Consider the following 144,179-nt stretch of genomic DNA (forward strand, 5'->3'; position numbering starts at 1 on the left):
TTCTTCAGCTGCACCTGAAGTATCATGTATTTTGTCTATATATTTTCATCATTGACATTATTAGGTCTGAAAGTGTGATTGGAAGAGATGGGCTGCTATAACCCTTACACATAGACAGAAAACTATATTTTCAACTGGGTTTTATTATTTTTATTTTTAATATTCTATTTTCTAGTGGCTGTTTCAGATTAATTGATTTATCTACCTCCAAGGAATCTGACAGCAGTGATTGTCAGTGGCAAGACTCAGACTAATAGTCCATAGAGTCCTATTGACTGCATTCCATTTTGACAATATCCTAGAGGTCTTTTGCAAAACAAGTTCAATTTAAGCTTGAGGTGAGTTAGTATTTCTGCCAGTGGTAAGAGAAATTCTTGGAAAGGTAAAGCACCTAGGAGACAAGTGCTGATTGATTTTTCTGGAGGAAATTATGGTGGATCTGAGTCTACTTGTTACTGGTGGCTAAATTCCCATCTAAAATTTGAAAAAACAAGTTTTGTCAAAGCAGAGAGTGGACAACAGCTGTGCACAAACCAGTTACCTAGACGATCCGTGTGCTGAAAATGTGAACATGGCAAGAGAAATATTGCTTGAAAGTAGACATAGCAACTGTGGCAGTTGGCAGAGAGAAGTGAGGGAGGTGCAGTTAATAGGAGCAAGTGCTCAGTTGATAGTTTAGGTCTATATCAGCTGGATTCAGGATGGACAGGGCTAAGTTGGGTCTTCCAACTAAATTATTTATTAATTGGGGAGTTTAAATATCATATTCATTTACTTGCTTATACCCATGCTCATAAATTACGGCGGGTTTTTTCCACTTTAATCCTTAGGAAGCATTAATTAGACAAACCTAGAGTGTTGCTCTTCTCATGTAATTTCTGAGACATGTCAACAGTGAAGTTTGAATGACAAGTGGAAATGAAAAAAATCATTAAGCTAGAAGTAATGTGAGACTTACAATTAAGTTGTTGTTATTGAACATGTATATCACAGTTGGTCCAGAAGCCATAGATGGCACAAGGGCATCAAAGTATCACGTACTGTGTGAAAACATGCCACTAGCCTCGGAGAGTTTACCGTCTACAAATTGACTATCTTCAGTAACTTTATGGTAATACTGCATGTTTGCTGGGATTTCTGAAATAAGGAAAAGCACTTACAGAACCACTATTTCTACATGCCTGGGTTACTGTAAAATAAGTGAGGGAAAGTGCTTTTTGTCCCTTTTTACTTGTCATCTCAAAGATTAGAGTCATGGTTTTGACCTCACAATCTTATAAAGTGCCTCTCTGACAACCTCAAAAACAACAACAATAAAGCATATTTTACATGGTGCAACTTGAAACCTATGATAGGAATTTGAAATCCTTAACTTGAACTGAAAAAATATATTAGTTAGTCATAGTCAAAACGTAGGCCTGGGCTGGAGGTGACAAGGACATCAGAGAAGGCAAACTGTCAAATGCATTTTTGAAATTTTAACAGCTCTTGTAGTTGGTCAAGCATAAAAATACAGACTACCCTTCTCATGCTGGTCTTGCACAGCTAAAGCTAATATTTCCAAGTGGAGAAGTGTGCCATAGGTCCATGACCTTGTCAACTCTCATAAGCCCAAGTGAATCGGGTGTAGTGAATATGTGAATAGCCAACCTCTGAGGAAGCCAAATCTGCATTTTGGGCTTTGCTCCTGAGTCTGTGCTCAGTCCATGCCCTGCAGAGGTGTCCACAGACACCATGCTCCTACCTGTGCTGGAGTTCGCTGTAAAACTAAGGCTTAACCCTAGTTTTATCATAAGCCCTTGTGTAGTAATAACAAAAGGTTAATATTATCTTCTAGGCAAAATCCCAAAGTGGAGTTTTAGGGATGTGATGGAGTTACCATGCTGTAATACATCAGCTGAACTACAGTAATGGGCTGAGTGCATGCTCCTACTCTGTGCCAAAGCTGAGCTGAACCATATTAGTATGGATCTCAGAGCTCAGCTCATGAACGGTAACTCATTAAATCACAGTTATTCTATCACCTCTATGAGTCCTATGTGATTGCACTCTGCCAATTAAAAATGCATCTTGTTTTTCTAAGATAATTTATTTTTTGACATGCCTTCCTCAGACCAGCGCCACATTTCATTGCAGAAGCAAGTACAGTTCATTGCTGGACATTCCTTAATTATAGACTTGCACGTGCATAGAGAAATAAAGATGTCTCTTCATGTCAGGGCTCCAACACAACGTCTGGGTCAACAGATGCTGTGTTGAGTTTCTACTGGTCCCCAGAGGAGATGCCACCATTTCCCAGCTACCACATTTCAGAAGTTCACCACAAAAAAAAAAAAAAAAAAAAAAAAAAAAAAAAAAAAAAAAAAAAACAGGCAGAAAAGGAAACGCAGGTGGCAGCAACTTAAACCTTATTTGTTGAAGAGGCAAACTGTTTTCTTCTTGTCCTTCCTCCCAGCACCCGGATAACAATGCATCACCCTGTCCAAGATTCCTCCAGGCAGCAGAGTCCAGTCACCAAGGCCTTCCCTTCTCAGCTTCCCTGTGGCTGCAAAGCCAAATCCATCCCTTGTGTAACCAGTGAAGCAGCACAGACTAATGTGCACTTTATTATTATGTATACTTTGCTGTGCTTTGGGATCCTGAAAGATAATAGAGGTTTCAGGAAACTTATTACTATTTGTTATATAACGTGATGAAGAAAAGGGACTTACAGGAATTCTGCTCAGCCTTAATTACAGCAACACAGCTATAATACTGCGATCAGCTGGAGCCAGATTCAATAAAATCTCCATCCGGCTCCTGCACGGAGACCTACGTGAACCTGATTCTTTTCCTGGGCTTCCAGCCCAGAAATTAGATGGAGTTTTTATTTAAGCTCTTATGTGTCAACTTTCTCCATCAACACGGGCTCGCTCAGGCTAAGCAGGCAGGGGTAGCCCCCCACGCCACCTCTTCGCTTGCAGCAGCACATTTTACCTATTTTTCCCCCTCCCAGCCCAGGGCGCTCGGCGGGTTCAGGCCCCGCCGGGTAAATTCCGGGGGAGCTTTCCCGGCCGCTCGGGGAAGACGCCGCCATCCCCCTCCGCTCCCCGGCGCCGCCGGGCCCTCCGGGACAGCCCGGCACCACGGCTGGGCTGGGCTGGGCTCAGCGCGGCCCCTGGGCGGTGAGGGAGCGGGTGGGCGGGAGGCCGGGCCCGCCCCGCCCCGCCCCGCCGCCTGAAGCGCGGCGGTCGCCGCTCCAGAAGAGGCGTCGGGCGCTGCGGGATTACAGTGGGTGGCTCTGCGGGAAGGGCTCCGGCGAGGCTCGGCGGCGGGGAGCGGCTCGGCTTGAGGTGGGCAACTTCGGGGAACAAAGTTGGGCTGGGTGTCCGGCGGTGGCCGCCCCCGGGGTCGCCGGCTGAGGGGAGCGGTGGTGTTTAGGGCTTTGCGCCGCCCCAGCCTACCTGGCTGCCCTCAGCCCTCCTGCGCCGGGGTCGCTGAGCCCCGCTGGAGGGAGGGAAGGAACCGTGGGCACCTCCGCGCGTGGGGCCGCCTCGTGGGCGCCCAAGTTGGCGCCGCAGCGGGAGGAGAGGGGCCGGGGGAGCGGGGCTGCGCCCCGGGCACGGCCGGCGGCCAGCGCGGGGGAAGCGGCTCCGGTTGGGATCGCAGCGGCACCATCCCGCGGGGGCACAGAGCTGAGGGGTGCGACTTTAAACGCCGTGGGAGGGGTCGTCGCCTGGTCTGGGGGAAATAGTGGGGGCTGATGTGCTGCCTCGCCGAACGCATCTACAGTCCAGTGCAGAAAATAAGGCTTTTTCAGGTAAGGTGCAGCACGGACACTTCGTACGTGCTTCTGCAGCACCGGTGCAAACACACCGCTGCTGTTCGCCTGATTGATTTCTGCTAATTGCATTAGCGAGGCACCGCTCCTGCCCGCGCGGGGGCTTTCTGCGCGGCTTTCTCCCCATGTTAATGCGTCTCCTCCTCGGTTGCAAAACACTCCACAGAACGTCCTCGGCTTCTCAGCCGCTCTCGCAGGGGTGGGGAAGCCCCGGGCCGGGGGAGAGCGGCAGTGGGTCCGCGGGGCTGGGCGCTGCCGGGGTCCGGCGGCTCGGGCGGCGGGGCTGGTGCGTAGAAACTGCTGAAAATCTCAACGTTTGCGTGTGTGGTTGGTTTTTTTTGTTTTTTTTTTTTTTCTCCTAAAAATTGTTTTAAGTGAGTCTGAAGTTACGCAAGTTCTAAAGCTGTGCTTCTATGGCTTTGCTTTTAATTAAGTACCAATATTTGTGTGAAATTCAAGGCTTTAAGTCCTGTGAGCTTTTCTCCTCTCTCATGTGGATGGGAATGCTAGCATGTTGGTTTAAAAAAAAAAAAAAAACAAAAAACAAAACACCGCACCACTCCAGTCAAGGCTTTTTGAAAAGCTTTTTCTTTTTTTTTTTTCTCCTGAATAATGGCTCTGCTCTTTCTGTGCGTCATTCGGGACCGTTCAGTTCTGCTGAAATCTGACAAAGCCAGAACTTTCCCGTCAGACGTGTGGTGGGGATAAAGATTGAGCGACACGAGAAGTTTCAGTGCTACCTCACTCGGTGTCGTCGTTGGTAACGTGGCTCGGCACCGCTGATGGCTCTGCTCTCTGCAATAGCCCCTCTGCAGGTTTCCTCTGCTCTGGTGTTCATCCTTTAACTAGTGATTTGCCTTCTCTTTCGGAACTTTTTGCCTTTTAAATTTATGATTCATACCTTACTGGGTATGAGCTGATTATGTTGCCAGTATCACGCTGTGACCTTGTTGCTAATTAAGTATGGTGCCTGGCTGTGATTAACCTAAATCTAAGCACCGTTTTGTTGTACCCGTTGGAGAGCGCTCAGTCCATTTCTGATGTGAAATGATCCAGCAGTAGCCTTGGGTGCTAACTGGTTAGTCATGATTACCTTACTGATGACATTGACATACACACAAAAAATCACTAGCATACTGATTTTTTTAGCTGTCCTCAAAGTGCTTGTTTTGCACAAGGGGCTATAATATCAGTGTTCTTATTATGAGTGCAAAATTAAAAAAAAAAAAGAGAAATCAAGACCGTGTGGAGGACAAGCCAACTCTCCCAACTGTTGACTGTGGTATTTTGGAAAAGAAGCTTGAACTATAGCTTAAGCTGCGTGCCAAGCTTGTTCTGTTATGTAATTTTCAATGTATATGGAAAGCTGTGAACAAATGATTAAAATCAGTGATGGGAATGCTGAACTAACTTTTAAGCATTGAAAGTGTATTACTACTCCATGTGGAATTATTCCAGAAAGTTATTTATTATGTAAGAGACTTTGCTAATCTGGCAAATGAATTAATGAAAGCATTTGAGGAAAATGGTTTAGTGAAGGTGTGTAGTTCTTACTAAAAAGGCTGCCAACTTGATGTTGGGGCTGGAGTTTAAAGGCATGTTGATGCCGAGTGGTTCTTCCCTGTGCTGTGAGCTCTCTGTCCTCCTACACAGGCACTTTCCTTGCTCATCAGAGCTCCTACAGGCATTATAGTATTTTTACTTCTCTATATTACTCTTAGTGTTGCATTGTGCTGGGAATGAGCTACAGGCTTTGAGCATTGGTGTTTTCTCCGTGTGCAGAGCAGTAGGAGGTGCCACTTGGGTCTGCATAGTCAGAGAAGAGAATCTGCGAGTTGGCTCTGGGATTTGCTGCAGGATTTTTCCAAGTTGGTTTTGCAGACAGTTGCTTAACAGATGGAACATCAGGTAGGGGTTGCCTAATTAATATGTAGCTTGGTACCTTTTATGTTAAGGCAAATAATAATACTAGATTTTTTGAGAAAGCCTGCAGCGTTCAGAGCTGCCACAGAACAGTGGCGAGCTCTGGCATTGCACAGAACTCCTGTAGCTCTGGTGGTCGTTGAGCTCCGACGCTGATGACCTCAGATAGGATCTTGTACAGAAATCTGTCAGTGTATCCAGTTGGCTGCATGCTTTGCAGATCCCTGGGCTTGGGGATCTATGTGTGTGTGAGTTATGGACCTACCAAAACAGCTTAATCTTTAAATTCTGAAAGAGCAAGTTGCTGTAGCTACATAGCGATGCTGTATTTTCATGTTACTTTTCTTTAATGTTTGTATTGGAGTATCCCCTCACAAATAAACATTTCCAACCACTTGTGCAGGGGGAATGGTTTTCAGGTTTTTTTGAGTAAGACTCACAGTCTTTTGTTTTGTGCAGTGTCTTTACATTCTTGTGGTATTGTAATGGGAAACTTTTGCAAATAGGTTCAATCTTTTTACTTCCTGGAAGAGACAATTCTTACAAGTGATATAAGCCAGTGGTTTGAAATGAGCGTAAGTGATTATCAGAGTTTACTTTGATACTAGAAGACACAGATTAACTGCAATTTGCAAACGACATTTTTTTCACTCATTTGAAACTATGAAAGGCACAGTAGTGTGGTGCTCCTGTCTGAGCCAGCAAGGCTACAGAGGAAGAAGTTCCTAGTGATGAGGAATGGCTATGGTTGATGGTGAGTATCCCTCCTGACTATAAAGGAGATTTTGGATGACTTGAGAAATAATTGCAAGATGGGGCTTGATTTTCTAGAAAAGGCAAGGAGAATGGGAAGCCCATTCATCTGTAAAGTTATTTCTTGTGTACTTTGGTTTTTATCCTTGGTGCTGACTTTGGCAACTAGGTCTGTCTTGTTCTTACATCAAACATGTAGCCTTCTAGTTCATATTTGAAAACTAGTGAACAGTAGATTATAGTCACTTGAGACGCATGCATGCATTCAAGGTGAACGCTACTAAAATTACAAGTGATGGGAAATGACTTATTCAAGGGACTGCTCTGATGAATGCATTGCTTAAGCTAATGTACACGGATGATGTCAAGATGGATTAAATGCCAAAGTACTTTAATATTGACTTCTGTTTAAAGAAGTTTAGAAGCTTATTATTTTGGTTCTTCAATACTGAACACGCTACAGAAACAGTCTCTGGAAATGGAGGAGCATTTTCCCCCACAGCTCTAGAACTTAAACTTCCCTTGGAGGAAGCCTCTTTTATCCATAATGAGCAAAGATCAGTCAGTGACTATCCCAATTAAAAGCAATAAAAATGCAGAAACGTGAAGTTGATAGAGCTGCAGTTGACTCTTAATGCTAGCATCTCCACCTTTGATTTAGAGAAGCTATTCACAGTCAAAGCCCTAACTTCTCAATGTAGATTTGAATATCCAGATTTTTATAGCCTGTGGTGTAGGAAGAACTTTAAAGAATTATCAGGTATCACTGATGATATGAAAGAACAGTTAGTTTTATACTCTTAAAGTTTCACTTTTAAAATGTGATAAAGTAAAATATTATTCCTTGAAATTAATTTTACTTTAATTTTGCATAGTTGATGTGGTGGGGTATTTTTCCCCCCAAACTATAGCTTTTCAGTATTTTTCTATTGAAAAAAATCTATCTGTTTATCAATGCGGAAAATAATTACCTGGCAAAGTTGCTGCATTTCCAGCTGGGTGAAATAGCAGTCAGACCTCCTGAGCTGCGCTCAGCCCTGAGCAGTCACACCTGCAGCCTATTTGTGCTCTCCTGGAATCACTTAACTAGTGCAAATGGACAGTATTTAAAACCAGGCATGTATTTTAGTATTTTGTTAATCCTGATTGCACACAGGAGAAACTCTTTCAGTGTTTGACTGTGAACTGTGAAGCATTTAAAATACGTACTGCAGAGCTACCAATATGGTGAGCCCCCAGAAAATGAGACAACAGAAGCATGGGCTGTAAAAGACTTTTGAGCAGGTGTTTCAGATAATAGGAAGAGAAAACCAGAGATGACCAGACTTGCCTAGGAGGTTCTTATTGATCAGTCAGTTACTGAGTGCTGAAAAATACAAGAATAAACCTCTTTCTTTTTTTCCGTGCGAGTGTTATACTGCTGACTTGCACCCCAATGCACAATACTCAAGCAAGTATTTCTTGTGACTGGTTTTCTCTTGAGGTACTCTCACAGCAATGGGTTAGACTTTTTTTTCTTTAAATATTGGAAATAAGCAAGTTGTTGTCAGACTAATTCCAGACAGGCTGACATTTATGGTTATGAAGAGCATGCTTTTGAAATTTAACAGCTGGCTGAATTGTCTGAGCTGTTATCTGCTCTCTCTCTGCTGTCTGGAAGTCTTGTAGCTGAATCCAAACACTGGAAAAAAAAATCCCAACAAACAAACCACAAAACAAATTAAAAAGAAATCCACAAAAAAACCCTAACAACAACACAGAAACCCAAACACCACCTGCCCAAACCAAAACAAATAGATCTCAAGAAACCAACACCACCCCCCAACTGTCTTTCCACATCAGATCAGTTACAGTGCGATGCTGATAGGGCTTTAAATGTATATGTATATAGGTGGGTGAAGCAACAATGCAAAGATATAGTGGAATTTTTTTTTGTTTGAGGGCTTGTTCCTTCTGGAGCGCTGCTGTGATGGGCAGAGGGTCTCTCTAATACAGTGCACATTACTTAAATGTCTGACCTGCAGTTTGAGGGGAAAACACATTGTGATGACAGGGAGCATATAAAATGGTTGTGCAAGTGAAGTCTGACAAGGCAGTGCCAACAACCTCTCTGTTACCCCATGTGCTGTCTAATACGTTGCAATTCCAACAGCTACAGATGGAGCAAGATTCTTGTGCTGCACCCCCTACCCAGGTGTGTGTCTGGGGTGGCAGGTGTCTCTCTGCTTTTCTGATTGCAGCTAATATGCAGCAAAAGCCCAGAATGATTAAACTGGTCCAGCTGTTCCTCCATAATGTGTTTAAATGAAGAAAACTAAATACACTTGTGTAGCACAGTGCCGGGGGAGCTGTTGAGTCGAGACCTTTTTACTTGAGGGAGGTGTGGTGGACATAGCACAAGAAGCACCCAAGGCATCAAGTATGGACGGGTTTTGTATCTGTTACTATAGATCTGTTCCTTTATATTGTTTCTTTGGCTTTGAGATGTATAGTTGAGGGATGACACACTTGTACATTAGATTGTAATTGAGAAGTGAGAAATATTGGATTTTATTCTAGTCTTAAAACAGTAGTTTGAGCTTCATTGAAAACTTGTGTTCAAATACAGATTACTTTGTCATCTACATTTTTATCCAAGCAGTAATGGGCCACGCTGGCATTAATTATTTTGAAAAAAAAGTTGTTCTCTCTATTTTTTTGTACACTCATTAAAAAAAGAAACAAAACATACTGTTTTTCTACCACTGCTGAAATTACAGTACCATGTTTGTAATTTGGGGAGTGTGTTTCAGTTCAATAGACCTTGACAATTCTGAAGAGTATTGTCACTCAACATTTTTAGGTCTTTTCTGAAATTTAAAATATAAGTTACAGCTGTTTGTAGCTGTAAATCTCTCTTTGGAGTAAATTGGTGGGGAAAATCAACTGGGTTTCCACAATCTGACTTAATGTAAAGCATGGCCAGCATCCCTTTTGCTTGTACTGAGGTCAGGACAATCATTTTCAGTGTATTGCACTACTTGACTACATAAGGAGCAAACCCGTCTAATCCAATCCAGAGCGGGTCAGTAAATGATAAATTTTGTTTAGCTTGCAAGCATACTGATTTTCACAGTTCATTTACAGAAGAATCATGCATCTCTGTGTTTGAAGACACTCCATTTGTTGAAGTTGGCGTTTCTTAGCATTCCTAGTAAAATGTGCAAAATGAAAAATACTCTTTTAATGGCATATTATTGTGGAGATATTTTACATTGAGAAACAGGGAAAATGGTCTTGTATGGTTGACACAGAAACAATATATATGGGGTTTTTTTTAATATATTCAAGTGTTTTTATTTCATCTTGGCTTCTTAAAGCTTATTGCAGTCACCTGGACACGTGTCTGTCCTGCTCGCTGAAGACAGTCTGTTTCTAAATCCATGATAACAGGGTCTGTCTCTGCTTCCACCCAGCCTCTTTACCGGTGTCCTCACTGAGTGAGAGACAAGCACCAGGGTGAGCTTGTTAGATGCTGGAGTTAGTCACCCTTGGTGGTTCTCGTCTTGTAGGGGCAGGACTGTAACACTCACCTGAGTGGTGGGACGGTGTATTGGTAGAACATGTGCAGTTCTTCAGTTTTTACGTGTGATGTTAGCATTTACTGTGATTGCTTTTTATTTAAACGGTAACTTTTTTTAGTGTTTGCTGCTACATGTGCAGCGTACTGTGTGTGCAAAGCTGAGGTTATGAGTGGGAGGAACGCTCTCTTCAGTAGCCTGTGTTATTTAACATCTTGGCCAAGAGTGTAGATGTAGGTTGTAAATGACAATAAAAAGCTGTATATGCATGTATGTTTTATTTACTAGGGTAATTTCTAAAGCAGAGTATAGGTTGATAGCATTTCTGCTTGGTCACTGCTTTACCACCACTACCTCTTTCCCACTGAAGTGCATTATTCTCTGGGAACATGCTGCTGGACAATTAAATAATAACAATAAAATGTTTATTGCTCTTTTTAAAAACAAATGCTGTAAAGAAATCTAGCACAGTGAGCAAGAGCTGTTAGCCTATATACTGTCACATATGTGCATGCACTTTGAGTCTTTCCTTCCATTATTAAGATTAGTAGAAGACCATTTATGTTCTTACTTTTAGTATTTAGCATCCAAATGCTGTGGAAAATAGTGGTGAACATTAACTCAATTCTTTGAAAGTATAAAGGAAAAATACATTTATCTTTGAGGTTATTCTGTTTTCTCTCTGAAGTTGCAGGAAATTATATCATTCATTGCAATAAGGCAGACTAGAGGATATTTTTTAATAATTCTAAATAATTGCTGCAATCAATATAGAATTTTAAACCAGCAGGATTTATAAATGTAGTAGTATGTGTAGTGTAGGGTAATGAATATATAGGTAATTATTGCACATTATTGAAATACTGCAGGTTTCAAGGTGGGATTTTCCTGGCATTTCCAGAGTTATGGGAGAGAGCTGTGTTAAGTAAGGATCTTCCCTAACTCCTCTTGGCCATGGTTGTTTCCTTGACCATATGTTTCTGTTTGGAAGCTTATGGTTAGCTGTTGAGGAGGATTTCTCTGGGCTGTGATGTTTTGAGTCCTGGAGTAGATGCTTAGCAGTGATACCAGGAGTAAACCTCGCTTCTGCAGGTGGGGCAGGATCTTGGGGATGTAATAGGAGCATTTTTCTCTTACTATAAAGCAGTTAAATCACATTGTACGGTTTCTTCTTGTTGCTGACCCAGGAGAAAATAGGGCTTTCTTAAAACAGCTTTATCAAAGAGGTCAGTACTGTATTAACTGTATAGCATTGATTAAGGTGATGGAACAGAACTTTGTTCCAACAATGTTTTGGGTATTAAGGCCCTCTGTCCACTTTTCTCCATTCTGTCTCCTCTAAAATTTGATCTCTTTGAATACTCGAGATGATACTTGCAGAGAAACCAGAAGTAATTAGAAGGAACTGCTGGTGCTCTTTGTTTCTTCTCCTGCTGCCAACTGTGGCTGGGGAGAAGAGTGAATCAGGGGCATGGTCACAGAAGCGAGCATCTTCCATTGAAGGCTGCCATTCGTCTCAGCTATTTGACTGCCCCGAACATCCCGAATGATGTAAAAAGAGCCTCTTGCCAATCCAGCGTGGTGGTAGAATGCCCCATTTCGAGCTGTGAAATCTGCTTGTGTGGAACTGAGACTGGAGGAAGGGAGCAGAGCTGAGTTCAGGGTGGAATCAGCCTTTTAATCTTTACGGCATGGAGTTTTATTGTGGTGGGGTTTAATTTTTTTTAACAATGGAGTATATGCCTGAATAATTGGTAGGTCACTGTTCCCATTTTGAATTATAAGGGCACATTATTATAAATACTTGTCCTTGAAACATATGTGAACTTATTAAGCATTAACAATTTCTCTGTCACGTTGATCTCTGCTGAATTTAAGTTTCACTTCACTGGGCCACACAGTGGAACTGTTAATGATATCAGTTGTTTCCTTTTAACCTTGGGATTTAAGAATATATTGCCTTAGAGTTATTAAAAGGCAATTGAAAACATTTGCATTGAAAATATTTGTGCTATGTCACAGGGGATATATTTAAACATTGATTGAAATTACAGCAAGAGAGTAGCTTTGTTACCTGTGAAAGATGCTTGTTAAGTAAGCCTTAATTTTGAGCATTGGTGCAGGCTTCTGGACCATTCAGGTCTGCGTCTGGCTTTTTAGGAAAACTCCTAATATTTTTGTACTTAAATTGGCATTTGTTATATGCTAATGCTGGCTCAGACTCTTTCTTTCCATCTGTCCTAGTTTTTGCTTGTGTTGACTAAATACATAGTGTGTTTTTTGACTGTGCAGTTAAATGTATGAAAATTGAGTATCTGCTTTAGGTAATCTAGGTGGAAAGGATAGGTTTTTAAACTTTTCTCTGCTCTCTTTTGTATGAGGTTATGTATAAAGATGTGAATTGGATCATCTGTTAGCATAATGGCTTATAAAGAGTAATGGGTGTCATTTATTCAGGGGTTCTAAGTGCTTTCCTGTAACTGTCTTTACAATGAAGTTGAAGCCACAAGATACAGGGATTTAAAGCTTTCCCCAAAACCACAGATGAACCCGGTAGGTGAATATTAATATCAGATTATCTTTTCCAAACATGCTTTCCTGTTTCTAGATCTTATGGACTGGACACTTACAGTTGTTTAAATCAGTGGAAAATACTGCTGAGCAACACCTCCCGAAGGTTTAGTGGAAGCCCCTTGAAGGCTGTTACCAACTTGCAGCAGAGGAAAGGGAATCAGCAGCTAAGTTAAAAGACAGATTTCCTAACTTGATTTTTTTTGTTTGTTTGTTTGTTCTCCCATTCACGAGCCAAAATACTTGCTTTATGAACTAGTGTGTGGATTAATTGATAGGTAAAAGGTTACATTTTATGGAAGCTCTGCTAAAAGTCATGCAGAATATTATCTGTGTGCTTGATTGTGTTTTCTTTTGTAGACAATGTCTTTTTAGTTTATGTGATTCAGAAACACTAAAAGGTGATGAGTCAGATATTTTGGAATCTTCAGGGAGACAATTTGCAGAGTATCCCGGTCCAGCTCTTCAGGTAGTTATATGTGTTGAATGGAGAGGATGACAGCCTACTACTGCTCTAAGTTTGGGGTATGAGAGGAGTAATGTTTGCCTATTCCTTAAAAATGACATCCTGAATGTTAAATTGAGTGTAACTGCTGGAGTGGGAGTGAGTGCCAGTGAATGGAAATGGGGGAGAAATCTGTGTTGCTGTGTTTATGAATGAAGTGAATGCTTTAAAGATGATGCAAATGAGCAAATATGAAGAACTATATACTTAAAATCCTTTTAAACTTTGAGTGCTGAAATATCCAGAAATGTTAGCAGTGTGCAAATTGGCTGCATAGGGTTGGTAAGTGTTCACCTTGTGGTCTATCTAATGCTGCTTATGGCAGATTACTTCAAACACATTAAAATCTCCTACAATGTTAGCTATGAATTCTTAAGCCTTTTAAGATAACTTGTGTGTAGCTCACAAACTTTGCAAAGAGCTGTATGGGTTATTTCATCTCTGCAGATGGGGAGGCTTGCAGAGGTGAAGGCAGATGCTAATGGTCAGGGGTGCTGTAAAGTCCTGAGGTTCACTGCAGCTTGTCACCCATCCTACCTCCCAGGGACAAAAGAGGAGGAAAGTGGTGTGTTAATTATTTGAGTTGGGATCTCTAGATAGAACAGGGACCACTGCAGCTCTTTATTTTAGTACTGGCTTTCTTCTATGCTCCGTTCCAGGAGCCTTGTATCCTCTGGACAGACACATCTGGTCACCCAGCAGGACAATCCTGCTTCCCTGCGGCTGGAGCAGGAGCTGAGGAGGTGACCAGGGAGGCCTTTGGGTCTCCTTTGTGGGAGAGGTATGACACAATGCTGAGCCTCTCTGCTGAGAACATTAAAATGGAGAAGTGTTTGATTCTTCACTTTAAGTGAATTGATTTCTTTGTTTTATCTGTTCTGTAACCTGATTTAAAACAGACAAACTAAGGCAACTTTAACAGGGAGAGGCTTATGTTTATCAACCATATGGTATATTGCGTTTTTAATGTATCAGTTTCTAGCTTTCATGTTTTATCTTTAAGATTTTTCTTACCTCTTTTTCCATTAAATTCTGAAGCAAGCGGCTGAGGACAGGAGGTTGCAGGTGATGCTGCCATATTAAAAAGGGGTGGGGAAGAGTTTACTGTAGAAATGAGAGTTTTACCTAAAAATTTGCAGAATTTGTTAGTTGAGGCTGAGTTGTGGTGGAAAATAATGATTGCTACTTGTGTCTTGGAGTTTTTGCCACTTCCAAGTGATGTGCAAGATGTAAGTTTTTAAGTCATCTTTATGTACAGTCATTGGTTTACAGGATAAAAAGCAAAGCTAAAGCTTGCAGAAGAGAAGGAGGGTAAACAAAACTAATTTAGCAACCAGGAAGGGAGGAAATACAGTTAAGAACAGAGGTAATTTAAATAAATTGCCTAATCCCTTCTAGGTTTGAAAGATTTTTGGGATAATGAGCAAAAACTTGAGATGCTGAAGTGGCTTAGCTGTTTCTGAGCTATAATCCTTAAGTTAAGAGAGGCAGACAGAGGATCAAGTCACGTATCTGCTTAATAACCCTTTAATTTAGCCTACATCAGCTCTTTGACTTCGTTCATTGCAGGTCTGACAAATGGCTGTGCCAGCACCACCAAAGGAGGGAGTAAGTAGGTGAGGGTACAGGCTAAATCAGCATTGCTGCTGAAAAGCATCTATGTAATGGAACCCCCAAATTTCAAAGTGATGGAGTCTTTGGGTGAAAACTAGAATGTGAGTTTCTGAGGTTCATACTCCTTCATGTGAGGTCTTCAACTGTGCAGTCCCTAGCATCCATTTGAGTATTTAAGTGTATGTTTTTAGCAATGTGCACCTCTTCCAGATAAAGATTTATTGATTCTACGGAGATGTTCTGGGTACTTGTTAGATTTGTATGCACATCATTAGTGATGTATGAACAGCCTCTATTTATATACTGAGCTTCTTCTACCAGAGAAAAATATGTGGGTTTTTGTTGTAGACTAAAGATCTTATTGTTAGAGTTGGATCGGGTGACAGTTTACCTGGACCTGTGCTTAGGCCGGTGCCGGAGGCTGCAGAAGCTGTGGAGCCCAGTCCTGCTGCCTGCACCTTGCTGAGCTCTGTTCCCATCCTCACCCAGCTGCAATGGAAGGGCACTTAAATGTCTTTTTCTTCTTGACAAGATAAAGGGCAGCAGCTGCTCATGTGTAACACTTCTCCCATTCTTGGACATACACTTGTTTGTCTATTTTCTACTCTTGACTACGCAAGAGCTAGCTTTTGTCCCAGAAGTAGCTAAATTAATGTAAAATGGAGTTATTTTCCTCTTGCTTTTGAGAGTCTGCATTCTCACATAGTGCTATTCATGTTGTTGCTTGTCTTGTGTCTTTCCTTTTCTAAAAATTGTGTTGAAATTATAGTGGGAAAAGTGATGAAGCCCTACAGAGAACTGGCAGACAATTGGTGGAATCAAATACAGTTGCTGAAGCAGTTGCATATATGTGATAGTTTTCTTTTTGTATGTTTAGCTTAGTGTGTTTATAGATCTTGGAGTTTATCAATTTCTAACAATGCTACTCTTCTGTGGTTATTTCGTGAAGAACAAGTAGGGTTTCCTCTCCTCCTATGGAGAATAATGAAAATGTGTGTCACTTGACATTTTGGTTTGTAGTCAGTTCTTCAGTGCCATGTGACTGGTTTGCACACTAAAATCCAGGTACTAAAGTTCCAGTATTTTATCAGATGCACTTGTAGACCAGAAGACCCTTCTGCAGATGTGTCCTTCTACAAAAATGCTGAAATAAAAGTGAATTCTCCTCAAGGAACACACCATCCTCATCAAAAGCACAGCCCCCTGGAGTCCCTGCATGGAGAGGCAAGTGGTCCCAGCTTCTCTAAGAACTGGCCCTGTGCATCTGCTGTGCCCTGACCTGGTGTGTGACACCACTGTTGTGTTTCCTCTGGAAGTGGTGATGGTGGCACCTGGTGTCTCTCCATGAGGCACTGAGGTCCAGAAAAGGGTCGTGGACTTCCTGACCTTTTTCCATGTTTTCTTTAACAGTTTCCAGGAGAAGCATAACATCTTTTTCATGTTCATTACTCACTCAAGTCCCAGATTTCATGCAGCTTAATCAAGGCTGGTTGTAAGACTAAGATTTTTTTGACCTTGTCCCTGTCCTATCTCAAGCATATTCTTGACTAGATCCATTGTGAGTTGATTGGTTTATTTTCAGATTAAAAGTTCCTAAGAATTTACTGTAAGTCTGTTTTCTGACTAGAATAACGGCAGTACTTATACCTGTTTCTACAAGTATTTCCAGATGACTGCAAAGCAGCTTCTTTGTAGTCAGGCTCCACTTATAAACTGTGAAACAATCTCTTGCTTGTATTGCCAGAGCTCGGAAGCTGGGCTTGGTGTGGAGGTGTCCCACGTCATGCAAGGGAAACAAGGAAAACAAGTATGGCACTTAACTCCTCTACTAAAGTGTACCTAGCTTTTAGTGGGTGTTTTTTTTTTTGAGGGGGGGCGAGGAGAGGGTGGGGGGACTGGCTTTTTTTGCCTTCTGTCTTTGGTAAGAGAACAGAATGGCAACACTCAAGAGGCACCTGTTCTGAGTGTAACTTAACTGTTTTGATACGACTTGCTGATGTACTTCAGAGTTATAAAAGTTGCGTAAGCTCCTTATCCGAAGCTAAGCAGCTTAAGGGAGTTGCAAAGCTCCACCACCTCATGCTTCTTGCTGTTGAGCTATTTCAATAGAGTCTTCTCTTCGTCTGGCATCTGAGCATCCTAATGTTACAAATATTGATACCTTGCATAGTTAACTGCTCATATCTTTGTGTAATCCTGAAAGAACAAAAAGGTCCCAGACCTTTCACATAGTTATGATTAAAAAAAAAAAAAACCAAAACACAAAAAACCCCAAACAAACAAATCAGTAAAAGTGTGTGAAACTGACAGAAAACAGTAGTAAGGTTTGGTGACATTAAACCTGGAGGTTCCTCCAGTCTACTTTCATTCTGAGATGGACTCTCAAGCACTTAATGCAGAATACGCATGAGTTCTAAGGTCTGGGTTGTTTGAATCCACTTAATTCCTCATCAGGTATCCACTGCCTTTCTGGGAACCTTGGATGCTGTTGTAGAAATTTCCAGCTGTTCCCTGAGGCTTTTTACACCATAGTGCAAAAAGGATTACATTGTAGGCCTCAAACATATAAATTGCTAATAACATAAACATACTTTCCCTTTTGTGTTCAAGGATGCTCTCTTTCCAGCAGATAACAGTTTACAGTGACATTTTTAAGAGAACCGGGCATGGAATTTGTAGTTGATGCATACAACATCATCCAGACGGGGAAAATAATGTTTTTTTCTCTGCAGGTATCTTGGCAGAATAAATAGAAGAAAATAATCTCCTTTATCCTTATGACCCTTTACAATACTGTGACAAAGGGGGTCTTCTTCCAGCCCTTGGTTCCCTGCAGGAGGGAGGAGAGAATCAGCATTTCCACTGTATTGTCAGAAAAAATTGAAGTGCATCAGCCTGGGGAATAAGCTCTGCAGACAGTCTGCAACTCTAATTTAGATTTCCTCAAATTCTAAATTTATAAGGATCCACATTCTGCCTTTCTAAAAGACTCAGCAATTTGTCTGATAAGCCTAATTAATGTGATAATGAACATATCATTCTTGGATGATACCTATATTTATCCCTATACTTCCTGGGATATGTATGTTAGCATTAAATAGTGATTTGAACTTGCTAAATGCCACGTGTGAAAACCTGTTGGAGATACTAACAAGTATTGCAGCAGGGAAGCTGATTTTTTTTTTAATTTTTATTTTTTATTTATTTGCACAAAAGTAATGTTAATGTTGAGGTGATGTAACACACGTTTACACTTTACATATGTTAAATTTAACTCATAGTGGACTAATGGAAACGCAACCTGTTACTCTGAACTGAGGGACAGGTAAAAGTCATAGTGTGTCTTTTTCTTCTCTTTTTGCCCCTAACCAGGTCAGGTTTAGCTTTGGCAGCATAAATCACAATGAACTTTCACCCAGTCATTTTATAACCACCTTTTGCCATCACTGACTATTGACATCTCAGCGTTACCCTGCCAAGTCACACCCTGTATTTGGGTGGATGTTCTATGCAAACAGCCAACAGAGATTGCCTGGAGGATGGTGGGATGTGCCTGGTGGGGTCTGTGTCCTTACGTCTGCTCAGTGGAGCCCGTTCCTCCCTCTGCCTCCAGCAGCATCAAGCTGTGTCCTGCAGTGCTGGCTCCAGCCCCTGTTTACTTTACAGATGCAGGCAACTATAATTCTGGGCATGCTTGTTATTTGTGTTATTTATCTGCTTTCTCTGTGAATCCCCCTGAGTCCTGAGTGATGGATTATTCTGATAAATTCCATGAGTTTTCTCTGCATTGTGTATATCTAAAAAATATGTCCCTTCTTTGTTTCACTGGGATGTATTTTACATACCTTAGACCTTTCTAAGTAAAAGAAGCTGGTACTTCTAGAAACAAAATCCCAGCAAGGTTTCATCATCAGTTGACAAAGTTCTATTATGGTATTCTTCCTCTACACTATGACAAATATATGTAGATCTAATTAATATTGTAGGAATGTGAAGAAGTATTGAAAGCCCTCTTTAACATTAGGCTTTGAAAAATCCTGCTTCCTGGATTCATTGTGTATGGTCAGATGAATTTAATGGTCTTGTTAGTCAAAAAAGGCTCCAAAAGCCTTTGAAGAATTAAAAAATACTTTTTATGACTTAGAAACATATGCATTGTAATTACAGCTTCAGGTACTCTTGTTCAAGGCTTTCTGTAGATGAGTTTATGCTTTATGTTCTTGGTTTAATGACACCATTTAAAGCCAGGCATAATATGTTCTGCAAGGGTCTGTCTCAGCATGCATTCCAATTTTCTCCTTCTCTGCCCTGTGCAATGAAGGATGCAGCAGTGTCCCAAATATTTTAGTAATTGCAGCATCTTTCATGCCGTATGTCACAGATCTGATGATTTAAATTTCATATTCAACTTAGAATAACTTCTCCCTATAAGGAAGAGTAAGAACCCATCTGTGTGTTGAGACACACATGTACCTGTTCTTCAGAGAGGATTGTTCCTCTTGATGAGGGTAACTCGCAGAACATGTGATGCAGAAGATCTCAGTTTCTGTGGGATCATTTGGAAGGTGCTAAGGGATGCTCCCCTTGGTCTTGGAGGATTAGGGAAGAGTATTAGGTAGGGCTGTCCAGGAGCCTTTGTGCCTTTGGCTATAGCATGGGAAAATAAAAATTTGGTGATTGAAGTTATGTAGCAAGTCTCTGGTGTAGCTGTTCATAAATGATATCTCTTGTCTTCTATCCTCTTCTTTCCTGGCTTAAAACACAGGTATGTTGTTAACTTATATAAACAGCTTCCACTCAGTGCTTTAAATAAAAGGTGGTAGTGAATCTTGCTAAAGGGAGTAAAGCAGCTTGGCTGCTTGTAGCCCACTGCAGAAAGGCTGAGGTTTCTGGTTCAGTGGGTTTATTGGTTCTTAAAGAATTATGAATTTAGTTTAAAGTCATTTCTGTAGAAGTGCTTTCTCACGGTCTACAGTACACGATTAAGAAAGAGAGCAATGCCAAGTGCATTAAGACATGAAGTGAACCTTGGAGATCCAAAAGAAAAACAGCATCTTCTGGGGTCTGAGGCTTGTTGCTACTTTCCTGTAAGACACAGTGGAAGAGAATTTTTATTCTCTGAGAAGAAGGTAAAGTGGTATTTGGGAAGTGGAGTTTTTTGGTTACCAAAGCTTCAAGTGTAGGTTTTCTGAAGCTGTATTTCAAACTTGCTTTGGTGTGATGAATAATTTCAGAGCAATATTATTATGAGGAGTGAATGAAACTCCTGAGCCTCAAAAATGAAATTTGGGTTTGTTTCTGTATCTGCCTCCCTGGTGCAAACTCCATGTGCTCTCTCTGTATGTCTCTTCTGCAGGTTTGTTTTCCTACTAGAGCATTTGATATCAAGGTATTCTTAATACTTTTAAAGCCAATTAACCTCTCTCCCCATCTTCTTTTCCTTCCATGGTTTTTGAACCTCTGTCGAACAGAGATTTCTGAATTTGAATTTAGTTCCTAAGTCAAGAAATTGATTTTTCATTACTTAGATATTCTTAGGTTCACTGTCACTGAATGTTATCTCGGTGTAGTGCTCTGCTCCTTCCAGTTGTGTTTTTTTCTTTTTTAAACCAAAGTTATCAAACTTATCCAGCAAACCAGTGTAGTCTTTATTGCGTCTAACCTTGTACATATTTAAAGAGATCTTGCTAAGTAATTTGAAAACTGTATTTCAACCTTCCCTTTTTTTTGTTTGCCTGCAATTGACGCTTCATTTTGTGGGAAGGATAGAAGAGGTGTTTCATGGGGTTTTTTGCTAGCAAGTCTGTTACTTTCTTTACTGCTTTTTGTGGCTATAGGTCAACTGTGGTTGCATGTGTTAATCTTGGGATAGACCTGAATATTCATGGAATCATTTTGGTTTTAAAAGACCCTCAAGATCGAGTCCAACCATTAGCCTAACTCAAGCACTAACCCATGTCCCTAAAATCTTATCTATGTGTCTGTTCAACCCCTCCAAGGATGGTGACTCCACCACTGCCCTGGGCAGCCTGTTCCAATGCCTGACAACCCTTTCTGTGAAGGATTTTTTCCTAATATCCAATCTGAACCTCCCCTGGTGCAACTTGAGGCCATTTCCTCTTGTCCTATCACTTCTTACTTGGGAGAAGAAACTAACACCCTCCATGCTACAACCTCCTTTCAGGTAGCTGTAGACAGCAGTAAGGTCTCCCCTTGGTCTCCGTTTCTCCAGGCTAAACAGTCGCAGTTTTAAAAATGATTCTTTTAGTATCAATGGAATAAAACTCAGTTGAAATTTAATCTCTAGTATTCCACTTTTTTTCAAATTGCGGTCTTATGCTGAGACTTGGTTTCCTGCCTGGAGACATGAGTAACAAGGATACCCAAATATAAATATAATCTCTAAATTGTGCAAAACTGAGATTATCTGCTCTCATGTCACTGTTCATCATGTTTTCTTCTTCCCCTTTACTATGTATCATAGAGGGCTGGGTATTGTCCTCTTCCAGTAGCGAGCTCACGAAGCAAGCGTGTACCTAAACTAATGTTGGAACTGGTTTTGTAATATTGAAGGGGAGCTGGAGTGTGGGGGGCAAAACAGAAACAGTGAGGAGTGTAAAGAGGTGGGGAAGTGTTCTATCAAAATAAAAATAATAATTAAAAATCCTACACATATTCTGTTGTCTTAATACCAGCCATAAAATGGTTCAATTCTGTTAAACAGTGCACTGTTATGTGCAAGCTGATCAGCCATGCTAATGAACTGAACATCTGTAATGGCTTTATCATATTCTCCAATGAGTATTATTCTCCCTGCTAGTTCAGTTTAAGTGGGTTTTTTTGTTTTGTTTTTCCATTATAATATTACTTTGGGGTTAATAAATATCTCTGATACTAGTTTGAAATTTGGCTGAAATGCAATATTTAAGTTTTCGGGTAGTATCTCATAGTTTCTTTTTAAAAAAAAAAACAACTTTGTAGAAAAATATTTGAGCATTTGATTTCTATTAATAAGAGGGAAAGTCTCTTGGGCTGAATAACTTTTAAAGTGAAACTTTGTAGACATCAATGCAGATTAAGCTGCCTTGGTCTCAAGAAGTAGAAGGCAAAAAAAGTACTGAAATGGGTTCAGCGATAACCATTCAGCTGTGACTTTGAGCTTTTCTTTCCTTTCACACCAGTGCTCTCTGCTGCAGGGGATTATTTTCTTGCATGTGACTTCGAGTGAGATAATCACAGACAGGATAGATTAAGGGTACCTGTGGCCATATCTCCTGAAACTCAGTTCCTTTCTAAAATTGGTGAATTTATCTATCTCCTGCATTTCCAGGCTGTAGTTATTTCAAAAGAGTAAGAAAAGGCTGGTACAATTGTATATAAAACATACATTCACATTTTTTTACTTTTTTTTTTTCTTGTTATATACTTGAAGCAGTTATACCATTTTGCCCTTTTGGTGTCTTACTTCATGGGAATTAATTTTTCTTTTACAGTTACACAGACAATACATCTCCTTACCCATCTCATCGTCTATCAGGCTATAAACAAGAGTTGTGGCAGGAGCACGTGGGGAAATGGGGCTGATCCTTTGGCTTGTGGGGTGAGGTCTCAGCTGGGGACCACAATGGTGCTTTGCCCCAGGGCTGTTTTTTGTCTGTGATCTTCAACCATGCAGGGCGGTTTTATGTGAGTTACTCCTTGTGAGTAGCTCCCCTGATGTTGAGTGCAGTGCATGACCCAGCGTGATGCTGATCTTCTCCATCACTGGAGGCAGCTTGAAGGATGCATTGAGCTTAGGGAAAGATGCTCCAGAGAAGCCTCTTGCTGTTGGCTTCCCCACCCAAACTGCTCCATATTTTAATATTGAGTCAAGTTTTCAATGGAATCTCTCCTATATGTGCAGAGTGATTTAAAGGCTGTTGTACTGGAAGGTGTGTTTTGACCTTAAAAACAAGGATTTATTGCTGGTACAACACCTCACCCTTGCCTACTGTGGCAAAAATTGTAGATGTCTAATAGCTAATAAAGAAACTACCAAGGATCCCCCTGTGCTCGCATGCAGGCTCTTTCCTCTGCTTATCTGGCCATGAGGCAGAAAACAAGCCTGTGGGGTCTGTTTCAGGTCAGCTATGGGACTTACGTGTTCTCTTTTCCTATTGACTTAGGGGCTACCTGAACTCTAGTTTCTGGGAGTTGAAGCCTAATTAATGGTAGAATGTTGGTTGTCCTATACCATGATTTTATATAAATACTGCATTTCCATATGGGAGAAATACGAAGGAGAATGACACATTGTGCTTGTAAAATTATATTTGAGCTAGATAGTGTTACTTCAGGCAATAGGATTATTGCAAATTCAGCAGTCTTTACAATTTTGATGAAGGGGGAACTGCAGACAAATTGCTTTAGGTAACACTTGAAGCCAGGTCAGCAAACCCTAATCAGCATTTGCAGGGCTCCCAGCTGGGTGAGGCGATGCCCTGCAGGAGGTGGATGTTAATGCCGGCTGGGACAAGGCGAGATCAACTTTGTTCTGGCCAAGGAATATCAAAGTGAAATTATGTATGCAGTAGAAAGTGATGAGTTATATTTGGGCAACCATGCAGGATAAAAGAAGCTTTTGAATTATGATATGTAGGAGATGGAACCAAAGGTGTTTTTGAAAGGAATGCTGTATTACTTGTACCTCATCGGAGACCTCTCTCTATATGTTAATACAAAGGCTCCTTACATGGGAATGAGGAATGGCTAATAAAAGTAACCCTAACCGCCAAGGGTCAGTGTTATTTTCAGAGACCAAGTATTAGCTCATCAGCAACACCTCTCGCCGTGCTGATGGCCAGCAAGTACTCGGGCAGAGCTGGAGAGCTGGTGATGGAAATGCAGACATCATAGTCATCTGAGCTATGGAAACAGAAATCAGATAGTCAAATCCCCTCTTTTCCCTCACTGCAGCTACACGAGGCGTGGTTCATCCACCTTCATAGTTGATTTTTCCAACAGCTTTGATTTATTTATCATAATTATAAAGCCTTATGTTATTTTGAAGTGACTTGTGACATCTTTTCAGCTGGGTTCAAGGAATTTCTGCCCTGTGGAAGTATAATACCTGACTTGGAATGCCCGGTTGAAGGTGATGACCTATAATGTATATCAAAAGAATGTCTGAAATTGGTGAGGTACAGGGGGAAAGCCTCAAACATACAAATTATAGGAACAGGGGCCTGAAAATAGCAGAGGAAATACTTTACTTGTGACAGGTCACTCTTCTGGAAAGCAAAAAAAACAAGGCTCTTTGAAGTTGGTTATTGGTTTGAATTATTGTTATTCCAAGAAAGAATGAATTGATGGACAGAGCACAGGTCATGTCATCAAGGATGCATTGCAATTTTAACATTACAGTGCGTTAATCATAGGGTTTTGAAATGCAAGAGGCTCTTGTGCTGATGTTGTGTAGCATGGGCTGGTTAGGTATTTAATAATCTACTGAAGTATGGAGGCATGTATCTATATAACAGTTAATAAATGGAGTTAAAGTAGCAGCAGAAGTTAGCTTTTGGCAATGACTGGGGTATGTGACTATATATATAACTTTAATATTTTAGTATTACTTTTAGGGAATTTCGAACTTTCTTTTTGCTAACTAGATGGAATTCCTGATTACTATAAGTAAAGAATTTTTACTAAGAAGTTGTGGCCTGAAAGCTATGGTATGTTGTAAAAATGCCTTGTGCTCCTGTGTGATTTGGAAGTACAATTTTGGCACTAAAAATAAGATTTTACTTGGAAACTGGAAGTGAGCTTGAGGGTAACTAGGGCACATGGTCTTTATGCAGATGAACACTGCAGCAAACCTGAAATTCTGCTGCTCAGGGCTCGAGGACCATCCCTCAGCAGCAAGGACAGAATGTGCTCTTGCATCCGTATTGGGACCGTGCTCTTGCCATTTGAGACCAAATTTCTTGGCTGGTGCCTGTGCAGTTAATATTGTCATAGCAGGTGTTTTGTGTAATGGATGTCTTAATTCTGTTTCCTCTGTGAGTACGGGTCTTGTTTGTTTTTAATACTAGTGGCTTATATAAGTACAGCTTTTTAAAATATTACGGGAAGAAAAGATCACATTTTTTTATTTGTTACTGAAAAGCTGATTAATTCCAAGCCATGACTAGCTGAACAGAAAAAAACACAGTACCGAGATCAGCTTTAAGGTCTTGAGAATGAACTTTTGTCCAAATCTGCTTTGTCTCATGAACTTTTGCATTTACCGATGCGTGGATGTTTCCTGAAGTAATGTAGGAAAGAGCAATATAATTCTTCTAATATGTATATTTCAAATTTGCAGAATTAACCTACTCTATCAGAGTAACACCTTCACTGTACCAACACCAAAAAAAAAGACCTAATTTAGTTTTTAGTGACAATAACTAAACATATCATTGAATTTCACTGTGTTCAGAATGGGTCTTCTGTGTATTTTGGATCTGGAGTTACTGTTGCTTAAAAGACTTAATAACTTTAAATTGTATCATATAATTTATTAAATTGAAAGAGTTAAAAGAGATTCTGAAACACATTCCCCTGTAAACCTAGGGAAAAATGTGAAGCTGGTTCTTTTGTGAAGTGTTCCCAGGGGCATCTGAAAATTGATGGAGGTGGGCTGTCTCCACAGGTGGTGCAAAGGAAAGATGTCTGGCAAGGTTTAAAGAGGCTCTCAGATTGTTGATACACAGAGTTGTGGGAGGTGATCGTCTTGAAATAGAGTAGGATTCCTGAGGACTTTAAGATAAATGTCATTCCTTAATTATTTTATTTGTGCAACTTCGCTGCTTTTGTTGACATAAAATAACTCCCTGTGGTAAAAGGCTCAGCTGAGTTATGGCTTTGTTTAGTGGTTATAGCTCTTAAATGAAAGAACTGCAGATACAGAGTTCAGTAAACCTGTTGGTATATTCAGAGAGGATCTTAATGTTATGACAAGTAAGTGGTATAAAGTATAGAGGCTTGGTGACACTGTTCATAGAAAGATCAGTATACAGGGAGACTGGGCATTCAATTACTGCAAATGTTCTTTGCTCTGGTGGGAAAAGGAGGGACTAAACTAAGTACAGGGCTGGGGAAGATGCTCTGGTAAACCAGAAGTACTTGTGTTGTCTGTGTACCGGAGAGATTTAGATCAAGTGCAAGGGGTGGATGGGCAGGTGAAGCAGGGAACTGTGGCTGAAAGAGTCAATCAATGCAGGGAAACAAGAGAAGTTGTAATAAAACTCTCCACAGAACAGTTGCTAGTTCTATTTCAAGCTTTTGAAAATGAATTTTGTTTAAAATGGTGCTTTTAACTAAGTCTCTGCTAATGACACACTGGAGATAACTTTAATTCTATTTAGTGCTTAATAGTGGTAAAGTTTCTCTAAAACTTTTTGCACTTACAGTCCAACTTGATCAGGATGATTTGTCTATTGTTGGTATCCCTGTAGGGATGGGAGGCTGAGGAAGAGCCACAGGCAGCCTCCCAACTGCTGCCTGCAAAGGCTGCCTGCTAATGAGTGGTGCTGCCATGCAGCTGTGGAACAAAGATCTAATGAGACCCCAAAGGAGTCAGAGCAACCAGGATTTTCCTTGGAGCACCATTTTAAACTTTTCTTTGGAACAAGCCACAGTATTGCTTAGCAGGTTTTTTTAAGACTATTCTTTGTTGAGCTTCTTAGCTTTTAACCGGTCACTTCTCATTTATTTATAGTCTTTCAGGTGTGTTAGATGTATTTGCATTTCTTTCAGAAGTATGCTGCCAGTACTGGCTCTCTAATATTCATTATTTCCTCCGTGTTTTGTTTTTTCAAAGCCTTTTCAATCTCTAACATTAAATTGCTCAGATACCTTAATCTCTAGATTTGCCTGTTGAATATTATCAGAGTGGAATTAACTATTTCCTTGCAAGTTACAGAAATCTCTTCTGAGTTCTCGTCTGAAGCTGGCACCATGTCTGCATCAAGTTAAATTTTTTTTAGAAAAAAGTTCAACTCTAGCATTGTATAAGTCTGCCTGTATCTTGACACTTCCATGTACCTTTAGCACTTTTGACTTGGATTTGTCTTAACAGAGACAAATAACAGTGAACTGGGCTATCTTGGTATAAAAGCAAAGTCTGGAGCAAAGCATTAGAGAAAGACCAGCTTGATAAATTATGTGCAAATGTTATGCTTCTATAGTGATTTTACTGTATTTTGCCTTTTCAAAGGCCTGCAAATGTAGCATCTTTGAATTTTTTTAAATTTTTTATTTTTTTTTTTTTTACTGAACATGTATAACTATATCATCCTGAATGGAATCACACAGCACCTTCAGGATGGACAAGGGATCAGACCCAGCCAGCATGGGTTTAGGAGAGGTAGGTCCTGTCTGACCAACCTGATCTCCTTTTATGATCAGGTAACTCACCTGGTGGATGAGGGGAAAGCTGTGGATGTGGTCTATCTGGACTTCAGCAAGGCCTTTGACACTGTCTCCCATAATATACTCCTGCAAAAGCTGGTAGCCCATGGCTTGGACAAGTGTACTCTACGCTGGGTTAAGAACTGGCTGGAGGGCCGGGCCCAGAGAGTGCTGGTGAATGGGGCTGCATCTAGCTGGCGGCCAGTCACTAGTGGTGTTCCCCAGGGGTCGGTGTTGGGTCCAGTCCTGTTTAACATCTTTATTGACGATTTAGATGAAGGGATTGAGACCATCATCAGCAAATTTGCTGATGACACCAAGTTGGGAGGGAGTGTCGACCTGCTGGAAGGCAGGAGGGCTCTGCAGAGGGATCTGGATAGACTGGAAAAATGGGCTGATTCCAATGGGATGAAGTTCAATAAGGCCAAGTGCCGGGTGCTGCACTTTGGTCACAACAACCCCCTGCAGCGCTACAGGCTGGGCGCAGAGTGGCTGGAGAGCAGTCAGACAGAAAGGGACCTGGGGGTACTAATTGACAGGAAGCTCAACATGAGCCATCAGTGTGCCCAGGTGGCCAAGAAGGCCAATGGTATCCTGTCCTGTATCAAAAATAGCGTGGTCAGCAGGACAAGGGAAGTGATCCTTCCCCTGTACTCTGCATTGGTGAGGCCACACCTGGAGTATTGTGTTCAGTTCTGGGCCCCTCAGTTCAGGAAAGACATTGAAGTGCTGGAGCGAGTCCAGAGAAGAGCAACAAGACTGGTGAAGGGACTTGAGCATAAGACCTATGGGGAGAGGCTGAGGGAGCTGGGGTTGTTTAGTCTAGAGAAGAGGAGGCTTAGAGGTGACCTCATCACTCTCTATAACTACCTGAAGGGAAGTTATAGCCAGGTGGGGATTGGTCTCTTCTCCCAGGCAGTTAGCAATAGGACAAGGGGGCATGGGCTTAAACTCTGCCAGGGGAAATTTAGGCTGGATATTAGAAAGAAATTCTTTACAGAGAGAGTGGTCAGGCATTGGAATGGCCTGCCCAGGGAGGTGGTGGACTCGCCGTCCCTGGAGGTTTTTAAACTGAGATTGGACATGGCACTTAGTGCCATGATCTAATAAACGGACTAGAGTTGGACCAAGGGTTGGACTCGATGATCTCTGAGGTCTTTTCCAACCCAGTCGATTCTGTGATTCTGTGAACTACACTCTTTTCTGAAGCTGGAATATTTTCGTCATGGCACTGGTTCCTGTCACTCTTAGAATATTGACTATAAGATGCAGAGGCTTGGTTCAGTGATGTGGAAGATAAGAGTCCATCATGTAGGTTCCTCATTGAAACAAAGTATATTGGGTAATTTTTCATAGCAAGTAATTTTATTTTGAGGGAAATGAGATATGGGCATTTTCAATTTCCTCCCCCCCCCCAATTAGAAATAGGCTTCTAAAGTTGTTGAGGCATATTCCATGCTAATCAGTGCATCTCTTTTTCATGATGCTCTGTAAAGATGACTTTATTATTAACTAGAGTGTTAATCTCATAATTCATCAAGGTGAGATTGTAATAATTCTTTGCAAAGATACGCCGACCTCTCATGTCAGTAAATCAGTTTACTTTGTGTTTTGTGGTTTGCGATCAATACAGAAAAATAAGTTCTAGGTCTCTGTAGCTCTCCTGAGTTCTAGGAATTTGTGATTAATTTAGACTTGGTGACATTACAAATTCCTCCAGCTCGAACTCGAAGTTTAACTTGAACTTGTCAGCCAGAGCTGACAAGTTCCATTTCTATATATAGTAATAAAAATTCCACCTTTGGGGAACTACTGCTTTTTACACTTGACTCTGGGTAGTAAAAATTAAGGTTGCTGAATAGAATTACTGACTCTTGAACCTTTCCCAAACACTCTTATTTCTTTCAGATGTTCTTGTCCATCACTTGCTATATGATCTGAAAGGGTACAGGTTTTAGAAAGCTAATTTTGAAGGAAGAAAAATCAAGCCAGATTTTTTTATGCATGTGTGCTTTCATCCTATGAAATTTGTTTAGCTGGTGCTTTTTTTTCCCCTCACCATCCAGTGGTTGTCTTCAGCAGATCTCTCAGAGGAACTCATGCAAATTTACTTATCTCTGAAAGTCAAGTAAATATATAATGAAAAAATGAAATATATTATTTTTTCCTGACGCGTTTACACCACAGGTTTGCTTTCTTTCTGTTTTGAAAAATCTGTCTTCTCCTGAAAGCAGAACACTATCTAATACTAGGAAGCTTTCTAATTTTAAAAATATATTTACTTCCTTTTACATATTTTGGGGTATTACTCTCTTTGTTTCTTTAACATCTTTTCCAACCACAGCAGGGGCTGCTTGTCTTTATTCTTTCTGGCCTTGACATAAAAACCGCTGAATTTCTGTGGAGGTTATTTTAAGTCCATTTATTTCCAAAAGCACCAAAATGATGTTGTGGATCTGCCCCTTTGCTTCTGCAAAAGGAAGGGGAGGTAAAGTTATTCTTTGCTATTAATATTACATTAGTCTCCGTTTGTAAATGTGACATATTTGAAACATTACAATCAAATGGCAAGGAGCTGGGACTTTTTGTTGTGTGATCTTCCTCTCCTCTTTCTGAATGTGGATGATCTGAAAAATAGCCGGAATTACAGAGAAGACTTGAAGGTGACAGAGATGCTCAATGTTGTAATCTAACTTTGAATCCCTGCATTGGCACTGAATAGCTTTGATGCAGATTATTTTCACATGCTAGATAATGGGAACACGTATATTATGAAAAGTAACTCACTGTAACCTTTCTAATGTAATGGATTTTTATCTGTTACCTCTGATGAAGATCTACTTTTTAGATTAATAGGATAACCTTACAGTAAAGCTGAGCTGCAGTGGCATTCAATACTTGATTTTGGAGCCATTTCAAAGGAACAAGTTTAATCCAGGGACAAATTTCCCCTAAGGGTCTATAAGCAGCCTAATACCATCCTCCAGCTTGGTGGGGGCACCCTCAGTGCCACAGGGGAAGGCAGGGAGCCCATGGTGGGTCTCATGCTTTGCAGCTGGGATGGCAACAGTAGAGAACCTTATCTTGGCTTTTCTTCTTTCATGGGAAGGCCATTGCTCAACAATGAACTGAGGGGGAATATCAAGAATTTTATACTTCAATGTTAAATTGATGTGCATCTTCCTTTACAAAGAACTGACCTGTTACTAAGCATAAGAATACATTTATCTGGCTTAAAATTATAAATTTGAACACTACTAAGTGTCATGTTTTAAAAATGAAATTTGGGGTATTTGCGAATAGATTCTAGAGTAACAAAATCTTATAGAACAGAGAGAAAATGTAGTGTTTAAAGTAACTTAAGTCTCAGAAGGTTAGCTAGCTGGTAACCATCATTGTGTCTTTTAGATTAAAATTTATTAAAATGTAATGCAGGTAGAGGTTGGGATGCAGTTTTATGATTTTTATACCCACATATAAAACTTTTCAATATTTTTTAGCTTCTACCAAAGCACTATTTTTCTGGCCTGAAGTGGATCTGTCATGTGCTGCTTTGCCCAGAGCACTTAAAGAACAAAATTACACACTATGGAAAAGCTAAATTAATTTAGATTGTGGTGGGTTTTTTTTTCCCTTGTAAGACTGCAAGAAAGCTGACATGTGAGAGTGACCTACTTTAGTATTCCTACTCCACCTCCTCCCCTCTCCCCTTGCTGCCCTCCGGGCTGTCCTCACTGCTCAGGGCAAATGTTGCAGCGATGAAATCACTAGTTGCCATGGGCTGGGATGCTGATGCTTAGGCAGGTTACAGCACTGCAGCCCAAAACTGGGGTTTCTCGAGATGCTCCAGTGCCAGGCTGGTGTGGCACTGACACAGCCGTGGTCACCGATGGCTGTGGGAGCAGCTGGTCCTCGAGCAGTGTATCTGTGTCCTCAATGGGTGTCTGTCCTGCCTCCGGTCTCTGGCTGCACACAGACACACTGCTTAGGGAAGGGCTTTGCAGGTGGCCATTGGAAACATGGGGTGATGGGGAGAGTGACCAAACTCAAATTTTCAGTTTCAAGGACAAAGTATTTTTTTCATTTTCTGATTTTTGGGGCGGTTGTGGTTTTGGGGACTCTGTGTGTTGTGGTTTTTGGTTTGGATTTGTTTTGTTTTGTGTTTGGCTTTGTTTGTTTGCTTGTTTTGAGTTTTTTTGTGGGTTTTTTTGTTTTCTTTTAATAAAAAAGGTCTTGAACTGCAGATCTGATGCAAACCAAGTTTCTAACCTTCCTTCATGTGATCTCCTCAGTCCTATCCTCCTACACGCATCTGACCTTTGTATTTTTTGGCTCTGGGAAGGGAAGAATTATAACATTACCAAAACACTGTTGTGGATTTTTTTTTAAACGTGAAAAATTACCAGAAATTATCATACTTACAACTCCTTTTGAAAACCAGTGCTTCAGCTGCATATGCTGTTCTTCAGATCTTAGTCAATGAGAACTGGGTGTGTGGTTCCTCAGTCTGATCCAGAGAAGCTGCCTGGGGGTGAGATGTTCTCCCCTAGTTTTAGGTACCTGGGGATTGCTGTACCCCTGCAGTAAGCTTCCTTCTTGTACCAGCTTTGCTGGCAACAGATACCCGCTGAGCGATCAATACCTGTTACTTGATGGAAATGTTAGTGTTTGGTTTTGCTTGTTTTCTGCTTTAGAAAACACATGAAAAAAAACAAAGCAATACCTCAGTACCTCTGCAAGGATGGAGGAGCGGATGCAGGAGCTGGTAGCACACCCTGTGTGAGCTGGGGTTGTGAGATGCAAAAAGATGCAGTTCTTGTGGCAAAGGACTATGTGATGTTTTTCTGGGGAGCTGAAATTCTACTGAGTCACATGTATCAGAGTGTGGGATTCCTTTTTGTAGGGTGCTTAGCTTGAAATTCAGATACCTGACTTACAGCAGGATTGGAAACATTCAACTGTAATGTAAAATACAGCTCACATGGAAAAATCAAGTTCAGACATCTCAGATTTGGGTCCTCAGAATTAATGGTTGCTTTCTTGACCTTAATCTTTCTGTGCATTGATCCGTCAGCTAATCCCAGAAGGAGCCATTTGATCTGGTCTGTGTATTGCAGAACCTCAAATTTTGCCCAGCTACCCTTCCTCTGAAGAAAAAGGATGCTGTGGAAGTGACAGGCAAAATATAAAGTTGTCATACAACTTAAGAAAATTTACTGTGAAGTTTTTTAGGAAAAAATAGAAGTAAAATAAGAATGTCATACCCAGGCTAGTAGACCTTGGCAAACAATTTATCATCTAGCTAGTAATAAAAGTAGGAGTGGAAGCTTAGCAATTAGTTCGTAGCATGTCATTACACCTGATGTACTGGAGTGTGATGTGCTCACTGGTGTTTTTTTTAGGTTGCTAGGTCTTCCTCTTCAGACTTCTACAATGGTATTATGCATATTGAGTATAGATCTAGTATGGAAAACAACAACAAAAAGGAGCAGGTTAGATGTGGATTTAATTAAATCAGTTATTGCATGTGTTCAGATTGTTGCTAGCACAGTATATACAAGGCAAGTGCAATGCAAGCTGTTATTGTAATAAATGCATTAAAGTACTGTACTTTGTGTATCATTGCACCTAAGGTACTCTCTCTTTCTTTAAAATTATGGTTTCTTACAAATAAATGAATGCTGGAGATTGGTGAGAAGTATGAACTACAAAATTCACTTACCATCAGCTCTGCTTCTGCTGGGTTATATAGTTCCTAACACCTCATATACACACCTAAATGTGATATGTGTATGTACCTTCTGTTGAGGGTTAAGTCACGAGGAAAAAGACACATCAGAGGGTATGTCAACTTCATATTTATTAAAAAGTACATTAACAAGGAAACAAATTCTTAAGGAGCATCACGGGATTCAGTTTTATGTTTGTTCTTTTAACAGGTTAAACCTTGCCACCTGGAACACTAAACATACAGTTCGTCTGAGACTGAACCTGAATTACTTAATTTAGTTGACTGAAGATGCTGCTACTGTGGAAACAGCTGTTCCTGGTTTCATTTGTTGGCTGTTTTGGAGGTAAAAATGTACAATTGTAATCTCTAACTTCCAGTTTAGAGCTATGCAGAAATCTCCAGATTTGAACTGCACTTGAGGATAGAACCACAGAGACTTTGAAATGCAAATGTCATGTAGAGTCTAGAAACCAAGCATGCAATACATATTTTAAATAATACAAAATATTAACAGTAGGTGAATTAAAATATTATTTTTTCCTCCAAAGTTACTACATAGGACTATGCTTTCAGAGCATGCAGAAGATATTTGAATACATTTCGAATATTATTAGAAAAGCGTGCATGGTAGGTATGCTGATTTAATAGCTACAATATGTATTTTTCTTTAACTGGAAACTTACATTCTTGCTGTAACCGGGGATGATGCTGCAGGTTTTGAGAAAACTTTGTTTACTTTAGAATGGGTTTATTCATGAGGAGTAGTGCTTTGTTATCACTGCATCAATTCTGCAGTTCAGAGGTTTGTGTTTCCTACTACACCAGACAATTCTCAGTGTTTGGAACTTGTGCTGCTTTTTATGTCCTTTCTCTCCTACCACATTGGCTCTTCTGAGTAATTTTTCTACATGTGATTGAGGTCAGTGCACATAGCAGCAGCAGTCCCTTGCTTTACTTTGTGATCTCTTCGTTCAGCATGCACTCTGCTTGAGCATCCCTTGTAATGCCAAGGTTCACGTGAGGGGCAGAGGAGAGGCCCCTGTGCTGCCCTCAGGGGTTGACTCTTGGGGACTTTGGTGTGTTTTGGCATCACCAGGGCTGCAAAAAGCTGACGTAGCTGAGAATTGCCTGTGTGCATCCTCTTCAGAATGGTCATCGCTACTTTGGGAAGGAGTGTGCTTTAACTGAAGCATGTAAATCAAATGGTTTATAGCCTGGGTCTGTTGTGAATAGGTGTGTTTTCTTTGCAACAAGTCTAACGCAGGGATGGATGGAGAGAGACCTTGATGCTGTGGCTGGCCTGTACAGCATCTCATCCCCCTTCCTCCTGTAACTGGTGCTTATGTTCTGGCTGCCCTCAGGAGTAGTGAATTCCTGTACAAGGTGCACAAAAATGCAACTGTGAGTAAGGATTTACCTTTCTATGGGGACTCAGAAAGGCAGGATTTGCTTTTGGCTTAGTCAAAAACTTTGAAGAACGAGAAGCCATGTTATTAAACCAATCTGTAAAGTGAAAGGTGCTAATATTGCCTCTGTCAAATCCAGACGTTTTTATACAGAAAATTATTTTTCCTGCAGGACAACTTTACTGATTGCTTTCTGAAAGAGGTCTTGTGCACTTCTGACACTGAAACAATCATACAGGACTTGCACAGAATTATTGGTTAAAATAGAGTGGCTTTGCTTTTCTCCCCTTTAAATTGCTGGGAGCAAAGCTACCTTTGAATAATGCTTTTGAGTGGATACTGTCTTGCTGCTGGGTCTGTGCTTTCCCTGTGTCAGTCTGGCCCATCCTGCTGCCATGGTGTAAGCCATGTGGTGTGACTCCCTTTGAGCCTCTGAAAATCCCAAAATATGGAGGGAGGAGATGACAGTGCCCTGTTTCCCTGTAGGAGGATCAGAGTTAGTGCTTTGTGGTGTTCCTTGCTGCTGCTTTGGTACTTCCAGCTCTTCTTGTAGTAGCAAACTTGTGCAGCAGCGGTGCTGTGCAAGGCAGGAGCGTGATGCTGTGAGCATCCTGCGCTAGGTAGAAACTGGAGCTGTCCCAGCCAGGGCTGTGCTGCTCTTTGGGCTGCATCTGGAAATACCTGGAGCTGAAAATATGCCTGTAGTCTTCAAATAACTTGAAGGATGTAAGTCCACTCTCTGCAATACCTACTACACCTGCTATAGTTGGGGAATTACTTACAAGGCAAATTAGTGGCTGCTGCACATTGGCAAAATTTGATGTTATATATGTCAGCAAAACAACCTGGTGCTGCAGAATGTACGTATGTGCTTTTGAACATCTCATATGTAACTTTGGATTTCTGATGACTGTTTGGTACAGTTTTTATTAAAAGGAGAAATATTTGATAATGAAAATATAGACTAAGTATTGATACTAAAAAACCTGTTTTGTAATCTGTTAAAAATAGTTTATTCCTACAAGGTTTTGCATTTGATATAAGGTAAGGAAGATAAGGACTAATAACTTTTATCTTGCTGTAGCTTTTGGTGACATTTATACAATTTAATAGTTATTCTTTGAATCATAACAAATATGGGAGATACAACTATTATGAGAGGCAGACTAAAACATCCCAATACTTCATTTGTAGATAGCACACAGTAAAATGTTATTTTGAAAAACAACAATCATTTTGCCTGTATTGAAGTTGTATCTTTTTTAAATTGCGAAGCATGCAAATCTTCTCAATTGATGTGTTGTATTTAAATATGCCCTTTTTTAAAAAATGGAAAAAACCTTTGAGATAATATGTGAGGTAACATCCAGACCCAGGAGGGTAGGCACAGGGTTCTTCTGGTCTCATAGGCACTGCTGATATGAGTAGTAATATGGAGAAAGCTGTAAACATCACCGATTAGAGGCTTGCAAACAAATACTTGGACTTTGAGCTGCAACATTTGCAAAACTATTGGTGTGACACCCTCAAAGCTTCACTCAGATCCCTTTGGCCTCCATAGCTGTTTATATGGAGAGGTACATAAGCCTTTTCTACATGGATGAAAGGTTTTTCACCCATCTGTTGAAGAACTTTTTAATCCTTTAATCTTCCTTATATTTTTATTTCATGTCATCTCGGTTCTTTTGAGTCATATTTAAAAGGAACTTAGATGAAAGCAAGTTTTGTTTTTGCTGCCTATGAAGAAAGATAGCCTTAAGGATTGAGGATGAATGGAAAGGTTTCTCATGTTAAACTATATAAACACCAGGTCTACCAAATGACTTACTGAAAAAATGTAGTAATGAGTGTGTGGTTCTAAGCAAATGTAGCTGCAGAAAGAGACACTATGAAAGGAATTATGTTAGCTGCAAATTCATCAGTTCACATCTCTAAGTTCAATGTTTTCAATAGCGAAGTTGGCATTGACTATCATTGAGTCTGCTAATAGAGAAGTGTTCATTATTCAGCCAATTACTCTGCTAGTAGAATACTTCATTTCCCATCGCCATTGCAGTAACAAAGATAACGTTGCTAATGTTTTGAAGTGCAAATGATTCTGGTTCTCTGTAAGACTCTCCTCTTCCCATGTTCATCATGCCAGCCCTTTTCTGCATCTAGTTCAGTTCGTCTCCCTTCGATTAGGGTATGTTCCAAATGTGAGTTCAGTAGCTGTGGAGAGTTGGTAGACTGAAGGACCAGCAAGAAGTCAAGCAAAAAGCTACTTTTCACATTGCCAAAAGCCAGATGGTTTGATGCAGCAAGATTCCTTTTTAATTTTTTTTTTAATTTTTTTTTTTTAATTTTAATTTTTTTAATATATATTTCCCTAACTTAATGTCTTTATGTTGCTGTCATTGAGATTTTTGCTTGGAGTTAGTCAGCACTTGCCGAGACAAGAATTTGAGCCAGATGTAATTTGCTGAACAGCCTGAATTGAGCATTTCCAGCTGCCTAACCCATCTAACTCGAAACTCTGTGGAAGTTTTCAGTCCTTATATACAGTTCTGCTGTTCGGAGACTGGCATGTGTTTAATGCTAATGTTACCTCTTTGCTTCAACGGCTTGGTTGTTGTTAGTAGACCTTTGGAGTGGTGTGCATCTAAAACCCACTGGGGAATCCTCTAGCTGAGTTTATTTCAAGACAGATGTTAGTAAAAGCACACTGTAAATGTAAGACAAGTTGTTAAACAATTTTGAGAATGTTACTTTTAACCTATCATTAAGATAGATCAGCAGGTATTCTGACTCTCTAGAAACAATTTTTCTTGTGCTTTGCTTATGAGCAAAGAGTCTTGTCCTTTCAAGACCTGTCTGCAGTTCAGTGTTCTGCAATAATATTATAGCTACAGAAATGGAGATGCTGCTGATATTGGCTTATAAACCTTAACGTTCTTTGTCCTTACAGATAAAGTATTTCAAACTAGTTCCCTTATTGCAATGTCCTATATTGAATTGCTTTTTGTTTATCCTATGTGAATCTTCACAGTTCATCAAAGTGGGGATGTTAGAGTATCTAATAAAAAAAAAAAGACCTTTGGGTTTTTGTTTATTGATGTATACTTATATCTGTATGATTAACAATCCTGTGGTCTTTTTTGTTCATTTACCTAAGGGAACTAAAAGATGATTATTTAGCGCTAAGTGTATATGTGTATATATATATATATACACATACACACACATATATACATGGAGTTTCAAAATGTCTACCTTGTTATGAAAGGAATTTCAAACCACATACTTTAGCATTATGTTTAAATTACTCTAAAGAACAACTTCAAAGATCAAAATGAATAAAATATGCAAACCAACACGAACAATTAAAGTGCGAAACTAAGTGATCATCTGTGGCAAAGTCTTGAATTGACTCTGGTATAGACTTCCCTGTCCAGCATGTCCCAGCTGATTTCACTGACTCTTTCGGGGAACTGGGTAGCGGTTCCTTCAGTTCTCGGGTGCTGCAGGCTGATGTGCTGCTGTTACGATGACTGGTGAATGTGCTGAACATCTCAGATAATTAAGGTAAACACCTATCATATGAAGCTGTGAACTGCTTCTCTGCAGTTTGCGTGTCAGCTGGCTTTTCTCTACCACTCGTGCCAATTTTGGCTTCGTTTTCCTGCCGCGGTTCATTGTGCTGCTGGGCTGGGAGCAGGAGGCGGCTCCACGGGCAGCGCGGGCTCCATCAGCCCCAGCTGGCACCTGTGCTCTGCATTTGCTCGCCCAGCCTTTCACAGCAGCCCTGGTGTGAGCATGGGAATTAGTTTCTTTTGCTTTCTCATGGTTTTCTACTGTTTTCAGCTGGTTTATGCTACTAAAGCTGACTGCTCTGTTCTCCTTGGAAAGGTGTCTTTTACAAGTTTCTCCTGAGAATAAAGAGGAGAAGCAACTTTTGAAGGGGAAAAAAAGCTGTGAAGAAAGAGAAAGTTAAAGAAATGAAACAATGAGAACCGTGTGTGTAAATGCATAATTTTTCTGTTCTTTGGGAGATGAAATGGCGCATTTCAAACAGTATGTCCAGGGTGAGGCCTGTAGAATCCACTTGGACTTTCTTTGCTAAGGTTCTAACTCATTGCCACCACAAATAGGGTATCCTAACGCTGTCTTGACTGCACTTTTTTTGTTTTGCCCTATCCAGATAAATTGCCATTAAACTTACTTAACTCCAGCCACTACAAGCCTTTGCTAAAAAAAAAATAAATTAAAATCCCTTTGTAACCTACAGAAACTATTTATGCTGAAATTTGCCAACAAATAGGTTTTCCTTCTAATTCCTTATTTAATAGTACATTTGAGTTTAAAATTAGATTATGTCATATCTATTTCTCTATGTAAACTCAGAGTTTTAAATTGTTTTCATTTTCACTTTTTCATTTTGTTTTCTCAGTTTAATATAGAAAAAAATCTCTGTTAAACCCCCAGGCTCTGCGATGCCGTGTATCAGATCCACAGCTCTCCTCTTTGTTAGTATTAAGAGACTTATGAAATTGGAAAGCATGATTTCTTCTTTAATTTTCTGAAGAGCATGAAAACAAACCTTCCGTGTTCTTACTGATTTATTGTTGCTATTAAATCATGCCACAAGGAAAACAGAAATGCTCTGTCTGGGGGAGAGCTTGGCTCTCCATGCCTGGAATACCAGTTTATGAGGTGGTGGGTGATTTTCTTGATTTGGTATGTTTAAAGGATCTCAGTCAGGTTCCTGTTTTGGCCTCCCACATTTTCTGTCCCATATTGATTTTGAGGAAGCAAGAAGAGCACCTTGCTGAAAACTGAGTGTAATATTATTGTGTTTACCTTGGATCCCAAATACCAGCATCGTCTGAGATCATTGAGATGAATGAACAATATTCCTGTTCATGCTAGCATCCAGCATGATTGGAAAGAGGCTTGGATTTTTGTCAAATCCTTACAAGCCAGGTGATCAGGAAAAACCAGTACTGGGTTTACAGATGCACTAGTACATATATTTTCATAGAATAGTTCAGGTTGTAAGGAACCTCCAAAGCTCATCCAGTGCCACCCCTGCCATGAGCAGGGACATCTTCACCCAGCTCAGCTTGCTCAGAGCCCCGTCCAGCCTGGCCTGGGATGTCTCCAGGGATGGGGCATCCGCCACCTCTCTGGGCAACCTGGACCAGTGTCTCACCACCCTTGTTGTAAGAAAGTTCTTCCTCATGTCCAGCCTGAATCTCCACTCCTTCAGTTGAAATCCATTACCCCTTGTCCTGTTGCAACAGACCCTGCTAAAAAGTCGGTTCCCATCTTCCTCATAGGCCCCTTTTAAATACTGAAAGGCTGCTCAGTCTGGGATTTGTTGTTCTTTTGGAGTGCTGCTGTAGGATCTGACCGCATCAGGGAATGTGGCCTCAGTCCATGCTATCTTGCATTTATATGTGCAGTTTGTTTTAAGAGCTCAGTCGCTCACCCAATAATTCTGGGTGTGTCTGTCGTCTTAGTACGTGCTTATGTAGTGAGATGCTGTTGCTTTGTGGCTAAACATCTTTTGAAGGCACACGAGTGCTGCCTTTTTTTTGTGTGTGTGTGTGTGTGGTTTCAACCAAGAGGTTTACCAAACACGAACATGTTGTTGATTTAACGTAGGTAGATGAAAGAATAACTCGTGTTTCTGGTGAATGCTTACATTGAAACTAATCGCACGTAGGAGTGTATGTGCAGTCATAAATGTGTAATTCTTAGTGTAGGCTTCTTGGACTTTGGCAGAATGCCAGCAATACCTTCCTGTGTGCAAAACAGATACAGCTCTTAAAATTTGCCATGATTTTGATTTAGTCTTTGATGGGGAGTTTCTGTATGGGTGAGAATCCATTTGTAGTAAAAAAAATAAACAGCTATCATCACTTACTACAGTGACACTGCTCTTGTTAAAATTCAGTTTTCATTAAGAGGTACACTATTCGGACAGAACCAGTCTGTATCTTAATGCATAATGGTTTTGTGTATTAATAGTAATATCCCTTTTGTACATTATACGTGTATAGTTATAATATTAAATGCATCTATGCCAACAGTGACTGTCAGAATTGTTTAGCGAGTATTGCTAACAAGTTTCATTACACTGGTAGAAAATTTTGATGGCTTATTAGTTACAAAATGAGGAACAAGTCTTAGAGTTCTGCTTTTCTATGAACTGCTTGATATCATGGGTGTTTCATACAGATGGGATATCAGAAAACAGAATTGCTGCTGTAAATCTGAAGATAACCCTTTACACTTAAACCCAACATACTATCTAAGCCTAACTTCTCTGTTATGGTGAACAAAGGTTATGGTAAACAGCCTGGTACATCACCTCTGGGAGGCAAGAAGTTTGCCCCGCTGCAGGCATCTTTTGCCAATAAACTGACAGAAGCTGGTGACTTATTTGAGACCCAGTTTTACCTGTTGCTATGAACTGTGTAAATCTTGCATCTGCCTTCCTGCTGCAACTCTTGTTTTTAATACAACTGTAGTAGTCTGTACACCTGTGCCTTAGTGTTGTGAGCTTTTCTGTTTTCAGCCTACCAATAGAACACTTTAACTTTGAGAAAGGCTTTTTAGGGCTCATTTTCATTCTTTGTCAATATTGCAATAAGTTGAGCTGCAATAAAAAATGCTAATCCGTTCCCTTGGAATTGAGGTTAAAATGTAGTTTCCTTCATCAGGATCTTCTGTTTTTTTCTTGTCAACTATATATAAACCTGCCATGCAGTGAGGGTAGGACAGGAACCTCTCCACAGGTGATTTTTGGGTTAGCGTGGTCCAACAGTGGCAACTCTGCCTTTCTGCAGAGGCGAGGTCTTAGAGGATGTTGCAGGACAGCTGTTTCCCACTGCGGCATCAGGCAGTCCTGGCTGCCTCCGGGAGAGGCTGTCACCCGCTCTCTGCAAGCTGGGATCCCTCACTCTGCTTTCCTAAAGCATCAGCTTATCTCCTCTGCCTTGTCCCCCAGCAGCAGCTAGTAAAGTCATTCTTCTGTACTTGCTAGGCTGTCCCTACTGAAGAGATAAAAGCTTAGGGCTTGGCTGCTTTGCTTGTCTTCTGCTGGTTTGCGCAATGAAATGAAGATAAAGTTTTCACTCGTTACCTGAATAGCCATCCTGTTTTTTCCTCTGCCTTTTGATAGCGAACCAGTCAGCAGCATCCCAGGCTTGCTCTTCAGCCATCTTCATTAATTAACCTGCCTTTTGAAGTATGTATCATTGGTTATTGCTGAAGAATAAATGATGACCAAGGCAGATGATTTATCTCATCTAGTCTGATAATTCCTGGAGGTTTGGGTACCACCTTTAATCTTCTATTTCTTACCTACAAAAGAGATCCAGTGCTGCTCGTTGCTTTCTGGAATCATTGCTTTATGAAAGCTGGATCTCTGCGGGTGAGACTCGTGCTACAGAACTACCAAGGTGGGCAGGGGAAAAAGCCTTTTCTCTGCAAGCAAGAAGGTAAAAGACATAATTCACAAGGGAAAAGGAGTTGAGGAGAAGCTTGCTGTGCAGAACATGGGCTGTATCAGCCCCTCACTTGGGAAGCCCAGGACACTGCAAGGAAAAAAAACATATTAAAGTGGTTGTGGATGACAGTTGAACATCAGAGAAGGTATACTGTGGTTGATATCTGAAGCTGAATAATTTAGCAGATGTTCTGGAGGAAAACAACAGAACTGAGAATAAATGTTTTGTATTTTAAAGAGCCTTCCAGAAGAAACTGTTCTGATTTTGTTGATTTTTTTTTTTTTTTCTTAATTATCATGTTAAAAATGGATGCTTCAGATTTGTAATTTTTGGTACTTTTAAGTACACTACTCCAAGCCTCTTGCACACAAGCGCTTTTTTGCTACAATTAACTTTTCAGTTTCTTAACTACAAATGGGATAATTCTAGCTTTTAACTTTTCTGACACAGGATGTACATATCAGTGATGAGATTTTGGGGATCAGTATTTATCAGGGATCAGAACACAATTTTCACACTGGGTTTTCAGTAAAAAATAACACAAGGTTGTAAACCAAAAGCTTAACCTCAGCTGTATTACTATACATATTTGAAAACCTGAGCAAATAAAAGCTCATTTATATTCTTGTCTGATTAGCACAATCAGAACTTATTGATGCTAAAATGAACCAAATTTCCATAACTATAAACAGAATATTAAAATTCAGCTGTCTAATGTAGAATAATATTTTTTTCCTTCTTGGGTGGAACATAGTTATGACTTTCTTGTTGACTTTTTAAGAGTGTTTTAACAAAGTCAGAAGCAATTCAAACACATGCCTTTTTGGCAGGAAAGTAGATGTTTTTCTAGACAAGTGTTGCTTGTTCTCTTGGAAGAGAAAGCAGATGATGATACACAGGTAAATGTGTTTGTGCTTGGCTGTCCTTTATCTTGTGTAGTCGAGGATCAGACATCCAGGAACTGAGGGCTCTGTGGAGAAACATTTGAATGTAGAAACCACTTTACCTGAACCAGCCACTAGAAGTATTTATAGTATTTTAATCCATCAGAGAACAGAAAGCCTTAGTGAAGAAGGGGAGTTATGGAGTGACTTTATGCAGTGACATAAAGTAAGGAACTTTCTATACTGAAACCAACTGGATATTTCTCTGGTGTAAAATGAGGAATCTGCAATAGCTTAATGCAAAGGGTGCATGGCTGTGGGTTAAGGAAACCTGGGTTCAAACTGTGATGGCTGTGACCTTGTGCAGGTGACTTAAACTTCCATTCAAATCCCAAGGAAAAAGCGTAATGACGCTTGCAAGTTTTTGTGCAGTCCCAAGGGTCTGTGTGAAAAGAGTCACAAAACTGAGACTTACTGCGTTGTTATAAATACACATTGGGATCTGTTCCTATCTCATAACTGTCATTTTGTTGAGAAGTACCAAGTGTGAGGAATTGATGGGTTATCGTCCCTTTTGTTTAGTTGAGGCTATGGATATGTCTGGAGCTTATTTTAAATAAGCAGAGAATTTCAGCACTCCTATGCCACCCCTTCACCATTGCAGACTTGAGTGGCTTGAAATGCCACCTTGTCCCCGGTGAGCTGCAAGTCGTGCCTTGCACACAAGGCACACACTTTGCAAAATAATTCAGTGCATCTGCGGGTGCTCTGCAGGAAGAGACAAAAAACTGCAAAGAAAAAAAGTAGCATTAATTTGCCTTTGGTGGTTGTTGTGCCACGAGAACTTCCAAATGTTTTAAAGCTGAATTGAAAACAGCTTAATTTGCATAGTCAAGGGTAATTAGTGTGTATTTTATCCTGGTTCCTCACACAACTATTTATAACTCTGAAAACAACATAGAAAATCCCCAATTAGTTCAATGTGTTAGATTCAGTTGGGGATTCTCCCATACTTCAGAGGTGGCAGATAAAGGTAGTGCTATTGATAAACGGGTAAATGGCAGATTTTATGATATTGAAGGTAACGGGCAAATTCTGATGCTAACAGCCTTAGTACCAGACATGGGATTTGATTCACACTGATGTGGTTGTAACTCAACATAAATCTCTCAATGGCATCCTAAAGGAGCTTCAGGTCTGCTCCTTGGTGATTTTTAGGAGGCCTTTGCATAGCTTGGAAGAGCTGAAGTACAAATAAGAACCAGTCTTTTAAAGCTCTGCTGTATGTTCAAAAATTTTTTATCTAGTTAATTCCAGATTACTTTGTGGTCTTCATGTTGCCAGAGATAATTCATTGGTAGAGACTTTATGAATTGGGTCTTTTAAAGTTTCATCACATTTCTCATTTTTAAGGTTCACTATGTAGAGGGATCATATGGCACATTATTTAATTCGTCAAGGTGGCTATGGGGATGTGTAATGGAAGGAAATGCATTTTCCCTACATTTTTCAAAATGTGAAGAAACATTTATCCTGTTTTAACACCCTAAAAATGGAACAGATTCATTCCTTCCCGTGATATTTTGTGCTAGCTGGGAAGTGATGGCAACAAGCTCTGATAAAAGACAGTGGTTTTTTGAGATAAACTACTGACATTAATGGTGCCTTGACTTTCTGAGGAGAGGGGGTGGTGTGACACTTCTCTCTGCCTTCAAAATTTATAAGAATTGGCTTTGATTGCAGCTGTAGAAAACACCTAGACCTGAATTTACTTACTAGCCAATGTACAACTTAATTGCAGACTGTAGATTGTAGTTTAAAGAAATAAAATTACCTGGCTGAATCTATTTTCTTAAATATATAAAATCTAAATGTTCATTTCCGATTTTCCATCTACATCCATTGCATTGATGTAGGGTGGGCAAATTTCAGCTCTTACAAGAATTTACAAGTGAGTGACAATAATGAGCAACATATTGGAAAATATTCTGGGTTTTTTATCCTGACGTGAATTGTTGTATTCTGTAAATAATATCTGAAGAGAAAATGAAATTACATAAAAGCATAGAGTAAATGAGGGAGAAAAAGCAGTTGTTGCAGATCACAACCTTATCAGTTGGGGTGACCGTTTCAGTTCCATCTGAGTTCTCTCCAGTTCTCATCCTTTTTATATTGGATTAACTAAAAGTTTTTGTCTTCTTATTCCCATAGCAACCTTATCTTTTCTTTTTAAAAGGAAATCTGCTTGTGTCTTACTGTTTTTCAAAGCTTGCGCATGAATGGCTTGTGAAGAAGGGGAGTGTTGTGAGGAGAGAGCATAGACTTTCTGCCATAGGAAATAATATTTTGGAGATAGAGATGAAACTTTATTTTTTCTTTCGGTATCAAAAGCTTTTTATTACATAATTTTTCAGTGTAGATTTTTCATGAAGACTAAAACTTTCATGTTGTTGTGGTAGGCTGTCTGGGCAAAACTCTTTCAAATAGTTTAAGTCCCACCTACGTCCCTAGCCGAAAAGATAGGCACCTGCTGGTCAGTCCATGACCAGTGGCCCACAGCTGGGAATGTCCTGACGTGGGGAGGGTCTTTGGACCCTCCCTATCACCGGGCTGAGGCCCCAGTTGAGGTGCAAAACTGGTTTGTACAAAAGGGTTCATGTATTCTTTGAGTTGCATCTGCTTCTCATTTTAAGGCATTAAATGAGGTTGAAAAAAACAGCTGTTGCTTTGACTCTCTACATCTTTTTCTCATATTAAATATTCCACATAATTGGACTTGCTTAATATAATAAGTGTCTGAACTGAAGTGCAGTGGAAGATCGTTGTGTAAATTGATCTGAATCAGAAATTTTCCCCTCTGTAGCTGTAATGGAGACATTTAACTGTCCACTGCCTCAGTCCCGATGGCTGCATCTGGCTGTGAACCAGAGCCAGCTGGGTTGTGGCGGTGTTAGTACCGACACTAAGAAATAAGGATCTTCTGGAACTGCAGCTTTGTGTACAACTTGTTGTTCACCTGCTTTTGGTTGTCCACCACCTTTTATTAGGTACTGCCAGATCCTGCTGAGAGCAGCTTTTCTACCAAACCTCCTGTGCGTGTGCAAGGCATATTTATTGTCAGTGGGTGAGGAATGGACTGTTTATTTTTTAGCTTATTCATGTTTCATCCTCATAATCTCCCTCGTTGATTTCTCTAATAGCTATTTACATTTTGGCAATAATTATTTTTGACTTAAACATTGATTTTGCTAACTTAGGTATTCTTTGGAGGACAATGATTTGTTTGCTGAAGTTATTTAGCACATGTAGCATCTAGTTCTTACATTGTAAAGTTATTTGGTTTTGGTGGTGGGATTTGGGGGGGAAGTTTTCTGTTTTGCGGGAGTTGTTTGTGCGGGTTTTTTAAGGCTTTGATAACCTAGAAGTTTTCTTTCAATGACAGAGTATACATTAGGTATTTAGACTTTATGCCTGTATTCTTAACAAAACTTTTGAAGTACTAGCTTCACTTTTATAGGTGTAAGAATTTTTATAAATAACTAACGATTTTGACATTTCCTGCATCAGCCTCCTGCCTCCTCCTGTGCCTCATAAAGCTCTACATAAAATGTTTTCATTTTAAGTCTTGCAGATTTTGTGTTTGTTTTGTTTTAGAAGAGTGGTACCTTTCCTTAGGATTTTTGCACTTCAGGCCTGTTCTTAAACTTCTGGAATATGCCTTATTTGGGAAAATAGAGCTTACATTCACTGAAAAATCAAAGCAAGTCATTGCTAGGGAATTTCAGACCTTGTTTTGTTTGTCAGAACCACCCTGATGGGGTCTTGTTAGCCCATTCAGCATATTAAAGATAATATTAAGATAATACTTAAAAGCATCTGTATTACGTTAATACCACATTGAGGGCCTGATCTAAAGCCCATTGAAGTTGTTAGGAATGTTCAGTAGGAATTTAATGCTTTGATCTTTCAAATGTAGTTTTACAACTTAAAGAATCATACATAAAAATGTTTCAGTCAACATAAACACATCTGTGTTATCTGTGTTGTACTTCACCCTTCATGGCTAATAAAACTGTTGGATTTGGAGCCTCAAACGTAAATAAGTACTTAAAATAATAATTCTGAATGCACTTTACAGCAACAAGTCCTGAAATAGGAAAAAATAGTGTTGCTAAAAGGCGTATAACAAGTGCAGTTGTCTTGTGATGTACCAAATTATACTAACGCTCAATGAATATATGAATATATGTTAAGTTTTAACTGTGAGTAGCTCACAGCTGTAACACAATAAATGTCAGATTTAGGAAGGATTGAGAATAACTGTTTAAATGTCTTCACTGTTTATCTTCTGACATTAAATGTACTTTTTCAGGGCTCTGATTTGCTGCCAACCTGCCTACTTTGCTTTCCCAATGTTTATCATTGGCATATCTACTTGCTAAGCAAAGTAGGTATTTTAACACCAAAGTGATGCATCTTGCAAAACTATTCCTGTTATGTTGCGTTGCTTCTGTCTTTATTTTTGTATCGATAATGTATTTATGTGAGTGTTTCTAGTATAGTAGTGAGCAGTTACAGAGAGCACAGGCTGTGAATTGTGGGGAGTTTCATTTAATAATCAAGAAAATTCTCACTACATATGAGAAGAGATGCAGTACCTGCTTTTTATTTTCCTGTTATTACCTTTCTCAGCCCTATGCAGTGAGAGACTTTCTTTCTCTTTTATGAAACTATATTTCTTCAGCCCACGGCTTTTTATTAAATTGTAGTTAACAATACAGTTTTGAGGATTACATCACCCTGTGCAGAGTAATCTGGCTTAGGCTGGGGATCAATCTGCACATAGAGCATCTGTCACTTAACGATTTTGCTTAGATACCAACAAAAAGATTTGAGGTCCCACTGTGTTTTGAGGGTTTTCTCCTTATGTACATGTCTCAATCTATTAAACTTTCTTCAGTAGCACTGGTTTTATAAACAGAGTAGCAGAAGAACAGGTAGGTATTTCTGGGCACTTGTTTTCTTCCACGGCTGCAGCTCCTGTTGCTGAATGGTCTGATGCTGAATTTATTAATCTATGCAATTGCTCAGGTGTAATCCCTTGTTCAGCCACATTTATTCATCCACCGAAGGATGTGCACATTGGTACATCATAGCATATTAAAGGTTTACTGCTGCCTGCCACAGCTGTCATCTCTTTGACCCTTCAGTAAACTAACAGTCTTCCACATAATTTTGCTTTCATTCAAGTGTAATGCCATTACTGCGGAGGCAGACAGAATGCAATTCTCTAAAGATCTTGTCTCATTCCCTTCTCTTCCAAGGAGGTTAATGTGCTCAAATGATCCCTGCATTTTCTTTTTTTCACTCTCTTTGCTGCAAGAAGAGCAGAAATAAAAGTGCTTTGGGTAGTCTGTTTGCGCTAGATTTTGGGGGATGGAGTGAAGTGGAAAGATGAACTTACACTTGGATGGAAGGCCTCTTTACCACTAGAATTTCAAATGCCTTCATTTGTTTCCTTACAACTTCTATTTTTGTAGCTTTTGACTTAAAGGTTATACAGAATTTTTTCTAATACTCCTTAGCATGAAAATAAGCAAGTCAAAACCTCCTTACCCCAAACCAGCTAAACCACATTTAAATGTTAATGATGTATGGGAGTAAATTATGACTTAAGTTTAATCAGTGTTTTGTCCATAGACATTTGTCATATACAAATGGCACCATTTCAAAAGGAAAAAGAACAAAACGAAACAAACAAACAAACAAAACAACGACAAAAAACCTCCCCTAGCAACTTTATATGAATGTTTGCATTGCATTAGTACTTGCAGACAGTGTGGATAACACTGTTATCTTGCAGAGCTGATGGAGAGCATGACAGTTTGTAGATGATGGGCTGAATCTGGTGTCTTGGGGGCATTGATTTAAAACCCCAGTGTGTGAGGCAGCAGCTGTTGTGTCATCGAGTGCAGTTTCTATGTATGAACTCATTGTAATGTCTAGTGATTTGTATTTTCCTAGTGCTTTTATATTGATTACTTCTACTGTATGTACTAGTCCTTTACCCAGTAATGAAGTTAAACAATCAAATGAGTCAGTGATTTATTGGGTTTCTTGGTTTAGACACTGGTTCTACACTTCCACAGCTTCTCATCTGCTCTTAGAACTCTTGTACAGCACCGTACTTTTGATTAGTAATAATTAGATATTAATGGTTGTGTTTTGCATTTCCATATCTATTGTTCACACTCCTTTGCATTTGCTATTTTTGACTCTCTGATTTCTTAATACATATATATTTTTCTGATTTTATTTCATATTCTTTTCAGAATATCTTTTTAATGTTCAGCTTCTTGGTTAACAAAGACTAGTATTTTTCTCCTCAGTATTTGGTAACTTCGGCTCAATAAGTTATGCTACTCTTAATTTACCCTTTTGTCTGTGTGTATAACTCTTCTGTGTGTTTCCATTTAAAAGTAACTATAGCCTCTCTTCAAGCCAGTTCTGTTTATCCATTCTGTATTTTTCTTTCCCCTAGCTTTTCTGATAGGAATCCACTGGAATTACTATCTTGTTTTCTTGTCTCATAATAAATCCTCCTTTGCTGAAAAAAATGTCTAGAGATTTCAGTTCTGATTGTAGTGTCTAAACTGTGGGACCTAAACGTGCTTCCAGACTCCACGATTTCCTGGTTCCATGGCAAAAGTGAAATTGATTTCTCATATCCCAGTGAGAAGATGATGTTGATCCAGAGGCTGGCAAAGGGCTGCTGTCCATTACAACTGTTTTAACTTAAAGACACTGGGCCACACTGTGGTACTTGTCTGCTGCACACCCTTAATTGCATTGATGTGTCACTATTTAAGGTGCCAGAGTAGATGAAATTACAGTCAATTCTTATCACATATCAGTGCTTTGTGTAATGAATTTATTCCAAGCCATGCTTGCAAAGGTCTTCTGTTCTTCCTTCAGACAATGCAGTATGAGATACCAATTCATTCTGAGTAAGACCAAATGCAATTTTATCATGTCTGTTTACCCATCTCTTTAATTGCATAACTATTATTGTTCCTGCTTTTATAAACCAAGACATGGGATTTGTTATCTGCATGGGATTATACTGCTTGTTTTTTAAATGTCTGTTGTATCTGGATCAGAGCAGTGACTAATGTCGAAAGAAGTTTTGTAACCAGACTGAAGCTCTGGTACATGTACTGAGAGGGCCATTCTGGTTTTATAGAGGATATGAGGGGCAGAATTAATGTGTGACAGAGCAAATGAAATTTTGACTTAATTGCAGTGGTAGACTTTGTCTGGAGCTTCAGTCAGGCCAATTAATATGTATTTGTGTAGCTGGTAGGAACAAAGCAGTTCTTTGGTAAGAGAAGAGGTAGTGTTTACAGTACTTTAGATTTGAGAAAATAAGCTGGGCCATAGGTTACAAGCCTAATAAAGTTGTTTACAATGAAAACATATTTCAGCGTAGATAAGTAGAACTGATGCAGCATGTCTTGCTGTGTGTGTTGGAACAACTGCAAGGATCCCTGCTCGTCGGTTTTCCTTAAACGCCCTACCAGGAGCATAAAGTCAGAGCTCAGCAAGAGCTGCCACGCACTCCATGCCTGCTGCAGCTTGCCGTAGGTGTGAAATAATTTGACACCTTCCACTGAACATTCAGACTCTTGAAAACTAATTAAATATACTCAGCAGCACTTGAGGAAAGGAGAGGTTTCCAGATAAGACAAGCAACTGGCTGCTCTAATAGCAGGAAACTGGTACGAATCATTAGCCTCCCATACTGAGCAGGTCCAAATTGAAACAAGAATGCCTTGAGATGGCCTTCTGGCTGTTTCAGTTGAATTGACTCTTAGTCTTTGCTGTTCAAGAAACACCTCCATCAAATTCTGCTCCTTGAAGCTTCACTGCAGCATCCCCTTCTCCTTGTACCTTAATACAGACAAAAAAAATCCCATTCTCGGTCTTCCCTGACATGTGAAGACTTACCAAAGTATCCCTAAACTCTTGATTGCTCCCCTCACTCACTGTCTGTTGCTCTTTCTCTGTAATGCTCACCTAATGGAGTCTGGCATTGCTGTTGAGGTGAGAGTTGTCTTGAGTTCAGACCCTGGTAGCAAAAACTATGAAACACCTCTGGACTGAAAGAAAAAGCGTCGATGAATTTGATTGCAATGACTATCATGATCATAATTAAAAAGTAAGGGATTGGCAGAGTGAGTTTTATGAGACTGTGGGTAAATGGATTTTAAGAAGAGTTGAAGAATGTGCTGCATCTGAGTGTTTTTAAGAGTTGAGCAGGCTGGAACTGGTAGGGAAGCAAAGATTGAAGGGGAAGCTGTTGAGAAGCAGGGGACAAGCATAAAGGTGTATGAGGAATGGCAGAAACACATAGGAACTGCATCTCAAGCCGAAGTATCCCAGACCCCATGAGAGACCGTGGCACTGAGGCTTTCTGGAGCAGATGGTTTCAGTCTAGGTGGTTGTTCCATGGGACCCATGTTCATAACCTTCCTGGTGGCTTCTCTCCTGATAGCCTCAGTGTCCTTCCCAGCTGCAATGTGTCCCCAGCCAACAGGGGCCAAACGCACACTCTCATCACGAGCCCTTGGTGCTGAAATCTCACAGGTTTGTTGTTTGTTTTGTTTCGTTGTTTTGTTTTACTTCACCAATATTTGTGATCTTAAGCAACCTTAATTCTGGCATTTTCTAACTCCAAATAATTGAGTTTGCAACCTCAATATGTTATTTTAATTTTATTAGGGACTACAGAGTAATATGTTTGTACAAGAATACTGAATTAGGTTAAGCAGTGTTTTTTTTAGAATTTGATTAAATAATTTTTTAAGAACTCACATTTGTGCTCAGGTTGAAGGTGTGGCTTCACGGGAAACTTTTCGTCATTTGACTTTCATCTCCAGCATTCAAGAAGTGATTCTGCCACTTGGACTGCACAATGTCCTGTCTCCTAGTGATAAAGTTATATTTTTCATTTTTGCATATTTATGTGAACCTGGCTATTTTTTGTTGTTTTAAACATCTTAACTGTCAGCATCAAATGATGGGTTTTTTTCTTTTTTTCTGCTTTATCTGCAGTAGAATATAACAGTTTTCCTTGTCAGCTGCAAATGACATCATGGCTAGAGATGCATTTCACTGCATCCATGTTCCCTGGAGTCTGTAAGAAAGTAACTGCAGACCATCTGCTTTAGCCACTTTTGGCTGCTGTGAAGGAAGTGAACAAAATATATTCTGGTTTGCTTTGATGTGCTCCTGAACATCCATTAAGCTACAACTTCAGTGTTGCTATATGGTGCCTGGATAGAAAGAGGTCATTTTTCTTATCTATCCTCTTCTCCTGAGCCTGTTAATATGGTCTAATCCTATCTAGTAACCTAAGAGATTTATAGTCATAAATGTTTGCAGCAGTTTTCCAGAATCTGTTTTATGCTGTGGCAACACCTTTGTACTTGGGTAGATACTGCAGCAGTGGCAGTGCAGCAGCCAGGGAAGTGTATTATATCCCTGTTTCAGATATGTTAAGGTTTGAACATTACAGAGGCAATTAATGTCATTACCATATGCTATACTCAGGATACTAAGTCTGAGTTACTTTACTTGTCAGATGTGAAAATTCACTTATCTCTTTCTTAAAATTGTTCTATGAGTAGTTAATACAATAAAATAACAGCTCTTTCTCTACATGAACCAGGCAAATGTGCTGCTGTGAAAATGTATTACTTTTATTTCTGCCTCTGCATTTTTCATCTACCAGTAACTGATAATAAAATTAAAAGTTTTAATTTCCTCTCAATTCCTCTGTAAATATTGTTTTTGATACAGTATTAATTCCTGTGCTTGCACTCTGTTCCCTTTATGGCTTACTTGAAATAGGTTACTGGAATAACTTATGTAGAATAGTCATCTTCTCTAAGTTCACTTGTACTTCTTTTATTAAACTAAAGAGCTGTGTTATAATATACCTGACAAACCCATATGTTTTTAGGTTAAAAAACACTATACTGGAAAATTATTAAAATAAAACCAAAAACCAGAAACCTATTAGTGTTAGCTCTTCAGGATCCCAAACAATTCAAGTTAAAAATACCAAACAACAGCTGGAGCTAGAGATAAAACCCAACTGATTCTGGAAAAGAAAATGGCAGAGGTGATTTTGACAGGGTAGGTCATGAGTTAAGGTTTGCTCTCTTCTTCTAGGCAAGTTGCTCTAGTATTGTAGCTCATGGATGAGGAGATGCCTTGTTTCATTGCATCTGCCTGCTGGCTGCAAAGCTGGTGACAGAGAGACAGAAGAAGATAAAGCTACTTTAAACGCAGCAGGAGTTTTAATTGTTGCAAGAAGCAGTGTCTCAGGGTTGTGAGCTTTGGAGAGCTTGATCTTCATAGACATGGTCCATAGGCTGTGGAAGCTGGAGGATCCTCTGGAGAGCTGGAGCAGCCCCATAAAGATGTTACAGTTTCCTCCAGGGGTTGTGTGTTTAATTAGTTGTGTTGGAATTAACGGCATTCCTAATTATCTTTGCAGCTCTGTATAAACTTGTACATTTCATATTATTTTGCTTAACCCAGGTAGTACACATATTTTGATGAGAACTATAAATATTTTGAAGGTCTGTGAATATTAGTTTTTCATGCTGACTAACAAGTTGGTGTGTTTTTACATGTGAAACAGCAGCTGTGATTAAGACATCTGTTGATAGGACACTTACTCATCTGCTATATCTGTTATTTGTCATCATTACATCTGTTATAGTCCACATGGCCCTAATTGAAGCAGTGGGGCTTTTGCCAGGTGCTCCATGCCAAGTGGGAATGGGGAAAATGATAGATTTTGGTTACCCATATCCTGGAAATACTTTCTGGTGACAATCCAGCTATATTCTGTAATGTTTGTGGGAGAATCTGTCCATTTCTTCAAGGAAGGTGAGTTTGCATGGCCAGGTTTTGGTAGCAGGAGTGGGGGGCGACAGGTGTGGCTCCTGTGAGAAGCTGCCAGAAGCTTCCCGTATGTCCAAGAGAGCCAATGCCAGACAGCTCCAAGACAGACCTACCGCTGGCCAGGGCCGAGACCATCAGTGATGGTGATAGCACCTCTGGGATAACATACTTCAGAAGGGAGAAAGAAACCTGCAGATGTGGAGAGGAGAGTGAGAATATGTGACAGAAACAACTCTGCAGGCACCAAGGTCAGTAAAGGAGGTGAACGTGCTCCAGGCTGCAGCCTGTGGTGCAGACCGTGGTGGGGCACTGTCCTTGCAGCCCGTGGAGGACCATGGTGGAACAGATACCCTCCCAAAGCTCCGGGAGGACCACACACCGGAGCAGGTGGATGCCTGAAGGAGGCTGTGACCCTGTGGGAAGCCCATGCTGGAGCAGGCTCTTGTGAAGAGAGGAGCCCACACTGGAGCAGGTTTGCCGGCAGCACTTGTGACTCTGGGGTACCCATGATGGAGCAGTCTGGTCCTCAAGGACGGCACCCATGAAAGGGACACGTGCTGGAGCAATTTATGAAGAACTGCAGCCTGTGGGAAGGATTCACCATGGAGAATTTTGTGGAGGACTGTCTCCTGTGGTAGAAACCCCACAGTGGAGTGTGAAGAGTATGAGTCCTCCTCCTCCTGAGGAGGAAGCAGCAGTAGAGACACGTGATGAACTGACCATAACCCCATTCCCCATCCCCCTGCACCACTGGGGTGGGAGGAGATCGAGAATTCAGGAGTAAAGTTAAGCCTGAGAAAAAGGGAGGTGTAGGGAGAAGGTGTTTTTAACATTTGGTTTTATTTCTCATTATCCTGCTCTGATTTGATTGGTAATAAACTAATTTCCCCAAGTCTGTTTTGCCTGTCCTTATCTTGACCCACAAGCTTTCATTATATTTTCCTTCCCCTGTCCAGCTGAGGAGGGGAGTGACTGAGTGGTTTTGGTGGGTGTCTGGTGTCCAGTCAGGGTCAGCACAGGTGACTGTTTTTTGGAAAGATCAAGGAGTTAAGTAAGTGGCAGAAAAAAAAAATCTCTTTGTCATCAGCATGTTCCCAGTGCTTCCAGAATGAACTGTTGGAGGATGGTTTTCATTGATTTATTGAAGAAAATCTTCCTGGAAACGCTGCCACTTAAACCTTCAGGTAACTAGACCTAGATCTGGCAAAGCATTTAGCCATTTATTAAAATGTGAATAGCCTGGTGTTCTTCACCACTGAACTGCTCTGTGGCCATGAGCAGTCAGTGATAGAGGTGCCTTACGGACTGTCAGGGTATTTTTAGGATTTGCTTTAGAGAGGCAAAATCTGTATTGCATCTGGGAACTCAGCTGTAGGATAATTTCCTTGAGCAAACATTTTCCCACCTCAGATAATTCTTAAATTACCTGAATTGCTTTGTTCAGTGCTGTGTGTTTGCCTTGAGTTCAGTGATAATTCCCAGATAATATGAATTTATGGAAGGCGTATTTTTTGAAATATTTGTTGGAGAATGTCTTTACTTCAAACCATGCATTTCCCTTCCAACACTATGTTTCCAGTTCTATCAGTGCATTTTTTCCAATGCAAAACATGTTTAAAAAAAGATTCCCCCTTCATAAGATGTTGACTCAACGTTTATGCTATTAATGTTCTTCTATTGCTTTTTTTTTATCCTGCTGTCTCTGGTCTCTTCAGTTCTAAACAACCCACAAAAGCATGTTGTGTATTGCTGTCCCTATTTCTCCCTTGTTACTGCAGACTCTTCTACTTCCTTCCATGCTGGAATCTCATGTTCACCGCATTCTGATACTGCATCTCTGCCAATTTCTTTATAGCTTTTCCTATTTGTGTTTATATAACACAGACCTTTTATAACTTTTAAATTATTCTCATTTAATTGGTGTAAATGTGTTAAATTCTTTCCTGTTTCATTTTTGCTGCACCCCAAGTGATTTAAGGGGATGTGAAGAGTTTGAGAATCTTGTAAATAATTTTTTGATGCTGTTGGTTGGTGCTGTTCAGCCCAGCTGGCTTTAGCAACCTGTTAGTCCCTACACAACTTGCTCATTAGATATTCTGCTTTTCATGCAATGGAGAAATCCTGCAGGGTCTCTTCCTTGACCTGCCTGCTCTCTGTAGAAGTTTGCTGCATTTTATTAACAATATTTCTATGGATGCAAGATACAGACTCGGATGGGCATTGCTGAATGAGACTGATGTGAGCAGAGACGGGAGCAGTATTTTGAACTAAAAAACTCAAAATTGTCTAAGTACTGCTCTGGGTTGTGTGTAAAATTTACCTTGAGGGTGGGAGGTTGTTTCTGCTTGCTCTGTCCCTGAGGTTTTAGGGCACGCAGTGGCCAGGGCAGCAGGACTGCACCAACACCACTGGAGATGCTCTTCTCTTACCAAAATGGGCTTTAAAAAACATACTCTGTAGTGTGTGTGTGTGTGTGTAACCTTGTGTGCTGTTACCTTCAGATAAGTGTTGTACTACTAAAATGAAAGCTCAGCAGTGCGTCACAGCATTAAAGAGATTGTGTAGAAGTTGCTGTGAATTAAATGATTTCCCTGTAACACTAGCCTGACAAAAGTGAAACTGTGGAGATGGTTCCCCAGTAGCCAGCGAATCTTTTCTCAAGTGACAAAACAACATGATTCTCTGCATGCTTTGAGTAACGTTCACTTTTTCCCTGTTAATATTTTTCTCTTCTCTCCTTTCTACCTCTAACAATAATTGATGACTACGGTGATAATTTTTAGTCTCGCCTACCCTTCCCACCCCAGCATGATTCTCCCAACCTTGATCCGAAGCCCAGGGAAGGCGTCAGAAAGTCTCACTTGCTCCTGTGCAGCTCTACCGTGCATCTTCCAAGTGTTGTATGTCTGCAGGCAGTGTGCTCGGGTTAACAGGCTCTGTATCCCAGCTGTTCTGTTGAGCAGATACAAGTATTTGTAAGAAGCTTAAAATTATGCCAAGTGTACATTCAGTTTCTGGTGCCTGTCTAAAGAAGTGTAAAATATGTGGTCATGGGAATGTCTTGGTATAGCCAAGTTTGGGTGCAGAGTGATGTGGGAGGTGGTTTGCTTATGCAGTAGGTGACTTAAGTGATGGTGAATAGGTTTTTGTTTGTTTTTCAAATAAATAAATTTGCCTTATTCTGTTTGCTTCAGAACTTGTCATTACCAACATAGCTATTACAACATGCTGAGGCTGTTATTTTTTTTTTCTTAAGAGTCAAGAGATTGCTATTTCATTTCATTTTAATAATGTGACTTTTACCAGGGCGGGCAGGTTGTGAATTAGTTCTTTGTTACGTGCTGACATCAAACAAAGTCCCCATCTCAGAATTACTTATTAAAGCAAACAGTTAAGTGAGTCAGACAACCAAACCTTAGGTGCTTGAACATCCTACCAGAACAGAATTGTACATAAAGTATATTTAACAAGTTCTGCTATTTTGAATAATAATGAGTCTAATGAATTAATGGAATAAACATTTTTGTTGCTCTTAAGGGACAATTATGTTTGTAGAGCCTGAACTCTTGTTCTGCAGTTATCAAAACACGGTAGAATTGCTAATAAGCATGTGTTGACAGTAAGTATCAATTAGGGTAAATGTAGTAAGATGCTTCGGTGTTGCTTGGCTAGGAGTTGGAAACCTACAGAATCCTGCTTCTCTTCATGGAGTGAATGTATCCTGTGCATTACTTTAAAAAAATTAGAAAAATTCTAGCAGCCTCTAAAAAGCCTATGAAGATCCTGTGTACAGATACGTGTGACTAGGGGTGAAACATCCCACAGCTTTCACAAGATCTGTTTTACTTTCTACAGATACTTCAGGAAGCATAATCCTCTCTCACCCCTGAATTCATACGTCAGTGTCTCTTAATAACTGTGGGTATCACATGAACTTCTATGTGCTTCTGTTCCAAATGCATAAACAGTCATTGCAGGGCAGAGACAGTCAAAATGATTCTTGTGTTACTTTTACTTCATATTTTGAAATCTTTCTTAGCAATGTGCTTGAGACTTCAAACTTGGCTTATTAAATGGAAGGAGAGAACCCAATGGAATATGTGGTTTTCATATCCTTACTGTATGTGCAAGAACACGTTTCATTGTCCTCTTTTTTGGAGCAGAATAAAAGATTTTTCAATAAAGCTGAATTACATTTTTGTGCTCCATTTTATTGCAATGACGTGTATTTCAGTTGATGTAACTTCATATACTTGGTACTAGAGCAATGAGGCAAATACGCATATTAGCATAGGAAGAGGAAGAAGAAGAGGAGAAGGAAAGAAGAGAGGAGAGGAAAATGCTTTTTTCAGGTGTCAGAATAGTCTCAGTGGATAATTTTAAACTTTCCTTCTATATGGCAAACTGTAAAGAGGCAATAAAAAATTTTGTCTACAAGTTACACAGCTTTATATTTGTTTTAAGTTGACTATTTTTTTTTCTTGTGTAGTCAGGTTTTTGTAATGTTTTTACCAAAATATTTTCAGTTTCTTTTCACATTAGAGACTTTGCCTGGTAGAGTTAAGTAGTAAAGTTGCTTGTTTCCTACTGGAACGGTAGCATTTCAGATGAAAGGAAATAAGAGTGGGGTGTATTAAATAATAATAAACACAAATAAGAAATTAAAATATGTAGGCAAGAAAAAATAATTAAAACACTTTTTTATTTCGGTGACCAGTTTGAGAAAGTTGTAGATAAAGTGTTAAAAATCTGATGCTGAGAAAGACAATCCATAGATCAGTAGATAAAATGCAGAAGTACTTTACATATGTTTCTACCCTTTTCTTTCAAACAAAACAATGGGATATTGTCACCCCATGGAGCGCTGAAAAGCGAGTTCTGTTCTGACTCATCGCTTCTCAAAACCATTTTCTGTCCTGTTCTTAGTCATTCTTTGTTTCCAGTTATATTTTATCTATTAAGACACTTCAGCAGGATAAGAGCCTCTGATTTCAGAGATACAAATTGATCTGTAAAAGTAAACAATCTTTTCTATTATTTGCCTACCTTTTACAGTGTTTTATTTACCCTGTCAGTTTTCTGAGAACTTAATGTTCCTTCCCAATGATTTCACGTAAAAGCAAGTTTTGTTAGAGATACAGCCCTTCTTCCTAGTGTTATTGCTGTTAGGATATTGGCTTTATAAAAAGCCAACCCCAAAGCCCCAACCAGCAAACACCCAACAAAACCCAAACAAACAACAAAACACAAACAACAAGGAACAAAATAAAAACACATTAACAACAACAAAAAAACAACTATAAACACCAATAAAAAACCTAAACCGATCTGTCCTCATATTCCACCAAACAGGATTGGCTTTGACCTTTAATACCCTGAAAATGCTACAGAGATGCCTGATAATCAGAGCAGAATCTCATAAATAGAAAGTACTTTCCAAGGTCAGAGGTTTGGACTTCTTTGTATTGTAGAGAACGGTATTACTATTTTGTATTATGATTTTAATAATTATTTTCAAAGTGGTGCCAGACAATGCGTAAAAAGAAGTACAAGTATGTAAATGTGTTAAGATGATATTTCTGCAGCTGTGTGATTATTCTGGTACTTAAACCACTCTAGAAGGTAGGATGGAGAGGTTCTTGCTAATGAGTGAAAAATTATTCTTTCATTGTACTATGGCTCATATTCTTTATTTTCTAATGGATTCTGCCTTGCTTCTTGTTACCCAAAAAGCTATTCCCCTGGGACAGCCATCTTCATCTGCAATCAGTGATTAATATAATAACTCCTGCAGGACCACATTGCAGCAGATCACCCTGCAGAGCTGCGGTGGGTCCTGCTGGGTACCCATGGGATAACAGGGATGGGCTATTGGAGCCCCTCGGCACAGCCCGCGGGTCACATCCCTTCCCCAGCCGCTCCCAGCCCCATCCCATCCTGCTCGGGTGGTGTATTGTGATAAATAGACGTACATGCTTAGAAAGGAGAGATAAACCAGTTTATCTTAATAACAGAAATGATAGGTATTGTGTAAGATTTATGACCACTTGGTTGTGATTTAAGAGGGAAGAATTTGGTCTAAATTAATTTTATATGCAAAATAGATTGATTTTCCTGAAAATTTTTAAATCCAAATTGCATAGCTATTTTCATTCTAGTGTAGAATAGCATGTCTCCACTTTTGTGAAGTACCAGCTGAAAGACCCAGACTTGCTGTGTGCATGAATACACAGACCCTGGCATGTCTGCAAGGAAATTCTATTGGAAAGCTGAAAAGGAGCCCTTTTAGGAAACCCTCCTATAAACTTTATGTGCAGCAACAAAAAGTAATAGAAGAGTATATTATTGCAATAATAAATGTATTTTTTCAAATTAAGTATTGAAATTCTAATCACTTCTGCTTAGTCTTCTGACTGCAACAGCTGTTGCTTTTCAATATTCAAAAATATGTTTTGGGAAATAGCTGCTGTTGGTCATCATACAACTCCTATTCTGTTTGGTTATAAAGACAGCCTTAGTTTAAAGACAGCGTGTGTTTGTATCCTTTACAAGGTCATAAACAGACTTTTTAAAAACAATCATCTTCTGTTTAGTTTTATTATAGAAAAAAATATACAGTTTATTAATGGAAAAATATTTCTTAGTGTAGAACCACAGTTTGTATAGAATGTTATATCTAGCTAATTCAAGGATATAATGAGGCCATACTTTCTTGGATCTTGAGTTGCTATTTAGAGCGAACGTTCATATAAATTTATTATAAAATACTGCTGCTCTGCACTTTTGCATTTACGTATACTCGGCAGCATTTGTTTCCCCTGTTACGCAGCTTAAGAAGCTCAGAGAAGACCTGAAGCCAGAGCTCTGGGTCAATACACCACTGTGCAAAGCACGTGCCCTACCCGAGCCTGGTGGTGTTACAAGGGATTTTGCTGCAGGGAGGTGGTTGAGGGATTTCTTTTCTGTGTGAAAAGATACATACCCATTTTCTGAATAGCTGTGCTGTTAGCGTTATTTTACGGTTGGTTGGAGGAACTCAGTAGGATCTTGATGCTATTTTCATCAGAGCCTTCATGTCGGAAGAAACAGTGGCTTAAAGACCTATTTTTAAGTTATGCTTATGACTCCTTTTTGGTTATCAAAATTAGGGTAGCACAAGCCTAGCACAAGAACAAAATTAGCCATAGGATCTGTTTAATTATGTTCTTGTAAATTAGTTCACTTCAGCCCTAATTCTGTCATCCTCCCTCATGTTGAACAGCTATTTCTTTTGCAACTGATTCACTGAAATTGCTGAATTTAGTTGCGTACTAGGAGACTCTATATCAGGGTTTGAGAACTTGAAACTCCTGTGTATTTATATGGTATTTTCTGTTTTCTAATGTCCGTCTCACCTTTCTTTTGCCAACAGATCTTGAAAACTCCAGGACAAAGATGAGAAGCGCGGTGTCGGTTCGAGAGGGACAGGGAGTCGTGCTGCTCTGCGGCCCACCCCCCCGGGCGGGAGGTAAGGGACCCTCCAGGCTTCGCACTTCAAGCAGAGCTCATAGACTGTAAACTGGAATATCTGCCTGGAAATACAGGAGAAAGAACATTCAGAGAGAGTAGGAAAAACACTTGGTTTTCATGTATTCATGTAAATACAGAGAAAAAGAAAACAAACCCAAAAGCGGTGGAGGGAAGTACTTAGGAGGATTTACTTTTATCTTGAAATGCCTTTCTACCTCCTAGTAATTTCTGATCTTTATTATATTTCCAGTAATTAGCTGAGTATCTTCTGGAGTTAAATTCTGCCCAATTTCACAACTGCCAAGCCTCAATGAATCTAGTTTTCTCTATGACTAGACAATTGGAAAGAATAGATTGTTGTCTTTAATTATGCTAGTATCTGCCTGTTTTCTTGTAATCAAGGCATTTGATAGTGTAATGTAATGATGCTGGCATAACTTAAAACACTGCTGTCTCAAGGGGGATGAGAAAATGGGATATATGGATTCTTGGCTGGCCAAAAGTTGGAATTACATTTCATAATTCATTCTGCATCTTCAGTCTTCGGCTAACCGCTATTGAGCCTCAAGTAATATTTTGAAAGTAACTGCTTTTATTTGTTTTTCATTGATATGGAGTCTCATTATTGAGGGGCTGTGATGGTAAATATTAGATTTGACTGCAAGGACAAGGTAATGCAAACTAAACATTCAATACCACAGTATACGTATTGTGGCCTCTTAAATTTGGCAGAGTCCAAGCAGACACAGCTGTAAATTGGCAATTTTACAACTGTCTGAGCTTGCAGAATTTTTCTCTCTCTAAACTGATACATACTCTTAAATCATCTTTATAGCCTTACAACAGCTTTGTCTTTTCAGCTGCTGAGAAAATAGGTCATTCTCCTAGCTATCTATAAGAATTAGAATGATTAAATTTTGCTTCTATGTGCAGTCTGAAGTCTGAATTATCCTGGCCATTCTCATACTTGCATCCTGTGGGTAGGTATAGAGCCAGAGGTGGTCACCAAACTGACTACAGCTCTGCACTGAGTCTTGCAATGTTTAAGTTTTAGGTGTTAAAGAGAACGTGATACAAAATATACGCATATTGCTAAAAGCAGAGGTTCAAATCAACACGTGGAAGAGGTGAGAGTTGTTCTCAGTCAGCAGATGGGATGTGATTGACATCCCCCACACTAACTGCATTATTCATGCAAAAAAAGAGCTGAGGCCTCCCTGAATTATCAAATGGAATTGAGAATTGGTATCAGAATTATTTTAAATCCTTGGATTTGTCTGAGAGTTGAAGGATTAACCATTACGTTTTTCGAGAGACATGGAGCGAGTTAGAAACTAAGTCCTCCTTTCTTCAGTTAAATAAACCTACAGCATAGTGATGTAAAACATACAGTGCCTCTAGCTCTGGCATGGTAGGATGCAGGTCGGTAAGTTTTAGATATAATATCCGTCCATTAAGCAGAAGTAGTTTGTCAGGAATTGTAGTGATGGTTTAGGAACAGCTGACCTGGCCTGTGGGCTCTGAGGGCTGTTTAGCCCTTTCCAGATCAGTGATTTGATTATTTTTTATTTGTTTCTGTATTTGTTGCACTGAGATAATTTAGGACAACACTAATTATAAAAACTTCCTCAAACAGCTAGTTTTCTCTTCTCCTTTAGCCCCCAAATTATTGCTCTGTTGTGTTTTGCCACATTGTGCAATTTTTAAGTTCTTGCTAGTTTGATGGGGATTTTCACTTATTTCTTCCATTCTCTGTTAAGAGCCTTCAAGAAGAGACTTGGTTAAATTGTGATGATTATTCCTCCATACACAGCACTCCAGTTACAATAGAAACCAATGTTCATCCCAAAAGAAATACCAGTTGCCTCCCTTCTACAACTTGGCATATTTTTTTCTTTGCTTGTCTTAGCCATAGATATTTAAATAAGCAATATAAGTATGCCCTTTCAAGGCTGAGAAAATTATTCACACAGTTAACAGTACTTTTGTCCTTTTGAAGTTTGCAGTTCCATTTCCATCATGGTATGAACATCTACTATTTAAACTAGCATTGAAACGCCATTGAACTTAGAGAGTAGAAACATGGAATCATTTTGGTGAGAAAAGACCTTAAAGGTCGTCAGGTCCAACCATTAACCTGGCACTGCCAAGTTCACGTCTAAACCATGTCCCTAGTCACCACATCTACACATCTTTTAAACACCTGTAGGGATGGTGACTCAACCATTTCCCTGGGCAGCCAAGATGACATTTTTCTGAATATCTAATCTCAACCTGCCCTGGCACAACTTGAGGCCATTTCTTCTTATCCTATCACTTGTTACTTGGGAGAAGAGACCAACACCCTCCATGCTACAACCTCCTTTCAGGTAGTTGTAGACAGCGATAAGGTCTCCCCTCAGCCTCCTCTTCTCCAGGCTGAACAGCCCCAGTTCCCTCAGCCACTCCCATCACATTTGTGCTCCAGACCCCTCACCAGCTCCGTTCCCTTCTCTGAACTCTCTCCAGCACCTCAGTGTCTTTCTTGTTGTGAGGGGCCCAAAACTGAACCCAGGATTAGAGGTGCAGCCTCACCAGTGCCCAGTACGTGGGGACGGTCACTGCCCTGGTCTGGCTGGTCACACAAGTGCCGATACAAGCCACCTGGGCACAGGCTGTCTCATATTCAGCTACCGTTGACCAACACTCCTGGGTCGTCCACCAGGCATCTTTCCAGCCACTCTTCCCCAAGCCTTTGTACACTTCATAAACTTCATATGCACATGGTCTCATATGCTGAGCTTGTATTTTAGCTTCGTTTCCGTGATGGCGGTTGCTGTACAGGGGGAGGAGGACAGTGCTCAATATTTCCAGTTGAGGACGCACAAATCAGTCTTGTATTTCTGTCATTAAACATAAGCTGTATCACAAACCACTCCAGTATTTTCTTTAGAATTAGTGTGTTTTTCCTTTTGGCATTCTCTTTTTTAGTAGTCTTGTTTGAGAGTTACTTAATGAGAGATTCAGTAAAAGACTGGTTTTGTATTTGAAGACTTACCACCAAATGTTTTACTAATTCAACTGGTTTTTATGTTAGATAAGATGTATTATAATTAAACAGTGATTTTTGGATAATGAATATGGTCGTGTGTCATTGCTCTGCATGACCATACTTCCATATATAATTTTAATTCTGTTACAGGGAACCTGTTAAAATAACCTGTTTTTTTCCCACAAATCAGTAAATCATATACCCTACATACTCAAAAGATAAAACAACATCTAAAATTGATTTACGTCGCTCTCCTGCTATCTTTTTCAGTTGCTAATGACCATTGAATTCTACTGAACTCTCTACAACTACTCTGACTTTTGCTGTGTTACTGTTGTGTCTTTGATGATCTTAAAGGACTGTCAATATAACAAACTTCTCAACATACAAAATTTATTACTGGACACACTTAACATGCAGCTGGTTAAAAAACATCCATGCGATGCTAATTTCTTTCCATTCTGCCAACAATGGAAAAGGCTAGACATATGGGCATCTAAAAATGATTTTTCTCTTCTGTTGATTTAGTTCCAAAATTGGTATCTAAGGAGTGACAAAGCCCTGAATGAAACAATTCTACAGGTTCCTTTAGGGTTTTACCTGCTGTTACTACTGCATGTGTTTCTTGAGTATCGTGTAACTTGTCGTAAGATACTACTTCTATTTGCTAGGTATTATGATTTGTGTTTGTTTCGTGCAGTCAGTTTTACTAATCTGTCATTGATTTCGGATTTCAGAAAGTGTTAGTGATTTATGAGATGGGTTCTGTTCTTCATGAGAGGAGAAAGCAATGAGGCATAGCCCTTTTACATTGTCTGTGCTAGTTTTCAGGGCTGCTTTACACACAGAGAAAAATATTATTTTTGATGGTACAAGTGAAGATTTTTCTTGATGGTTATTCAAACTGTTCAAGGAATTCAGGCCTGCCTGGATAAACTAGGCATTAGTTTTATGATGGTGGATATACTCCCTGTTATCTTGTTACTATGTGGAGTAAGACTGTAAACCACAAGAACTTAAGTAGACTGCAAGAATGTTGTGGAGCTGACAAGCTGTTTCTTGGAAATTGAAAGTAAATTCTACTTGTCTTATATTCATAATTTGCCTCAAGTTATATGTGTTCCTATTTTGTGCAAAATGGCAAGAATATTTCTACATAAATAAAGCTGCAGGAATGTCCTTCATGTTCCTATCATGCCCTGAAAAATGTATACTTAATTGATAAATGAGATCATATTTGAAGGATGGGGATCAACCTGTCTTATAGATAATTATTTTGAAGTTGTGATATGCTGGTTTAAAATTGTTAGATCGTGGAAAAAATAGATACAAATTTTATTGCTCACTGGTTGGTATGACAAATCATTCAGTGAATAATGTCATGTCAGTCACAAATTATTATTTAGACTTGCAGATTTTTGCTCATGTCTCTTGCATTGCCATTTGGAGACCTGCAAGTTCCAGTGAGACTGTGCTTCAAGAATAACATGGCATGGAAAGTATTTCATATGCCAGAAATATTTTGATTCTTTGATTATTTCTTTTCTGTGACTCTTGAATATCAACATGCTATTTTTCTGGGAACTGTAAATTTAATCAATTTTACTCATTTGGCTTTGGAAACATTTAATACCCTTAAAACAAAGCAAAAGCAAACTGACAGAACTCCAGAATATGGTATCTATTCTACTAGTCACGGTGGGATTTCAGGAGGTAGAAAGCATCCTGGTTTTTCACCTCTACTTTTCGCTTTTGTTACACATTCTGGATGACACTCGTCGGAGCCTGAGGAATAAATCATATTTGCAGTAGGCACATTATGAGATTTTTGCACAAAAATGCATTCTAAGGAGAATAGTACCTTGAATATTATAGAAGCAATGGCCTTCAAAGTGGTTCCATAGTGTTCTCAAGCTGTTTGCAATATGCCAAGGAGAAATGGTATTTTTATTTAAAAATATATTTTGCAATATTCCTACTGGTGTAATTGTCATCATCTACACAAATTTCAGCTGACAGTTTGATATCAAATGGTACCTGACAGATGCTTATATTTGTCCACATGAGAGACAATAATACTTGTTCACGCTGGATTTTACAATGAATTGTGTTTGTCAGGGTATTATTTTCACCACCAGTAACAAACCAGTGCTACAGAGACACTCTGGTCTGCATTTTATCAAATGCTGTCTTTCTAAAGCCCTTTTTCTTTTGATAAACCCGTGTTCCAGACTGAAGTAAACCAGACTAAAATTAGCATATCCTTATTTATATATTTGTGTAACATCTACAGCTACTTTACGGTATGTGTTTTTCAGCTAGTGTGGAGGCTATAACTGGCCTAAGAAACTTGTAGCAAATGATGCATTATTCCAGTTTGGGAAAGGGCAAACTGGACAAGCAAGATATCACTCTGAATTCTTACGGAACTATCTGTTGACTCCATGTTTCATTGTGCACATCAGTGACACTGAACATCTTAATATATTAATATTTCTATTTTATTTCTTAGATATTTGGTCTTCTATCCTTTTTATAAGTCTTAGTTCAAGAGAGGTATCTAGATTGTGAAGGATAGCTTCATAGCCAGGTAGTCAGTAGAGCATAAAGCCCAGAGACATCGATTGTCGGTAATATTAACTCGCGTAAATTTTGTACCACATCTTGAATACCCATTGCAAAATTATTGTGGGAATATTGTGGCTTTTTATCATTTTTTTAAGGAAGGATTCTAGCCTTCACTCCTTCATATATATAGTTAGGGTTTTTTATAGTAGCATTCCCAATTATACAAATCAGAAAACCAAAAGAAACAAAAATCATCTCAGTATTTTAAAGCTAGGTAATTCTTTTCATTAGTGGGGTGAGAGAGCATGTCAGAATCCATAGTCTGTGTAGTGGGGGGCATAATTTCACCTAAAGCCCAAGGAGGAGTTTTAGTAAGATTGGATCAGCACCTGCTGGCTGCAGTAAATTTGATTTCCACTAAAGATACACTAAGATTTTAGTATATGTAGTAGTAGCATATATAATGTGAGTTGCTGTGGGAGAGAGCAAAGATTAGAGCAGACTTCGATGAGACTGATACTGCATAAGTTTCATCAGCAAAATGTTTGTGGGTACTCCAGAAGACCTCGAAAGACTATGAGATGTGCACTTTATTGCTGGTACCTGCTTTCACTGGCCTATTCCTGAACCTGAATAAACTGCAAGTGGCAGCAACATGCAACAAGGGTGTTTTAATGTGGTGGTGGGGTATTTGTTGGAAGAAGGGGGAGATGGAAAGAAAGAGGGAGAGGTTGATTAGGAAGAACCAAATTGCAAGAAAAAAGTGCAGGTCAAGCCTTTTCCCTTAGCTAGTCCCAGGTATCTCAGGTATGTCTTGGGGAATAAGAGGAAAAAACTGAAGAAAATAACTGTGTTTGGCCCTCTACCAAGATTATTTTTATCCCTGAATTGTTACTGTGGGGTTTGGCTTCTCCAGTTCTTTATTATCTTCTCTAGTAAAATGTTTGAGTTTCTCTTTGGAAACAGGATAATTGATTAGGAAGAGGCAGGAGGGAGATGGCTGCAGTCCCAGCACATAGTCATAGCTGATCATTACACTCTTAACGAGTACTGAAAGTAATTTTTTTGTTTTTTACAGGGTTTTACCGAGTACCTTCTCCTAAATAAGTGCAAGACTACTAAATGAAGTTTGTCACTAATCATTGCTTCAGCCTTTAAACATTAGTATAATATGTTCCTCTTAAAATTGACACTTGGCTATTTCCATTAGTTTCCCTTAGTTTATCTTCCTAATATTTAACATTAAGGAGAAATCACATGTATTTTAGTTGAGCAATAAACTAAACTATCATCTTTTTATCCTCAAAATTATTATAGTCAGGAAGCAATTTAAAATACTTTCAACTCTTGAAAAAGCACAATAGAGTTGTTAGAAATGATCAGAGCAATTAAATGTAAAGTTCTAGGGAGGTGATTACAAGAACAATTTGTCATTTGAAATGGATATTGCTAATGGGTATGTATTTAAATATTGCTTCCTAAAGCAGTTTCTTACTTTTCTGCATACTGCCAGAGTACGAACAATTTGATTGGAGCCAGCACACTTTGAATGACACAGCTAGTGTGAAACAATTAGCTCAGAAATGTGATAAAGAGAAATGAACCCATCATCTTGCACTGCTACAGGGGAAGCAAAATTGGGGTTTTTTTATTCAGCAGGGGAACCCAAATGTAGAAGGGCATTATGTTAGACTTTCTCATTAGCATCTGGATTTCCTTTAGAGCATCAAGGAACATTTAAGCTGCCAGTTGAGGAGCACTTTCATGTTACAAGGTCATGTTTGGTTTGAAGCTTAACACTTAGTTAGTGGTCAAATCCCACTCGTGACATGACTGAGCGGGGAAAAAAAGGCAGGAAGCAAGGCCATATTGCCGAGCATCTTTTTCAGTAGATAGGCTGTTTGGAAATGTACTTAACATGAGTTTTTCGGTTGTATTAATGAAGAAATAACTCTGCTGGGTCTCAAACATCTGTGTTTCCCAAGGCTGAGCTTACAAGTCTTTGTTTTAATTCCAATGGTGTACTTTGCTTTTGATGCTACTTTGAAAGACTTAGAAAAACTCTACAAATTGTTGAGTATAGTGAAAGACAGACCTTCAGTGGGCAATTTTACATCAATGGAGCTTTGTCACCTGGGGCACCCATGCAAAGGTAACCAGCTGGTTTGTGTGATCACTGCTGGGCCAGTCGAAGGTTGTGGGAGGGCAATAGGGAAAAATGTAATTCATGCTGCAACTATGCTTAAGGAATTACATTTTTTTTTTACATCACACTAGCTCATTTCAAAATCAGAGAGTGAGTGGACTCTTACCATATTCCATTTAAAAATGAAAATTAGGTGTTAGCCTGAAGTAGGAACCTTGCAATTTCAGCTAAAATATTTCAATATTCTCATTAAATGTGTGGATTGAAATTGCAAGATATTACATGGGTCTCTCGCACTGCTCTTATTGTTTTGGGTTATTCCATACACGCAAGTTGCATGCCTGATTACCTGCACAGCATGCTGAAAATTGATCTTTTATATTTTATCTACAAAATAATTCACCTTTTATGCCAGAAAGATTAATGGTATACATTAGTTTCAAATCAGAGTGTTTCCATTATACTCTGGAACAAAATTAGTTTCTCGGGGTATATTCTTAACTTTTTGTAGCTGGACTTGGATTCCTATAATGCAATATACATTTTGTATAAACAAAAATATCTTCAGCCAAAAGAAGAAAGTCATTCTATAGAGTCTGGGGAAATTTCAGAAGCATTTCTATGTCTCTAAACTTTTTTCCCCAAGTTGGGAAAATGTTACAACTATTTTAAGCAGATACTCACCTTACTTCTGGTGACCACAATTCAAGCTCTATTATAGAGGTTTATTTTGTAATTTTCATTATTTTTATATACAAAACAGCAAGAAAAAGTAAACTACCAACCTACAGTTTATAGATAGACTGTTCTCTGAAGTGTGACTGCAGCTAAAGACTTTTACATTATTGGTAAAGCTACTTGTACACAAACAACTCAGGATCCCTCTTGGAAATACAGTCTGAGTTTTCTTCTGTTTTTCCTGGCTGCAAATACTTAGGAGAGTTTCTCAGTTTCTGGGCATTTAATGTGCTCAAGAACAGACCCTAAAACTCTGTAATTATGTACAATTTATTTCTAATAAAATTCTCAAGAGTTTATCACTGCCAAAACCATCATTTTGGATAGTGGCACCTGAAGACATAATACCCAGTTTATGTATATGTTAGAGGATCCCATACTGGAGTACATAAACACCTAGTCTTATGCCTATGGTGCATAAGATTTTTATTTGTTAAATGACCTTTAAAATTTGCCGAAACAATGAGAAAGATATGATTTATTTTGTGTCAGACAGAAAGTATTACCTCTTTTTTTTGGTTGGCTGAAGTCCAGCAGCACAAGTGGCCTTGCAGCTGTTTTGCTGGCTTGCCAAAGGGAGGATGGGCTACTCGAGGCAGTGAACTAAGTGAAATAAAGTGGCCGGAGTTTTCCCAAGTGAGAAAGGAAAAGTAGGGAAGGAGGAGTTTGAAGGTGGTACATGTAAGTTAAACTGCATTATATCCCCTGGGGAGACTCACATCCACAGGTACACTGACCTAAACCTATAATAGTGTAATCCTCCAAGGATTAAGCTGCACTGAACTAAGGACAGTTGATGTCTAGGTTAAGAGCATCCTCTGTGAGTTTAATGTACTTTACCTCACACAGATTAATTTCAGATATTTAAGTAACATGTTTGCACTTTCCCGGGGTTCCCATGCAGACAGTGGTTACAGAGCTGTCCTCAGAACTGTTGACAAAGTGACATTTCTGTGTGTGGCTGCCCCACCAAACCACCCCCAATTGCTCCATGTCTCTGCCATGAGAGCTCGCTCATCCAGAGCGATGCTCACCCACAAAGCGAGAGGCTTTTCTCCATTTTCTGTCATTTCTTCACAGTTTGAGCTGAAACCAGGCCAAATGATGAAGTAATTGGTTTCTTTCTTAATTATGGAACCTGTCATTATCCTCTCAAAATCAGTGTTACTTTTCCATTACTTTTAACTCTAAGGTAGATGATTCAAAATAGCTGGTTGTTAGAAATTTCCATGTCTTTAATTGCAGTTTCTGTCATTGCTAAATTTTCTCTGATTACTTTCTTGCAAATGATTTTTTTTAAAGCCATATACCATCCTGTGGGTTAGGCAGAGTGCCAGTTGAGGAGAGAAAATACCAGGATATTCCAGCTTCCTGTTGCATCTTTATTACAGAATGTTGTAAAATCTGAATTAGAGAACTGTATGAATTAATATAGATTTGAGTATCAATGACTGACATGAAACTTCTTTTTTTAAAAAAAAAAAAAAAAACACCACCCTATTGTTATATCACCTCAATATGCTCAAAATCAAGTATTTTCATTTCAGGATTATTTATGGAAACATCTGCTTCACTAATTGAAATCCAGTCAGTTTTGAACATAAGTTTAAATCTGTTTCTGAACAATATTGTTCACATCATTTACTTTTGGCTGTCCTAGAAATCTCATTTAGGTGTGAATTACAGGGCTAGTGCATACATATGAGGTAGAAGTATGGGAGCAGTGGTCCCAAACAAAAGGAACTAGAGATAGTGGGGAATGAAGAGCAGAGATGACCTTCAGAATTTGTGCCTTTAGTGTGTAAAATAAACTTCATGAATTATTATCCTTCTCCTTCCAGTCCTAGGTTTATATGCCCTTTTTTGGTTGTTTTTCTACATGTTTTCTTTGCTGACTTCCTGCATTTGTTTATAGTTTTGGATTCTCACAACTACTGTTAGGTGTTTACAAGAAATAAAATTGCCCTGCTTTCATTCTGTGGTCTCCTACTGATGTGGTGCAGCCTCTCTTAGACAAAATGCATAATGTAATTAAAAGTAATATTTTTAAAGCATGTAAATGGCCTAACTTTGAACTCAATTAAAAACTACTAAATGTGTGGGGCTTACTCCTTGATGTTCCTTTAACTATATTAAACTTTTGTTACATAGGCCCTGATGGTACGTTTCTCAAGGCTCATAGATGGCAAGAAATGACAGTGGCATATATAGAATGATACTGATTTTATTGTTGAATTTAAAAATAATCTAATTTTTTAAATGACAAGCAGTTTTGTGAGCTATTTTTAATGGAACACTTAGATGCACAAAGCACCTAGAGCAGTATGAGCATGCTGAGTATGTTGTGGCTTGTAGACTGTGCAGTAAATAATAATCAAATAATGCAAAATAAAGAGGAGAAGCCAACCAAGATGTAGTAAACCAAGAAAAATTGAGTAATAACTGTGATTTCCAATGCCTTATCCATGTACAGTTGCCAAATAAGGAAAAAAATGCATTGGAAAGCAAAGGCTAAGATCTCCGAGGAAGCCCAGGAGAGACATATTACTTCCATTTATAACAGAAAATCAACTGAAAACTTGTAATTGACAGAAAGGGAGTGAGTTTATGTCCCTTGAGGTGCCCTAGGATCAGCAACAGGCAAATCATGTAAACATAATAAATCACAGAACAAGTTGTTTAATATGATTTTTTTTTTTTTTAAGAACACAGTTTTGTAAAGTACAATAAATATAAAATGAGATATTGGCTGTGGTGCACTGGTAAAGAAACATGGTTTTTAAGAGAGCTCTGTTTTTTAAGAAAGTCAATGAAAATATATGTTGAATGGGAAATTAGGTTTCCAGGAGTGCTTATTCATAGGCTGTTGAAGGAACCAATTAAACTGAAATAAGCTTTGCTTGGCTTTCGTAGTCATAATGGCTGATTTTAAAGAGTTTACTCTTGACTTAACCAAATATAATAGGAATGAAATCAAGCTGCTTATTTTCCTGCAGCATATCCAGATCTGTCCATCCCGTTTGCATGTTTTGAATGTCTTTTTAATTTTTCTTTTTTAGAATAAAATAATATTTTGAACTAAGGAAAACAAGTAACTCAATAAATACCAGAAAGAATGAAGTCTGACTTCCCACACTTGTGTGTCTCGTGGATGTCTTGAGTTTGATATAGAACTGGAAATACAGATTATTTTTTTTCTTACTTTTCCTGAACTGATGCCCAACTTGGTCTACAGCCTTGTAGCCACTCTCTTCATCCAGCCGCTCTGTAGAAATGGAATCATGCATTATTTTCAGGACTCTACCATTTAGCAAGATCATAAAATCTTTGTTTTCAAAGAGGTCATAGTCCCCTTCAGACTCCTCAGGTGTACTCTTTTTTCTTCTACTTTTGTAAATTTATTTTTAATTTCTTTTTCTCTCTGAAGTGGCTGATAGATATTGGATAGTGCCAGAGCACAGCCGGAACGGTGCACAGCTGCCCTCACCACGCTGCACCTCAACAAGCCCTCCCAGTTCAGCAGCCAAACATTGACACCAACCTCTTGGTATTTTTGTTGGAAAATAGGAGAATAACAGTACAGAATATTTTTTTGTTGTTGACTGTATTCTTTGGCTTGTGTGTGAGACTCTTGTGGCACATCTCAAAAGTCTTGCTGAAGTCACGGTAGAGCACAGGGTTTTACTGCACTAACTACTCTGTCTTTTCTTGGTGAATCCTCATTGGCCTTCCTGATCATAAATTAATTACACCTCTCACGCTATGTAGGAAGGAACATATAGAGAAATTCATTGTTTCACCTGAGGAGACACACTGCAAGTCCAGAAGATGCCGGTTTTCAACAATAAACATTTCTAAATATGACAAAAGTTTAACACTTGAGATAAGTCCTGAGACTGTTAATTGTTCATACTCACCAGTCCCACAAAATTATATTAATGAGAGGAGTTTAAATATTGATAGAAGAAAATTAAATGCAATTATGATAGGCCATTTCATTTTATGCCCTTTTTGCATTAGCCAGTCCATAAATATTTTAATAATTTCATTTATTTTATGTATTTTTCATCTGCACAATCTTACCTTGTGTTAAATAGTCCTGTTGGCTGAGCGCTTTTCTGGCTGCATGTTCGTGCTCAACAGTGAGGATTATGAAAATGCCTGCTCTCCATTTCATGACTGCATCCAAATTTACGCACTTTCAAATTAAACCTGTGGAATAATAGATAATCTCCATTTTGTAGGGGCAGTGTAAATGCTACAAGATATTTTAACTTGAAGGCAGGTCAATCAAGCTATAATCGTCTCTAATTAGCACTTGTAGAAGCTGTAATCTTTTTATAAACTTTCAACTGAGTGGCACTTGGGTGAAAAATTATTTCTTGCCTGGAAAACCATTAAAAATGAATTTCCTTTTATTCTGTAGGATATGAATGAGACAAGCACACGGCCTTGCACAGGAAGGGGCTTTTGCCAATTAAAATTGGACACACATAGCTCAGAATGGTGTTCAGAAAAAAACAAATTGTAATGCAGTTTTTGCCAAATCTCTTAGTTTATCTTTTGAATTGTGGTTTTCCTTTCAAGTGACCATAATGAATGGTAGTGAAGGCTACTTTGCCATTACATAAACATTTATTTAAAATCAATTATTTATGGATTTTTGTAGGAAAAAAAAGTAGTTTTGCTGTGTGGTGAGCCCTACCGGGAATTTATACTGCTTTTGACATTCCTTTCACTTGCACATACCTGTGCTGTTTCTATCTGCTGAGTATCTAGCTGAGTTGTTAAGTAGCTACTGAATGAATAGTGTTGCCATGTTAGCAAAGTTTGGTCTCAGTTTTTGCTGTCTCCTACTCTTTCCATGTATATTAAGCCTGGGAAAAAAAAAATAGTAGATCAAAAAATCACCTTTTCATAAAACACTTCGAATTCCTTTCACCTTTGTCTTCTGCTGGAGGAGATATGGCTTTGGTGAAAAAATGGTTGGTTTTGTCTTTCTTTGGTTTGGCTTGTTTCTGGTACTTTTAAATTTGTTTCTTTCCCTCACTGGCTCTCTGGTATTGTTTGTTACATAATGCAACATTATATATAATACAATATTGACTATACAATAATAAATGGGTCTTTGAAGAAAAAAAAAAAGTGAAAAACCCTGCCAAATATGTTTATTTCACTTTTATTACCAATTAGATCTGTCATTTGCTTGGATCTTCAATGAGTATCCATCATTTGTACAAGAGGACAGTCGTCGATTTGTGTCTCAAGAGACCGGTCACCTCTACATAGCCAAAGTCGATCCGTCGGATGTAGGAAATTACACCTGCGTTGTGACCAGCACTGTGACCAACAGCCAGGTTCTTGGGTCGCCAACTCCTCTAGTGCTGCGCACGGATGGTATGACTTCCCTTCTGTATCATCCATAAATAACACATCTAGTCACCAGTGAACATTTCTGCCTCTTACAGTGTAACCTTTCATGCATTCTCAGGATATTCGTTGCTTTATAAGAAGATAAACTATTTTGTGTTGCATGCTTCTCTTCCTCTCCTATATCTGACAGTGGTTTCACTGGGAGGTTTCTGTGCTTGTCTTTCTAAATGGAGTGAGAGGGATTAATTTTGAATTTAATGTGACGTAATGCTAAAGAGAGATAAAAGGCTTTAAAAATTAAAAATTGCCTTTTTCAATTGTCTCATATAGGTGTGATGGGAGAATATGAACCCAAAATAGAAGTGCAGTTTCCTGAGACACTTCCTGCAGCTAAAGGCTCCACTGTGAAGCTGGAATGCTTTGCACTAGGAAAGTAAGTTTTTGACTTCTCCCGTTCTGAAAGTTTAAGCACATTAGGGTTCATCTGCACAAGAGATGAGGAGTTCTGGCAGTTGTTTTGGTTATGTTTTCTGAAGACTGTATTTGAGCATCACAACTATTTCCTTGGAATAAGATAGAAAAGATTCTTGGAGTAATTTTTCATAGAATCATAGAATACCAGGTTGGAAGAGACCCCAAGGATCACCTGTTTTAGCCTTTATTGGCAAAAGTACAGTCTAGACAAGACGGCCCAGCACCCTGTCCAGCTGAATCTTAAAAGTGTGCTATTTTGGGGTATCCACCACTTCTCTGAGTGGATTATTCCAATGACTGTTCTCGTTGTGAAAAATTTCTCTCTTGTGTCCAATCAGAATCTCCTCAGAAGTAACTTGTACCCATTACCCCTTATCTTTTCCATGTGACTCCTTGTAAAAAGGGAGTCTCCTTCTTCTTTGTAGCCACCCTTTAAATACTGGAACATGGTGATGGGGTCTCCTCTTAGCCTTCTTTTCTCAAGGCTGAACAAGCCCAGTTCTCTCAGCCTTTCCTCATGTGGCAGCTTCCCAGTCCTTTGATCATCTTTGTGGCTCTTCTCTGGGCCTTCTCCAGCCTGTCCACATCTTTTTTGTACAGTGGGGACCAAAATTGAACACAGTACTCCAGGTGTGGCCTTGCAAGCACTGAGTAGAGCGGGATAGTGACTTGTCTCTGCTGGTGATGCTCGTGTTGATGCGGCCCAGCATCCCATTGGATTTCTTTGCCACAGAACCATGCTGGTCTCTCACATGGAGCTCACTGTCCACCAGGAGCCCAGGTCCCTTTCCACAGAGCTGCTCCCCAGCCGGGTAGATCCCAGCCTGTGCTGCACTCCTGGTGTATGTTTTTGATTTTGTTCAAAATTAAAATGTGTATGTTGGCAACACAGGAATTTACATTTCATTTCAAATTATCTTGAATAAGATCAGTGCAGTTTTGCATATATCCTTAGCCCTAGCTCTGCTTTCTCTGTGTAGAAGGAACAGTTGTTGAAGTCATGGAGAATTTTGTTTGAATTTTACTGTTAAACATACTTGAAGCTTTCATAATATTGTTCTTCCTTTATAGCTGAAATAAAGATGAAAATGCATTCCACTTTTGAATGATATTTCACACAAAAGTGATACCTTTTCTCTTTCACAAATGATTGGAAAAAGCATTTCTGTAAATGTATTTACTTACCACTTTGCTCTTTATTTCCAGACAGCTTTGTCAGGTGTTTGTAATTTTAAGTGTGAGATTGATAACTTAATCACATGGTATTGCTTTGGTTCCCCAGCTAGGTGAGTGTAACTTTTAAAAGTGCAGAATGAATGGCTATTCTAGGATGAAAATTTCAAAAGACTTGCCTTAATTCTCTTACGATGGAAGTCGCTGGTAAATGTCACCCATCTGTACGGGAGGCCAGTGCTCATTTACAAGAAATTCTACAATCATTTGATATTCACACAGATATTCATTAAAAAATTGGTAGCACATCTAATATCATATGAAACAGAACGGTACATGCAAATCAGTTGCCATAGTGTCTGGCCATCTGTTATGTACAGTATGAAAAACGCTTTTAACTCAAGCTTTTAGTCACTTCCAAATTTTGTTATATACTGAGAATGTAATTTTGACAAACAAGTACTTTAAGCAAAGCTGTTTAAAATGCCATGGTTTTCTTTTTAGCCCTGTGCCTCAGATTAACTGGAGAAGAACTGATGGTCTGCCATTTCCAAGTAAAATAAAGCTGAGGAAATCCAATGGCATGATTGAAATACCTAATTTCCAGCAAGAGGATGCAGGATTATATGAATGTATTACTGAAAATTCCAGAGGAAAAAACATCGCAAGGGGACGTCTCACTTACTATGGTAGGAAACTTTCTTTCTCCCTCTCTCCCACCTTTCTTTACACATGAAATATAAACCACTCTAGGTATTTGGAGGTTTATAGCTTCTGCAGTACCCTCAAGGATTTGTGCTTAAGAATCTGTGGCATCTTAACTGCCCATAGAGAATGAGAACTTCTGCACCAGGTACCACTTGTAATAAATGCCTGGGCTCAAAAAGGTTGCTTAGTGTGGAAAGTGCTTGTACTTATTTTTCTATGATGGAAAGGCTTTTTTTTTAACATGTCTAATTGGTCCATTGGTGAAACCTTAGATTTTCATTCAATTGGATTTATTTGTAGGATCATTTAGGCCTCATATTTAAGGGAAATACAAATTTTGTCTTGTGTTAGGAAAAGATTAGTGGTGGATATTGTCAATCCTTTGCTTTCAAAATTGCCAGTTTTAGTTTAAAATGAGTAAATAAATGAGAGTATATAATCCAGTATAGGAAATGAAATAATGTGAAATTTAATAGCTGGAAAACAGACAGAGTCTCTTGTGCATTTAAGGCTATAGAGTGAAATGAATTGGTGGAGTTTTAAAGCTAGAGTGATTTGCAACAAAATGGTAATTGGCAATTTTTGTTAAAGCCAGATCTCAGCAAATATAATTTTCTTTAGGTAAATTGCAATTTAAAGAGTGTTTCAGACTGTGCTTTGGGTTGCTGTTCCTCATGTAGGAATATTAGAGCAAAGATATTTATTTCTAAAGCTGTATGAAATAGCATAGAGCATAGCTACTGTGCAACTTAGTACAAATGTCCTTTCCATCTTCTACTTCTGTGTGGGAAGCTGCTGTTTACTAGAACTCAGGGAATGCAGCAGTGTGGATTTTAGTCAATGAAAGTTTTAATTTAAGGCACAACAGATTTTATTAGGAGGAAGGAAAAGAGGCTTCTCCCCACCTCAACTTCCAAATGAACAGTTACACTGAATCAATGTCCCATAATTAGAAATGTTTAAGGTTAGGTTACACGAGGAATTTTGAGCAACGTGAATTTTCAGTATACTAGTTGTAATTACAAGTGTTTGAGAAATCCTATGAATAACAGAGGGCAAAAGACCTAAGATGCTTCATCCACCAGGGTCATCTGTCATTCCAAACTTGGCGCTGTGCATTGGATTTTATAAAGTGACTTTTATTAGCTGCTTGAAAAGTTTCAAACAAGTTGTAGTTTGTTTAGCAGTTTGGCTCAGTAGTCCTATTCCAGTTTTACATCAGAGCAGTTGTGAGACACATCAATGTAAACTACTTACAAAGTAGAGTAGATTTGTTCCTTAGTCCTTGTAATGTAATTGTGACAGTGAGCAATCTTGAGATATTTGACCCGCTTCCCACATTTTGTTTTGCTCATTAAAGGACACAGAGCTGAAACAAAGGATGTTGCTAGTCAATAAAAGCAAGTTGCAATTTTGGGACAAGTAAATCAGTGTGAACATTTTCATTAGAAATCCAGAAAGGGATTTGAACCCTGAGATAGGGTTCATGTTCCAGTATAAACGTCTGCCCATATTAGATTCATCCCTCATATGGGTGTTTATCCTAAAAAGAATAATGAGACCTGTAATGGCATTAATGGCACTCCAACTGTTTCATTTCATTTGTTCTGCTTAATGAAATCCATACTACAGAATTAAGTTGATTTAAGTAATCTTTCCTATTTTGTTACTTGCTTTGTTGTTGCTAATAGAGTGCCAACAAGTCTGTGTTCAGGATAGGATCATTTTAACGCTTTTTGATAATTTGAAGGATTTTAAATCTGCTTGTAGATTAATAATGTTCTATAACTGAAGATAATATCTTATGATGGATTGCCACTGTATCTGGTAACAAAGCTCAGAAATCTCTCTGGTAAAGAAACCTAACCATATGCCACTCAGTCTTCCATTGAAAGATCAATATTTAAGGAACTTGTTCTAAAAGCAGATGAGGATTTGGGGGAAATTAATGCAATATACTGAAGACTTGGAATAAAAAACATCCATCTGCCAGAAGGTACCAACTCTGGCAAAGATGACTCAAGTCTATGTGGTAATGTTAGTGGATGTCGACTGCTGTTAAGACATTTTATTAGTAGAAGTGAAAGACGTGAAAAAGATACAAATGAATGAATTTGGTTTTATTTCAACAGTAAAAACATTTGTTTTTTCTGCTTGAACAAAGCACATTTCTGGCTTGCCCAAGAAAGAGTATAAGAAGAATTGGGGTTAACATTTTCCAAGTAGTCTTAGTGAAATAAGTGAAAAAATAAATCCCTTCAGGGGAAAAAAAATAAAGTTTTTCCATTTGACTGAAAAATAGAAGGTTTTCCTTTCTTTGCAGATTTTAAAGATTCTTTCTAAATGAAACATAAAGCTAGTCCTAAGCAAAAGTTTGAAGCATTTCATTGCTTTGCTATGAAGCAAAACACTCTTATTCTCCTGACTTGTTCTATGTGCTGGAACTGTTAAAATTTGAATTCTGAAAATTGGGTTTTTCAGTGCATCAGTGGTTTGATTTAAAAAAAACCAAAGTTTTCTGTTGCTATCCTGTGTCTTCTTGCAATAATGAATTATAGTCTTGAAACCACAAAGCACTTGAACGTAGGCTCAACTTCAATCATATCCATAGTAATTTTCTCAAGAATGCTTATAAATTTTGTTTAGAAATTCTGTGCACATCTGTAACTTCCTTTATGGAAATGTCTGTTTTTTTCTAATTTCATTGTATGTTTTAAATACAAGTCTCAACCCTTAGTTGATGTTGATAATTAAAACAGTCTAAACCAGATATTTTGGGTTCTTTCATAACATTACTAACAGACGTCCTTTTTTTTTCATGAAGGATTTTATCAAGAAAAGCCCAACATCAGATGTTCAGTTTTTTGTCCTTTATACTGTTCCAACATTTGTTTAATGACAGTTTTCTCCTCAGGGGATTTCAGAATGTGCTAAAAATAGGACAAGATTATCTAACTTTGATTTAATATAAAACCTGAATATATAAATGATTTGCTTTCGCTTTATTAGTATATTTGTTCGTCATCACTATTAGCCTTTTCCATAAAGAGATAATAGAAGAAGAAAGAATCCATGGAGACATTTCATGGCATGGAAAAATTAGAAAATATGAAAAAATTACATTTTTGTATTTTAAGATGCAATTAAACATGTTACATAGTAGGGATACGTAAAGTAATTAATTTAAAGTATAATTGAAGAAAAAGAATCTTAATTAGCACATGCTGATTTAATGGAACTCATACTTGGCAGTATTGAGGTAAAATGTTTAACAGGGAGAAAAAATTTTGCTGTTGTTCTCCTTTTGCATTGATGATCTGCAACAGCAAACCAAACCCCCAAGTAATACATAGACTTTACATATTTTTTTTAGTATAGAAAAAAATACTCGTATATTTTGTTAATTACTTTGGTAATAATGTACCACCAAAATTATATTGAAACTGCATCATTAATATATATGGAAGAGCTTCACTGTTGAAAGCTTTTGTCTCATAGCCTCACTCCATCTTGTTCATAGAGATGTCTTCAAAACATGAACTACAAAACTACAAATGACTAAACAATATCAAGGAATTGCTGAGTTTGATTGACCTGGAGTTTAATTGTCGATGCTGTCTGATGGTTTATTTGCCTCGCTACAGAGAGAAATTGTTCATCTTTTTTACATACTAAAACTTTCCCCAAAGTCACGTGGAGTTTTGAGATAAAATAAGGTGCATCACTGCTGTAGGCATCAGTATGAGTGTCATAGCCTGACTTTCAGATGGACTACCTAGAAAAATGAAGGTTACATTTCTGGTTGATTTTTTTCCCAGTATGCTTCATAGCTGCTTTCTCTTGGATTGTGGAAGGTTTCTTTTGACTCTGATTTATTGCCCAACTGCTGAGCTATCCGAAGGTATTTTCAAAGGAGATTTCCAGTCTGGCTTTCTGACTGTAAATTTCAAAGTAAAGATTTGTGTATAAAAAGACTGCATCTTCTGTGCAAGCCCCAATTAGGGACCGTTATGGAGGAGCTTCCCGTAGCCTTCTGCCTGCAAGTAGAGCCATGGCAGACCCCAGTCTTCTCCAGGAGAGTGCAGTTTTTAGACCAAAGTCATGGGCCTGAAGCTCTGCTTTTCCTTCATGGTATTCCTATAGCTTACAGAATTAGGAGATTTTTATCAGTCTCCTACTCTGAAGGAAATCGTATCTAAAAATAGGTGTTGACATGCATCGTGCATGGTACCCCAGAAATTACTTACAAATTGGATCTCAGCTTCTGAAAAGTGTCAGCTTCTTTAGCCATTGCTTCCAAGAGCTTCGTTGCAGTCACACATTGCTGTTGGTCTACATTCACGTCAAATCCCAGAGCAGTCATCGTAAAGGGTTTCTTAAAAATCTTAAAAAATGGTTCTTGCTTTTCTTATGGCTCACAGGGATGCCCTAGAGTGTAGTAAAGCGACAGTTGTTTTCTTCAGGAAGACCTACTTGGACTAATTAGCTGGAAGAAAAGGGTGATCGTAGCCACCAAGAAAAACATGACTGAGTCTTCTCACTTGGATAGGTTTTATGAAGTTATGCACTTGTATCACTTCTTGCCTGTGGGACCATGAGTACTGCAAGGAATATTTTAGGCAAAAACAAAATAGTCTGCTGCTTTTCTAAGTGACGGACCATGAGGCTGATGGCTAACCTTCTTCAGAAACTCAGTTGGCTGCAAGTATTTAGTCCCAAGGGAACTTTATATGAATCTTTCATGAAGATATTAATACTACCAGACAATACAAATTGCCATCACAGTCTCAAACCCTGCACTACAAACTCTATTAAATTAACTTCCCACCTCTCAACTTACAGGACATTGTATTTTTTTCATCACAATTGAGGTATGTTGCCTATTTGTCTGTTCCTTGCTTAGGGAGGAAGGAGTGGTCTCTCCTTGGGAAGACCTAACTAATACTCCGAGCCAGTGCAGTAGCTTCTTCAGAGAATGAGGCTTTGTTACTAATTCATTAGTCTTCCTTCAAGAGCACAGATGTGGCAGTGGTGGTGTAATCAGATGTTCTAAACACATCATTTGTCTCACGTTGATTAGACTTCAAGAGGAATAAAGCCAATGTACAAAATCATTTAGGTACAGTCAAGCAGAGCTCAATAAAAAGGGTATGTTGGGCTCTGAAAGTCGTGCTTATCTGTTGAGAGGATATATAGATCTACTGATAACATGACCTTCTATCTAGTTTTCTCAGCTGGTGCAATGTGGACACCTTCAACTTGGCCAAAAGTCAAGAGTATTCAGTGGAATATTCTGAGCTGGAATTTCCCCAGTTTAGCTGCCTTTTCAATTTTGAGCTGGTTAGTTGAATTGTTCTTCTCAAACAGTTTCTAATACTTTTACACCTACTTTTAAAGACTTCCAGATATGGCAGATTGAAGAGGATATTTTTCTTTCTGCTGAATTCTTTCTTCAGTAATTTGAAGAGAAAAAGAGCCTTCCTCAAGAAAATGACTAAAGTCTACATCAGCACGCTGTTGCAAATGAACAAGCATCATAAATTTCCCACATTGTGGCTGAGGAAGCTCTTTCTGTTTGTTTCTGGTTTGAGTGCTTGTCTTCCTCCCACAATTTCCAAAATGACCCAGTTTGTCATATCTACTGTGGAGACTTGGGAAACCCTCCAATGGAGACCTGAAGAGCCCTAAAAATGAAGATTTATGGTGTAGACAATGTTTTTCTTATTAATGGAATTGAATCTAAGATCTTGAACTTGAGAATAGACTATATTTAACTTACTTGCAAGTGGAGTTACGCAGCAGATGTGAAATATTACACATGTATGGATCTATCAGTAATCCAAGCACTGTTGCTTGTTGCATAAATAGGTATGCAAAGTGCAGGAGGTGCCGACGTGGAGTCCTGAGCTTCCATCCCCTTGACACATGTGGGGCAAATATGCCAGACGACAATGTCAGATAAAGCAGTGACTCTTTCTTGAACTCCAGTATTGTAACATTAACTTTTCTTTAACTAACTGACGTTAATATCAGTAAAATAGTACATTTGTCTGACAATCAGGTTTTCCTGTCTTTTAGAGCTGACCTTGATAGTGTAAAAATGATATCATTCCCAAATCAGCGAGAGGCATTAATCCTCATGGGGTATAAGGGATGTGCAACACAAAAGAAATAACAGGGGGTTTCACTGTAAGCAAATATTGGGTGAATTCTAAAACCTCTAAAGTTAGTATCTCAGTGAATATGTTTTAATAAGTTCTTCTGTGAGAAGTCAATTGTAAGCATATATCTATCACTCATAAATAATATTAATCCTTGTCATAAAAGTATGGCACTGTACATGATCATGTTGAGATGTTATGGCTGTATTGCAGAATATATGATGGAGAGAAAATTTGTATGCTAGAAAAGAATTAATCTTTTAAAATGAAATTAATACCAAATCTCATCCAAACATTGGTCTGCTGGTCTTGTGCCTATGGCAATAGAACAGGTTCAGCTCTCAACTCCCCTTGAGGCCATAGGCAAGTCATTAATTTCCCTGGTCTGAATTAATTGCGGATGTAACTCCATTGTAGAGGGAAGTTCAGTGGGAATTAATCTGACCTTCTGTGCTTCCAAAACTCATCTATTAAATAATAATATTTTTCTGTATCACCAGGGACCTTTTTTTTCCTAGTTGTTTTGATATGAGACTATTATGAGTTTCCTAAATTATCAGTTTAGGAAAATCTTTAATCAAATTGACTCTGGAAAATTCCTTTGCCCTTAGCTATATATTTGCAGCCAAGTTTCATCCTGCTTTTTATCAGTTTTCTCTGTATGCGATGTTTAAAATATATATTTTGTTGGAAAAATACCATATCTTGGGATCATAAAATTTGTAGTAAATTGAACAAATTTGAAGAAAATTAAGACAAACTAGCTTTAAAACAGTGTTTTGCTGTTGTGTGAAATAGCACTAAAGGAATAAACTGCTGTTGTCTTTCATGCAGTGATGTTTATTTGCCAAGTGGGCTTTTTAAAAAAAAACAAAACAAAACAACATGAAATCTGTAACAGATACTTTGGACTCTATCTTTACACTTTTAATTGTATTTTAGGTAATTCTTCAGGTTGTATGTTATGAATACATCAATTAAAAAAAACTAGTCTTGTGGACATTTTTAAGGTCATGTTCTGGTTTGCATCACTCAAATGCTGTGTTAATACTAATGCTTTCAAAAACAGTCTCGTATATCAATGTATGCATCCCGTTAAGTACCGACTAGCATTAGGAAACAATTCAAATGGTATTTAGAACAAAGGCTGAAATGCCGTTAAATCTTTTTTAGGACTTAGAGGATTCTCTTCGGTATTAATTTGATGATTTAGCTACCTCAATTATTTAATTCCAATATTACCACTAATTTCTTTTTCTTATATTTACCTCAGTTTCAAAGTTGTGTTGTTTAATCATTAGTGATTTTAATATTGGTTTCACTAGTTCAGCTTTAGTAATCTCTAATCTCAATTTTCTTTTGGTTTACTGCTTGTAATAAAAATGTATAAAAGGACGAATGAGTAATTTCTTTCATTAGGTGACGTGAAGCAGAACCAGAGAGAATCTCTGGTGGTACAAACCAGTCCATGCAGAAAACTGATGAGTGCTGGGCAAATTAACCCTTTGATTCTCATATGAAACAATAACTCATTATGGTCTTTGTTGCTGATGTGTATTTCATCTGCAGCAAAACCTCACTGGATCCAGACGATAAAAGATACTGAAGTTGCTGTAGAGGACACCTTATACTGGGATTGCAGAGCAAGTGGAAAGCCTAAACCATCGTATCGATGGGTGAAGAATGGAGAGCAGTTGTCAGTAGAGGTAACATTCTGCTTTGAAAACACGATACTGTGTAAAATTAACAGTACTTCACATAAGTATGAGAATTCACAAAAGTCCGTTTAGTTAGTCAAGAGAAATATTTGATACTTATTTTTGTATGTTTGTCAGATGGAAACTTCAAAAGCGGTAATGCCAGAAACACAAGGACAAATTATGTTGCACAAAAATATCCTAGCTGAAAGGAGATTTAGAAGCAATGATAGAACCATAGAAATTGCTATGTGTGGAAAGGCTGGAGAAGGCAGTTTAGTTAAAGTTATACATTAAGAAACATAAATGACAGATAGAAAACTTAATTCCTATTGGCATTTCATTAAAGGTAATAAGAAAACATATTCAAGCTTCTTGATGGAAAAAAGACAAAAATGCTAAAAATTCCTAGATCACCAGTACTTGATGCTTAGAACGAAATATAAACAGTAATGTAACGTAAGTATTTGCTTTAACACAATTGTTAAAGTAAATTAGTGGAAAGTAATGCAGTAGGTGACAGGGAAAAGACTTTGTACTGAGGAGATGAAATCTCCCAGATCAGAAACATGGAAAAGCATCAGATACTCATATTGATCTTAATTCTCACTGCTTCATTGGGAAAACTGCCCAGTTCAGGTAATCAGGAATATAAAGTATGGGCACTATCCCATTGCAGGAAGGTATTTTGCCCTTGGCCAATGTGTTGTGTTTAACATCACGGTTGAAGAAGAAAGAGCAACTGTTCAGGTGAATTCAGTGGATAGCTATGAAAAATGATCTAAGCACTGTAAAATGTTTCTTACTGTTCAGAGTGCTGTAGTTATACGCTCACTAAAAGGAATGGCAGTGTTTTGTGGACAGGTTAAGTGAGGGAGTACAAAATCTCATCTCAGTGATTTAAGAGCATTGTTACCATATCACACGATGTCACTAAAGTAGTGCGCTTTTTTATGTCAGTAAGTGCAAAAATACCTTCTCATTTGATCTTCCTTTTTCTCCACTTATGAGCGTTGGTGTCCTGCCTTTTGGCATGGTGTGAGGGTATAAGCACGACTTACTCTAGAAATATTTAAGGGCTCTAATCTATAGGACTAACTCTTTGAAAGCAGGCACTGAGGACACATCGGGAGTTCTCTGTGTATCGTCACCAGTTGTCGTGAGCTCCTTTACTGCAATAATCTTTCTTCATGGTGGGTCTTCCACAAAAATCTCTTGCTGGGGTTCTTCAGCTTAGGTCCCCTTCTCCTTAAACAAATTTCTTGTAAGGCAGAGTATGAAGAGCAGTTTGGGATACTAGAGGAAGGACCAAGACGTGGCAGCTTAGGTTTGTTCCTCCTTGGGACTGGTTTTGTCCTTGGTCTAACTGACTGAGCACCTTGCAATAAACTGGGAGGGAACCTGTCAAGGAAGGAGCTGAGCTGGGCTGTCCTGGCTGCCCACAGGTGCCTGGAGTCACCTACAGTGGGGACAACTGTGAATACATGCCCTTAAAAAAAGGCAGAGTGAGTACCTTTGCCTCAGGGCTGGCGACCCACATCTAGATTAAAAAAAAAAATCAGAAAATGTTATTGAGTGTAGTTTGTTTTTTTGTTTCTCATTGTTTCTCTGGTTTTCCCAAAAGGAAAAGCTCCTTTGGTTTTGTCATTAGGTCTTTTTCTCACCTGTTCCTGCCACTTCATCCTTCAAATGAGTCACTTCTTACAGTGATACATGTAGTTTTCCAAGAATAAGCAAGATGAGAAGATTCCTATGCTTCAGTAGCTTTCTCGACTCTAAGGCACTTAAATATGTGTCTTCTGTTTAATGACTGTTGGAAGTTTTTCTGCATAGCATTACAGAGATCTCATTAGCAAATGGCATGTGTGAAATCTCTAAATAGTATGAAATGCCAGTGCCATCTGTATAGTTTGGATACTGTGGTCTGTCATGAGGAACCTAATGTGATTTTGCCCATATTTGTGTGGAAATACAAATGTATTTGAGATTGCAGAGCCTCTGTGAAACTGAGCAAGTTTGAAGAATTGATTTCATACACTGTGTTGCCAACTCTCCTTATCTGAGCACTGATGCCATACCATGTCACTTATTTTAGAACTGTTGTAATGGTTACACTGTTACATTTGCCCCATTTATTGTATTTATACTGTCCTACTTATACTTCTTACTTATTTTAAATTTTTCACAGGAAATATATCATCAATAAAGATATTTTTCTTAATATTCAGGGAAGGATCCAAATTGAAAATGGTGCACTTACAATATCAAATCTAAATCTGACAGATTCTGGCAGATACCAGTGCATAGCTGAAAATAAACATGGTGTCATCTATTCGAGTGCAGAGCTCAGAGTTGTAGGTAAGATTTTCCTTTTTCACTAAAACACAAACCTCAGTCTCCTTCCTCACACACCCGCCACCTGCCTTGTATTCCACCTTGTTGTGATGTCAAATTTAACTCCCTCAGATGCTGTCACCGAAACAAACGTTTTTGTCAACCTAATATCTTTTTATCTGTCGTGCTGAGAGGTTGACTCATCTGCTTCCAGCAGATTTGTAGACCAATCACTCATTGCTGTAAAACAGAACACAGCTAAATTATTAATGAGGGGAAGAGCGGAGATGGTAGCTTGGACACAGGCCTGGAGATTAGAACCTCCCATGTGGTCTGGAGGCGGCACTGGCTCCGCGCTTCTGCGCTCACCTTCTGCACCGCGGCTCCAGCGTTCCAGGGGACCAACACCACTGAAAAGCAATGGGCTGCTCTTGTGTACAGCCTTTCCTGATCGAGGGGACAAGGGCTTGTCATTCAGTCATTCAAACAGTGTGTGCGTGAGTCTGAAATAGCGACAACCATTTGTTTGAGCGAAACACTGAACTTTTGGCTGCTTTATGCACTCAAACGCTTGTGTGATTTCTGCCGCCAACACAGACAGATTTCAAACTAAGCCTGTAAGAGCAGTGTGTTCGGGGGACGTAAGTTATTTTCTTTCTGTTGGTAAAGTTCCAGACAATCAGCAGACTGCTCTTTCAGCCTTGATCTCCTAAAATACTGAATTCTTCTCAAAGTTCAGTGCTAGTATGGATAGAAGCCATGTGCCTTTTCTAAACTGTTACCTAATGCAAACCGTACCCATTCAGAATGAGCTGTGCTGTAATTTTATGTCATCTGACATACCTGATCTGACATAGCACTCTCACACAAAACTGGAATCCAACCAGTTCCTTGAGTTTTAATGAACTGCTGGTGTTTGCTACCCTCCCTGGACTTAGACGAGTCACGTACGCTCATGTTCAGCAAAGCGTAAGGTTAGGCATGGGCTTAACGCTTGTTGGGTTCAGTGAGCTTCAGCTCATGTGAAGTCAGTGTGATCTTCTGGGCATGCCTCGTTAGGTGACCACTGCACAACCGAGATCTTTCTTTTTATACCAGTATAAGGAGGAGAAACATATCATTGTCTACTGGAAGATCCATTTGCACTATCTAATTAATGTTTTTAATGAAGTTTGGAATCTGAGAAGTGTCATGTAAGTGCTAAATAGTAGTATCACTAATGTAAAGAAAGGTGCTTTGTTTCACTGTTACTATCCCTTCTGTTATAGCATCTGCTCCAGATTTTTCCAAGAATCCAATGAAGAAACTGATCCAGGTTCAAATAGGCAGCACAGTTGACTTTGAATGTAAACCCAAAGCTTCTCCTAAGGCCAAATGCTCCTGGAAGAAGGGAGGTGAGCAGCTACACGAAAATGAAAGGTATCAAGTTACATTGGTTTATTTGTTTTAATTTTACAAAAAGCTTATTTATGTATTTTTATGCAGTAGTGTTATCTGTAGATCGCAATAGCTGTAAAGTTTCTGTCTAGCTGGCGGCGTTGTTTGGTTGTTTTGTAATTGTTACTGTATCTGAGCACTGAGACTACATGCATATTGCTTTCTTTAAGGTCAAAGGTCAGAGTTCATTTTCCATTTAATACAGAGTTTCCCCTGACTTAGAGAGAATTAGGAAACACAATATTTTTCATGGGTTCAGGTGTTTGGTAGATTAGGCATCTGTCATTCTAGAGCTTGACACGGTACCACAGTCTCACTGGCTGCATGCCTGCAAGCAAGCAAGCAAAATCTCATTCAAAATAAGCCTAGTTGTTTTTTTTTTAATACATGAAACCTCCCATCACCTTGAAATGACATAATATCATATTGATAAATAAGTCTGTAACACAGAGCCACGACATTCTCTAAAACGCATGTGAAACCTGCTGCTTTTTGATCATTGTCACTTGTTCTTATTTTTATGGTTCACTTTTGTAAAGCTCATACATAAATTCGTAACACCTGATATTTGCCATTTAGGAAAAATCCTACTTTTTTGCCCCCATACTAAAAAGGCAGGCAAGAAGAATCATATCCTTCATGCCTGTCCCTTGGAGCTGCCTGTCATCAGCCTTCAGATAACCTGTGTAGGTTTGATTCGTGATAGTCAAAGCTACCAGGAATGCCTGGACCTTGGAAGACCCCACACATGTCCAGGAGAAGAGCGTTGCAGACACGACTCGTGCTTTGCTTTGTGAGGTTTCTGTCTGGGAGAGGCATCAGGTCTGGTCTTAATGGTTGCTTTGGATTGCCCTTCAAAAGCAGTGCCCACCAGTTTCATTTGTGGTGATGGTGTCAGGCTAAAGAAAGTGACATTCGGTTTCTGAAAATGTATTGAGCATATATGATGCTGCCTGCTTAGAACATAAATTATGGCTTTTAGTTCTGCAAAGTGCAGGTATTTCTAAAATATGGCCCAACGTGTCTCCTACTGTATTTTTGACAGCACACTGTAAATGGCTTTACAGAGGAAACATCATAACAAGCCAATAATCCTGAATTAATCTAAATGAAGGCCTTCAGAGAAAAGCAGAAATGTGATTCTTTGCAGAAAGCACTGGAGTTCATTACTGTCTGCTATGAATAATTGCAATTCATTAATTTCTTGCAGTTCTACAATTGTTGCAATTCAGGAAAGGGTTTCCAATTAACAGTACAGTTTTCAACTATTAACTGCATTTCTAGTGGAGCAGTCTGTTGGGGAGGTGTCTTTTTTAATTGCGGAAACAAAGAGGAATGAGTTCCCAAAAGGGGTAACGCTGGATACAGAGGTCCAGCTTGCTCTTTACCTAGGAGAAGTAGGGGACGCAGAATGAGCTTAATTACATTTGGAGCTCAAAGCTGCGGTAGGGTTCAGGCTCACAGAGTGCTCCGTAGGAGAGACAGAGCCTCAGACTCCCCTTCTTTACAATTGCTCTTTGCTTGTAAAGAGCGAGCGGGGACTTCAGAGTGCACAGCAAGTGATTTTGTCCCCATGAGTCAGTTCCTGCAAGGGAATAGCTCTTGCACTGTATCGCATAAATACATGTATAGTTTCCCAAATCTGTTTGCCCTTGCGTTGTTAAAATCATATTCTTGTTGGTTTTGGTAGGTCTGCTTGTGGTGTAGTGGAGTTATTCAGCCTGTTTAGGGAACAGAAACAATGTAATCTTTTATTTTTCACCTAAACATACACAAATGTTGGAGCCTGTCATCTTCTAAGGACACACCAGCACACTCCACCAGCACTCTGGTAGAGACACCCTGGTTAGAACATGCGCGTTTGGGCTGTACCTGAACTGGAAAGGCTTTCTGGAAGGCTTAGAGACCAAACATGGCTTAGCACGAGGGTTTTTTATGTCATCTATAAAAGTGAAATGTCACACAAGATGCAACAACATGGATAGAATTGATAAATGTTAAGAAAACTCCCTTTTGAATTATAAAAATAAAGCACAAGTACGCCATTATTTAGATGCATTCCTAGTATTTTGTCGTAAGAGAACGTATGTTTCACTGGAGGTAATGACCGCATTACTTTAGTAAAGCCTGAAAAATTTTCATTTTGATGGCACTGTTGCTTGTATTCTTAATTTATTTTTAAACACTTCTGCGTTTTCAGTATGTAGAAGATTTGGATAATGACTCAGTAAATTTTAATTAAATGAGCTGAATATAATATGTCTTGTGGAGGGAAGAAAATATAATTCAAAATGGATTCATGGGCTCTGGACTGAGAAATCACTCAACGTTGAAGAATGCAATCTTGCTTCTTGTTAGTTTTGCGAAGTATGTGATTTTTTTTTTTAAGAATATCTTGAATAAAGAGAGCTACATGGTGAAAAGCAGTGGAATACAGAGAGAATTGAAGGCATAGGGTCACTGTAGAACATGCAGAAGGAAAGACATAAAATGGGAACTAAATTATTTGGACACTGAAGGAAGAAATGCTTCCCACCAGAATGCAGTTTTGGACCTTTGAAATAAATATTTTGGGGTGATGTAATGAGGAAAATAATGTAGAATTTCCACAAAGTATTTCTCTACCATGTCTGCAGGTCACTACTGCTCAGCATTGCTGAGAAACTGAGATGAAAGTCTGCAAAAGTGAGACGTCTCAGTTCGCTTTCTAAACAAAGACCAAGTTGATATGTACATGGGCTAAATCCTGCTTTACAGAGTCAGTTTTGCAAATGACCTATTGACTTCAATGCTTATGGAAGATCCCATTGCATCTTCATAAGAATGTTAGACAGTTATTTCAAAGTTATGATGCAAGAGCACACAAGGTAAACAACATAAGACAGTTGAAAATTATTCTAGATTCAACTGGTGCAGCTGGAAAATTTGGAGTCAATGTGAGATTTTTCTTTCACACACACAAACATACCTATGCACATATATCTTACAACATTGGTTCTACTGGTGTCCAAAATGGCGAGTAATACATCGATGGGTTCAAATTTGTTGTATATTGTCAGTGTATGGTTGAAAATTTTTCAAACACTAGGTTGGTAATTGATGCAGCTTGATACTTCTGAGATAACCGTGTAAGTATTAAAGCATTTTGTCTACAAAACAGTGCTGCAACTTTTAAAATATCTCCATTTTTTTAGGATCACGTTATTAAAGGATGGAGGATTAAGAATAGCCAATGTGACCAAAGCTGATGCTGGAAGCTACACATGCCTGGCAACAAACCAGTTTGGAACAGCCAGTGGCTCAACAAACTTAATAGTCACAGGTAGGTGAGCTGGAATGGGGTCATCTGTGAGGTGATGGAAATTGAATTGCAAACTCTGCAACACAAGTCTGCAACCATGTGGAGTCTGAGTTTGCTTATTGAAAAATACTAAATGTGGTAGAGAGTAAAGATTGTGAGAACTTATGTATTTAACAATATATAAATGGATATTTGTTACAGATCTTTTATTGGTTGAGAGGAAAGAAACTGAGGGTTTGCTCTCTTTGATCAAGATACTCCTCCAGTATGAGGGAGTTCTGAACACTTTCCTTCCCTCTCTCGTTTATTTAAATACTACACAATGCAATTATGCTTTTTTTTTTTCGAATTTCTGGGGAAAAAAAAAATCATGGCAATTAGAAAAAATATTGGGAGTAATTTTAAATTCCAATCCACATCTGTTTAGCCCTAAAGAACTAGATGCTGTTTGCTTATGGAAAAAGATGTAGCAGAAACTCCAGCTGCAGGCGCCCTCAGGGACTCCATGAGCAGTAAAGTCTAAAGTCTTTCAAAAGCAAATTGTATACGTAAGTGCTGCTAAAAGGGTTCTTGCCTTTTCCTCTATGTCATTCATTCGTAGCTGCTGTCTGAGATACTGGATTAATGGGACAAGTGGTCTGTGAAGTTTAGGTGAAGACTGTGTTTTCTCATGATGTTCTTTTTTTTTAAGATTGGAATATCAGAAAGATTTTCCAAACTCAGATTTCTCTAATATCCTACTGCATCACATATTCTATATATTTCATATATTCAAACAGAATTCACAGCTTTGCATTTTCAGTCTGTGCTCCTAAATGATTCATGTCCCCACAAATAATAGAATTAGATACAAAGGATTTCTACAAGGAAATTTTATTTCTACAGTATTTACAGCACTAGAAATTCTTTTCCATTAATGTGTTTCTGGAATAAGAAGCAGCTGTTCTTAATGACACTATTTATGTTCTAGATGATATATGGACCTAAATATCCAATGCATTCTACCCTATGTGGATTTCCTCTAGTTTCCAGATTTTATGAGCTTATGAGCTCCTTCTTTCTCTCCCACCTCTTAATCTTCCCAGTGGCTGCTACTACAGCTTCCTGCCCCAAAACCAGTGTTATTGCTGAGAACTGCACATGCTCTTGCATGGTAATGTCAGTGCTGTGGGCTGCAGTGTGTTTAGCTTTGTAAAGCATATTTGCCAGTACACAGCAGGTTAAAATTTACCTTGTCAGTCTCAAGTAGCTCCCACTAGTAAATGTGCAAGGACATGAAGCTCCAACAAGAGGGGTTGAGCAGTAGCATTTATAGTCCAGCTGCATAATTTGAAGTGACTGTCATTAATCACATTTGAAGAACATGGTAGAATATTAGTAGCAAGCAAAGCTCAGCAATACAGGAATCCAATAACTGATGTTTCTGCTCTCAACAGAGCCAACCAGGATTATTTTGGCACCTTCCAGCATGGATGTCACTGTTGGAGAAAGTGTTGTCTTGCCTTGCCAGGTTCAGCATGATCCTATACTGGACATCAGCTTCACCTGGTATTTCAATGGAACACTCACCGATTTCAAGAAGGACGCTTCTCATTTTGAGAAGGTTGGAGGGGTAAGTGCCAAACACCTTCTCTTCACTTGCCTTAAGCAGCAGACTTACTTTTTTTCTTCTTTCAACATGGTAAAATTAGGATGTTTCTCCTCTTTTGAGAATGTAGAATTTTCTTCTTTGTTGGAAGTTGTTCATTGAGCTTGCTTGCTGCCCATAACACCTTGTACTTTAGACCTGAAGTACTGCAAGTTCCTACTTCTGTTTCCACATCTGGCCCTACATGATCTTCCCCAAGATCACGTGAAACACAGCAATGACAGATTAAGCAACCTGACACAGACTTTTTGAGCTTCACCCTAAATCTGAACAAAAACATCCCATCTTTCCTTATTTTTCCTGCACTTGTATCCCAAGTGTATCCCAAGCATTCTGCCTGAGCCTCTCTGGGTGAGAAGCTGATGTCTCATTAAATATTTGCTGTGCAGGATGCAGAGATGCTCCTGAGGGCTGGGGGTGGCAACATTAATGCTTTGTAGAATTTAGCCTTCTAATCAAAACATGAAAAGTAAAGCATTAAGAACAGATGAAGGATGTATCAAGAGAATGAAATCAATTACCACAAAAGGCCTTATTACAGTGCAAGCCACGGCCGAGTGATAACAAAACAAATAGCTGAGCATCAGCATGAAACTGGCCATTATAAGCCTTCATAAAGTTTTCTTTCATATAATCTTGCTGTGTCTCCTGCTATAGAGGAATAGCTGTGGGTTAGATGCTACTGCCTGTGAAACTGTGACATTTCAGCACCTTTTTTCTCTTTTGCCTGTAAAACCTCAAAAGATTTAGCATTTAATCAGTAGGCACCAAACACACAGATTGTGCTGCAGTTTGCAATTGATTAAATACAAGTGCATGTGGAGATGATGAGATTTCCTTGTAGGAGCCATGAGATATTCATATATCATGTACATTTTCACCGAAATGTTTCGAGAATTACAAACTGACCATCTGTCATGCTGTAATGGGAATGCTCTGATTTCATAGCCTGTTACCTTCCAGTATTGCTACACGGACTTTATTTATTTAGTAATATTTCGCCCCAGCTGTACTCTGGTTGTATACACAAATAGTCATATTAGAAAGGAAAGGTTAAAAACACACCAAAGCCTGAATCTGACCATTTTACTGGCTCAATTAAGGCTTCATAAGCTGATTGGAAAATGCAATATTTCTTCTCACTAAAAATTGCGGCTTTTTTCTCAAACAAACACAGGCATAATTCCAAGTAAAAGCCTCATTTAGGTGTCTTTTTGTTTTCTTTCCTTGAGGGGAAAAACCATCAACATGTAGTTTTTCACAAAAAATTATCAGTGCTGAAGAAAAAGTCAGGGTGAGTATTGGCTCACTCAGAACTCTGAATCTAGAACATTCCACTTGGAAAATTGTCGTAAGGGACAGAATTAGGAGGTTTTATGGAATGTAGACGTTTAAGTTTGGGGTTTTTTTTTACACTCTTACTTGTGTCAAGAGGGATTGAAGCTTGTTAATAGAAAACTTCATAGGTTACCAAGAGATCCACAAAAATATTTTATGGCCTTTGTATCACATTAAGGTCAGTGGAATAATTTCATGTGGAGTTCTATGTGGGTCACGGTAAGTAAAACAGCATAAATACGTTGTCAGCCTTCCAGTAGTTGCAGTGTGTATTTGTTAAATGAAAATATCTGTGCAAAAATAACTTCATCTTTCTTGGTTATAACATGGCAAAAGGAATGTTATTTTAAAATGGATACATTTCTCTGCAATGGAGTCCCTGTCACAAATGCCTGAGGTCTCTGACATGTAGTAGTTCGTGGGAACGTTACGGGACCACCACCTGGTCTTCCAGATGGTTAGAAAAATATAGGACGGAACACTGTCTTACTGCTCTATTTTTTTTGTTAAACAGATGATTTATACAAAGAGTATGGCAAAGCAAGCAGATTCCAAAATTTTAAACAGATTGCCTCTAAAGCGTTTCGGGTTTCACCTGCTTATAGAGCCCAGCAATGGCTGAGATAGTTCTGCAGTCAGGAGCAGCAAAAGCCATTTCAGCAGCTGTTCATACTGCATGGGGTAGTCTTTATTTCTGTTCTGTGTAGCACTGGAGAAAGGTCACCTGGACTTGTCCACACTGAGATTTAGCCTGGGTAGGCGAGAATGTGGACACGCTGATGGTCTGCAGAGCCATGGGAGGTGAGGGCGCCTTCTGTGTTGTAGCTTTTTGCTGCTGCAGGTTTCTGTGTTTTCCCCAGTACTTTCAGATTGTTCACCAAAATATCCACAAATAATGTAAATACAGTGTTAAATTTTTTAGCTGGTTTTTACTTCAAGTAGAATTACTCTATTTGATAGTCCCTTCGTTCAGATGTTTAAAATTCAGTTTGTTAAAATAAATTAATATCTAACATTATGAGTATGCATTGCTGCTGTTGGTCATTCCCTGAATATCCGCTTCCAATCACACAGATGGATTTTAGATTGCCTTCCACTTGCCTCCTATTGTATTGTAGGCAATCAGTGCTGAATTGTCCTGCAAATACTTACATCTTTGTTTTCATACAAGACCAGGTATTGTCGTTTTATTGTCACACATGGAAGGGAATCAGATGGAATTTTCTTAGGGTTTTGAGACAAATGGTCACAGGGCATTGACTTTCTTCATGGTTCCTAATAGCAGTGAGGAGGTACGTTCCCAGTATGAGTTAACCATGTTGTAGCTTCTCCCGTAAGAGGGATACTACCTCATGTTTATTAGGAAAATGCTTACAAATAATTACCATGGAGCAGCTGATGGGTAATAACTTGGTATCCTTCAGGCTCTCTGCCAACGCAGTTTTTGAGCAACTTCATCTTTTCCATTTACAAATACAATCTTAATATTGAATTACAAGGTAGTACATTTATGTTAATAAGAACTTTGTATTTCCACAGAGTGCATCAGGAGATTTAATGATTAGAAACATTCAGCTGAAACATAGTGGAAAATATGTGTGTATGGTGAAGACAGAAGTGGATAGCGTAGCATCTGCAGCAGACCTTATTGTACGAGGTAAATTTCAGCTTCAGTTACCGTGAATCATATTGTCTTAACTTTTTTATATTGTAGATTGCAGAAACAACTGATGTTGTTGATTACAAAACCAATTCATGACTTGAATTATGTGATGAATGACCATGATTTGAATTATGTCATTCTGCCTTGCTGTTAGGGAGAATTTTAGCTCCATTTTTGGATGAAGGCTAATTTTTCCCAGAGAAAGTAAGAGCTGGAGGATATAATATTGACTTCACATCTTTTCTCACTGACAGTCCTTTGAGTCACTGGTGAGGGGGAACTCGGTATTGGCAGCCGTGAGTCAGGAGTTGCTGCCACAGCAAACTGGAGTTGGGGTTGGTGACTCCAGAATCCTTCCTGTGAAATGGGCAACTGCTGCCAGAGCCTCGGAGGGGTTTTCTCCTGGGGACACACTGCAGTTGTTTAAAGCATATAATGCAGGCTTTTTCCTTTTCATTCAGAGCTTGAATGTTTACAGTTAAGCAAGAACCGTAGCTCTTTGCTGATGATACAGCTACATGTATTGCAAGGGAAAAGCTATAATCCAGAAAAGCACATTATGTGATTAACACTTATTCAATATATTTGAAAATGTAGCAGATATTTTTTAATTGTCTGTGTGCTGATAGTTATTTCAACCCCCTTTGCTGGTGCAGGTGAGAGAAAATGCAGCATTGTTTCCAGGCTGCCCAGAATCAGGATTTTCCAGCAGGCAGCAGAAAGCTCGCCCGACTGAATTGCTGCTCAGGGTGCTGATCAGATGTTGTGCTGAAAAATTGCTACAGTGCGTCATACAATAAAACAGCTGTAGATAACAAATTGGCAGACTACAGAGATGTATTAGTAGATTAAAAGAGGACATTGAGGACCAAAGTAAAAGACACTGGAAAGATAGAGGGATCATACTGAACAAAGTTTCTTAAAAAACAAACCAAAAACAAACAAAAACAAACCCAAAACCACAAGAGAACCCTGTCATCTGTGCAGCAGTTCAGGGTATTTCAGAATTAGATTGAGTTAAGGTTAGTGAATGTAAAACAATAATTACAGTTGTTCTTATTCCAAGGTGAATTGTTTTCTTCCTCCCACGGCGCTGATGAAATGGGAATCCATACTGCTGTGTCAGTGATTTCCAGGGTACTGGCTTTACAAAACACTGTGTATTTTTCAATCTGATTCTAGGTTCACCTGGCCCCCCCGAACATGTGAAAGTGGATGAAATAACTGATACCACAGCTCAGATCTCCTGGCAAGAAGGCACAGATAATCACAGCCCAGTGACCACTTACACCATACAAGCAAGGACACCCTTTTCAGTTGGCTGGCAGCGAGTTACAACAGGTAAACACCATTTTTATTACAGGCTCTGTTGAAATGTTTTTGACCAGGAACATCATGTTCTTAGTTTCTATTCTTTTCTTCCTTTTTGTTTTTAATAGTTCCAGATGTGATCGATGGAAAAACATTCACAACCACAGTAGTGGATTTAAATCCTTGGGTTGAATATGAATTTCGTGTAGTTGCCAGTAACAAAATAGGAGGTGGAGAACCTAGTTTACCCTCAGAAAAAGTAAGAACCGAAGAGGCAGGTTAGTGGGTTCTTCTATTATTTGTTTTTAATTCAAGAACCTTGAATATTAACAAAAAAAAAGAGTGTTCACATCCTTGGCTCTTTGCAAACAAGCTTGGAATTGCCATTGAATATAACTAGTTTAATAATTATTTTTTCCATTTGGCTGTAGGACAGTTTGTGTTGCATTAATGAACATCAAGAAGCATAACATATATTTAAACTCTGTTTAGTATGCCAAAGTCTGTCAGTTCAGGCAGTGCTGCAAAGTCTGAAGGTATTAATGGATGGAAAGAGGTTAATTTTGACAGGGTTTTTCATTCCTAGTGTTTGATCAGTGTACACCTTCCGTGTAATAAGCATGTGGGTCAGAACACCACATCAGTTAAGACCCCGGGAGTTTTTACTTGGAATAAGGCCATTGCCCAATACAGCTGCATAAGTTAACCCTATTGAAAAAATGAAGCATGCCTCAAATTTCCAGAAGTTCATAACCATTAGCACAGGTGGTTCAGTCTGAGCTAGTGAGGTTCTTCAAGCGCTCAGAAGAACACCAGCCTGCCCCAGTGGTGGAAAGCAGCAAGGGGAACGCAGGACAGGGCTGGGGCTTTCCAGGACTGCCCACCCGGCCTTGAAAAGCATTTACCTTGATTTGCCAAAGCTATATGAATGCCGTGGGTTAGCGTCATTATATGATGTTATGTCTTGTGTCTACACTGTGCAGACAGCTGTACATTTCCTTTTCACAGTTCCCGAAATTCCCCCATCTGAAGTCAGTGGGGGAGGAGGCAGCAGGTCTGAACTGGTCATAACGTGGGATGTAAGTTCTCTGGCAAGCAATTTTCTTCAGAGAATGATTGTTTTCATTCAAACTCTGCTTAAAAGATGAATTTCCCTGGCTGCAGCAGCTTCTCATCTAGGATGTATATGTGCTCGGTAACATTTTGTAACGTGAGCTATGCACGTTTGCCTTCCCTCTTTCGCTTTCCTCTGTTACTGTGCTAGATGGCAATCAGTAGAAAATTTAGTTAGTCTGTGATTGCTTCTGTTCTTAAACAAATATTAACGCTAAAAAGGGGGCAGGAGGGCGGGGGAATAGGAAGGGATAATGCTCAAAGGATAGAGGCAAAGAATTATGCTTTTCAGTGCAAATTTGCTGTTCTTGCTTTCCTACCATTAGCTCTGGATGCATGTGCCAGCCAATACGATCAATCAGATGCTACTTCATATTATGTATCCCCTTTTTAATGATTAAAAAATGTTAATGTTTTGTTATTAACATTGACAACTCTGTGTGATTTACCTACTCATAATCACATCAGAGGATGGTATAAACCACTGTATAAGGGTAGTATTTGATTCTGTCATAGCTGACTAAGCAATTAATTATTAATTGTTCATGAACTATGGACTGTAAAATTGAAAAATACTTGTAGTTACTGAAGAGTCTCTTAAAACAGTATACTTAGTAGAAAACAAAGAATATACCTAAAAGTTGTTGTCTTCTTGAAGTGCAAATGTTAAAATAGGTTCAAAAGAACATATTTTACTCTGCTGTACCAGAGTTAATTTGCCAATGGAATGATGCCAAATGCAGTACCAGAACCTGGTTACAATCACGTAATTTAGTTGGTACTTTCTTCCTGCAAAACATGACAAGTGCTGTATGCAACATCAGAGATTTCTGTTGTCTCTTGCTTTTCTCACAGCCCATACCAGAAGAATTACAAAATGGAGAAGGATTTGGCTATGTTGTTGCTTTCCGCCCCTATGGCACCACAACATGGATACAGACTGTGGTCACCTCTCCTGACACACCAAGATATGTCTTTAGGAATGAAAGCATCTTGCCCTTTTCACCATATGAAGTCAAAGTTGGTGTCTATAACAATAAAGGAGAAGGGCCGTTTAGTTCAGTAACCACAGTTTTTTCAGCTGAAGAAGGTATGTGAGCAATTTATCTCCAGATTGATTGAGTTATCTCCAGATACTTTAACAGGAGATGTTTCATCAGAGAATACAGCAACAGTTAATAGAAATTAGGTCACTTTGAATATGCACATGTTTATTTCCGGTTCTGCTGGTATCTCATTGATTTCCAAATACAGAGCCCAGCATAGCACCCTCCGGTGTCTCTGCGACAAGTCTGTCGTCCTCGGTCATCGAGGTCTCCTGGACGGCCATTCCCTGGAAGATGAGTAGTGGAAGGTTACTGGGCTACGAGGTAAGCTCATCTAAAATAAACTCCCATTTGTAAAGGGTCAGGAGCTGGGAGGGTCATGCAGGCTGCAGGACAGCAGCACAGATTTACAGAAGATTACCACATATCTTGGTTTCTTCCTGCCCCACCCACACTCAGAAGGATATTTTCTTCTACGTATCTTTGGAAACAAAGAATACAGAACGAAATTGTGATTTGATCCTGGGCTGATAGTCATGTGTCTGTCTAACAGTATTTTTGAACTGACATATTTTTCCAGAATTATATTTACTTCCAAAGAAACTATTTTGTAAGGTACAATTTTCTGAGTTTAACTTGATTACTTTTTACATGAAGTAATGGTTTTCCTCTTGTCATTTTTTAATTTAAGCAAGTTCTAATATTTCACTTCCCTTTGTCCTACAGTCACATTAAAAAGAGCAGCAAGCGTGAAAAGCAGATGGATAAGTTTTTTTTTTTACATAGTAAACATATTTTTGAAACTTTAATGTATTTCTACCTTTTTCAGCTGAGGAAAAAACGCACTTAAAGGAGTCAAATGCAATGCCGTGGGTGAACAGCCCTATTCCGTACAAGATTTCAACTGGTTTTGGTTTATGTCTACTAGGTTAGGTACTGGAATAATGGTGGAAAAGAAGAATCTTCAAACAGAGTGAAAGCTGCAGGGAACGAGACATCAATAAGAATAACAGGTTTGAAGAGCAACTTGGCATACTACACAGCTGTCCGTGCTTACAACAGCGCTGGGGCAGGTCCCTTCAGTGCCACAGTAAACGCTACCACAAAAAAGACACGTAAGTATCTTGAATTTAAAGTAAGGAGAGACGTAATGGTGTGTTAGGACTTACAGGCAAATGAAAAATAGGTGCATTACTGGGAATCACAATATGCATAAATGACCTGAATTTTCATACAGACTAGACAAGTTACACTATTAAACTGATCATAGATCTTTCATATTCTACCCTCTGCTACTTCACCAGGATGAGTAAGTAAAACTCAGCTATGCCAGTGGAGCATAGAAACTTTATTATTCTTCTAGGGGCTGGAAGAATTCTAAAATAACAAATTCTGGGTTTTGGAAGGAAAAAAAAAAACACAGACACTTGTTGAATTTTTCAGGGTTTTATAACATATTTATAAGTTCTCTAGGGCATGGCTTTTAAAATGCAATGTTCCTTATACACTTCATGCAAAACAATTCGTCGTGTCCATTGTTTCCCATTAACAAATTACACAAGAGGCCACTTTACTATTAAAAGGAAAAATTAAGCTGGAGAACAGATTGTCAAAGGCTGCACTAATTTTTCTACAAATGGAAATATTTTTAGTATGCTCTTGCATTGTAATAAAATGTAGAATCAGGGTCATCAATCTTGAAGTATTTCTGTCAGACTCACAAGAATGTACAATTAAATGTGTCTGAAAGGTCAAATTCCCCGGAATAGTTATTAACATCCTTCTACAAAAGTAGTCACATCATGAATATTATGAAATAATCTAGTTTATCAGAAATGATTATGCACAGAAATGAGTGTCACACTCTGTCACTGAGGACTAAACCAACTCAGATTAACATATTTCCTAGAGCTTAAATATATTATATGCACAGCTACCATTAATTGGCTGATATGAAGTAATTCATTGTCTGCAACCTGTACCTGATATGTGATGAATAGTTTTCTCTAATTCATTATATATGTGGCTACTGGTTGCTCACTAGATGTTGCGCCAGCCTGGTCAGTGATATCTCAGTCCTTTTTTAGTGACCACCTGCCTTTGGGATGTGTGAACAAGAACTGGACAAGCACCTGATCCCATGGATCTGGGTCAGGCCCTTAGACAAGATCACAGCTATTTGGAATAATTGAAAAGTCAGTTGCCCTATGTCCATGGATCTTGCTACTGAATAAAGAGAGCAAAACCACCGCAGTACAGTATAATGTCAATCTGAAGGATTTTGCTAACTATTAGTTGAGTTAACTGACACAAATATTCTCTGTACTGCTGAAGTAGAAACTGATTTTTTCATTCAAATGTGTGATGTTTGATCAATCCTAATTTCTACCTTAATTTGATTTTTTGTGATTGATGTGTTTTTCACAGTGAAAAATTTCTGTGCATGCTGCATTTACATTCACCCACATGACCTGCAAGATACCTCTTAGTAACTACTAACCATAATCTTAGGTTCAATTTGCAGTATATTACAAGACTGAAAATTCAGTGTTTATCTTTGACCATTAAAGTATGTTTGCTGTTATATTTGAAATAAATATTCATGTTCCTAGTCCAAAATAAGAAGTGTAGTTTTGTTTTATAAAATATTGCTATATAAAATGGAAAATAACCGGGGAAGACTTGCCTAAGTTTATAAGGCAAGATGTTACAATTATTTCATATTTAGAAAGTCTTAAAGTACAGCAAAATGTTCTGTCTGTTGGCTGCAATTCACAGAAATACTGCTGTATATGGCCAACTTAAAGCATCTTGGAGAGAAACCCATGTAGCTGTTTGCACACGTAGCACTGGACATGGAATTAACATGATGTGGAGGTTCAGGATCTATTAGAAATGAAGTTCTGAACACTGGAGATTACTGGAGATTTTGGTATCTAAAGTGAACTGGAGCCTTCTGAATCATTTCCATAAGTCAAGTGGTAGATAGAGGCTTACAGTTTTTTATATATAATTACTCTTCATTTTTACAGATGTCGCATTAATATTTTGTTGTGGATTTAAAAGAATGACTCATTTCTTTTGAAATTCAGTTTTTAATATGTCAGTGTGGAAACTATTAATAAATGCTGTGATACTTAATTCTCAGGAGTAAAACAATCTCCTCTTACATTTACAAGAAGTGGCCATTAGTGCATCATTCTAAATCCTACTTAGCACGTAGAACAAAGCACATACTGAAAAAAACCCCAACAAGACCTGAGTGTGCTTATTTGACTTTAGAATAATTCTTTTAAGTCTTGTCCTTACATTTTTGTCTCTACTTCATGTTAAGAAGTATAATGAGCTGGGCCTTGATCTGACTGCTCACGCAAGGAAGGTAGGGAGCCACCTGTGTGAAAGAGTTTAACAGGAAAAACAAAACAAAACCCAACCCATAAGTATGTGTGTAGGTGTTTAAAACCACTGTTGGTGTTTGACACTGGAACCTTCAGCATCAAAGCACAGTGCAGTCCACCTAAGCAGTGGTTGCCTCCACTAGGTGACAGCAGCAGTAAATTGTTTTCCGTAACACATTTAGAAAAGATTTTAATCATTGGTTGTGTCACTGCATGACCCGTTTTTGGGGAACCCAACTTGAGGCATCTTAAGAGGCTTGTACTTACCTTCACCTTCCCTAAAAGCTTGGCAGTTTCAAGACATATTGAAGTGTACAGCCCAAAGCACACTGCTTCTTTTGAAAATAACAGTCTCAAATTGTTAATGAACAAAAATCCCCAGTAGATTTCCTTGGCTGAATCCCACTGTTGTTCCAAATGCAGATACTGAAATGGCACCGACTGCATTTTGAAATCACGCCTTGAGTTAAAAGAACAAAAAAAAAACCTGTCAAGTACTTTTATATTACAAACACGTTAAAGTAAATCAGCATAGTGTATAGATTTGAATATTCACTAAGACTAAATTTGTCTAACAAATAATCTATTGTGAAGTATTTGCTTATTCTTGACAATATACTAAAAATAGAAAATGGCTGTTGCCATCATTTGCTTCATTAGACTTTGTTCTAATTGATCACCCATGTCCTAAGATGTATGCTTTTGTTTGGCTGTATTTAGTAAAGGACCATCAACAGATAATACAAATCCAGAAATAACATTTATGTGCCATTCTATTTTTCCTTCCTTCTGTTTTCCCAATTCAGTCTCTGAACCATAAAGTACACAGGCAACATTTCAGTTGCTTTTGCATCTGAAATGTAATGACAGTCAATTACCTGAACTATTATTTCCTACTGCAGAATAAATCAGTAATGCCAATTAAATTAAAGTCATGCTTTTATTATGCATTTGAAGCACCCAGTCAACCACCAGGAAATGTCATGTGGAATGTCACCAACTCCAGAGTAATCCTCAGCTGGGAGGAAGTAAGAGCTATGGAGAACGAGTCTGAGGTGACTGGGTATAAGGTAAGTGGAAACAGACCAGAAAAATACCTGAAAACAATCCCCAGTGTGCTTTTGCTTGTCTCTTTGCTCAGCAGTAAGTTCAGAGGGTGCACAATACCACATCTAAACCATCTCAGTAGTGCCTCCTTTTTATAGCTGTTGGTCATATTCTAACAGTGTCTCATAAACCGTGAGCCTTTTACCATTCATGGTACAACTAAATGCCTTCTCCTCCTTGTACAAACAAAGCCAGGAGCTGCAGGCATTGCTGCCAGCTCTTGGGATCCCATTCATCCCAGTGTTTAACACTTGGATGTGTGTTATATGTGTATAACATGTAGCACATGCATAATACTTATTATAAATGTTTAACGCTTATAAATGTATAACACTTACCCAAATGTATAACATTTTAAAAGAAACCAAATAAGCCAAGATTTATCTAGTGGGTAAAGTGTCCATTGCTGGCCAGGTGTATGTATTAGTATCACATACATCAAACTGATATTCTTAAAGCTTTTTCTTCTTACCTACTATAGGACATGCTCATTGTCTTGATAGAAATTACATTGCTGCATCTACTCTAATCTGATGAGCACACGAATGTACAAGTATTTAAATATGTCATATATCTTTAAAAGAATAGCTGAGGATGTCTTGATGAGCTGTGTACAGCTGGATCCCACATGATACATTCCTGCATAAAAGATTTATGCTAAAGATGTGACTATGCAGTGTTCTGAGTTGTATTGGCAAGAAATACATGTTTACAGCTTAGGTAAGGCACTGAGCTTCATAGACAGTTGCTGACCTAAAAACACACCAAGTAGAATTTCAAACCCAGTACCGCTCTTAAATCCCTCCACTTGCCTGATCACATTGTGCAGCAAGCTGTGACGTTCAGGTGTAGCTCCCATTCTTTAAAATGCATGACACCAAATGCAGTTCAAGTTTCATGATGGAATAATCACTTGGCACTTGCAGAACATCTTCCAACACGGTCTGTAACGTTGTCCTTCCCAAACTACATATTGGCATAAGCAGTTGACCTAGATAATGACAAGATTCCAAATGGTGAGATAATTTATGGAATGATGATTAATTATTAAGATACTCAACAGAATATATTATTCATTTGTTACCATTATACATTGTGCCATTTTAGATTAAAGCTGGAATAAAAGAGCTTGATTGATGTTACCTTCTTCCTTTAAATGTAATTTTGCCCTATACTATTAACCAAAAAATAGATCTCTCATCACATCTTTTTAAAACCTGAAAGCTTGTTTCTAAGAAACACAAAAATTGCAGAGCAGGTCCTAGTGGAAGAACTGATGCCCTACAGCTCTGTGCTTGTGCTGCAGGTTTTGTACAGGACCAGCAGTCAGACCAACATGAACGTGCTGAACACAGACAAGACAACTGCTGAACTTTTCCTCCAGTTTAATGAAGATTACATCATAGAAGTAAAAGCAACAACCGATGGTGGGGATGGCACTAGCAGTGATCAGATCCTGATTCCCAGACTAGCCAGTAGGTTGATACTGAATTACTGTTATTTCCTCACGTGTTTATAAGGGTCCCCAACCAATATCAGAACCTCCTTTGTACAGAGAAACATGTCTCTGCCTTGGTGCAGGAAATCATTTCTAAATTTGCAGCTGACACCCAGCAGTTGTCACAGCTTGTCTTTGTGGGAATGAAAAGTCCAGATTGATTGGGGGGTGGGGGAGAATTAATGCTTGTATGTCATATGCTAATAAGGTAATAAAAAGAAAAGCAATTAACAGTCTTCATGCCCATATGCATGACAAACTTCATTCTATTGAACTGGTGAATTACCATGTAAATCAGTATTAAAACATTAGACTTTTTACTTTTCTCCTTTTTGTTATTATTACCTTGAAAGTAAAGACCGTTTATACAGTGTCATCATTTTGCAATAAATTTCTGTAGTTTTAAAATAGTGTATTTTTATAAATTTTAATTCCTTCTCAGAAATTAAAATTTACAATCATTTTTGTTTAGCAACTAGGAAGAGCAGTAATTTGTCAGAGCAGATACTCATGCTTTCATTTAATCCTGACCTTCTTGATTTGTCACAGGTATGGATGCAAGAGGTTCTGGTCCCTCAGTCTTGAATATCTTCAGTGTATCCAGCTTCTTACCAACAATATTATCTTTGACTCTAAATTCAGTGTTGTGATGATACATTTGCATTTGCTGGCAGTGGGGGGGGAAGAGACTCGGTTACTAAAGTGCTTTTTTTAAAAGAAAACAACGCAGTGGTTAATGCATGTTTTTCTTCTATCCTTACGTGTTTTTAAATTCTTTATATTTCACTGTAGGTCAAAGTAAAAATAACATGTAAAGTTTAGCAAATCCTTTAAAAAGGAATCTAAAATGCCTTAATACTTGAACCAAAGGAGTTTACATATTACATACTTCAGATACAAAGTAAGAGAGAGGGAAAGCAATGGCACTATGATAGAGCTACGAGGATAGAGCTTAGCTCAGTGAGAATCTCCATTTCGGCAGTGACACTCAATTGTTTTGGGTACATTCTGCTTACAAAAGATGAAATCAGAGACATGGCACTTCAATCAGATGATAACATGTTGACCAAGAGGCCATTCTTTAAGACAGTCTCATAATCCAGTAGGTTTGGATCGGTTTTCTTACTATTTTTTATATAAATCATTCTAAGTCTAGCAAGAAATCAAAACTGGAATGCAGAGAAAAGTGACAGTTTGGACATTAGTTTTGCACAGTCCACGCTGGGGTGTCCAAGAGGCAGCGGTTCCACTACTGCTCCTAAGAAATGATTTCACAGCCGTGTCACAAAGAAGGCGCTCTGTTTTATCTCAGCGTACATTTATGTACCTTTTCAACCACCTGACCTTCCTCTCCACCAATAGACTTCAAAGTTAATTTCCTTATATCCCCACCCTATAGTTCTTAACCAGGTTCTTTATTCATAAACAAGTTCTCCCACCTTCAGGCGCATTTTTATCATCCTTCTCTGAACTCCTATTAGTGTGTTTCCCTAACAGAAGTGCCCAGTTGAAATCCAGTTGCACCACGGCCTTATGAAAAGGGACTACTACCACCTCCCTACCTTGTGATGTGGTGCTTCCAAATATGCAGCGGCCAAACCATCTTGCTCTTTTGTCTGCCACACCGCACTGTAAACTCATCCTTAATTCAGTGTTACATTCACAACTCTTCTCCCCTGCTGCTCTTTAACCAATTCAAAGCTATTTCACATGGTCTGGCACTCCCGTGCACCCCACTACTGTCACATAATTCTGCTAAGTTTATGGCAATACTATAGACTATTATTAAAAAAATTACACAAAGACACTTCAGGCTTGCTATTCTAGAGAAGTCTATGCTTTCTTTCATAGCAATATATTAAAGATACATTAAACCTGGTATTTGACTTCTACAGTTGTGCGTTTAGTCAACTCAGCCTTTTAGACACCTTTTAAAGAGCTGCCCACACATGGCAGAGCAAGTGTTCATGTGACATGAAGCACATCCTTTTAAAGAATTTTTTTGTTAAATCTCAGAGTATTATTACAACACATAGAAACACAAGGGGACAGAACCAGGACTCATGAAATAAATTATGGTAGCACTGTAGGAAAAAATACTTCGATATGCATTCAAATAGCAAATTACCTTATGAGTATCACATTCAGAAGAAAATACATGCTAACTGTTGAAGCAAGAAAGATCTGTATATACTGTACATATATAGTTATAAATGGCTAGTTGCTTTTCCATGTGGCTAACCAGTGATGTTTTCAGACACTTGCTAATGGGGGGCGGGTGGGAGATGGAAAACAGGTGTTACTAGTAAGTATATAGTTATGTTTCATGCAAAGGGTGACTCTTTCTAGTTGCACAAAACTGTAATCCATGTTCCTGTATTGACATTTTCATGCGATGACATTGTATTATTTAATTTCTAGTTATATATCTCCATGAGATATGTACGGAGTACCTTGTTTCATATTGAAAAGTTCGAAATTTATCCTTAAACTTCCAGTTGTGTGTGTATCCTATGGTTATCTGTATGCATTTTTTTCTATTCCTCTAATAAAATATTTATTACATTGAGGGATACTAGAATATTTCAAAGTAGTATTGCTTCTCCGTATTACATATTTACACGCATGGGCATTTACTGCATCTAAAAATCCTTGTCTGTGTTCTTCACAGTATTTCTGCTAACTGGCACTTCTGGGCAGGATAGGGGTGGTTTCCCTCACAGTAGCTTTGCTGCTGAAAGACTAAAATCCCAACACAAGCCTATTTTTATGCAAAGCAGAGCAAGAGGGAGCAGTAAGGACATAAATACATCCCAGTCTGTCCCCAGAGGAGTCAGGCACACCTGGGGCAGGGACCCAAAGTTGTGCTTGAATTTCTGAGCTCCGCCTCTGCCCAGGGGTTTGCAACACGATGGACAAAACCCTCCTTCATTTCCCTGACTCAGTTTCCCATCTATCCAATTAGGCTGTTTCGCCGAAATGAAAGAAAAAAATACACTGAAAAAGAGAGTTCTTTATAACGATTTATATAGTATATCACTATTTAGCATTAAATTGCATGGCCTGTTCTCCCCTGTGAATTGTGTATTCCTGACAGACTGCAGCTTCCCGTAACGCCAGAGACTTTCTTGCACCAAAACCCTCTCCCTGGCAACACAGGCAAAACAGAACTGTGTATTTTAAGCTTTTAAAGCACGGCTCTCACCTGTGTAATAGGGAGCTGATCCAGCTGCTGCAATAAGGGTTAATAATAAACACAACACATATACAAGTGTATACACAAGAGGCTCAACTGTCAAGTTTTCCCTTTCAGATGGCTGGACACCTGCCTTGCTCTGTATTTCCCCCAGTGTTCAGACTAGTCTTCCTTTAATCTGACCTCTGTTCCTCATCCCATGTTAATCCAGTGAATGTTAATTGCAGTAATAAAACTAACTTGATACTCCAGGGAGAGCTGGGAAAAAATAAGGTGTTATTGAGAAAGAACAGGAGGAAAAGGTGAAGAGCCAGTAAGGGATAAGGTGAGGGGTCCCTGAGCCAGCCTACCTCTTGCAGGCTCTTCCAGAGCAGCTTCTGTGACCAAGCTCAACAATTCAGTCCTGGGGAGGGAGAAGAAGAAATAAAAAAATCAATGATAATGGGAAAAAGTGAATAACACTGTTTGTATGAGTGGAACTGCAGATGGTGAGGAATGTATTTCTGCCATTCCACTTCTGCTTGTACTTGCACCAAAAATAGTCAGCACTTTATCACTCACAATTGCTCTTATCTGAAATCCAGTAAGAAAGAATAGCAGGCCTGAGTCATAGTTTTTAGGAAAACACTAATGTAAAGTGTATTTTTTTTTTTACTATGCTATACAAAAATGTAGCTGAATCCCTCCAAGCTGCTCAGGAACGGTGACGGCTACCAGAGACCAAGGCCAAAACCTGGGCAGGGGCAGAGGAGGAGCAAGGAAGGTGAACACCCAGAGGGACGAGCCCGGCCCTTCCCGGCTCCCTGCAGCGTTTGGGGTGAGATGTGGGTGCTGCGAGGAGGGCGAGCGCCCACAACAGCATCACCCTGCGGATTTCCAGGGCTTTTATTGGAAACCGCAAGTGCCACAAAAAACTGGGTGACTTGCTGGGTTTTTTGGGCAATGAGTCAACTGTCATTGTGCAAAGGAGGAAGGATACAAGAGTCCTGTCACCAGCTGGATGCACACAAAGAAAAAGACAATTGATGCAGCTTAAAAAAAAATTTGCAACTGTGTTTGTCTGCTCTGGAAGCTGTAATGGCTTTTGCTGGCAATTGGAGTGCTGAGACTTGGGATTTCGAGGGTGAGGGCTGTTTGGGTTTAAAGTTTTTCACCCTGCACCAATATTCCCCCAAGTTTTTGTTTTCTAAAGGTGTTCTTGTGCCACCTGAGTAACGTAGGGTTTTTTCATTCTTTCCTGGCACCTGTTTATATGACAGGATTTGATGACTCCTGTACTTCTGAAGCCCAAATTTCTCAGAGGTAGCTGGTATAAGAATTAAAAACCCCCTTTTTCTTTTGACAGTTTACTCTGTTGGATATGTTGCAAACATGCAGGATCCTCTATGAATACAAAATCAGTTAAAAACTAATAACCCTTTAGCCCTAAGAAATAACTGGAGATCTCCATTTTCTACTTAATTTGCCTTTCACTGGTGAAATGCAGAAGTGGGCAGTGCCTGTCAGGTTATATATGTTACAGCTTAATAACAGGCAATAAAGCAAGCTGTCCTGCATGAGGGAGTGCATTAGTCTGACAGCTTTCTGTCTGAAATAAATAACAATGGAATATTGTGAAAATAAAATGAGTTTGTACACAGGCACTCGATCTCTTAGGAAAAACAACCTCCTCGATTGTTTTATGCTAATGTTTTGAACTCCTGAAAAGCAATAAAAAAGGATATGTTTAGCAGAGATATAACTGAATATATGTTATTTTGTTTTATCAAGCCTACTGGATAAAAAGAACACCACTACTTTTCTTTAAATGTGATGCATATATAGTGCAAGCTGCAACATGATGGGGGGGAGACGGGACACCACTTAACTGTATATGCAGATATCAGTCTTACCCTCTTCGAAAATAAGCTTTTCTGCAAATACTTTTCACAGTTCACAGCTGCCTCCCTGGCACGCGTACAGCTTGGGTCTCACCGGGAAGCAGGATGTACAGCCTATAAAAAAAGGACAGGCATTGTCTTTTTCCAAGCTTAAGATCTATTTGAACAGCCTCAGCAAGCGAAGGCTGCCTGCACCCAGTGCGTGTGGGAGCTGTTTCTCTGAGGTGCTATTAATGTCTCACCTTCGGCGTGGAGCTCTTTCCCAAGGTCAGCTAAGGATGTGGACATCGTGCTATCATCACCGGTGACCACTGCTCTATCAAAGTGCAGGATGCAGGATGAGGAGGTGCAGACAGATGCTCTCTGGGCAGCTCCCCCAAAGGCCAGCGTGTCCCCCAGTGCTGCCCACGGCAGGGGACATCCTCTCATGACAGACCTGCCGTCCTCCCTGTCCAGCCTCTCGGCAGGGACCTGCTCTGCTCCGGCACATTTCTTCTCGCGTCCACAGCCAGCGGAGTGGGTGTGACCTGAGTAGCAGGCAGCGCCTCATCTTTGCCAGAGAAATACAGCGATCTCTAGGAGAGACCCTCAGAGCACATATGTCTGTGCACAAGTACAGTTTCCACAAACACAGATAGTTGGCAGCCTAAAATAACCCTTGTCTGACACCCATTTTGAGTCAATTTTCATGTTTTCCTCCTGTTGCAGGTGGCTGGGCACTGCCAGTGCTCTGGCTCTGTCCTGCCTTGTGGCAGGTGTCCCCCTCCCCAACAGTTTGGTATTTCAGTAAGCAGACATCTGGACTTTTCTTTCATGGGACTTCTTCGTCAGTTTTAATACCGAGCGTGTGATCTCACACACTGCCACCCGTCAGTGTCTGCAATGGCACTTACTATAATTCATACCATGCTCTTCGTTTGCTATGGTTTTGAACTGTGTTGACACTTTTCAGTTTGTGCATGGGAGAGTGTTTCAGTGCACCTTTCCTTTCTTTGTCCCATCTCTAAGAGTCAAGAAAACTTCATACACTCATTTTGTATTAAATTTGTTTTCTTGAGCTCCTTGCTGATCTTTATGAGGTCAAGAAGTATCTTTGAAAGTCTCTTTGTTCTTTTTATTTTTTAATGCACAAATATAGGAGGCATGCCAGTAGCCCTATCTATCATTACTAAGACACTTTCTTCCCGATGTACCCAAGATTATTTTCTTACCCTTTAAGAGCATAATTAGACCTATGAGGTCTGGACCATGCCTGCTCTCTGTGCTGTGCTCTTCATTCCATCTCAGTGATTAAATTCCGTTGGATGGGAGAACATCAAGGCAGTGGCAAATACTGAAAAAGGAAGAACCAAAAGCATCCTGTTAGGAGCCCATAGAAAGGAGGCAACTTCAAGATGCTCATTAATTTGACCCATGATAATTTAAACTCAAAGCCGCTGCTAGGACAGGGGGGACATCCCAGAATTGTCCATCAGGAAAGAGCAATTTGCTCCTTGCTGCCCTCTCAGCCTCCAGGCTCCCAAATCCCGCACTGCTCGGGATGCAGAACAACCCAGCTGCAAGAGGAGCAGCAACTCGGAGTCGCTTCCCCGCTCCATTGGCAGCGGAGCGTGCGGGACTGGAATCCTCCAGCAGCACACGGGGAGGGTTTGCACACCCTTGGTCAAAGGTGGGACCTAAAACCAGCTACCAAACCAGCTGCCTGCTAATAATACAAACATAAAACCATATCTTTTGAATGCAAGCGGCTGGCAGCCGCTCTCCCCAAGCACTTACTGCTGCATCCTCCTGCTCGGGGACCCGAGGGGCCTTGGAGCTCTGCCCACCCCTCTACAGTCACAGCACACACGGGCAGGTGCTGCAAAACACATGCAGGGACTTATTTTTAGGCACTGTGAACTCACTGCTCTGCAGCCCTAAATAGAAGTGCAGAGTGATTGTATGTCACCTCCAGGGAAGGTGCTGTGAACACTCCCCTGAGATTTGAGCACCTAAATGTGTTCCCTGTCCCCATTAATTTAGAAGGAATATTGACAGGCAGGAAAGTAATTTGTTGGGATTGCTCTCCCTGGTGATTTCATTTTAGGGGATCTTTCCATTTTATGCTGGAACACAAGCAATGACCTGTTACATCAGTTAGAGACATAAAAAGAAACGAGTCAGAGAAAATAAGGGAAAGCCCTCTCTTTCATGCCCTTTATGATACAAATAATAAATCATTTTCCCAACTGAGGACCTGTAAAGGAGTCTATCAAAAAGGATGTGTGTTTAAACAAGAATTTCTCTCATTAGCAAGCCAAGAAGGGCCATGGTTAAAGCAGACAAATAATTTAATTTTTGTCACACTTCCTAACATTGCCACCAAACTGAGGCATTTAAAGTAACACTTGTCACAACACTAATTATCTATTTGAACAGCAGAGCTCTCAGCTGATTGAATGAGTTGTTCTGCACTGAGAACAGATCATCAGCTGCATCTGATCGTCATTACTTTTCAGATATAGGATGTAAATTGACTGTAAAGACAGAAAATATGGCTTTGGTACCTTTACAGCAGCTTCATATGAGACAGAGGGGAACTCTCCTGCAGCGGCCAAAAGCTTCTGCTCATGTACTGGAAAACAATGTCTTGGGGTTTTGTGTTGCCTTGGAAACATGAAAAATAAAGCACTGTTAATTATCTATTTTCAAGCAACCAGAGTATCTGGTGCTGAGGGCCTGATCCAAGGCTAATGAAACCCTTACCGCGATTTCAGCAAACTTTGATCGATCAGCCCTTCTAAACAAGGAGAGGACCGAGGCAGAACAAAGCTCGGCCGAGTTTTACTTGTGACTGTGTTTCCAGAGGAGTTGCCAGGCGGGTTCAGGCAGACACTCCAAGTGGTGCTTCGCAGGGCTTCCCTTCTTGCCTTCACATCCATGACTTTCTTAACATTGTTGTCTGTTTATTTTTTTAACTATATGCCCTCTTTTTTCAAAGAGATGGATCTGATAAACATCCATGCAAACACACATACAAGACCTATGTAAATCCCACGTATACGTTTTCTCCAGATAGGAAACCTTGCCAGTATTCCCGGCCATTGGCACAGAAGCATGAGTTCAGCCAGACCTTCTGCTATCATTTTTCTGCCCAAAACACTGCCAAATAACAAAGTATCCACTATTATATCTTCTGTATAATCATTTTTAACTGTTAATTAAACATTTTTAAACTGTAGAGTGCTTGCCTCCTTTCCTCCCATTAGTAGTGGTGCTTTGGTCCTAATTATATATCTCTATGAAACAGGTAAAGGTTGCAATCAACTTCTTCTTGTGGGTGTTCGAAGTTGTCCTAAAATTTTATTTTGGAAAGGCTGTTCACCCCCTGCCAGCACAGCCCAAAGCAATCAGCTAAAACTCCAGCCACAAAGGCATGGAAGGATAAAAATAATTCCAGTAAAATCTTCTTAATTCCAGTAAAATCTTCTTAATTTTCTCTAGGAATTCTTCTCTCATTTACGAACCATGCTAAGTGTCTCTTCTTTTTCATTTACTATGAATATTAATCTTTGCCTATCAATACAATTTTAGAGTATTTTCCACTCATTCATATTCACAACGTTGACTGTCATTGCTAAAAAACTTTGATTATCTGGTTTTGGATTTAGGCTGGGTTTTAACACAGCAGTACTTGACACCAGTGGAAGTATTTCATTAAGTAGGTGCTGGAGCCGGGTGAAGCCCTATGTGCTGCACAGCCTGTCCAAAGACAAGCACACACTGATGAGCTGGAGAAACATCCGAGGCCAAGACTCCAGCATTTGCAGCCACGGTGGTGACCTCGTGCAGTGGCTGGAAAATGAGCCCACGGCATGGTATGGAGAAACACAGAGCACACGGGGGGCTTCTGCACCACGGGGACCCTGCTGCGGTCCCCGGCCACTTCCTTGGGGCATACAGGGGACACAGTGAAGCCCTGTCAGCTCTCTGCAATGGTGTGTTGGGCACATCTCATCCCCTCCAAACACACCGACCCTTCTTGTCTCCATGGGCAAGACCGAGCTCCAACCTCACCTTCACAGCAGTGGGTGCTAAGAAGGGCACAGTTCAGCCACAAACCCAAAGCTGACTTCACCACGTAACCCCAGGAGCCTGACACACCTAATTCCAGCCATACCCACAGCTTTCCCATCATGCGTATGAACTCCTACAGAATCATAGAATCATTTAGGAAAAGACCTTCAAGGTCATCAAGTCCAATCATTAACCTGCCAAGTCCACCACTAAACCACGTCCCTATAAGGGACACTGTCCCGTGACCATTGGCATTAGCATATATGAAGTTCAAGCCCCATTTCAGTGCTCGCAGGCAAAACCTACCACACTGCGGGGAAAAGCAACACTTTCATCTTGTAACACTATGCAAACATGGCAAATGCTATTTTTACATTTGGACCCAGCTATTTTAAGCAAAGATTTGCTTTAAAAAAAACACTGAAAGACAATCTTTTCCTTTAGTTAGCCATCCATTTCTAAATGAGCTGTTTGTATTGGTAATTTTGAGTTTTCTTTTCTCTCTCCAGTTTTCCTAAGGAATAATGCCACTGGCAATCTCCATGAATCTCTTTTGACTGTTTCTGAAGGTTAAACTGACTACAAGAAAGCTGGATCAAAGGAGAAGAAAACACTTTACTCTAGAAGCACAGAAATATTTACATAACACAAGATAAGTTAGAATTTCTCATTCCTACCATGTAGACATGCTTGTAAGAAAGTGTATAAAAACAGACCATTTTTAGTTCATTTGGGAGGAAAAGAGGTATTTTGTAGCTCATGTAAGAAAAGAGAAACTAGGCTGGCAATCAGCACAGTTTGTAATGCATCTAATTGAAAAGATCCAGAGCTTTCAGGGTTTCCTGCCTGAAGAAGAAGAATCCCTTAGAGCCATTTTCATGCACGAGAGGAAAAGAGAATAAAACATCCCACCGCAGCCTGGGGCTGACACCTCCTCCGAGGAGCAAAGCAAGAGTCTGGCTAAATAAACCAAAGGTTCAAACGTCAAATGACAAAGCTGACTATTGATTGGGAAATGACTGCCAGAAACAATCAGGTTGATGCAGGCAGCCCTCAGAAAGCAAGACAAGAGCTTTATTTCAACCTTCTCTTCTGAGCTGCTCTCTGAGCTCCTCAGCTGGGACCACAAATGTCTGCAGCAGTCTACTGAGAGAACTGATGAGAAATAATACAAATCGACCTGGGCTTGGTCATTGCAGAGCAATAATAAAAATGAGATAAAAGAGACATTTTCTCCCAACATGCTTCTCAAGAATTGGCCTCTTTTTGGCCAGCTGTAGTAAACTCAGAATAATGGGAAGTTCAATACACTTATTGATATTTATTCTAACAAGTTCATCATCTCTCCTCACCAATGCACTGAAACAAACCCATAAATGTTTCAGTATCAAACACTCACTTCTGCCTGCCCTCAGAGGAGCAGAGCTATTCATTTTGCAGCTAATTAGTTACCTCTAGGAAGAAACAAGAAAAGCCATGCTTTAAATTAGACCCATCTGGTAAAGGCTTTCTTGAAAAGATTAGACTTATGTCATGTTTTGGAGCTATCGGAGGCAGAGCTTTCCCAGCAGAGGCCATCTGTCTCAGATAACTGCTGCCAGGCCTCAAGATTATCAATTAGTCCATAATGATTGTTTATATGAAAAAGGTGACTGAAAGGTCAGGAGGCTGACCTCTGAATGTGAACAAGCCCAGGTACTGAGAAGAAGAGGGGGACATCATTTCCCAACACCTCCCTTCAAGGAAATTGCAGGACTCTTGCTCTTCTTCAAGTAAGAACTGAGATGCTGCTGCTCCTTAACAAAACTTGCACTAGAAAGCATGCAGCAGGTTCAGGTCCATTCCCTGCCCAAGGGGTTTTAACCCAATATGTCTAATTTTCTTGAAGCCTTGTGGATTAGAGCCCTGTCTTATACCCTCCACTGACCATAGCTCCCTGAACTCCCAGCTCCACACCTGCGATGCTTTCAGAGATGAAGATACCATGATTTCTAGACCCGGACCTGACGTGCTAACTAGGCTCCACTATGCACAGCCCACAGCATGGTCACAGCTTCTAGACTAAATTGCCACAAACTGCACTTCCCAAATCTCAGAGGAGTCTCAGACCACAGCCAGATTTGGATTTGTGTTTTCCCCCCTATTTTATGCTGTTTCAATTAAGTTCCAAAGTGCCACGTGCTGTATTCTCTGTTCACAGCGCAGCTGAAGTGCAGTCACATGAGTCCCACGTTACTGAAGCAGCTTCTGTCTCGCTGCTCTTATCAGGGCAGCACAGGGCTGGGACCAGCTTGTAAGGAGAGAAATTGCTTACATAATTTATGATGTCTCTTGTTGTCAAAATAATGAGACAACCTTAAAAAATATAAGCAGACACTGTGAGGATCAATATGCTTAAAATGTTGAATTATATGGTAGTGGCATAAAATGGGAAATACTTGAAATTAGAAGAGAATAAAAGTGTAATGTATTAGAAAAATGTCAAACGTTTTTCTATATCCCAGTCATCAATAATGCATCATACATTGTTTTAAAGACAGAAGATTATGACATCCAGGTGGCTCAAGGAAGATACTTGTAGCGCCAAATAAACATTATTGCACTCCACTGGTGGCATGTCGTGCCTGTGATCTCCAAGGAAGGGGCCTGTCAGGCAGTTGCTGTACATGTGCTTTTTACGCATTTTTCATTAGAGATAAGAAAAAAAGCGTTTGGACATCTATTTCTCTATGTGTGCAGAACACCTAAGTTATGTGAGCACAGAACCTCATACACAAAAAGATGCTCAAATAGACATGCTATAACACCACTGGTCACAGGAGGAAAATCTTCCCCTGCACATCTGCAGCAGGGCAGGACTCCTGGCTCTCAACTTGAGGACCCACTCACTTAAATAGATGATGACCAACATATAAAGTATATACACAGAAAACTGAGAATGTGGCTGGTTGTTTTCTAAACACCAGCAGCAGAGAAGATGCTGATCAGCAGGCTGCAGATAGACACCGCACATATTAGAATTAAAACTACAAGTTGTTGGGGTGTTCATTGTGCCTTTTTTTTTTTTTTACCACATCAGTTGGATTTCTGTCTGTGGGAAACCTTTCCTCAGAGAGGCTCTTGTCACAGAAACAGCAAGGTATGGAGGGGTAACAGTGTGAAATGAGAGATCCTGAAAAGTAGCACCGTTCTGCAGGAAGCCCTGCATTTGCATGCTAAGCTACATCTATTCCCTGAATGCTCAGACACATGAAAGCAACCTCAGATTTTTAGTTAGCAGCAGATCTTTTAGCTCCAGCCTGACTTTAAAGGTCATGCATGTTTAGGGTTGATTTTTTGTGCTCAGCTGGAGCTGAGCTGGTTCCACAGCTCTCCGGAGGAACAGAGGTGAGAAAAGTGCCGGCTGAGCTGTGCCAGGACGTCAGGGTCACCGTCCCATCTGTAGCAAACAGTGTCTGACATCGGCCCCCGTTCCCAGTGACAGTGGCCCTGATACACTGGGATGTTGTACAAGAGACACTTCTCTGATATCGGTGACCTTAACAAGAGCTTTTTAGCACTTGTCAGGGCTATGACAGCTGGATCTTTTTAGGCATGTAAATGCAGCACGAGCAGAAAGCAACTGAACAAACCCTCTGTCCTTTTCACAAAACACAGCCCTGAGGGAAGTTCAAAACATTTAAACTGATTTTTAACCTTTCTCATCTTCAAAAAATCAAACTTATTTTTGACCAGGCTGAAGGTTTTCTACCTTACGTGGCAATTCTGCCCTTTGGCTTTGCCCTGTGCGGCTGGAGGGGTGGGCATGGCTGACACCCACCGTCTTCCTCCCATCACCATCAGCAGGTACCACCTCACCAGCCCCAGCCAGGGCTGCAGGGCACAGATGCTCAGCTGCGCTTCTCGCTCCTCCTCATCCTCCCAGGATGCCCTGACAAACAGTCGAGCATTGCAAGGTTTTCATCAACACCACCGAGCTCCCCAGCATGCTGTTCCCTCTCCTCCTTCGGCATTCAGAAGCAGGTGAAGTGGGAGATAAAGAATAAAATTATGGCTCTTGTCATCAGCTTCCAAATGAGAAGCACTGATGTGGCTGAATATTTGAATGTTCAGGAAAGGGGCAGACCTACACAATGGATTTACTGACATAAATGTTGGCCTCAGCTACTGAATTCCCAGTGCTGAAGAAGGCTGAAGAAAAATTATCTGCATACAGAATGGATAAGATGCGAGGGCTTTTTTTTGCCTGCCAGTATATACAGAAATTGAATATTTCCTTTTTATTTAGGGTATGTGATTAGATAGATATGGCTTATACCTAATTATACTGCTGATATAGACAAGCAATTAAATAGCAATAGAAGCAAAGCACTTTACTTTCACCTGAAATGCACTGGGGAGCCAGTAGGGTAGGATCCCTGGAGAGAAGGATTTAGCTCCAGAAGGGAGAGGATACCCTCCAGAGGGTTATTATTTCAGTTCTTCTGCACTGGTCATTTATTTTGCACATGCTGGCAAGACAGCACGTGGTCCCACCTCCTCTGGAGGTGGAGCCCAACTTCTGAAGCCACAAGGTAGGGAGCAGACAGAAGTGGGAACAGCTCTGGTCTCATGTCCCCCATCAGCAACACACACCCCAACACCAAGAGCAGAGGCTCAAACCCTCCAACTTCCCAGCACAACTGCATGCACTGGAACTTACACAGACCTGTTGCAGGATGCCCTCCTTCCCCTCCCTCTTCTTCCTCTCATGGTACTGAGAGGCACTTTCTCACATAACTGAAGGAAAGTGCCGAACCTCAGAAGAATATTATTTCAAAGATGAACATGTCTTACTCAGAAATCTCAGATGTACTTGTTCAGCGCTTCATGGAAGGGTGAGTTCAGGTACAACAGCAGCTACCCACAGGGATACCAGTGTTACACAGGGACAGGGGGTAAGACACAGCTGTTGTCACCTGGCAAGCAGACTTGCTTAGCAAGGCAAAACATCCACCTGGGGCTTTGGAAGACTCAGGTTCTGGCCTCCCAGTTCTCTTGCACGAATGCATTTACGCTTTGCTCTGTTGCCTTCACAACTGCTGACGGTGCTGAGGCACCTGCTGTGCTGAGACTACTTATCCTGATGATGAATGTGACAAAATTGCTTGGGGTTTGGGGTTTTTTAGCTGCTTGTGTGTCTGTATCTAGGTGAGTCCCTTATCTTACAGATGGAGGAAGTTTTCTGTTACTTTCTGCCTGTAAACCTCCTACCCAACAGAATCTTCTTTGAGTATCACAGTCCCCAGGACATCTATTAGCAACAGTATTTGACATTGTGAAGTCTCAGAGGTTTGCTCTGGCTTATGGCATCTGATGCTACTTTGCACCCCTTTGCATTCACCTCTTACTTGGTCCTTGGGCAGGTCAAAAATCTGTTGCCATTCTGGGACTCAAATGCCACCAATGTGTACCACAGAACTTCCTCAGCACCCATCTCCTTTTCAACTATATCCTCTTTCTGCATGTTGCATTAAGTTACCTAAGCTTTACTACTATGTTTAGGGTACAGAGGAGAAGTTACATGAAGTAGCAGCAGCCCAGTGTGTGAGGCAAAATTGATCTCATATACAGGATGGAAACATTTGTAGCTCACAACGGCCACCTGAAATGGGGCTATATAAAATTGCAGATAGTACCAAAAATTTCAAAATAGAGAAAAAATTTTCTCTGACACACCTATAAAATGGAGATATTGCATATTACTTTTAAATGCGTTATTTTATGAGAAATGTGGTCATACTGCATTTAAATGTGTAACTATCTCAGGATTTAGTGCATCAGTTGAAAATTTTCATGGTCAAGATAAAAAAATAATTAAAAAGCTCTGAATCAGAGTGGCTCACCTTTGGCATGCTCATTTGGGTCTGCTCGGGCTTTCAGGCACCAACAGCTCCGTGTCTTACAACACGTTAACGGCGCAGTCAGGGAAGATTGCCGCTGGAAAGAGAAGCAAGAAAAAGCAGCTGAAGCACCACAGAGACTCAGTATTTGGGGAATATTGAGGAGTAATTGTCAATATGGCAGCCTAAAACATAGGCAACACAAGCATGTGCAGAGGCTGCAGAGTATGTAGCTGATGTTTGCATCTTCATATAAAATATAAGTGATTTTTTTTTTACAAGGTATGGACAGCTTGGATGCAATGGAAGTTAGGAAGTCTGCTGTCTGCTCGATACACAATTTCGGTCAAGTCTCCTTCTCCTCCTTCATGTTTCCCAGCAAAAAATACCAGGTTTACCCTCATGGGCTACTGCAAAATGGATGACTTAATATTTTGTATAGCACTCTGCAGATTCAACACTTATTATTAAACCTTTTCCAGATAGTCTCACATGAGTGGCATATAATTCTGAATGATCTCTTCCATTCACAAAAAAGGAAAATGTCTCAGTGAGGCTACACAAACAGGAATTTATCAAGTTATTGATTTTGGCAGAAAAATGCCAATTCCTTAAAAAAGAATTTTTAGAAGCAAAAGTGCTCCCAATTAACAAGAGAATGAGGGAAAACTGACAAAGCCATTTAATTCCAGTTTTCACCATGGAAAGCCTGTAATTAAATTCCTGCCCTGCATCTCTTGTTCATGTTTCCATTAAAAAAAAAAAGTTCACTTTTGTATTCTGCAGGGGGATGGTAGGCACATCCACCACAATCACCATTTTTTCTGTCAGATTGGTATTTTTTTGCTGCTTGCATTGTTGCATTTCCATTTGTGCGCTGCTCCCCACAGAACTGTGCTTCAATCTACTGGTACAGCGGCGTGTTGTTACAGATCACTAAGCACCGCAGCAGTGCTCTACACTGGATATCCAGGAAACAAAACTTCACCGGGACCCACTAATCTATTATAGAATCTTTTAAAAAATATATATAAAAAAATCACAAACTGACCCAGTGCTCTTATACATGAGTCTGAGACCACTAAAATATTTGTACATCCCTGTTTTTCTATAGCAATTTTGTATCATCAGTATAACATTTGGAATGAAAACATCAAAATTTGATGGCCTTTAACAAAGGACCCACTAAGCCTTAAGCTGAAAGCAACTGCGTATTTGCTATCCTGCAAAGGATCATCCAAACCTTGGCCAACATGCTCCATCCTAAACAAATGAACTTGGCCCATGCAAATGTCTCCTGAGAGTGGGCTCCATTCTGAATATGGGTGAGGAACCTGTGGCCACAGCCCCAAACTGGCTTCCCTATGAGGTACTGCCATGCACATGGAGTTTAAAATTAAATAGTACAAAATGTGCATAGCTATAAATGTTCTTATGCCATCAGTTTTTACTGCAGACTTCTGTAATACAGAAGCAGCTTAGAAATGTTTTGTGTATGAAAATGCAAAGCAAGCACTTGCAATCTTAGGCTGACATTCTTATGAAGAAGCTCTTGACAATATCTTGTTCTTTTAGTGAAAGTTCAAAGCCCACAGATGAAGCCTTGGCCTATCACAGAAATATAGGAATTACTTTTATAATTAGGATTTTTTAAATTATTCTCATTGTAGGCTATTAGGCTGAGGGCTCCACATTTGTTATTCATGCTTATAATTTAATTATTTACATAATGGACAAAAACATAAAAGCAAATAAGACATAGAGCAGAAATATTTGTGGTTTCTTATTAAAGTAAAATAAGATGACTTCAAAATACAGTTTAAAAAATGAAGGCAAATATTATTTCTAGAGGCACAGCTTCTAATGGTCTCAAAAACACACACTCAAAACTAAATCACGATAAGCAAATGTTGGAGATTCAATACATAACATTTTGGACTAATATACATGCAAGACAACAATCTGAATTGGGAATTCTTGCCCTGAAGCCATAATGCCTTTGCATCTGTCTCCTTTCCCTTTACCTGGAAGGGTAATAGAAAGCCCAGGCAAGAAAAAGGGCTATTCAGTGACCATCCACATTGTCTTTTTCTTAAACATATGTAAAGCTGAATGAACAAAAGACAAAAATAAAGGCTGATGTGTCCTGTGTTTCCTATTTCAGCCTTAACTCTGTCTTCTCATCATGCATGCATTGTTAATGGAGTAACACATGGGGCTGAAAATTACCAAGCAGGTGTTTAAAAGACATCCGTAAGCAGTTCTGCTATAGTCTAATTAGTGTTCTAATACATATTACAGTGCAGAGTCATCATTATTTCCTCTTCATTAGATGCTGATATATAATGCATCTCAAAAAAAAAAAAAAAAGTCTAGCCTGTTTTCTTTTTTTTTTAAATAAAACAAAAAGGAGTGCTTATTTCTCCCATTAACATAACAAAGGCAATAGGAATATGATTAATGCATGCCATCTAAACTATGTGCATTAAACATTAAAAACCAATGCACCATCTCAGCCTAATATGCATTTGCAAATTATAAAATATGCTTGTCTATATTAACATTTGCACCAAATGAAATGCTGTTTTAGAAAGAAAAGAACATAAACCAAACCTTTTCACCTACCTATCTCTTTTTACCTGCTGATCCCTATTCCTCTATTCTTTGGAAGAAAGACTACCAAGTCCACCAGAATGCATCTGGATAATTCGAGGCGTGGTCTGACCTGGTGGGTGGAGAGCTCCAGGATGTATCTTGTAGTCACTCCCATGAGAGCAATCTGTGTCTACACAGTTTTACATTAGTTTTGGTTAACGATAGTGCGCTCTCTGCCCGAGCCTACAGCTGTAGGATGGAGAAATCGCTCAAACGCTGCTGTTCCTTTCAGGTTCCTCAACGGCCTTTGCAGTTGCACTGTGTTCAGTGCAGCTGAACTCCTCACCAGGATCCCAGCTGGGTAAACCACCCTCACAGCAACACAGAAAATCTTTAGAGCTTGGGCCTGCCAAATACTGATGCGTATCCCTAGGAGCACCTCTGTCCATTAGACATCCTTGATAACTCTCCCCACTAGGACAACCTGTGCCAAGGTCATCTCCAAGCTTATGGCCCAAGTATCTTTACATTTTGGAAATTTAACAGCTACCAAAGTGGAAGAGACCAAAGTGCTCCCTTCCTAGAAATCTTCTTACATCTGCCAAGGATACTCATCCTGGAAATCTCTGTATTTACTTTGATTTTCCCTACCCAGCTGGCAGCTGAGCTTCTCTTCCAGTGGGAATTCCAGCCGTGGCTATCGGTGAACCCAGTGGTACAGAACATTTGGTTGTTGATGTTGAACAACCAGGGGTACAGTCTCTCACCAGCCTGTCCTGTCCTGCTGTCAGCACATTCCCCTAGAGAGGCCTGATGATAATTTGGGAGATGGAGCATTAAATCAAGGACACAGCTCTTTCCTCCCACACCTGCACAGACGGGATACCCACAGAAGAGCACTAAGGGATACCAAGGTCTCACTAAAATAAGACATTCCCTTTTTCATCTTGGAATTCAATTCTCCATCAAATGTTGAAAATTAAGATGAACTCGCCAGAGGGTACAACACCTGAGGAAAGTACATTTTTATGCCTCTCTGGCCTTTGACAGCAGCCCTTTAATTACAGCACATGGCAAGTCTTCAGCAACTTGCCAATTATGCCTGATCCCCCAAACTCAGCTTAAAGTTTCTCTGCAGTTCTGCTCTCCACCTTCTCCGACAGAGCAATAACAGATGCTTCACAAACCAATCCCTCATGAAATGTAACACCAAGTCTATAATGAGGTTTTACTACAACAATAACAGATTTTACTCTTCCTCTAGAGATCTACAGAAACCTGGTCAATTTTTAGAAGAATGCAAGCTTTGGGGAGCAAAAACCCAAAGCTGACGCCAGTCATGCAAGTGGTGCAAGCAGCAGAGATGTCAGAGCTAGGGGGCCATGTCCTCTCACCTGCCCTGCACCCAGCAGACACGGATTTAGACCTTGAGATAAAAGACAGCGGGTGAATTCACACCCTGCCAAAGCTCACTGCCATCTCACCAGTGGCTTGGCACCATGGTGTCACTACGTCCTCACAGAGGATGAGCCAGGTCTGTATCAAAACCATGAAGTGGCTGGCAATAGCCCCAGGATTTGCTCGGGATGTTTCTGTCCATGCACAAGGAGATGTGTTCCTTGGGCTGCCCAAGCACGTCACCTGCTGTGCTGCAGACAGGGCAGAGGCAAGAAGAGGAGCCCACCTGTGGCTGTCTCCTTGCTGAGGAACACAGCTCCTCACGCCACCTTGTGTGGCACCAGTGGGGAGTCCAAGTCCCCTGTTCCCACAATGCGGTGAAAAGGGGGACTCACCGGCAACATGGGCAAAGCCAAGCCAGGAGCAATTCCCTGCAGTGTACTCTCCTGTCTCAGCACAGCCACGCTTCATTGCAATGTTCTGGAGCGTTGCGTTTCAAAAGCATCACACAAATGCAAGACAACAAGTGCTGTGACTAATGCTATGGGTAGGTGAGGCTTAATGCCTTCACTTTCAAGACAGGGAATCAGCAGCAAACAGGTTAAACAATTTAGTACAGGTTGTTCAATAAATCAGTTGCAGAGCCTGGGTTGGAATCCAGAGACCTCGTCTCCTGCTATCATCTTGATTTAACTTTGCTAGAACCAGGCTAATTACTCTGTCTTCTTGTTATAGGCAAAAACTCAAGCATAGGAAATACTATAAAGCACTGCAATGCTGAAAAAAAAGCTTGATGTGATTTTGTCTCCTTTCCTGTGAATACCCAGGACAAGGACCAAAAGGTTGAAAAGTAGATGGGCCCACTGCGTTTTCTTGTTTTGTTTTTACAGGTTTTTTCCTGATTTTTTTATTAGCCAAGAAAACTCCGAAGTTTCCAAAGGAAAAGGGTAATGGTGTCAAGAAAATTTAACATGTATTTGAGACAAATTCAATGCAGCTCTATTAGCTTTAGGTCGGCTTCTTTTTTTTTTTTTTTAAGACATGTTTACATCTCAGCTCAAAGAAACTATTGAACCACATATAACTGGAGCGGTGTGCTATACCTTGAGGCATATTAAAGTAGCCAAGAAGCACAGTAGTTTCATAATGTCTTCATGCATCATGGACATAGCATTTGATTCCATATATTGATCGCTCCATATACAATTAGTTGAGCAAGTACAAGTTTACAATTGATGCTGCTCCTTACTCATGTTTTCTGTAGTGAATAAAACTGACTGAAGCATAAGTGTGGGAAAGCAATTGTGTTTCCTGACCTTAGAAGTGACATCCATCCACAGTAATGAAGCTTGAAGGCTTTTTAAAATCATGCAGAAGGGCAGTCCATTGGAGTTATGCTGATTGGTCTCAACCTATGATTTCAAATTATTTTAAATTTATGCTTAAAGAAACATGATTTTTATTATTTTTTTAAATTGAGATTAACCTTCAGCTTTAAAAAAGAGAAAGAGTAACTAGATGATGCTCAGATCCAGTTCCAGACACATTCCTATTTGACAAGTAAAAATTGCAAAATGTTTAATGTATTTGAAGGCAATAATAAAGATTTTCTTCCTCTTTGGTCTGATTCAAGGTTGCAGATATTTATATTGTATTCTAATTGCTGGTTACTCAACAAATATAGAAAAAAGTCTTTTATCACTGAGGCTTTTGAAGATGTTATTTTGACATTCCCACTCGGACAGAAGTAACTGTAAAATCAATTAATTCAACAGTTATTTCTGCAGCCTAAAGTGTAATTACCCATGAAATGTTGATGTTTTTCAGGATGGCAGAAATTCATCATTCATGCTTAACCTGGACCATCTTTTCCCTCCATCCATCCATCCATCCAAGAAGGAGAGCTTGGATGTGCAGACAGAAAATGGCAGATGCAGGTGAGCAGGTTCCACCTACTCTGGACCAGTTAAAACATTGTTTAAACACTTAGGAAGGTGTGGTGGAGCACAGGCAGATCTCCAGACACAAACTGAAATGAAAACCAGATCCCTACCACTAAAAAGAACTTGTCCCCTCAGTAACGCCTCATTTTTCCCCCTATTTCCACCTTTCCCCGGCTTCTCATCCCGCTACCAGAGGATGTGCCTGTAGACTAGGAGGCTTCTGAGCAATTTCTGTGAATACCTGCAGGGAGCCATCTCCTACCTCAATGAACATGGGCTTTCACAGCTTCAGCTCCACAGCAGCACGTTACCACCTGCCAGACTTCAAGGACATGCAATGGGGCTGGCTTTTCAAAAGCTCTCCTCACCCACCACACAGAGCTATGTTAAGAAGTTTGCTCCTGTTATGGATGCTGGTTATTAACAACAACTCTAAACATAATAATTAGTTCATCTATCTCAGGCTTACAGTAGCTTTTGTGTAAAAGTATTTTACAGTTGAATAACTTTGATTTTTTTTAGCTCTATGTAAAACAGGCAGCATCAGAATAATCCTTAGAATCTAATAATGATTCCATCAGTGTAAAATCATTATCCTTAGGCAAGAAGGAAACCAATTCAATTATTATGTCAGTTGAAAAATCGAGGGTGAAAAGTTGTAGTACATATTAAACTTGAGGCTGGGGAAGTTGTAGTACATATTAAAATGGTTACTACAAAATTTGTGCATCCAGGCTAACAAATGCTAATATGTTCTTTTGTTACCTTCTGATTTATATGATTCATGTAAGCCTACAGGAAGAAAAACTTGTTTTAAAATTCATCTACATTAAAATACATCTACATTAAAAAATAGCAATGCAATGAATTGTAAAGTTATTAGCATTCATGTCTGGTTGTGTTATTAAGCTGTACACATCAAATCTGGTAGTACAAGTACAGAAATGTCATAATGAAGTAGAACAGCATTTAATCAGAAGAAATTCTAAAGGTCATCAGAGCATCATATAAATTCATCCATGCATGACAGCAATATGAAATAAATAACTGAAGAAACACAATAAGAATAAACTTCAATCTTTGAGCTTTGTTTCCAACAGTAGAAGAATTAGTCAGATTTTATGCTGAGAGAACAGCTAACAAAAAAATACTGAATTCTGTAGCTTTAATTAATGAGAGACTAATAAGACACAGATAAGGAATTTTACACAAGGGAGCTAACGAGGTATGTACAGTGATAGCTTCCTGTGAACAGCTGATCTCATACATCTCTGTAAAACTGAAGTGTTCAGTTCAGTTTCTTCTTCCTCATTAGGCAGATGAGCCCTAAATGATTCTGTTTAAATAACCAATCATTTGTTAATATTTTTTTGCACTCATAACAACAGTCTGACTGCATTAGAGTGTGTATTATAGGCCTGACACGTGGCAGCTCCACACGCTGGAGCCATTTCAATATTTCATGTTAATATAGTGACAGCTTCCGTTTTCCTCACTGTGTGATGCTCCAGGACAGTCAGAGAAGATGCCATGGTTACCCAGGGCCAGGCTCTGGTACCCACAGTCACGTTCAACAGTACTTTGCTCTGCACAAAACCTAATTGATTTCACTGGGACACTTTCCAGAATAAAGTTCAATTCACAGTGACTAAAGGCACCAGGATCTGGCTCAGAAGGTGCATTCACATGGTCTGGGAAGGTGAAATAGTGCAATGGCACACAAGTGCAACAAGGCAGGCTAAATAATTCATCAAAGACTGCATGTACCGCTGGCTTTCACCTAATTAGTTGTCCTGGGCAGAAAAAATAAGAGGACCTTTGTATTGAGCTGGTTGCCAGCCCCAGGCACCACCGGCATGAGGGGTGATGAGCCCCATCTCCCTTCCCTGAGCGGCCACTTTTGGGCAGCATCAGGAGCACTGCACCGGGGACCGAATCCTTTATTCTCTTTGAATGGGATCACTGCTATGTTTTAACAATAAAGATTCTTTTTCATAATGGTAGTTCTTTTTCAGATATCAAGCAAACCATATTCCTGGTGCTGCAGTAACAGTATCCGTACTGGCAAAGAGAAATCAGATAAAGTGCTTTACTACTTCCATGTGTTTCAGGTGGCCAAACCTCCTAGCACAGAAAAGCCTATAAAATCTCTGGGCTTTCCTAGCCTAATTGCAAATGGGAATTTCTTACAAAGCAACTACGTTGCTCCTGCTGGTCCCGTAAATCCTCTGAGTGTCATGTGCACTCCCATATCTGTGTTGGCCCTTTCCCTTTGAAAGGAGCACTGAAAATCATGGAGGACACTTGGAACTTGGCAGTATGGCAGAGACAAAATACAGATACTATATATTTCTACGGTGGTAAACCTGCTAGATTATCTGTGTGATTTTGTGCATCACCAAGAGAGAAAGAGAACATGCTACTCTACATTTCAAACTAATTTGGAGAATCAGCCACTGAAGAAGTGCTTGTTTCTCAGCACAGCTCCCAGCACCTTCTCTTCTCCATCCTCGTCCTCAGCTCTGGCAACACTTGTTGCCTGTGCTGTGGCCCCAGTGGGGACTGAACATACAGCTTCAATTCACTGAAGCAATTACTATACTGGATAATAATACCAAAATCTCACACACTGGGTCACAATACTAAAATCTTAATCCATACATCACCCATCTACTAAGGCAGGACATGCCACACAAAACGAGGATGTTACACTGTCATTTTTCACCTCCTTATTTCATGTTCCCTCTAGGTCGCATCAAGAGAATAATTTAATTTATTTTTTTTAACTTCTAATAAACAACTGCAAAAGCAACAGACAACTCCAGAGGCTGAGTAAGGTCTCATGCATCATTTTCATATTTTTTTTTAAATTCATTAGTGTCTGCACTAAATGAAAGAATTTATAATCACATTCGGGTTTCCTGAGAAATCATCCCAGCAGCATGTTTACCGAAACAGCAGGAAAGACGAATAAACAAAATGAAATCAGAAAAGAAAAAGCAGTATCTAAATGAAAGCTAGAGGAGCTGAAAAGAACCATGAGATTATAATCTTAAATTAAAACTGCAGTGAGGGTAATATAAAAGATATTCTAATCACTACATCCAATTAAATGAAGTAAATCACTAAAGCACCTTAAGTGCCTTAACTATTATAATAATTAAGAATCAAACAGAAATCAAGCATCTTTGAAAGACTGATGATGCACATTAGTGAACAGGGAATGCTGGTTCTCATTCAAATGCAGAGGCAGAGCAGAAAACACCAGAGACTTCCCCCCTGCCTAAAGCAAACAGAGGTGTGAAGGTGGGTGTCCTGCGTGGAAATCCGCACCAGGACATGAGGTGGCCTCATCCCCACGTGCCAACGACATTCTGCTCCCAAGGTAAATGGCATCTGAGACCTCTGCCCCACTCCTGCACAGGAACAGCAGCACCACGGTTCCTATAGAGCCCTGTGTCCTACAGAGGACTCCCACGGACATCTGCAACCTCTTCTACTGCTCAGCACCTGCCAGCCCCTCTTTTCTGCTCCCTCCTCCGCCAGGAGACACACGAAGAGAGATCTGATGAGAAAGTCCATGAAAAACATGATACTTAAACCACAATGCTCTAGGCAAACACTGCTTTGTACATTTTATGGTTTTCTTGTCTGAAGTTGCAAAGAAAACGTATTAATTAGAATCATAGAATAGTTCGGGTTGGAAGGGACCTTCAAAGCTCATCCAGTGCCACCCCTGCCATGAGCAGGGACATCTTCACCCAGCTCAGGTTGCTCAGAGCCCCGTCCAGCCTGGCCTGGGATGTCTCCAGGGATGGGACATCCACCACCTCTCTGGGCAGCCTGGGCCAGTATCTCACCACCCTCAGTGTAAAAAATGTCTTCCTTATATTTAGTCTGAATTTAACCGCTTTTAGTTTAAAACCGTTATCTCTTGTCCTATTGACATAGGTTCCTTCAATGTAGAATGGCACCCGACGGCTCAGAGATGGCATTACTGAACACTTCTGTAGAAATGTGTGTTATTGTCTCAATCCACCCAGTACACATGTAACACCTCTCCAGCACTGGAATGTTCCAGCCCTGATGCAGTGATAGATTACAGCACAACCATTCAGATAAGAATCTGCAGTTCATGTACAACTCCTCGTTAAATTAAAGACAGTCATCTTCTTACTCTAAATCAGTCTGAAGCTGTGCATGGGTGATAGATATTTTAATTAGTAAAATTAGCAACCAAGAAGTACAACTTAGATACAAGATTTATCTTCAAATGATAATTCCACAACTTTTCTGCAATAGCTGGAGCTAAGCTTTCTGAATATGAAGCACTGTTACTGTGCTAGGCTAAAATAGCAGCACACACACCAGCCTCACAGATGACCCCTCTACTTTCAGAGAGGTTTCAATAAATCTTTTTTTTTAGAGTTAGAGCATCCTTGCTAATACAGGACTGTTTTTTACTAAATTCCACATATCTGGCGTTTCCTTGCCTTCAGAAAGCTAAGCTAAATATTGCAGGACAGTTGAAATTACAAGAACTCTCAAATTGGAGTCAAAAGCATGATTTGCCTAGGCAAAATGTATTCATATTTGGAAAGAAAGGCTACAGATGGGTTCAAGGGATGGAAACTTCCCCTGCCAGAGGCCTCTGCTGCACCAGCCACCCTGCAGCACAGCGGGACGTTTTCATGAGGTGCAGTGAGCACAGGGAACAACGCACTGTGTCTTCTCCTTGTTTCAATAATGCCATTAGCTCTGATGATTATAAATAAATCTAACAGTTTATTTAGCTACATTGCCCTGCACTTCAGGGAGGAGGAACAGCTTTTGAAGGATTAAAACCATAACACATTTTAAGAGCATGTAAGTAATTATTTTTAACTGTTCTCCCTCCATTTTCACTTTGCACATCCCTTCTGCATGGCAAAGGTTTCTAAATGAAAAACACACTAAGAAAAAGCAAAACTGAACAAAAGAAGCAGTGAGTTTTGTTCCCATTCTTGTTCATATTTGTTTTCCCTGTAAGGAAAATGCATTGAAGTGCTCAGTGTCGGATTTCATATGTTGCAATTTTGTCTCAGGAAAGTAATCTCTCCCACACCACATTGTATGAAAAGGAAGAGAATACAGCAGTAATGTGTGGTGGTCTTTTTTGGTGTGTTTGTATTCTTTTCTCCTATAACTTCTTTATTGCCAGCAAGTAAATACAATTACACATTTTGCACAACAATACATGCCAAAACCATCAAATATCTGCAGTATATCTAAGTCTATTTGAGAACTGTCAAGCCTCCATTCAGGTAAAGAAGAAGAAAAGAGAAAACAGTTAAGGCAAGGCGAGCTCCCGGGCTGTTCTGGCAGCAGGAAAGGATTCAGACAGGAATATGAGCAATCTGCAACCTGCAAAGGCCAGACCACCACTTACCCAGCACCAAAAGTTTTATTAACAGGCTGTAACGCTCCCTACTCTGCAATTGCATTTGCAATATTACTTTTAGAAAGCTCATTTTCACTGAGGCCAGCTCATAATCGCTTTTGTGTCTTGAACCATAGAACTATTACAATTTTACAGTACTGGACTAAGTATAGGTATTTCATTGACAAGACTGATGCTTGAATTCTTCCTTTACTACTTGCCCAATGCATAACCCACTCTGACCCCAGTGTTAAGAGGTCCTGAGAGCCTTCAGCAGATTCCCCCCCAAAAATGGTACTTGTGTCCTGACTACAAACGGCCAGCAGCGTCACCCACCGCTCCCAAGCAGACGCTCCCAGCCCGGCCAGCGATGCTCAGCCCAGCTCCCACCACAATGGGCTGGAGTTCCTTGGCCCCTGCACAAATACAAGATAAAATACAAAAATGCATTCAAGAACACAGCCTTGCAAAAGTCAGGTGAGTTGATCTGAGTCAAACCACGAGAAAGGATGAACGAACTATCGTGATATGAGAATCCAGTGCTAGAGCTTGCTTCAGAGAGACACACAAGGGGTTTCACTAAGGCCTGCCAGCTATAATCTGTGAGCACCAGGCTCATTTCCCAGCAGATATGGATGTATTGCCACGTTATCAAACCATGTGCTGTTCTCAGCCATAGCTTTCAAACCAGGTTCGCAGCAAAATGTAGTCCTGAGGGGATTTGCAGTATGATGCTGCATTAAGAAAACCCTCAAGAAGTGAAAGACAAAAAGTAGCAACAACAAAGTAACAACATTAATCCAAAAAGGCTCAGCAAAGGAATCTCTTCAAAATAGATATTCTTAGCCACAATCCAGTTCAAACTTTCTCAATTTTAGCACAAATTGTTGCAAACTACATGGGAAAAAATAATACCAGAGCCTCAGAAACAGCCTTGTCCTTTCTAAGTCTCCACTTTAATAGGAGGATTCTTTTTTCCAGGGCTGCTCCCAGGGAGCTCCCAGTTCCCTGCGGCTTCTCCCCTTGGCCAAAGCGTTGCTTCAGTCCCTCCTGCCCTTTCACGACCACGTCAGCAGGAGAGTTCGGCTCTAGACCCACTCCTGAGGGTGATTTTTCACCTCCGATGGGCCCTCACAACCCACCTCTTCCATTATCTGTATCATGTAAGTCTTCAAACTCTCATCCCCAAAGATGAGGGCTTTCTAACAGCTCCTCACTCAAGAGCCTCTGCGTGTCTGTGGAAATATTTTGTCTTTCACCATAGATTTTTCTTTGTTTGAACTTTTAGTTTGCTATACTTTATCTTCTAACATATACCTCTGTGTTTTGTACCATTCCTGGTTATACTATTATGCATTTGAGCAAGTCTCCCCAAAGGAATGACCTTATCTACAGGTATTAGAGCTTGACAGCTTTCAGCTCTTCTTTTACTGCTGGATTTGTTCTTTGGGTTGGGGAAGGGGAAGGCCAAGTTCAATGGATAACCAGTAAATACCTGCTGAGATCTCCCTGCCCAGATTTGACCCTTTTCACAGGCTTTGCCTATAAAGTGTTAGATAATTACTTTGTCTTTTCTTTCCCTAAATTATCCCCTTTTTTGCATATCTAGCAATATTTTAGAGGTCTGGCATTTCAGAAATTGGGATTGCTTCCCCAAATGCAGAAGAGGATTTAACCAGAGCAGTGGTCTGCATGCGTGATTACTCTCCCATATCAGAGACACTGACCAACCACTTCAGACAAAGATGCTAACAATGCAGAAAGCACTAACTGGCCTCAAAATGGGCTTCAACCAGGAGTTAACTTAGAAAATTTATTTTTCCATCTAGTTTTACACCTATTCAAAAATATATCCTTATTAATGGAAGTCTAGGTGTTCTCATTATATATTCTGCTTTTTAGCCACAGTAATTTGTGATCCTGAACGCTGCCTAGTGACAATAAGTTTTTTAGGGTTCTTGTACACAGCACTGCTCTTCCCATTAAATTTCCAATAAAGTATTTCCATTTTTGTATCTGAAATCCAAGAAATGGCACTAGAGAAACCTAGCATTTTACTCTTAAATTTAATACAAACTATTTCACTCAGTGTGAAAGCATTTTAAAACGACTCCAGTGTAGATTGTGCTTCAGTGTTGTATTTGGTGAGCTTAGTATGTCCATGGCAACTGATGAATATTATTGCTGCTATTGCTATAAATAACAAACCTATTTGGCAAAGTCTGAGATGTAAATATTAAATCCAGCACAAAGGCAATTTTCTGTTCCTTCTTTTGCTCCCTTCTGAGTTAGGGACCGATACTTGCATGTCAGTAGACTATTTCCAAATAGGTCTGCAGGTGTCACAATATTGCAGAAACCAGCAATTTTGATCAACATTGCTTTCAACAAGAACTACACGTCTGGGGTCAGGTGCAGAAGCGATGCTGTGTCACACCAGGCTGGCTGGAGCAGCAACACTCCCTGTGAACCACGAGCACTCCCCAGTCCCAGCACAGAGACAGTACAAACAGAGAGCACATCTTCTGAAGAACCATCAAAATTCATGCCCATTTGTGGCTTCATTTTCAGAAAGTTTAAGTCAGAGCCTAACCTGCCGTAGCATATGTGCAACTGGGTCACTACTTTGCATGTGCAAATTAGGCATGAGGGCATGCAAATGGACCTAACAACCTTTCAACAGATGGTACCGCTGACCGTGAGCCTCTGTTTGGAAACACACTCCTTTGGAGGGACTGCCAGAAACCATACACGTGATTAGGAGAACCGAGCACAGCTACATTGGCCGGTGCATTTGGAAAGTCATGTACTATCAAATCTCTACACATTTCTCTGCTCCTCTTGGTCGCTTTCCCACTCCTGGCAAGGGAGAGGGGGACACCCCTGATATGTGCCTGTGCAACAACGCTGGGATGGAGCATGGCAGGAGTGCTCCTGTAATTGCGCTCTGGTTAGCTGAGGATGGTGGCAGTGTGCCACAGTTCCTCCCCATGAGCCTGGTGACCCCTTGGTGAGGCATGGATGGAGAGCAGACCTGTCACCTCCTCAACAGTGCCCCCGGCACCGCTGCAGCCAAGCTCTGGCAGGGATGCTAATTGCTTTTGAGCTGCCACTTCATATGAAGAATTCAGATGAACTGTAGAAGCACTTCGCCTCAGCTGTCTTTCTGGGCTCTGCCAGGAATGCTGCTGGCTGTTGTATCCCTCAAGTAGTTAGACGGCTGACTCGACTGCAAAGTGGCAACTCTCCACTAAGGGGTGGTCAGAAGCAGCTTCCTAAATCATCTCACAGTCACTATTCTGGCCCCCACTGCCCATCAGACTGTCTTCCCTCCCACCTCTGGCACGTAAAGGCTCTATAGAGATGGCGTACAGAACCACCTATATTTAATGGCCATGGCAAGTGAGGAGTTGGGGAGCAAACCTGAGCCTAGATGCAGGTCAGATATGAGCTGTAACTGCAGCAAATGCAATGCTCTTGTTCCCGACCTTGCTTTCCCCATGCATTCACTCTTAACAGCACTTGAAAGGGGATCAGTGTGTTGTGTCCCAACCACATCTCACCTTCCTGCCATTCCACCAAAACAGCACCAAGTCGCTGGGACGCTGCAGCTCCACAGCTCTGCTGCACTAAGTCACCCCAGGGGCCACACCAAGACAGCAGCCAGCTGCGCCTTATTCAAAGGCACGTTGAAATATCCTTTGACACGTCATCAGAAAAATCAGTCCTGAAACCACTTAATTCAGAATAAAAATAGCAGCATCAGCATAGACCTCTCCTCTGCCCAGGAATTCACTTTGCAATCTTAGTTAAATCTCGTCTTGTTGGGCACAACAAGGCACTAAGATGTGCCGCTCTTGACATTTCAGGCTGTGGGTAAACAAGGTAAACAAGAGCGTAGGAGAAATAAATGGGAACGTGAGAGAATTGCCGCTCAGATGCAGTGCTAAACCCTCCAGCACCGAATGCTACAATTCTTCGTCATAAACACACACCAATTACAGTGTTTATATCAAAGTTCTCAATATATTATACTATTATTATAAAAATGACAGCTGTCGTGCAACACATACAGCACTGTGACGGTTTCTGAGCCTACAACAAAAACATTGGGTTCAATCCTGCAGAACTCAGGTATGTGCTTGGGCAAATGGTTGATTAAATTCAAGGAAACTACTTAGCTACATAAAGACCTCAAAATCAGTGCCAAAACCATGCTATGTAATGCAATTTAAATACATTATTCTCAAGCAACTTAATTAATTCTTAACATAATAATAACAACAAGTAATTACATTTTAAATGTGAGCAACTACGGGTTTTTCAGTGTAGGTAATATAACATCTACAACAGCAGAATCACTGTGAAGTTCACTGGACCCATCTGTAACCTGGCCTGGTAAAGCTGCTTTACACATAGGGATCAAACCTCTTTGCCTTCAGCTGCTCTTACAGCCAGACACTCACAGTGAAGTGCGGTCCCTCGCTCTTGAAAGTGAAGCCTTAGAAAACAATACATTTAGACTTTTGTACCCGTAGGTGAAGAATGCACTTAGGGAAACACGCGATGTGCTGGCTGGAGGGCACAGTGACAACCACAGCCATGACCTTACAGAGATGCACCTCAAACCAAAGGCGAGCACGCGATATTGAACCTCATCACCACGTGCTCATGCAACACACTTATAAAAGTCCTCCAGTTGTTGGAAACGTAGAGGGTGAGGCTTGAGGAGCCCTCAAAGGGGCTCTGGGCGGCAGCCAGAATTCAGAGAAAGCGCTGGATTTAGAGCTAATATTCTGCAGTATGATGTCAATCAGAGGTAAACATGTTAAAGTAAAGATGGATGAAGGCAGAGGGAGGATCGCTCTGGCTGTCCAGCCCTCAAACACAGTCAGCTCGTGCTGCAAGCGCCTATAGAAACACATTGCAATCCTTGTTATGCCTCCCTAGATGCAACTGCAATATACATATGGTTGTGTAGCCATGCAAATAATTTTAAACAACTGAGCCATTAAGCTCTGTATTTACCACCTACAGTTGAGCAATAAGACTATGTCCATGACTGCTGGGAGAATAATTCATTATGGACTATAACTGCTGGTTTGTCACAGGGGCAATTTGTTGGAAAAGAATAAGCTCTGGGTTTCTTTATAATTCTTAAAGCTGACAGCTTAAAAAAAAAAAAAAAAAGCAAAAAACCTAATCAACCAACCAAAAGAACCCCCAAAGTATTATTACACTAATTTATTTTAAAGACTTTAGAAAAAAAGCTATTTTCTTCACAAAGGTAATTGGATGGACAGGGAAAATACAGACTTTTCTAGCAATGACTCCTCAATAAATTGCCTCAATAGAGTGGATGGGACATTTCAGGAATTCAGGGTCTGGGATATGGCTTGGGCAGCTGTCCTGGGAAATTAAATACAAATTGGGGTGGAGAAGAGGTAAAACAGAGGTAAAACCATTGATTCTAGAAATGCAAATATCAACTAAAATCCACTATGAAAAAATGTACATGAAAAGCATTTTAATTTGCATGTTCGGGCAGTAGCCTCCTCCTTACATGTGTAAATGGGTCGGGGAGGGAAGAAATAATTCACCCACATATAACACCAACTAAATTTCTTGTATAATTTTTTACTAGAATGATTTATTCTCATTGAGAAATCTGCACTTGGGAACCTATTTACTGCCAAAAGTTAAAAGAAGCTGTTATTCAGCTTGTTCTCCAAGGTAAATCCTTGCAGTAATAGAGAACTTCTGACAAAAGAAAACTCTGAGTTGAGATTTCACTCAGGAAAAGCTCCTTTGATGCTTGCTGTCACCTACAGGTGCTGTGTCTAAGGCAATGTAAAGCCCAATGATAAATGCAGTATCTGCATGTTTCCAGACTCTCTTCTACTGAGAGTGGAAGATTTGAGGTGGTCTATAGCCATGGAAAACATGACATCTGTTCCTTCATTTAATTACAATTAAATGCAATCAATTCAAAGAAAACTCACCCCCCACATAGAGCAAGCAGTGAGGCTCAAGGTGAGGATGTGGTTTCTACAAAGGTTTAAATCCTGTTGCACTCATCAAAGCTGACACGCTTAAATCCTCCTCTGATTCTTGCCCTGGGCCATTTTAAATGCACAAACAGATGCAGAATGAGTCTTCCCACCTCTCAAGAGCCTAACCACCTTCCAAACAGCTTTGCATTTTGTTTATTGAGTTTTATTGTCCCTCCTTCCCATGTGCCTGCTTTTAAAATCTTTGCTGCTTCCTCTACTGTTGCTAATTTTACCGGTTTGGGCTATTTTAACTTTCTTTCTGCCAACAAATGTCTTTGAATTCTCTATTAATGCCAAAATATCCACATCATACTCTCACAGACATTCCCAAATCAGTAGTTTTAAAAATCTTTTCCATTCTGCTGCATACACGCTGCTGGTTTTGCCCTTCCTGCTCACCCCACCAGGACCCATTCCCGTCTGCCGGGGTCTGGGGTGCAATAAGGACTTTGTTATTTTGCAAACCTTCTTTTATCTCCAAGTTTCTGAGAGCGTATGGAAGCCTTTCAGAGGAAAGAGGTTTTACGGTCACAGACACTAAGGAAAATCAATTTATCTTTGTTCTTATCTATAGCCTTATCTGCAAGAAAATACCAGCCCAATATTTCAATACACTGCTGCCAGTTATCATTGTTGTGTTTAAACACTCCAATTTTTCCATAAATTGACACACTTCAAATATTTTATTGCCAGTGTTGGAAATGGAAAGGTCCCATTGTTTAAAAAAAAAAAGATCACCTATGCAGAACTAGACGGTATCGTTGCTTTATCAACAGAACCAAAACAAGCCCAAGAGAGAAATCCCCACCATCAGGAGCACCTGCAGCAGAGACCTCATGCCCTAAGGCCAAATTAATCTCCATCCATTTACGATTGTTTTTTGTTCCCACCCCCCAAGCCCCTAAATTACAGGGCACCAGAAAGGAATCTGAAAAGGCAAGAGGTGGCTGAATGGGAGTTAAAACTAGACCTGGCAGCCAGCTAGATTTGCCCCGGCACAGGGTACATTGGTGTCCCAGGCTCAGCCCCACCAGCACACCTGGCCCTGGGACCAGGGCAGTGCCAGCCCTGCCCTCCAAATGAGCAGCAACACGAAGGAGACAACCAGGCTCTCCCCAGGGCTGCAAACTTGATGTTTCCACCATTTGGGTCCAGAACAGGTCCATGTGTGTCAAACGGAGAAGAACTAACCCAAATGCTGACTTTGTAGGAAGGGGAATGTGATGGGGAAGCAGGACCTGGGAGCAGACCCAGCTGCCATCGACTGTCACAGCTGCAAATACCGTAACCCAGTGTGGGTGCAAATCCTCCAAGCTGGGTGTGAACTCACTAACCCAGTGCCCAGGCAATTAGTTGTTTTGATGTAAAAGTGATCTAATCATAGCTGGTGCTGCTACCTCCCATTATTGGAGTTTGTTTCTGTTTACATGATATTTACATAACTGTATAGGCCTATTAAGCACTTGCACCCAATTAAAAGCTGAATCATTCACTGGATAATTCACAGGCACTGACCAAGCTGCTCCACTCACAAGCTGGCAGAGCACCGGGACTATCGCTATTTGCCACAACAATCCTGCTTTCCCTTGCAGCTGGGGAAGGAGCCCATAGCACCTCTCCCAGCACAACACTCACACGTCGCTTTGCATTTCCAAATATACAACAGTGTTTTCTGATCTCTGCGCTGTATGTCCTGAAATTGCTTCACACCCCATAAATTCCATAATGTGCCAAAGTAAAGATCTACAAACCGTCATCATTTAGGATGATATACATTTAATTTCATCCAATAAAGCTGCTAGCACTCACTACAGCGCCTTTCCTAGAAAACAACTTGGTGTCATCTAAACAGCATGTCTCCTGCCTGCAGCTTTCATCCAGCATGGAGCCAGGGGAGATGGGGCCAAATCTGATCTCGGAAAAACACAAACTCTGTCAAGGCAGAAGAGCTGCAGCTGCTCACGCTGAGCCTGAACCAGCAGAGGCGGTGCTGGATCTGCACAGCTCCGGACAGGCTGCCCTGCAGAATAAAGCAAAGTCAGAAAGGTCTGAGGCAAATGTTCAAGCCAGACATATATTTTTCCTGAGTGAATTATCATGCTGACAGCTCACACTGTCTTCTGAGCTCATGCTGTCAGCCTGCTCACTAGCTTGTCTGAAACAGGTAGAAAAACTTGGGTCCAAGTGGTATTTGGACCTTTCATCTTTCAAACCTGCAAGGGGCTCCCGTTTTGCATTTCCCCTTAGATGCCTTGTTATAATTTCTAGCTGCTGTCCTCACGATGGGTGGTCTCCATGTGGTGAGGACATCAGGTTTCTGTTCCAGACGATGATATGGAGGCTGCAAAACCGATACCCCGTGCCAGGACACGGCAGCACAGTCTTGGGCTGCAGAAAAGCCAGATACATGCACTCCAGCCCTGCAAACTCAACAGACCCTAAAGGCCTCCCATATCCAGGACCTACACAGGAGACAGAGCCTGTGTCCGGATCTTGTCCAAATCCCAGGTCTGCCATACAAACAACACAGCAGGAAGGATGTAGGACCGCAGGACGTGCAGGCAAACTTCAGCCTCCTGGTGCAGACATCAGGAACAGTGAAGAGCTGAGCTGCACGGGCTACCAGGCCAATAGCAAATGCTATTAGAAAGGACAAAAAATACCCAAACCCTGACATATGAATGAATAGCAGCCGTACATGAATTCATAACAAAATAAAGCACAAAATCCGTGCCACACGTCTTCCTGCCTTGATAACTTGCCCTCTTATTCCAGAGTAGCCATGTTATGCCGTTTTCCTGTGGTGAACCCCTCCTTCCAGCACGCTTTTATACCTTTCAGGCCTAACTTGCAGTCAAATTTATTTCCATAAATTCACTGAACTGTAGATTACTTCACAGTAAAATGTTTCCTTTGCTACCCAATATCTCCCATGTGTTTGAGTATTTAAAGTCACTTTCAAGCAAGCTTTGCTATCTCTCCTCAGCATGTGCAGCAAAGTCCCTGCACAGGGTTTTCGGTGTGGAAGAGTCTAGCACGGAAAGAAGCTAAACAGAGAAATACTGTCACCAAAGAGGGAAAAAAAATAAAGAAGAGAGAAGCTGACAAGAAGAAAAACTGACACTGGAGAAATGCCAGCCCTGTAGTCAATCTTTGGGTTGGCAGCAGAAATGCCATTAAGTGCAGAAGGAAGAGGGTCTCTGATGACGGATGTATACACAGGCTTAACACAGGGTTGATTAAAAAATAAACACCAATAAAAAAGTCACATTTCTCTCTACTTAATGTTAGTAACAATCTATTGCAATTCACAGACACGACTGTGCAGAAGTTTATAGCAGGCAGTCAAAGAGAGCCTTTTGCCCAGCCTCATGGATCAGAAAAGACATGTAAAACCGTCCAGTCCAAAACGCTTGGTTTTCTTCAGCATTAGCTTTTTTTTCCCCTTCTCTGGGGCAAATCCTCCTCTCAGCACCAAACTGAAAGAAAATTTTTTGCAAGAGTGGGTCCAGCCTTGGCAATTTCGGTAGCTTTGGGAGCAACAGTTCTCCTCCACCACAAGCATCCCACAGGGTGCATCACCCTCATCCCAGCTCTGTCCATGGAAACTTTCCAGTGATGGATCCATTGGCACTGGAGTGTCCTAAGAGAGCACCCAAGCTCTTGCACCTTTGCGCAAGCTCTTTACTTCTAGGGAAAAAGCAAACCTTGTTCATTTTACCACATAGTTGGCAGAAATGTTCTTTATTTATCAGTATCACTCTATGCTGCTGTACTTTAAAAATACCTTTGTCACAGAAAGGGAAACCATTTTCAAAAAAGCCCATTCCAAAGTCAATTTTAGGATCTTTTCCTGATGATTATGATGCTTAATCTTTTTTTCAGAAATACCTATATGAACCAAGATCTTAAGTTGTTAAAAGCAATGTGGATTCATTAAATGATTTCAAACAAATGGGACTAGAAAATTAAGCTTTTAAATGCTTAAGCTTTTAAATGCTAGATATAAAAAGAGTATTTAGAAGCCTAAGGATGCAGACAGTCACCCAGCAGGATTTTTCTTTTGACTGCATCTGTCAGTATTTAAATACCTATGAAAACTGGCCCATTGCCACATTATAGCAATAGGAATTTGCAGCAAGATCTTTAAAAGACTTTAAATACCCAACTCCCATACATTTTGTCCACGGCTCCTAAATCATTGTGTGGTTTTGAAATGTTTATCTTCCAGCTAAACAGTATCAGTTGTCTGAAAACCATAAATGCAACAAATATCTGCCATGGTAAATTACCCAAGAAGTACAGCTAGTGCCCAGACACATGATTAAGTTGCCATGGATTAACAAGCAACTACATTTCACTAAGCTGTACCAACACTTTTAGCCCGATGCAAATTAAGAAAAATGGGTTAGCATAAAGATATTTCACTGGGGTACGAGCCTGGATTTGTCACGAGCAGAGGACACAGGCCATCAGTCACCCCAGCTCAGCGGAGCCACAGTCACTCTCCGGGACTTCGTTTGGGAGCTCTACCAGCTACGTCGGTGGGATGCAAAAACCAGAGAGCTATACCTGAGAGGGGGAAAAATTTTCCAAGAAACCAAGGAATAGTCATCACTGGTGCCTAATATTGGGCTTGGTGAAAGGCAGAGGAGAGACAGAAGCCCAGTGGTGAGAGCAGCCTCACAGCTGGATGGAGAAGGAGTCCATATCGTACATTATTATCAGGATGCTTTGTTTATTTAATGTGCTAAAAATAATTGAGTAAGCACATTCCTTATAAAACTCTGAACTCCCTGCCAAGTCTTACCAGAGTAGGACATGTGTCCAACCCCATTCACAGGCATCTAAACAGATATTGCAGAGGATTAAAAAGAAATAGGTGGCACACAAATTTCCATGTGGGAGGAAAAAAAAAAAATCCCCTATAAATTCCCCTGTGTTTTTCTCAGAAGCAGCTGGTGCTGGCCCCTGCAGGGAAAGGAGGTCTTACAGGGTATTGCAATGTTTTTGTTCCTATTCCGCTATGTCAATATTTTGTCTTTGATTCATTTATTGCACCTGGTATAAAAGCCCAGCTTCTGACCTTAGCAAAAAAGGGTGCCCGCATCATTCTAACTTTTTTTTTCTGCACAGACCTTTATAAATGAGGGACACAAGCCTTTCTGGAGATGAATTCTTTTCTTGCTTTGCTTTTCTCTTCATCTAAAATAAAAGAGATTCTTGACAAAATGTACTTGTTTTGCTTTTGTCAACAGAGAGCTATAGTTAGAGCTGGCTGGGTGACAAAAAAATGTGGTTCATCCAAAAATATTC

At 39.8% G+C, this 144,179-nt stretch overlaps 1 protein-coding gene and 1 long non-coding RNA gene across 2 annotated transcripts; one reads left to right on the plus strand and one right to left on the minus strand.

Annotated features, from left to right (window-relative positions):
• Positions 1 to 33,194: 33,194 nt before the first annotated feature.
• Positions 33,195 to 107,186, plus strand: LOC309443190 (contactin-3-like; the record flags this gene model as incomplete). Its single annotated transcript, XM_082059930.1, has 20 exons — positions 33,195 to 33,249; positions 61,081 to 61,176; positions 74,855 to 75,058; positions 75,365 to 75,467; positions 77,186 to 77,370; positions 85,120 to 85,256; positions 87,476 to 87,605; positions 88,850 to 89,000; positions 92,213 to 92,340; positions 93,756 to 93,931; positions 96,845 to 96,962; positions 98,151 to 98,309; positions 98,408 to 98,557; positions 99,288 to 99,358; positions 100,248 to 100,482; positions 100,647 to 100,762; positions 101,367 to 101,553; positions 104,794 to 104,906; positions 106,250 to 106,418; positions 106,991 to 107,186. 20 exons carry the CDS (start codon positions 33,195 to 33,197, stop codon positions 107,089 to 107,091), a joined length of 2,784 nt encoding a protein of 927 aa, XP_081916056.1. The 3' UTR covers positions 107,092 to 107,186.
• Positions 101,889 to 107,110, minus strand: LOC309443191. The gene is made up of 3 exons (XR_014184757.1): positions 106,973 to 107,110; positions 105,756 to 105,934; positions 101,889 to 104,296 (listed from the first exon to the last, which is right to left on the minus strand). It is a non-coding gene; the product is annotated as an uncharacterized lncRNA (long non-coding RNA).
• Positions 107,187 to 144,179: the final 36,993 nt, after the last annotated feature.

The sequence above is a fragment of the Streptopelia decaocto genome (genome assembly GCF_964273445.1).
Source record: "Streptopelia decaocto genome assembly, chromosome: 8".
Lineage (NCBI taxonomy): Eukaryota > Metazoa > Chordata > Aves > Columbiformes > Columbidae > Streptopelia > Streptopelia decaocto.